This window comes from Stenella coeruleoalba (assembly GCF_951394435.1).
Source record: "Stenella coeruleoalba genome assembly, chromosome: 14".
Classification (NCBI taxonomy): Eukaryota; Metazoa; Chordata; class Mammalia; order Artiodactyla; family Delphinidae; genus Stenella; species Stenella coeruleoalba.
The window spans coordinates 56635767-56779945 of NC_137160.1; the positions used below are offsets into that span (position 1 = coordinate 56635767).

At 41.5% G+C, this 144179-nt stretch overlaps 2 protein-coding genes and 1 long non-coding RNA gene across 3 annotated transcripts in view; 1 reads left to right on the forward strand and 2 right to left on the reverse strand.

Moving 5' to 3' along the window:
• Positions 1-35723: 35723 nt before the first annotated feature.
• On the reverse strand, positions 35724-113264 carry LOC307197338. The gene is made up of 3 exons (XR_013831387.1): positions 112988-113264; positions 109187-109258; positions 35724-35859 (listed from the first exon to the last, which is right to left on the reverse strand). It is a non-coding gene; the product is annotated as an uncharacterized lncRNA (long non-coding RNA).
• Positions 113265-113302: 38 nt separating this feature from the next.
• On the forward strand, positions 113303-115369 carry LOC307197337 (protein LDOC1-like). The gene has a single exon (XM_079943115.1). It carries the CDS (start codon positions 113638-113640, stop codon positions 114034-114036), a length of 399 nt encoding a protein of 132 aa, XP_079799241.1. The 5' UTR covers positions 113303-113637; the 3' UTR covers positions 114037-115369.
• A 25030-nt stretch (positions 115370-140399) lies between these two features.
• The window catches only part of ZBTB14 (zinc finger and BTB domain containing 14), a 7398-nt gene continuing 3618 nt past the window's right edge, over positions 140400-144179 (reverse strand). The window contains exon 3 of the mRNA XM_079943114.1: positions 140400-143874. Within this exon, the coding sequence (XP_079799240.1) occupies positions 142528-143874 (1347 nt within the window). The 3' untranslated portion in view covers positions 140400-142527. The remainder of the gene's footprint in view (positions 143875-144179) is intronic.

The window sequence follows — 144179 nt, forward strand, 5'->3', positions numbered from 1 at the left end:
ATAAACGTGGTTTTCCATCTTTTTTTGATATTCATAAATGGTCCTTTTCAGAAACATAACACTTTTCCAGGAAAAACGGTTGGCTCATTATTTCGAATTGGAGAGTTTTCTCAGCCTTATGCAGACAAAGCTGTGAAAACACTTTTCACTCGACCTAGATTCTCAAACCTCTCAAAAAAATCCAAGACTTGGACTTCCCTGGTGGCGCAGTGGTTAAGAATCTGCCTGCCAATGCAGGGAACACGGGTTTGATCCCTGGTCCGGGAAGATCCTACATGCTGCGGAGCAACTAAGCTGGTGAGCCACAACTACTGAGCCTGTGCTAGAGCCCGTGTGCCACAACTACTGAAGCCCGCACGCCTAGAGCCCGTGCTCCGCAACAAGAGAAGCCACCGCAATGAGAAGCCCACGCACCGCAAGGAAGACCCAACACAGCCAAAAATAAATAAAATTTTTAAAAAGAAATGGACTAAAATTATAATTTTTTAAAAATCCAAGACTTTCTACCCACTGTGAAACTTTTCTGCACACTGAGAAGAGATCACTTCTCTTACTCAAATACCAGATTTTTTCTTTCTCTGCTTTCAACTAATTCTAGACCCTAAAACCTCCAGGTCTGGGCACTTTCTGCAACAGAAATAAGCATTTCAGACACCCTCTCCCTTGCATTTCAGCCTGGAGCCCTGGGCAGGAAGATGGCTGTGACCCCTGCAGTGCCCACCCACCTTGTTCTCGTTAAGGTTACCAGGCACTGCCCATGCACAGTGACCCAGGAGAAACTGGACCCAAGATTAATGCTGCCTAAAAATTCCCAGTACGAATGTCAACTCTGAGCTGCAGGATTCTTGTCATTAGAAAGGAAATAAAAGCTCACAGGCATTTTCTCTCACTTCAAGATGTTAAGTGACCATCCACTAAAGGTAAGGAACACGCATGTAAGGACACAAGGAGTATCATTAAACAGGGAGAGAAAATTGTACCTATGAAGAGCCACGAGAGCACGATCTCAAATTTCATTTCAATGAAGGATCCCAGGGAAGAGAGAACAGAACACACGAAAAAATTGTATAAAATATATAGGGAAGATATTTAAAGAAGGAAGTCATTAAAAATGACAAGTCACAGTGGCACACTATTCTTAACATCTCTGGGGCTTTTCTCGGATCCCATATACGCACACTGCATTCTAGAAAAATCCATTTATTGGTCGCTAGGAGAGAAGGATGCTTGCCCTTTGCATTTCAAAAATCCTCTCCCAGCTACCCTCCAAAGCACAGAGAAAGAGGCAAATGAGAGCTCAAATTCCCACGACCTCCACCGGCCTCTTTGATGCTGTCTTTGGCTTGACCTGACCTCTGGGATATATTTTCACGACCTAGCACACCGCGTTTAATGTATTATTACCTCTTCTCCTGGATTCAAGATAACACAGCTGTCGTGCTATCGCCTCATTGTCTGGTTTCCAAAATAGACACCTATATTCACTCTCCTCTCCTTTTGGGAGAAAATATCCTCTGCCCATGACCTTGACGTAATCGTCATTTCAAGCCGAGACATTAACTGGTTTCAGAAGACACCAGCCCTGACAATCATAACCAAAGAACACACATAGAATTTATAAAGTAGGTCATTCAGGCCCATCAAACAATTCCTAGAGAACTGCTTTCCCCTGGACAGGCACTGCCTATTATGAACTGTTTGTAATGTTTAATTGAATGTCATAGGCTAGGATTGACTAATTTAGAATTCCTGATACTTCAAACTACATGGGGCTCTCGTTCATTCATTTATTCATCAAATTTTCATCGACATCTAGTACACGTCTGGCACCTGCTGGGGATGGGAACAACATCGTGATGTGGAGGTTAGAGGCTGCCATTGGTGACATGAAGGACATATCCAGGGTGCCGTGTGAGCCCACGTCCCCAGGAAGGATGGGAGACAGGAAGACGTGAGGGATATTTAGGAATCTGAATGGGCATAAAGCTGAGGAGAATGTGTCAAGAACAAGTCCTAAGTTCCTGGTTTAAGTTTACCTAATAAAAGTGATGGCATACACCACGGAGAACAGTACGGAGGTTTCTTTAAAAACTAGAAATAGAGTTACCATATGATCTAGGAATCCCACTCCTGGGCATATATCTGGAGAAAACTCTAACTCAAAAAGATACATGCACCCCAATGTTCACTGCAGCACTATTTACAAGAGCCAAGACATGGAAGCAACCTAAGTGTCTATTGACAGATGAAGGGATCAAGAAGATGTGGCACAGATATACAATGGAATACTACACAGCCATAAAAAGAATGAAATAACGCCATTTGTATGTAGCAACATGGATGGGACCACAGATAATCTCATTAAGTGAAGTAAGTCAGACAGAGAAAGACAAATATCACATGACATCACTTATATGTGGAATCTAAAAAGATGATACAAATGAACTCATTTACAAAATAGAAATCGACTCACAGATATAGAAAACAAACTTATGGTTACCAATGGGAAAAGGGGGATAAATTAGGACTTTGGGATTAGCAGATACAAATGACTATATATAAAACAGATAAACAACAAGGACCTACTGTATAGCACAGGGACCTCTACTCAGTACTCTGTAATGGCCTATATGGGAAAAGAATCTAAAACAGAGCAGATAGATGTATACGTGTAACTGATTCACTTGGCTGTACACCTGAAACTGACACAACATTGTAAATCAACTACACTGCAATAAAAGGTTTTTTTTAAATAAAATAAATATGATCCCTAGAGAGAATATCATCATTCAATTCAACATCACCCTTGATCCAGAGTTTTCTGAAACTTCATTAACCTCTTGGCTTGATGTATTGAGCCATACATTTCTCCTGTGTTCAGATTAGTGTGGATGGGTTTCTGTCATCTGATAACAAGATATGACTGACCGACACATCTTTTATGTACAGTTCCCAAATTTTTATTATGAATATATATTGTTTTAAGTAATCAGATATTATTGGCTATTTTTTTAAAGGTAATTACATAGGCAAGTCTAAAATTCTGGTTAGAGTTGTCATACTGACTAGTCTACTGCATCTTTTTCTTGTTTCTAGGATATAGTCTCCTGGTAGCCTCCTTTTATAAGCGGCTCAAAAGCATCAAAGGAACAAACCAGGTTTTTCCAAGCAGACAGGGGACAGTCACCTAACAGACTGCAAGTCACAGAGCCCCAGTATGTACTCACAGTATAAGGGGTTGTCTGACTTTACTGAGACCCACAGTTCTTTAAAGAGGTAGGACTTTTTTTCAGGTATCACAGATGTCAACCCCAGAATTTATCCAGAAAGTCAAGAATAATGTCTGAGTCTCAACTCTACAAATCAAATAAGGAAAGAAAACAGACTAAATTAACGTAAAGATTTGTCCTCTTGCTAATATTTCAAGTCTGCTTTTTAACTCATAGAAGATAAGGCTGGAAAAAAACTTGCAAAAAACAAAAAGTCTACAAGGATGTTTGGGAAATATGCTATAACCATAGAGTCAATGGGTCCAAATGGCACAAATCTCAAGATAACAAGGGAACTAGCAAGTGGGTCTACCAAAGCCTTATAATTTACTACGAACAATCACATTGAACGTAATGTGGTAAGTTGAAAAAAAAAAAAATGTCGTTTTCTCTGTAAGAAAGGAGATGATCCCTAAACCTGCACCGAAAGAGAGATACCTTCACACAACCCTAAAATGGTCATGTTGTGAGTAACTGAACCACAACTAAATTAAGAATCTATCATAAGAAAAGAAAACGAATTGATGGCCCCTCTACATTAAGAATCAGTTGATCTGTTTCCAAAACAATTGTGTAATAATGTAGTAAGATCTTTTAATATGTGCAAAATGCCTTTTGACCTGATAATGTCATTTATAGGGTTTAGTCCTTGAGAAATAGCTGAATTAGAAAAAAAATAAAACTTTAAGCACAAAGATACACAATGTGTACTGGATTGGAATTAATCTAGTTGTCCCAACAAGAAAGGTAAGAAGGCTGGTTGAGGAATTGGTATGTCCGTCAACGTCAAATTTAACCCAACTCATGCATAGTTCAACTGCCAGTGGTCTGTAAAGGAGATTCAAGGCCATCATTCTTATCATCCTATAACCCAAGAAATTAACCACTTATGGCAAGCAAAAGGAGTTTAATATACCATGTGGCTTTTTATTGCATCCCTGCAGCAAGCTTTCCTCTTCATACATACAGACATACACCCCAGGTGTGAAGTATTGATACTTAACAAGATGACAAAACCACAGAACTGGATTCAACCCTGCCCCACAAATCATCAACACACGGATAATTCCTAAGCATGGCTTTTGAAAGTTCATGTTCATTATTTCATAGAAAATGAAAAGAAAGTTGTATTCATTTATGCTGGATGTGAGAACTGAACTGAGACTCCTCAAATTTAAGATCCTAAAGCACTTTCAATCCAGGTTTGTTTTCTTTTGGTTGGTTGGTTTTTGTTTGTTTATTTTGGATTTTGCTTTTGCTTTTTAGTTCAGACTAACAAGGTAAGAGGGAAAGGAAAACTAAGTATTTCAGAGATTTTTTTTAAGACAAAATAAGGCAGAAATGTTCTTGTCTGATTAAGCCAGCCTAATCGTGCTGCTACAGTGTAGTCATGGAAGAGACAACTCAAAAAAGTAAAAAGAATATAAGTAATCATCACTGAAAATATTAGGCAGAAATTAAATCTCAAGGTCTACTGAAGAACTTGTTTCTAATGATAGCCCGATATTGCTTTTCAACATCTAGAGTGACACCTAGTGTCCAGCAAGGGAAGTGAAGCTGTTCTCAAGTTCAGAGTCGCCTGAAGCTTTCACTTGCTTCACATCCTCTGCGGAGGGTTAGTTAAAATGGACCCTCTTCGGCTCCTTTTGCCTCAGAAACATGGGCACAAGTTGTAGGCAGCTGTTCAAGTCACCAGCGCTGTCAACGTTAAGAGTCGTGGAGAAACTTGACTCTCAACGATCTGACGATGCACGTTGGATAACTATTTGCAAATTCAGGTTAAAAGTAGATTAAAAAATCATAGACACAAAAGTCAAGAAATATCCTCCAATAGAAGATGAATTACATAGATTATGACATAGCCTTTCAACAAAATTCTATGTAACTCAGAAGCTTAAATGTTTAATGACATGGGGAAAACATTTCTGATAGCCTGCTAAGTAGGAGAAGAGAGTTACAAACAACATACAGAGAATGTTCCAATTTTGTAAACAATTTTAAAATGTATATACCCGTACATAAAATCCCAGAAGTTACCGGGAATAGTGTTTGCCTTTGAGGAACAGGATTAAACGGGATTTTGTTTTTCTCTTTTTAAAAAATTTTTGCAACAAAAATACAATTAAAAAAAAAATTTTTTTTTTTTTTTACCAAAAACAAAAATCTAAATAAGAAGCAAACTGGGAGATACTAAAATGTCATAAATTAGATAAATAAAAGCATGACTTTGCTAAAATGAGGGGGGTGGAATCGTACATAAAATTGGGTAGGAAAAAATATTGATAAATATAAAATTTGCAAAATATGCTGCATTGTTTCCTGCTCATATATTCACCATCTTACTACAACTCGATCTTTTTCAAACACTATTCCTCCCTCTGTGCAGCAAATGCTGGGGCCTAGTTGCCAATTCAAATGTCTTAGGGGTTGGGAGCACGTTGAAATGGGTGAATCAAATCACTGCAGGAAGTGGTGAAGGCTGTGGTACCTGAGAAGGGCCCGCCTCATCAGAGGGCACACAGTATAAATGTTTTAACATCCTTTCTTCTGTGGTCCAAATGCATTGAAGGTATTTGGCACAAGAGTTAGACTGGGACCTCCATGTATCAAAGACTGTGTTTAATTCAATATGGCCCAGGTGGCCATATTCAGGATGGCCCAATTCAATATGGCCCATCATCACTCAGAGTTATGAACACGGTAGCTAAGTGAATGTTTTGTCAAATGTGCCTACTGCTGTAGTCGTTCTGTTCAGATATTCTGGGAAGTCAGGGCCAACTGCTTGTCTGGATACCTTTCAGTTGACAGTACAGCCGGGACCTGTCAGAGGCAACAGACTCAGATCTAGATTCCAGCCCTGCCACTTTGTAGGATCTTCAACAAATTCCTTAACCTCCTTAAGCCTTAGCTTTCAAATCTGCAGAGTGAGGATTATGACCATATTTAATGTGGCTGTGCTGAGAATTAAACGAAATTCGACTTTGAAAACACTTGAAATAGCAGAAGCTTAGGAAATACTACTTATTACTGTGTGACATTGCTACCTGGAAATTACCTTGCATCGCACCTTAAAGTAAGTCTCAAACAATCCCTGGTTGAAGCCTGGGTCTGCAACCTTCTCGCACTCTTCCATCAGCTTCTTTCTCAGATTTGCCAGGCTCCTTCCCTTCCATACTTCATCACTTCACATAGAATGGAGCCCTCTATGATATCAAGCTCTTAACTTTTCTGAAAGAAGAGTTCCCTTGATGGTTGACGGCTGACCATTGATCAAGAATTAGTACAGTGAAAGTCCCACTGCTCAGGGGGAATATTCTGGACCTGTTAGACCATGTTATAACTCCTCAAAGCTGCACAATTTTGAATCGTATTCATCTCTACGCTCCAGGCTTCATGGCTTCTCACTAGTACATGTCACTTGAGGCTGGACCCTCCAAATTCTCTTCCTTTATATTGCCAGCCTCTGTTAGCGCTTATGTCAGCCTTTACGGAAGATTTGCCTTAAGAACTTCACAAGTGGACTTCCCTGCTGGCGCAGTGGTTAAGAATCTGCCTGCCAATGCAGGGGAAACAGGTTCAATCCCTGGTCTGGGAAGATCCCACATGCCGTGGAGTAACTAAGCCCGTGCGCCACAACTACAGAGCCTGTGTGCCACAATTACTTAAGCCCACGCACCTAGAGCCTGTGCTTCACAACAAGAGAAGCCACCACATGAGAAGCCCATGCACCGCAACGAAGAGTAGCTCCCGCTCGCCACAACTAGAGAAAGCCCGTGTGCAGCAATGAAGACCCAACTCAGCCAAAAATAAATAAATTTAAAAAAAAGAAAAAGTACCTTCCTTTAAAAAAAAAAAAGAACTTCATAAGTATCCAGGTATGAACCTACGACTATTTATACAAGGGGTATTTTCTGGCTCTAACCCAAGTAATATTCAGCATTATATTAATTTCCCTTTTTGTTTTGGGGCAGGGACACTAATGTGTTAAACAAATCAGAAATTAATTCAAATGTATAAATGAATTTTACAGGGTACAGTCTAGAAATACTATAGGGTTAAATTCAAATTATGGGACTACTATAAGCAAAAACATTTAACTGTTTAATGGTTTTTATGTAAAGCTCCAAAAGACAATGTGCAAGTATTACCTGTTAAATTAAATCACACATCATTAACGTTGTCGTATACAACTGGTCATAAACAGATAAAGGAAAAAATGGATTATTAGTTTTAAGAAGAAAAATTGGAAAAGGCAAAAGAAAGAGTAAAGGGGAAAAGACACCAAGATATATAAGGTAATTGGATCAAAAATTGCTTCCAAAGATTTAAAATGTTCTAGCCAAAAGAATCACATCATGAGACTTGAATATATGTTTACAGAACCATTATTAATAATCTTTGGAAAACCAAAACAAAGGAAAAAATATCAAAGGATTAAAAATTGGCAAATGTTTCAAGTTTCAAAAAGCATTCATTATGGATTGATGAACTTGATATCAATAACCAGCAACATTTCAGGACAGGTTATTAAAGAGACGGTCTGTGAACATTAAAAAAAAAGGCAGTTCTATTTTTAGTTTTTTAAGGAAACTCCATACTGTTCTCCATAGTGGTTGTTATCGATTTACATTCCCACCAAGAGTGCAGGAGGGTAAGAAAAAAAAATGGTACTGATGAACCTAGTGGCAGGGCAGGAATAAAGACATAGACATAGAGAATGGACTTGAGGACACGTGGGGAGGGATGGGGGGGCAGAGCAAAGTGAAAGTAGCGACATATACACACTACTGAATGTAAAATAGCTAGTGGGAAGCAGCAGCATAGCACAGGGAGATCAGCTCGGTGCTTTGTGACCACCTAGAGGGGTGGGATAGGGAGGGTGGGAGGGAGACGCAAGAGGGAGGAGATATGGGGATATATGTATACGTATAGCTGATTCACTTTGTTATACAGCAGAAACTAACACAGTATTGTGAAGCAATTATACTCCAATAAAGATTAAACAAAAAAAAGGCAGTCACTAGTTTGCAATCATATGTTCTTTAAAAATAGGCCATAACAACCACATTTTGACATTGACTAGCTATAACAGATTGGGGGTTAAGATCCTTGAGTTTGTGTGGCTATGGGCAAGTCACTTGACTCTGGACTAAATACCCCAGTGTTTTCCCTACAAGTCACTAATGGCTGTTGGTCTAGAAGTTTCCATGGTGAAATATACTGCAGAAATAGTTGGTTAAACAAAGATCGATAGGTTTCATTGTTGCAGAACTTCTCAGAGTCTTTGATAAGTTCACGTGCATTGCCAGTTTCCAAGAGTGAGCTATGACATGCAGTGTCTTCCAAATTAATTGCATGGAGAACAATTTTTTTCCCCAGAGTATCTTACAGGACAAGGCTCCTATAGAACTCTGAGAAATGCTATGCTGAAAGTCCCTTCAGTTCTAACATTTTATGACCACATGTGGTTAGTTATAAACTATTAAAGTCAATAGTCACTATGGCTACAATTAAATACCACAGTTTAGAAACACTGTGTCAGATTTTCATACACATCACACAAAAGCAATTAAAGCCAAAATATATCATATGTTTGAACTCTGGAACTTACACATTAAGTGATTTAAAACTCAATTTCAAACTAAATTTTAAGGCAACTTTAGATGCTATTAAGCTTGTTTTTCTATTAGTTTTTGTCCCAGGAGCTATTAAAGTATCCATCCTGATGGGCTATCATTCATTCCATTTAAACTGCATGTTAATTCACTTATAAAAAGAAGCAGGAGGACAGGAGGTGGGGGATGGAGAGAGCGCAGCCCCTTTATAATCTGGTTAGGTAATTCTGCATCCTTAATTAGATGAGAAAAACCTTTCAACTTTATCTCCTATTTGACAGGAGCCCTGAGATATGTTCCAGATACAGCACCAAAAAAAAAAAAAAAAAAAAAAACCAGATGGTATCATTCTGTAACTAAAAACATTCTCTAATCACATTTAAGTTACTAATATGCACTTTAAGGCTTATTAACAAAATACTTCATAGTATTGATCAAGATCTTCCTTCTTAGGTCAGTTAACATCTATGATATATATATGTACAGATTTTGCAAGTACTCATCCCTCTACTTAAGAAGAAAAGGATTCCTCTTCTTCCCACATCCTACTCCCAGTGCCCTTGACTCTGATCAAGATTTCCAGGGAAATCTGAGGTTCCCCCAAGCCCTCAGTTTCCTCAGTTCAGCAAACTTGCAGAGAAGGTAACCTCCCCACTCTTCTCCTTACTAAACTCCCAACTCCCCTATTTACCTAGCATTTCAAAAATACATTGATTTCTCTGCCAGACATTTTATAGTCACCTTGATCTAAACCTAATCCTCACAATGATCTGGCAGAAAGACAGTGAGGAGGTTGTCACCCTGCAGTGAGGACGTGCAGGCTGGGAAAGCAGAGGGGAAAATTAGGACCCAGTCTCCCCGCTCCTCCCGCGGCGATTCCCACTCTGCCACCAGGGTTCACACTAGGCAGTGGTCATGAGTTGCAAACAGTAGGACGCTTTCCTTTAGATTCTGATCTCACCATTTATTAGACGATGGCTTTGGTTAACTTACTTAACTTCTCTACATCTCAATTTCCCAAACTGTAGAATGTACAGATTGTGGTACACACTTTATAGACAGATAAGGATTAAATCGGTTAGTATATGCAAGAAACCATGGATTTTAGAACATAATAAATGCTAATTAAAGTTTTTATTACTTAATTTCTTTATTCTTCCAAACCATGTATATTGAGCACCCACTCTATACAAGGCAAGGGAGTTGTGGTCATGGATTCTGTAGCTCATATATTATAATTACTGTAATTTACATGAGCTCTTAACAGACAAAAAGACCGGAAAGCTGAGGACCAAGGTATAGTAGTGCCCCATGAAGGATGAGTAGTACCCCATGGTAAGGGGATGGAATGAATCTAGGTAGACCCAAGTATTATTAAATAATAGTAATAAATCAGAAAAAAATTAAGCTTGTTAACACTTTGCTAACAGTATTCACACCTCTTCTTTCCAAAACTTCCACTCATCTCTTCAAACTGATTTCTTGGTAGCAGAATCCCTACCATGGCTTAGAAATAAGGTACACTTAGGTTTAAAGAATAAGGTACTTAAACCACTATCTTAAACTCTCAATTAGATAGAGAAAAATGTTCAAGGGACATCCAAAAGCTTGGGAAAATGTCCTGTGGAAATCGTCAGTAGTCTTCAGGTCCTGGGAGCGCAGATACAGTTTTTCTGAAGGATCCAACAAACTCATTCTGATTCATTGGTTGGCTTCTCTCTTGAGGGACCTTATTATAAATCACAGTCAAGACTCTCCCTCCTGAACGCTTTTCACCTTCTGCTCAGCAGTTGTGTTCTTTTCTTGGGTTTGGTGATGCTTTCGGTACCCTTGAGGGGGTGATTTCTAATGACAGCAGAAGAGTTAGTGACAGAAATGAGCACTGCCCAGCTGACATCACTGTACACAATACGAAGCGGCAGCATCCTCATGAGACCTCTCTAGGCAGCTGAAGGAGGAGAGCTCACTCTCAACTGTAATAATATGTGAAAGTGATTATTTTCTCTACAAGAGGCATATGGTATCTTTCCTAAGAGTTCTCCGATTCATGGGTTTAAGGTATGGGCTGTTATTGACATAATTCCTGCCACAAGATAAAGTCAATCTTAGTCCTGCTATGCCTCTTAGTAGCTGCCCAAAGCACGATAACTAGAGGTCATAAAATTCCTTCACCATTTCATCCCACTTGCAAAATAAAGAAAAGCCAGACTGAGCGGGATCTCCTTTCACCTGTACCCCATCCCTAAAATGCAGCACAGCTCAAAATATACACTGGGAAGTCTAAAAGTACAACTCAATTCCACATTGACTGAGTTCAAACCCTATTCAAAGCACTGCACACTATCGTGGGAGTGCAAGAATGGTTAAGATATGGCCCCTACCCCAGAAGGATTTACAATCTAGCAGGGGAGATGGACACTTCGTAGCGATTGTAAAGAGATGAGGCAGATCTTAAGATAGAGGCATCCCTGCGAGCTTTGGGGCACATGGAAGGCTGTGCTTAGACCAATCTCACTGGGGGAATGAATGAAAGTATAGAGCTGTGAGAAATACTTTTAGAAAGAGAAGATTCTTGAGCTGATTCTGGAAAGTGAGTAAGAGATTCCAAGATAAAAGATGTTGGGGAAAGTGTTCTGGGTTGAGGGGACTACGTGATCACAGACACAAAAGTGCAAAATTAAAGAGAAACTACAAGTATTTTAGGACGACGACGAGAGCATAAAGTGTGAGTTAGGAAGTGGCGCGAGATGAAGCTAAACAGATAGAGGAGGTGATCATTTACAAGGTATTTTTGATCCATGAAAAATGTATTCTTGAAATCCAAAATATTTTTAAAATAATAATTTTAAATTTTTATTTAGGGGCTGGGATAGGAAGCATTGGGAGTTTGGGATTAGCAAATGCAAACTAGTGTATATAGAATGGATAAACAACAAGGTCCTACTGTATATCCCAGGGAACTATATTCAATCTTGAGATAAACCATAATGGAAAAGAATGTATATATGTATAACTGAGTCACTTTGTTGTACAGCAGAAATTAACACGACATTGTAAATCAACTATACTTCAATAAAATACTTTAAAATAAATTTTTTTATTTAAAACAACGACTTTTCTTTCCTTTTCTTCCATTTCTCTAGTTCGAAAAGATTTCCATTGACATATCCGTTCCTCCAAGGGCCCGTTCCTGCTCTCCTTTGCCATTTTATATCTAAATAAACCTGTTAGTTTCTACTTTATATGATATGCATTTGAATAACGTCTTCCCTCCCTTTCCTTTCCTAGACCTTAAAACCATCTTGCAAAGTAGGATTTTCACAAGTACCCAACATCATAGCTTTTCAACAGCATCTGTGTGGCGCTTTGAACTTTTCTAAACATTAACATGATTTCTTAAACTAACCCTCTAAGGTAATGTAATAGCGTACTTTTCCCTCTAGAGGGAGTGCAAGGAACTTTCTTTCACTCCACCTCTAAAGAAGTGGTTTTTTGTGTGGGTCAAGGACAAAAGGGAATCCTCGTAGGTATATAACTAGATCATTAACCACAGAACATAACTCTTATAAGACTAAGTGTAGCCTTTATGGGTAGTATAAGTAGAACTGAACTGGATAAAAAAAAAGTATGTTTTCTTGGAACTTTTTTCTGCATGGGACCAATCTAATGGTTCTCATCCTGTCATGCATATGGTAGGAAAGACTTTGCCAAGGATTACCCCTATCTTTGGAAGCCCAGAAGGAATAAAGGTGGGTTTAAAACAAAAAAAGACTCAAAGCAGGTATACAGCCGGATACTTAGGCCTTCCACTAGTCCAGGTAAAAAGGTTTATCCTGCTTGTTTCACCAGGTTAAGAAACCATGTAGTGGTCTTAGCTCTGATGTCTTGCAAGGATTAAGGATGCATTTGCCTCAGGAGCTCTTCATTCATTTAGCTCTTGGGACCCTCACAGGACTGAATGTAATGACACCAGCATTTGGATACCATTCACCTACCAACTAACAGTAAAAAGTAGAACTGTGTAGACGTATAGAACAGACTTGTGGTTGCCAAGGGGGACAGGAATGGGGGAGGGAATAATTGGGAGTTTGGGATTAGCAGATGCAAACTATTATATAGGATGGATAAACAACAAGGTCCTACCGTATAGCACAAAGAACTATATACGATATCCCGTGATAAACCGTAATGGAAAAGAATATGAAAAAGAATATATATACATATAACTGAGTCACTTTGCTGTACAGCAGAAATTAACCCAACATTGTAAATCAACTATACTCAATTAAAAAAAAAAAAAGTAGAACCATGTAATGATCCTTTGTCTCTGAAATAATGGAAACAAGCACCAGAAAGATAAACTCATTTGCTTCAGGTCACAAATCTAATTAGTTTTGAAAAAATATCAGCATCAGAGTGGTTTGTAATAGTTTAATAGTTATATTATTTCAGCAGGAACTCCAATTTTCAATAAACTTTTAATGTAATAAAGTAAAAATAAGTTACTGGAGACAAATTAGGATATGAAGCTACTCCAAAAGGAAAATTATTTTAGTAAAGATGATGGAAGGTATTTCTGTTGTGTTGCCTTTGTTTTGTTTTTTCTAAGACAGTAGCAAGACTCTGAGTTCATAACTCACTTTGAACGAAAGAATTCTCTTTGGAAGCTTGGCTGCCAAGGTTTCCAAGAAATCGAGAGGTCATGTATCTGAAGAAGACTGCTTTTTTTTTTTTTTTTTAAAGGGATGACATTTATTCCTTTTCCAAATGTTGCAGTAAAACCAGGTGGAAGAGAATGGTTCTAGCAGTTAGAAAAAAAAAAATTACAAATCTGGGGTTTGGCCATTAAAAGTTATTTACAACAATGGGAGGGGGAAAAAAAAAAGACAACAAGAAGCTGTTTCACATTACATACCTCCCCCCCCCACCCCAAAGCTTAATACTTGCTTACCAAGTCAAAGAAGAGAAACAGTTGATACACAAGCTGGAGGTTTGCACTTGAGTAAGACATCTATAAAAACCTAGACAGGGGCAGTGTCCTCCCCAGCCCAGGTGCCACTAGGCACAGCACGAGAGACTACAAACTCAACAGGGGAAGGCTGGACACTCAGGGTTTGGGAGTGTAGGCACCTCCACATCTGGCTCAGGGATCTGGGGAGTAAACAAAACCTACCTGGAAAAGAACTGGGGAAGACAACCAGCAATTGACAAGAAGACTACTTCTAATTGTCCTAATGCCACAGAGCTCTAGTCTCTGGAAAAGAGTAAAAGTCTAACAAATGACTTTTAATGCAAGTTATTTGTTTACTACTTATATGACTTATTATAAAATAGGCCTACTTTTCATTTAGAACCAAGACCAAAAATATTTACTTAATTTTATCCTAAACGTGCATGTTCAGACTTAGGACATAAATACACCGTAATACAGACACACACATGCAATAGACACGTGTGTGTCCATGTGGATGTGCCCATGTGTGCACATTTCTACACAGAGCATAAATCTTCCTCCTTTCCTGATTCACTTTAACCTTCTTTTCCTCTTTTCCCTTCATTCACCTCTTCTTCTTTCAAAGTTGGATTCAGAATTGTCAAGGCACGGTAATGATGCAGAAGCTTGACGGTGGGAAAGATGATTGTGGAGGAATACAGAGGGGTTTGCAGAAAGTTGGTCAAAAAAGACAAGAGATGAAAAGCGTTGTTATCTAATAGCACTGGATTCCTTTATTACCCACCATGACATAATTTTAAGTGACCTTATCAAAATTTCCTCGCTACAAAACACTGTCTATCAAAAAGCACATCAGTAGAGTATGTAGTTACTCAAGGTTGACTCCAAGTTGCAATCCTAAAACAAATGAAAGTGAAAATCGGGGTTTTGTTCTTATATTTGATCCCATTATTAAAAATGTGATCTGTAACTGGTACGATATCACTGGTACCATGTCTAGATTAATAATTCACAGAATCAGAGGATTTCTGCTTTGGGGAAGGATAGCAACTAGAAAAAAGAGTGGATCAATTACCAAGAGCATACTTGAAATAAAGCAGAGTGGCGGGATGCAGTGGGACCTCGGTAAACTGGAGTTGCAAATCAGGGCAAGTCTTTCCAGGGTGAGATGTTTTCTTTAGAGGAGGAGGGGAGTGGGGTCTTGGCTGATTCTGGGGTGAAGACTGAAGAAAATGAAATCAGCAAGTATTCTGGCAGTCCAATGGACTGAATGGAAACATGAGACGTCCAAAATTAGGCCAGATCTCCCCCAAAGGACTCAGGCTGAATTCCGGCAGAACAGGCAGGAGGCTGGGGAACCAAGGGCTCTGAAAGGCAGAGTGAAATTCCCCATAATCTCATGATGCCTACGAAACAAAGTCCCTTTAGAAGGATGAGGTCTGCCTCAAACATATGAAGCAACTGGAACTCTCATATATTCCTAGGAGCAGGATAAATTAATGCTACCATGTTGGAAACCTCTTTGATGGAATCTAGTAAACACATATGTACTATGACCCAGCAATTCTACTCCTGGGTGTCTACCCAAAGGAGATGGCATATACCTACCCAAAGATATGTACAAGGGTATTTATAGAAGCTTTATTTGTAATAGCCAAAGTTGGAGGGAAACCCTAGTAGAGTTGATAAATAAGTAGTGGTATATTTATATAATAGAATACACAGCAAATTGAAAAAAAATTACTACTATTTGCACCAACATGAGTGAATCTCACAGACAAAAAGTTGAGGGAAAAAGGCCAAAAAAAAAGTTTATACTACATGATTCCATCTATATGAAGTTCAAAAATAAGCAAAACTAATTTTTAATTATATAGCTAAAATAGTGGTTAGCTTTGTGGAGGTATCAACCAGCCAAGGGCATAAGGAAATGTACTTATGTGCTGGAAACATTCTGTGTCAATCTGGTGGCACTTACTTGACCATATACACACATAAGAATTCATCAAGAGGGACTTCCCTGGTGGCGCAGTGGTTAAGAATCTGCCTGTCAATGCAGGGGACACGGGTTCGAGCCCTGGACTGGGAAGATCCCACATGCCGCAGAGCAACTAAGCCTGTGCGCCACAACTACTGAGCCTGTGCTCTAGAGCCCGCAAGCCACAACTACTGAAGCCTGTGCGCCAGGATGGAGCCTGTGCCTCACAACAAGAGAAGGCACTGCAATGAGAAGCCCGCGCACCACAAGGAAGAGTAGCCCCAACTGGCCCGAGGCAGGGAAACGCAATCAGACTCACAGGTTGCAGAAGACCGAAACTCTCACGACCACCCAGTTCCAGGAACTGACCTGGGGACTTTGAACCCGGCCCAGCCTTCCCGCCTTTCGAGGGGCGGAACTAACGGTTCCAAGACTGAGGCGACCGGCACCATTGCCAAGATACCCGAAAAGACCACCAAATAAGGAATACCCTGCGCCCTCCCGGATTCACTACACCCCTTTCGCTTCTTCCCCTATAAATTCTGCCCAAACCCTCGCCCGGGCGCGACTTCTCTGGCCCCTTTCTCTCGGACCAGTGAACCTCGCCTGGGAGCGCTCCCTAATAAAGCTCACTTGAAGCTTTCCTCTGTTTCGCGGTGCCGTTTGTTAAGATCCGACCTTACACCGCCCACGTGCAGCAACGAAGACCCAACGCGGCCAAAAATTAATTAATTCAAATTAAAAAAGAATTCATCGAGCCGTACACTTACATGAAACCTCAATAAAAACATACCAAGGGGCTTCCCTGGTGGCGCAGTGGTTGAGAGTCCGCCTGCCGATGCAGGGGACACGGGTTCGTACCCCGGTCCGGGAAGATCCCACATGCCGCGGAGCGGCTGTGCCCGTGAGCCATGGCCGCTGAGCCTGCGCGTCCGGAGCCTGCGCGTCCGGAGCCTGTGCTCCGTCCGCAACGGGAGAGGCCACGACAGTGAGAAGCCCGCGTACCGCAAAAAAAAAAAAAAAAAAAATCCTACATAGAATCATTTAATTTTAGAACTAGAAAGAAGCCTAGTGATCATCTTAGCCAACTTTTAGTTTACAGATAAGGAAGCCAAGTCTCAGAAAACTTAAGAAGCTTGTTAATATCATGCAGGTAATTTATTCATTTGTTCAACAAGTAATTACTGGAAGTTTATTCTTTGCCGACACTATATTAAGATACAGGTTATCAAGACGGACACATTACCTGCTTTCATGAAGCCTACAGTTTAGCTGTAGAAACAGAAATTAAACAACCTAAAAAATAAACACGTAATGACAGATTGTGATAAAAATTGTGAAGGACCAACACAGGGTGTTTTTAGTGATCGCACCTGGAGCACAAGCCCAGCTCACCTGACAGAACAGTGCTCTCTTGATTCCAAAAAACACTGCCTTTTCCCATAAACTTTGAACTTTTAAAACACTAGGAGCAAATTCTAAGTCTACATAAATTTATTTCTCCAGATTTCAGAGGGCAACCTTTAATTATGAAGCATGGGAAAAACAATAAATAAATGTAAAGGAGTGACTCTCTCAAGACTTGCCAAGAAAGACTCGATTCCAGCAGGAAGAGCACTGCTAAAATTATTGGACTTGAAATTTGCTTCCTGTTTGTTAAATCTCAGTACTTTAGATTCACGAGGCGAACGACCTGGCAATGGTCTCTCAACCACTTTCGCCTCCCGTGCCTGTTTGACATTTATGTGGATCCAACTGTTATAAATTAGCCAGAAATTTGGAGAACAGAACCGAGATAAATCAGTCTCAAGACACCCAAAATCTCTGTAATAAAATGAAAATACACAACACATCTGATTTCTTAACCAACTCACGGTCTGTCACTTTGGAGATTTGTTTCAAATGACGCCAGCTTCCGCTTGAGATCTATCTGGGGCAGATGATCTTCCCAGAAAGGCTGCCCTGATTTGCCTGCAACAAAACACAAGTCATTAGTAACCTCAATTTTCTTTAATAGGAAACACCCATAATACCAGTGTCTTGAGTTTGGGTCCCCCCACCTCGAGAAAAGTACACTCTGAGATGAAGATTTGAGTGAAAGTAGTTCATTTCGGAGCTCACCCTAGGAAGCATCCGTGGGGAGATGGTGGAGAGAGACAGGAGGGAAGGGCTGTTCACACCTGGGACATATCAGACTTGCAATGCTAGGAGGCTCGGGATTGGTCCGCCTAAGGGCGAGGAGGCTGGGGTACTTATGGACCATCCATCAGCATTTGAGGGCTGCACCTGGGGACTTAGCTCCCTGGTGCTTCAAGCTATCCCTTGTGTGAGCTGAGCACACAGGCAGAAAGTGACAGCTTTTGTACTGAGACACCATCTGTGCAGAGGAAAATGGCAAATACTGAGGGACTATAAAAGGCCACCAACGGTGTTGGCCACACATATTAGTGGAGTGTTGGTGCAAGCGCATGCCAAGGGGTCGATTCTTACACACAAATGTCAGGCATGTACAGAAAGCGCTGGTTTAACAGTTAAGTAGAAACCAGCTAAGAGAGGATCTAAGGCACAAGACCAACTTGCTTTAAAAACTGAAAAGCAGTATGTGCCAACGGGCACAGGAAAAGATGCTCAACATCACTAATCATTAGAGAAATGCAGATCCAAACTACAATGAGGTACCATCTCGCACCAGTCAGAATGGCCATCATCAAAAAGTCTACAAATTAATGCTGGAGAGGGTGTGGAGAAAAGGGAACCCTCCTACACTGTTGGTGGGAATGTAAATTGGTGCAGCCACTACAGAGAACAGTATGAAGGTTCCTTAAAAAACTACAAATTGAACTACACTATGACCCAGTAATCCCACTCCTGGGCATATATCTGGAGAAAACTATAATTTGAAAAGATACTTGCACCCCCATGTTCATCGCAGCACTGTTTACAATAGCCAAGACATGGAAGCAGCCTAAATGTCCATGGACAGTGGAATGGATAAAGAAGATTGGTATATTTATACAATGGAATATTAGCCATAATAAACAATGAAATGCCATTTGCAGCAACATGGATGAACCTAGAGCTTATCATACTAAGTGAAGCCAGCCGGACAGAAGAAGATATCATATGATATCACTTGTACGTGGAATGTAAAAAAAAAAAAAAGATACAAATGAACTTATTTACAAAACAGAAATAGACCCACGGACAGAACAGAAACTTATGGTTCCCAAAGGGGAAAGGGGTGGGGGGATAAATTAGAAGTTTGGGATTAACATCTACACACTACTACATATAAAATAGATAATCAACAAGGACCTCCTGTATAGCACAGGGAACTCAATATTTTGTAATAACCTATAAGGGGTAAGAATCTGAAAAATAATATATACATATATATGCATAAATGAATCACTGTGCTGTACACCTGAAACTAACACAACATTGTAAATCAACTATACTTCAATTAAAAAAAAAGAAAATTTAAAAAATAGAAAAGTAAAAAAAATAAAAGCAGTATGTAAATAAAGCTATTTTTTTCTTCTTTTATTACTTAGACCATGGACCATCTGTGGCCTAGGCATAATAATCAACAGAATTACTTTTCCCAAGGGAAGGTCAGCCTGGGTCTTCACAGATGCAAGTCTTGTGATCAGTTTCAACGGAAGAATGAGCCAATAGTTGTCACGTGTGGTACCAAGGGAATTTATATATATAACAATTCATTTTTAATGTAATGAAAGAAAAAGAAACTAAATGGAAACTAAAGGAATTCCTACACCTTAAATAAATCTTTATCATAAGATATTATTTTCTAATACATTCCTCAAGGGTTAAGGAGAGAAATTATGAAATCAATTAAGACATTGGAATCCTTGGGGTTTTTTAAACTAGATCATTCAACTTAAGATCAGATAAATTCTCTTCCTCTAACAGATGAAGTCATTAGCACGATATTTCCCTTGCCCCATCTCCTGATTTTTGTAAGTTACATTTCTATACTGTCAAGATAGAACAATACACTTTTCTTTAGCCCAATTTTTGCAGTTATATCAGGTTCACTTGATATTTAAGTGAAAGCACTGCTCCTTACCAGTCCTTCTACTGCAGCTTCCCTACGCCTAGATTCTTTTTTTTTTTTTTTTGCGTTAAGCGGGCCTCTCACTGTTGTGGCCTCTCCCGTTGCGGAGCACATGCTCCGGACGCACAGGCTCAGCGGCCATGGCTCATGGGCCTAGCTGCTCTGCGGCATGTGGGATCTTCCCGGACCGGGGCACGAACCCGCGTCCCCTGCATCGGCAGGCAGACTCTCAACCCCTGCGCCACCAGGAAAGCCCCTCACCTAGATTCTTTATTTCGATTTATCTTTTTAGTTGGCTGAAGTTCCCGGCCAAGCAGTTTTTCCAAGAAGGGCCCTTGAGTACGATTTTTTTTTTTTTTAATGCTTGCCTTTGTTCTTGAGTGACATCTTGGCTGGGAATAATACCCTTCCTTCACACTTTCCTTCCTTCAGAGCTACTCTGTAGCCTTTCTCCCTTATGTTAGGTTGTCACACGCTGCTATGAAGTAGTCTGATGCCAGCCTAAAGTTTTACCTTTGTAAAGGACTAGGTCTCAGCCCAGAATTTTCAAGAATTTTTCTTTTATTCTTGGAAATATTGCTGTTGCGCATTTGTATCCATTTTCCTAGAATATGAGGGGATTTCTTATTTTTTGTTTTTAAGTTAATTTTTATTGGAGTATAGTTGCTTTACAATATTGTGTTAATTTCTGCTGTACAACAAAGTGAATTCCCTCTTTTTTTGGATTTCCTTCCCATTTAGGTCACCACAGAGCACTGAGTTCCCTGAGCTATACAGTAGGTTCTCATTAGTTATCTATGTTACACATAGTATCAATAGTTTATATATGTCAATCCCAATCTCCCAATTCATTCCACCACCACCCCCAATGAGGGGATTTTTTAACATATATTTTCTTTCTTTTCTTTTCTGTCTTTTTTCATTTCTGTAAGACCAGGTCGTCACTTCTTTCTAAAAGGAGTCCTTTTTCCTGTTTCACCTATTTCTTCCCAATGGTCATTTCCCCTACACTGTAGCCAGAAGATAAAGAGTAATGTCACCTTCTCATTCACGTTTCTCCACATCTGGGTCAGGATTCTGCAGCTGCTGAGGCCTAAGGGGAAGAGAAGCAACTTCACATGCTCTGTTGTGATTTTCTATTTTGTTACTTCTGGAGTCTCCCGTTTCTTTTTTTTTTTATTTTTATTTTTTTTGCAATACACGGGCCTCTCACTGCTGTGGCCTCTCCCGTTGCGGAGCACAGGCTCCGGATGCGCAGGCTCAGCGGCCATGGCTCACGGGCCCAGCCGCTCCGCGGCATGTGGGATCTTCCCGGACCGGGGCACGAACCCGCGTCCCCTGCATCGGCAGGCAGACCCCCAACCACTGCACCACCAGGGAAGCCCCCGTTTCTTTCCTTTGCTGCCACTTTTCAATGGTGATGGCATTGAGCTTTTTCTCCTGATGATGATTTTTGCTGGCCCTTTACTATGTGTTACATTTCTGATTCTATAAGGCAGTCTGTCCCATCTTAACATAGATATCCCTAGAATTTATATTCTTAAGCTCCCTAGCTAATGCATATGCCCACAAAGATCAGTGATGCTGATGTGTGTATTCTTACACCCAATAGTACTCACTTTTCATACTTACCCTCTCTGAGATTCAGTGTGACTTTCTCTGCAAAAGGAGAATAAAATCTTCCCAGCTACACCTTAATTATGAAGTTGTGACAATGAGATATGTGAGTTAGTGTGTTGGGAGCCGTATAGGAAGTGCTTTTGAGTCTCAGCACGGACAAGACCTATAGTGCCAAGCAAAGCTGGTGCTGTCAGGTGTAAATATGGAAAAGCAAAGTTCTCGTTTGCAGGGCTTCCTGCCTCCTGGTGGCTGGTGCCGTGCAATTGGCCTCTCTTGCCCAGTGCTGTAAGCTGGGCCCTCTCTGGAGGAGAAACCTGGGTTCCCGAAGACATGTGATCAGAGCCGGGGCCCCGCCAGTTGGCGAGGGAATCCCAGGGCAGGTGCTGGGCGTGGAGGCCACGGGGGCATAGGCTACCAAGGTGACAGAAAACTGACCTTCTCTGGGGGCGCTGCACCTCGCTCACTCGCACACCTAACATCTCCCTGCTTGGCCCCGGAGGATGGCTGGTTAGCCAAAGACGGGTAAGATTCCTCAGGGAAGGAACAACCTAAGACAGGCACAGTCGCAGAGGGGCCATCAGGAGAGAACTTGGGGGCCAACAGAGGTGGGGCATAGACCCTCACCCCCCCAACTTTGCAGGAGCCTGAACCCTCACCCCTTTTGAGAGAGGTCTCTTGCCCCCATGGCTGCTTCGCTTCCCACGCCCAGCTCAGATGAGAACCCAGGTAGCAGACCAGAGACCTGGCCAATGGCAACTGCTCTTCCACCACAGCAGGGCTCTGTTTCCCATTTCCTCCGTGAACCATAGCTTTTCTCTGTGTTTTTCCCTGCCTTTGCCTAAGGTGATTTTTATAGGATTGCTATTGGTGTTGGGAAAAATGTATAGTTTTAATGCAGGGGTTTAGGAAAGACCCCAATTTAGGGTAAAAACCAAGAGGAGGATTATAGCTACTTTGGCTCCTTTAATGATTATATTTGTTGGGGAAATACAATGGTGGGAACATTTCTGCAGCAGCTTTGTACTTTAAAAGAAAAATTGCAAGAGTTATGGCCTCCCAGTGGAGTTATAAACATGCTGGGAAATACCTGGGTATGGTGACAAGGTTTTATGCAACAGTGGGTTTAATCAATGAGCTTACGGTACAATGTCCGCTCCCATGGTTTTTTAGAAGTATAAAAAATGATGTGTATTGTTTTGATTGTTTTGATTACTATTGTAGGTTAGGAAATTTTTGGCTATGGTGGTGGGAAGGTTTTATGCTACAGTGGGTACATAATAAATTAGAGTAGGCTACTTGGTAGCCTTTTATAAGTAAAATTGTTTTTTGTATAATTTAGTGCCTTGTTTTGATTATAAAGGTAGAAGAAAATAGTCTATAAATATTTACAATTGTTAAAAGAATAATGTGCTTGAGTTTGTGCTTTGAATAGTTGGCTGATTGAACAAGAACATATAGGTACAAGAACATCTAATTTTCTAAAGAAGACAATGAAACCACAGACTGTGTTCCTGACGTAGATGTGACCAACATGTGACTAACCACAGGAGAAGAAAGAAACTCTGGGCGATGGGAAAATTACCTAACCTGTTTTAATCAATCTGCTGATGTAAATTACCTTTGTTTTGTGGCCTATGTGGGGGAATTTTTGGCGTGGGAATGAGAATGTTAAATTTGAAAATGAGATCACTTTATAGTATAAAAGCTTTTGGAATCTTGAAAATAAATTTGTCAGATCCTTGCATCCTCTGAGGTGTATTGAGTTCTGTCCACGCCGACTCCGTCTTCTCCTTTGGGTGAATCCTGTTCAGCTGGGGCTGGTCCCCGGCAAGTGGCGCCCGAACAGGGACCTGAAGGGGTAAGTATTATTTCTTTTTCGGACGGATAGGAGTCTCACCGTAGGGTGCTGCAGACCCCCAGTTAAAGGAGAACTGGTTAGGAAGGTGAGTAAGGCGGTGTCAAGATGGGACACGCTGAGTCCAAAGAGAGGCTCTTATTTATTGATATAGTTAAACATATGATAAATGGAAGAGGAATTAAGGTAACTAATAAGCAATTAACTCAGTTTTTTCAGTTTGTACAGGAACAATGTCCTTGGTTTCCAGAAGAGGGAACAGTTAATATAGAAACCTGGCAAAAAGTGGGGCAAACTTTGCAAGTATATTACAGTCATTTTGGACCTGAGAAGGTTCCAGTAGATACTTTTACTTTATGGAACCTTATTAGAGAGAGCATTGCTCCCTTGCCTGAAGGTCAAAAGACCCCATATAAATATCCTGCAGAAGTAATAGATGAATGTACTCCGTTACTTTCTCCAAAAACATCAAAAGGAACTGAGGTCTTGGCTACAGCTTTAAAAGGTTGTAACCTTAACGATAATGATTCAGAGGAGGAAACTGAGTCACCTATTGATAATAAGTTTAATTTGTTAAAAAACCCTCCTTTTGATGATGAATTGCCTCCTGCAGATCAGGATGATTTAGATGCTGCTGCATATGATTATGAAAGAAGGAAGTATGAACCTCATGATGCTTTTTCAATACAAGAAACTAAGAAAAATAGGCCTAAATTACAGGATATGCGCCCTTTGGGTCGTTTACCGACCGCCCCACCAGCACCTTTAAGTTCTTCACTTCCCCCTTTAAAAGGGTCAGGGCATTCAATTTTAAATGTTGGGGGCCTACCGCCTCCACCACCTTTTAAGGCCAAGGGCCCACCACCTCCACCACCTTTTAATAATAATCAAGGCAAAAATAAAAAGCATAGGAGAATAAACGGTGAAGATGATGATTATGCTTTTGCAGCCTGTTTTCCAGTTATTTTTGATGATTTTGATGATGATGATGCGGTATATTGGGAACCCTTACCTTTAAAACTTTTAAAAGAGCTTAAAAAGGCCTGTATAGATTATGGACCGTTAGCGCCTTATACTATGACTCTTATAGATGCCTTAGCAAATAGATGGATGACTCCATATGACTGGATTCAGGTTACCAAGGCCTGTTTATCGGGAGGACAATATTTACTTTGGAAGGCAGAATATGAGGAACAGGTGGCTAAACAAAATGCTTTAAATAAGAAATGGGATAAATTTAATATTATTAAAGATATGTTATTAGGTCAAGGAGAATATGACTCAACCCAACAGCAGATGCATATGGGAAAGGAGGCCTTATGGCAGGTAACTACATGTGCAGTGAATGCCTGGAAGTCTTTGCCTTTGACTCCAGGAAAAGCCTCCATTTTAACAGATCTAAGACAAAAGCCTGAAGAACCATATGAAGATTTTGTTTCTCGCTTGTTAACAGAGATAAAACGAGTAATAACTGATGAGGATGCAGCTAGCATGTTAGCTAAACAATTAGCCTTTGAAAATGCCAATCCTGTTTGTCAGAATTTAATTCGACCAATTAGAAAAACTGGCAGCATTTTAGATTTTATTAAACAGTGTTCTGATGTGGGTCCCTCTTATATGCAAGGGATTGCTCTGGCAGCCGCTCTAAAAGGAGAAACACTTCCTCAATGTATGATGAATATGGTTCAAAAAACAAAAAACCCTAAGGGATTAAAAGGAAATAATTGTTTTGCTTGTGGAAGTGCAGGTCATTTTAGTAGGGAATGTCCCAATAAAAATATACCTCCAGCAGGCCCTGTTAGAATGATATCTCCTGGTAATGTTGGGGTCCCAAAGACTCCTTGCCAAAGATGTGGGAAAGGAAATCATTGGACTAAATTGTGTCGGAGTAAATATCATAAGGACGGACACATTCTTCCCCCTAGTGGGGTTTCTGCAGTGCCTCAGGCTGGAGCTCAGATGCCAATATTTCCTGCACCTGTTTTTCCAGGTACACCTGCTGAAACTAATTCGGGAAACTTACTTCGGGCCCAACCCCGGGCCCAACAAACAATAGGGGCCATTCACCAGACGCTCAATCCCTTTCTTCCCTCAGGGGAATCGATGAATTGTTTAGGGCCACCCCAGGCAGCGCAGGATTGGACCTCTGTGCCACCTCCGCAACAATATTAACTCCTGACTCTCCAGTTATAAAAATACCAACTGGGATTAAAGGTCCATTGCCCCCAGGAGTAATGGGTTTAATTATTGGTAGGAGTTCAACTTCCTTATCTGGCTTAACAGTTTTGCCTGGAGTAGTTGACTCTGATTATACAGGAGAAATTCAAATAATGGTGGCTCCCTCTAATAAGACGCAGCAAATTTATGTAGGACAAAGAATAGCACAATTGTTATTGCTACCATATTATAAGACAGGAAAGAATGTAATTCAAGAAACTAGGAATGAGAAAGGATTTGGCTCCAGTGATATGGCATTTTGGATTCAAGAGATTACCAGAAATAGACCCTTGAAAATTTTAAAAATTAATGGAAAAAATATTCAAGGTTTATTAGACACAGGTGCAGATGCTTCCTGCATAGCAGGAAAAGATTGGCCTAGCAGCTGGCCCACCAAACATGCTGACAATATGTTAGCAGGTCTGGGGACTGCTCCAACAGTAGCTAAGAGTGCCCAGATTTTAACTTGGGAGAATACTGCTAATAAACAAGCAGGCTCCTTTTGTCCTTATGTAATACCTGGCTTGCCAATTTCCATTTGGGGAAGAGACATACTTATGCAGATGGGGATGCTCTTGTATAGTCCAGATGATTGTGTCTCCTCACAGATGTTAAAAATGGGATATGACCCAGATAAAGGTTTAGGAAAAAATCAGGAGGGAAGATTATATCCTGTGGTTGCTGAGCCCAAAAATGATAAACATGGAGTGGGCTATCCAAATTTATAAAGGGGGCCATTGTTTTAAAAGCAGCTGACCCTATAGTGTGGCTGTCAGAGGAACCTATATGGGTAGAACAATGGCCCCTAACTTCTGAGAAATTAGCAGCTGCAGAAGAATTAGTGGAGCAGCAATTATTGGCAGGACATATTGAACCCTCTAATAGTCCTTGGAATACTCCTATATTTGTTATAAAGAAAAAATCAGGAAAATGGAGATTATTACAAGATCTTAGAGCAATAAATAAAACAATGGAAACAATGGGGGCTTTACAGCCTGGACTTCCCTCTCCAGTAGCCATTCCTAAAGATTATGCTATTATAGTCATAGACCTGCAAGATTGCTTTTTCACGATCCCCTTACATAAGGAGGACAGAAAGAGGTTTGCGTTTAGTGTGCCCTCTCCTAATTTTACCAGACCATATCAGCGGTATCAATGGAAAGTTTTACCGCAGGGCATGAAAAATAGCCCTACCTTATGTCAGAAATATGTAGACCAAGCCATATGTAATATAAGACAAAAATATAAAGAAATATATTTAATACATTATATGGATGATATATTATTGGCCCATAAAGATAAGGCTTACTTACATCAGGCATTGCAGGATATGATGGAAGCCTTACAGGAGTATGGATTAAAAGTCGCTCCAGAAAAAATTCAAACTGAGCCTCCTTATAATTATTTGGGCAGATTAATACAGGAATTTTCCATTCAACATATACCTTTTCAGCTAAGAACTGATCATTTGGTTACTTTAAATGATTTTCAAAAGTTTTTAGGAGATATAAATTGGATAAGGCCTTTATTAAAAATTACTACTGTGGAATTAAAACCTTTGTTTTTGATATTACAAGGAGATTCTAACCCCTTATCCCCTAGAGAGTTAACTGCAGAAGGAAAACAAGCCATAGAAAAAATAGAAAAAGCTTTAAAAAATGTTTTTATTAAAAGACTAGATTATACCAAACCTTGGGATTTAATTATTTTAAGGACTCCAGTTATTCCTACAGGATTATTATGGCAAGATGGACCATTAGAATGGATACATTTGGCTGCTAGTCCAAAAAAGATTGTTGCCTCATACCCTTTTATGGTTAGTTTGCTAATTATTAAAGGTAGAAAGAGAAGTAGAGAGTTATTTGGAAAAGATATGGATAACATAATTATACCTTATAATAAAGATCAATTAGAGGCCTTGCTGTTGTTAGAAGATTCATTAGGAATAGCCCTGACCTCATTTGGAGGTCAGATTTTATTTCATCTGCCTAAAAGTGTATTGTTACAGTTTTTTAAGGAACATATGGTGGTTTTTCCTACATATTATAAGATGAAACCTTTAGAAGAGGCCATATTAGTATTTACTGATGGATCCTCCTCAGGGAGGGCAGCCTATATTATTAATAATGAAAAGAAAGTATTAAATACAGAAAATTGCTCAGCACAGCAATCAGAAATTATGGCAGTTATAGAAGTGATAAAATTAACCAGGGATAAAAAGATTAATTTATATACTGATTCCTTATATATAGTTAAATTATTTCCAGCAATAGAAACAGCAGCCTTTCCTGAGAATAAGAGTACAATTATTAAGTTGCTTAAGAGACTACAAAAGAGTATATGGAAAAGAACACAACCTTATTATATAGGCCACATTAGAGCTCATTCTGGATTGCCAGGGCCTTTAGCAGAAGGCAATGCCTCTGCTGATGCCCTGACTAAAGTTTTTATAGTAGATGAGAATAAAGTACAAGAAGCAATAGAATCTCATCAGCTGCATCATCAAAATGCTAATGCCTTAAGATATCAGTTTAGCCTAACTAGAGAAGCAGCAAGGGAAATAGTAAAAAATTGCTCTGTGTGTCCTACACAAACTAATGTACCTCAACAAGGAGTAAATCCCCGAGGTTTGCGAGCTAATGATTTGTGGCAAATGGATGTGACTCATGTACCCAGTTTTGGAAAGCTGTCATATGTACATGTTTGTGTAGATACCTTTTCACATGTAATTGTAGCCTCAGCTAGGACCGGAGAGGCCTTTAAGGATGTGTGCCAGCACTTGATGTTTTGCTTTAGTTATTTGGGTATTCCCCGAAAGTTAAAAACTGATAATGGCCCTGCTTATGTTTCTAAATCTTTTCAGCGATTATGCCAGCAGTTTGGCATAGCCCATAGTACAGGGATTCCTTATAATCCACAAGGACAAGCTATAATTGAAAGAACTAACCAGATATTAAAAAATATGATTTATAAATTGCAAAATGGAGATTTAAAATATTTTTCTCCTCATCATTTACTTAACCATTCTATGTTTGTATTAAATTATTTAAATATGAATGATAAAGAGAAAACTCCTATGATGAGACATTGGGAGATAAATGAAGAAAGTATAAAACCAAAGGTATTATGGAAGGATGTTTTAACAGGAAAATGGAATGGACCAGATATATTACTAACTAGTGGTAGAGGATATGCTTGTATTTTTCCTCAGAATTTTGATTCACCAATTTGGATTCCTGATCGATTAATTAGACACCCTGAGGTGGGAAATTTATCGAAGCATTTTTCAGAAAAGAAATCGCACTGCTGAGATGGCGGAATTACATCCCCGGGAAGAAAAACCAATTAACCCTACGGCCTGCGATAAAGAGGTACAAACTTCTCCTGAATTATTGGAGAAAAAACCTACACTGCCTTCTCGTTCACGAAAAAGGAGGTATGCTGTTTCCACCACTGAAGTGGCTCCAATGACTTGGGGGGCAATTAAAAAACTTTGCCTGACTGCTAAAAATGCTGTAATTACACAAGAATTGCCGTTGACGACTCCTAATTTTTTTGTGGCTATGCTTACTTTGCTTTCAGTTCAGGTGAGCGCCAATGATACGTATTGGACTTTCTTTCCAGATCCTCCTATTTTACATACGTGTACTTGGACAGATTCCATTATTCCAGTGACTTCTTCATTCCCTGACTTGACCGATGGCATTCGAGGAATACAGGGCTATAAACAATTTGTTATTAATTTTAACTACTCATTTACAGGTCAGACTGACTTTCCTCCAATATGCTTTTTTCTTGGCTCAGGGTCAATAGAAAATAGTCGAACAAAAAATGGATGTTTGTCAGTAGTTGATGCAGGATTTTTGACAGATTCCCCTAAAAGGCCCCCTAAAGAGCCAGTAGGAAGAGATAAAACCACAAGATATTTATGGTCATTGTTAGGGAAAGTTGTAGGACAAAATCAAGTTTATGTTAATAAATATCCAGCTAAAGTTGTTCATCCTTCTAGATATGATGATTGTGATGAGGCTGCAGGGGAAGCTACAAATGAATGGATTCAAATAAATATTAAAACTGGATATCCTTTATGGATATATTGTATGTATAATAAAGAGAATAAAATAACCATTCCTGGAACTAGATATTATATTTCAGATTGGAGTACTAATTTTCCTGAGGGAGATTATAGAACATATTTAGAGAAAGGCATATTATATCCATGGAATAATTCCTATATTCCCCGTCCATTGAAGGTAAATAGATGGAATAGTCATGGATGGGTGGCTCCTATTTATACTTTTGTATATGAAAATAAAACCTATTATCAACCTCAGTTATGGAGATTACCCTTAACCACTCGTAAAATAACGTTAATTAGAGCTACTACCCATATGGAAGAATACCATGTTCAAACCTGTGTGTCATCTCCGTATTCCTTATTGCTTTCTAATGATAGTGAAAAGTTGCAGATTATGCAGTATAATATGAGATTTTATATTACCTGTCAGCAATGCATACTGACCACTTGTATTGTTCCTGAAATGAATGTGTCAACCATAATGGTGTTAAAAAGACCAGCTTATATTATGCTGCCAGTAGCGCTTAATGAATCTTGGTATACAGATATAGGGGCGGAAATTGTAAGACAGGTTGGAGAGCTCATACGGCCAAAAAGATTCGTGGCTACTTTGATTTTGGGAATTTCCGCTTTGATAGGAATACTGAGTTCTTTTACTGTTGCAACATATACTTTAGTAAAAGAAGTACAAACAGCTCAATATATTAATGATTTATCAAAAAATATATCCTTGGCTTTAGCGACTCAGGAAATAATAGATAGAAAGTTAGAAGCTAAAGTTGATGCCCTTGAAGAAGCAGTTTTACATATTGGTCAAGAACTTACTGCTTTAAAAGTTCGCCTATTTTTAACATGCCATAAAAAATATTCTTGGATATGTGTTACTCCCTTAAAAGTAAATTATTCTGAATATTCCTGGGAAAAAATTCAAATGCATATTTTAAATATATGGAATTCTAGTGATGTAGGAATTGATTTGGAACATTTACATAAACAAATTCATGATATTTCAGCCTCTCAATATGATATGAATCCCTCTAAGGTTGCTGCAGAATTTTTACAAAATTTACAAAGTTATTTTAAGGGTAATTCCTTTATGCATATTTTAATAAATTATGGGGCTGCCGGAGTGGTTATAATTTTGCTCCTTATTTCTTTTCCAGTCATTATCCGATTAATTCAAGTTGCCCTTCGGAGTGTATATAAAACCAAAGTGGAATTGCATACTGCCTTTTTAAAAAATAAAAAAGGGGGAGATGTTGGGAGCCGTATAGGAAGTGCTTTTGAGTCTCAGCACGGACAAGACCTATAGTGCCAAGCAAAGCTGGTGCTGTCAGGTGTAAATATGGAAAAGCAAAGTTCTCGTTTGCAGGGCTTCCTGCCTCCTGGTGGCTGGTGCCGTGCAATTGGCCTCTCTTGCCCAGTGCTGTAAGCTGGGCCCTCTCTGGAGGAGAAACCTGGGTTCCCGAAGACATGTGATCAGAGCCGGGGCCCCGCCAGTTGGCGAGGGAATCCCAGGGCAGGTGCTGGGCGTGGAGGCCACGGGGGCATAGGCTACCAAGGTGACAGAAAACTGACCTTCTCTGGGGGCGCTGCACCTCGCTCACTCGCACACCTAACATCTCCCTGCTTGGCCCCGGAGGATGGCTGGTTAGCCAAAGACGGGTAAGATTCCTCAGGGAAGGAACAACCTAAGACAGGCACAGTCGCAGAGGGGCCATCAGGAGAGAACTTGGGGGCCAACAGAGGTGGGGCATAGACCCTCACCCCCCCAACTTTGCAGGAGCCTGAACCCTCACCCCTTTTGAGAGAGGTCTCTTGCCCCCATGGCTGCTTCGCTTCCCACGCCCAGCTCAGATGAGAACCCAGGTAGCAGACCAGAGACCTGGCCAATGGCAACTGCTCTTCCACCACAGCAGGGCTCTGTTTCCCATTTCCTCCGTGAACCATAGCTTTTCTCTGTGTTTTTCCCTGCCTTTGCCTAAGGTGATTTTTATAGGATTGCTATTGGTGTTGGGAAAAATGTATAGTTTTAATGCAGGGGTTTAGGAAAGACCCCAATTTAGGGTAAAAACCAAGAGGAGGATTATAGCTACTTTGGCTCCTTTAATGATTATATTTGTTGGGGAAATACAATGGTGGGAACATTTCTGCAGCAGCTTTGTACTTTAAAAGAAAAATTGCAAGAGTTATGGCCTCCCAGTGGAGTTATAAACATGCTGGGAAATACCTGGGTATGGTGACAAGGTTTTATGCAACAGTGGGTTTAATCAATGAGCTTACGGTACAATGTCCGCTCCCATGGTTTTTTAGAAGTATAAAAAATGATGTGTATTGTTTTGATTGTTTTGATTACTATTGTAGGTTAGGAAATTTTTGGCTATGGTGGTGGGAAGGTTTTATGCTACAGTGGGTACATAATAAATTAGAGTAGGCTACTTGGTAGCCTTTTATAAGTAAAATTGTTTTTTGTATAATTTAGTGCCTTGTTTTGATTATAAAGGTAGAAGAAAATAGTCTATAAATATTTACAATTGTTAAAAGAATAATGTGCTTGAGTTTGTGCTTTGAATAGTTGGCTGATTGAACAAGAACATATAGGTACAAGAACATCTAATTTTCTAAAGAAGACAATGAAACCACAGACTGTGTTCCTGACGTAGATGTGACCAACATGTGACTAACCACAGGAGAAGAAAGAAACTCTGGGCGATGGGAAAATTACCTAACCTGTTTTAATCAATCTGCTGATGTAAATTACCTTTGTTTTGTGGCCTATGTGGGGGAATTTTTGGCGTGGGAATGAGAATGTTAAATTTGAAAATGAGATCACTTTATAGTATAAAAGCTTTTGGAATCTTGAAAATAAATTTGTCAGATCCTTGCATCCTCTGAGGTGTATTGAGTTCTGTCCACGCCGACTCCGTCTTCTCCTTTGGGTGAATCCTGTTCAGCTGGGGCTGGTCCCCGGCATTAGTGTGTAGTCATATATTTCAGAAAACTTTCTCACACTCAAGAGAGCTGATATTATTATTGTATTTTCTACTTTCTCTTTACATAAACTGACAAATTACTCAAACTGGATTATTTAGTTTCTTTACCAGTCTGGGTACTAGAGTTGCTGAACTAGTTACCAGATTTTTCAGAGATTTTATTCTCTACTGTATTTTACTTAGAAGAGTTGCTACTGTGGATAAATGTAAAATTCCCTCCTTTCTGTAGTTTTTTTATAGAGACCTTAAACCTTGAATATAGCCTGAATGGCATAAGTTCAGTGGTTATCTTTAAATGTTGATTCATTTATTTGTAACCTGAAACCAAAACATAAAGGAAGACTAAGCAGCTAAAAGAGAAACAAGGATGAAGCGTGAGTTCTTTTTACAACACTCTTCACGCTGGGTAGGTGACTACAGAAAAATAAAGCAGCAGAAAAGAATTTGTCTCCAGTTCCACCCCAGGGACAGGCAAAGCCCAAGACAAACAGCTGAACACGCAGAGCTGGGAAGTCCACGTGCATTTACTATCTATTAAGCCAGGAAGGTAAAGGGCATGAAATACATGTTCCCACTCATTCCTAAAACCAAAAGCTCTGTGCTGGTTCATGTAATAACCAAGGGGAAGCCCACCTTGATCCTACGCCGAATGAAGTTCTGTCGGCCCCTTCAAAACCCCATAACTTTATACCAAGACAGATACAAGGAGGAGCTTAACAGATGCATTTATTTTTATGGCTGAGTTTTCTTAGGAGTCTGCCGATGCGGCACCTACCTGTCGAGTGCAGGGATTGACTTTCTTTCCTCCTTCCAAGAACTTATCAATATCTGTTTCTTGCTGGAGACTTTCCATCTCACAAAGATCATGAAAGACACTCAGCTTTGCCCCATCTACTTACCTTTACTTCCTGAGATCAAAAGGCCACTTCTTAGCACGCACCCTTTTCTGCTCAAGCCTCAGGAACCCCCATCCCACAGCTGTCCTCAGACAGTGACAGTGAAGGCCTGTTAAGAAGTGCTTTCAGGGTCACGAGATCTAGAGGTTTGGAACAGCCTTGGGATGCCTCGTAGCCCCATGTGAAAGGACCAAAGAGTAGGGCGAAGAAAACTTGGCTATAAATGACAACATATTTCAAAGCTGGATATATTTTATTTATAAATAACATTTAGATACAGAGGTTAATCAGATATTCTCCAAGATCCCCAATGTACTAGCACAGACACACCAGAGAGGAAAGAGAACGTGTTTATGTGTTTCTGACATACGGCAGCAAAAGCCAAGGCTGGTTATATCCAGACATCTCAGTAAACAGAGTGCCAGATCACTTGCAAATTACAAGCATTGGGTTTATTTTGTTATTTGTGGGTACTCCTGAATAATTTCCCTTAATATCTTCATTCCTATTATCTAGGCTGTACAATTATATCACATCCATTATATGACTTCAGGTCAACTTAAACTCATTCTTCAATTGTCATGAGTACTACTTAAAGAAAATTATGAACAAACCATATTTAAATGTTAACCCCTCTGCTCCCTCCCACAGACATTCCCCCTGTGAATTTATTCCATCTGTACATGGTGTGAGACAGTCTAACAGAACTGATAAGAGATTGTTCTCATTTATTTCTCAATAGTATCCATTCTGGAAAGTGTAACATATTGGAATTCTAGAAGCATGTCTTAATATCAGTCACACTTCATATGTTGATACTTTGCTTTTTAAAAAACTATCAAACGTAAACATTGATACTCTGAAGCCCAAAAATTTCTAACAAAGATCAAATTCTTCATCTGTTCCCAGTAGCATCAACTCAGTAACTGTTGGGAAACCCAGGAAATGGGACTCTAAGGACACAGAAAGCTGTGCGGTACCCACATGAGAGTGGAGCGGAAGTCATTCTGTTGCAACAGAGATGGCTTTACTCATTCACACACATATGGTCCCATGACTGCTTTCACAGCATGGTCGCTTTGTTGATCCCACTGTATTTTCACGTTTCAGTTGAGGAAATGATTTTCCCATTTTATGTGTCATTCATTCCTGATATGTATGATTTTCATAATCTCAAAAAAAAAATCTAATTTGTGGATGGGAAAAGAAAAGTTCCTATTAGCAAGGTACTAGTGCAAGTGCATAGTCTGATGGCAACACAGCATTTATAAGTCCCCAGAGCTCCTTCCAAGGACCCTGCACCCCATAAGCTGACCCTAGGATATCTCCAAGATGGAATCTACAACTCCAGTTTCTCTTCAAGGGGCTGCCGACATCGGCGACTCATGCATTTAGATTCACCCATCTTATTTTCATCTTGAAATGGAAAAAGAAATCCATAATATTTCCCAAGGATTTCTGCACAGAGAGGAAACATTAACTATCAAACAACTGACAGAACTGAGACTGAGTTCTGGAAAAGCTGGGGTCCTCCTTTTTAAAAAAACAATATATATAAATACATGCTTTGGTAAGATCCTGAGGGACTTAGAATTTGCCTTTGCTTAATATGATCTTGGACCTGAACCCACTTTAGTAAAGCCTTCAATTCCATATCTGAGGACTGTAACACCATTCCTTTACCTTTCCAGCACATCTTGTTTAAATATTATAAAGATCACAGTACAGCTCTCGGTGTTTCAGCAGAAAGAACTGCTGGTTAAGGTCACAGACAGAATGCATACAAGGCCAAAGTAAATAAACATAGGGAATCATTTAAAAAAAAAAAAAAACAACTTTAGAAATGAATTGTGCTGCAAAACTACTTTTGCAATGACAGTGTCATGTTTGGCCCGACTACGTTTCAGAGGCACTGCGTTAATATAAACAGAAGCATCTAATGCACTTTTGCAGAACAGTGCTTCTCGGCCAAGGCCTAGTGTGAATTCATCCTACTGCTAGGTGTCGCTGACACTTCGGTCCGCTTTACTGGCAACATTTTTGGCAACGCATCCTATGCTAAAAAAAAGGCTGGAAACCAAGCGTGTGACAAGAGCCCCATCCACCGTGTTACTTCTTTTCATGCTTCTTGGTTAATTCCCCCGCGCCCGGCCGGAAGCTGCCCCGAGGGGTGTCGCCAGCCCCGGCTTCCCTCTGCCGACTCTCCCGGGAGACCTGCTGCACAGCCCGCAGGATGGCATTCTGCACGATCTGTTTGCTGGCGATCTGCAGCTTCGCCTCTTCAGGCTCACTTCCAGGTTTCTCACCTAGCCGAGAATACAAAGGGAGGTGAAAAGAACAAGATTAATTAATTAATCTTAATTAATTAATTAATTTTGGGAACTGTGACAGGCAAAGGCAGGTAGGAAAGGAGACTCTAACAAAGGTAATATCTCTAGAGGGACCCACATTAGTTGCGGGGGTGCCCTACACAGCACACATCACTCTTGTCTCCACGTCTCCCTTTCCAACACAACCTCCATGTGTCTGCCCCAGCGATGCACCCAATTTCTATTCTCATCATCCCAGCATCCTCTGCTGCTAGCGGTGGACATGAGACATAGTCCTGGCCAGTGAGGACCCTGGGAAAGTTTCTGGAAGGGGGACGGACTCATGCCCCCTTTGGCACCTTCCCTTTCTTCCTATGCAGGATGCAGACATTACACCTTTAGGTGCTGTAGCCGTCTTACAATAAGCATGAGAAGAAAGCCAACATTCTCGGCATGGTTGGGGAGAAAAAAAAAAGAACCCATTTGGAAAGCATCATTCAGCATCTGTACCAATCCAGTACTTCTGGACTTCTTTGTATCCAAGATAAATACACTTCTTTTTGTTTCATCTGCCATTAGTCAGGTTTTATGGTACTTGCAGGCAAACATATGCTTAATGGATACAACTTCACTTGGGGCTGGAGAAGAACAGATTATTATTGAATTCATATTAAGCTTCATGCTGCTCCTGGAATAGCACCCCAAGGAATGAAACCATTCATTCCTCAGAATCCATCCCCCATGATTTAGAAGAACAGGGGTTGGCATACTTTTTCTAATGAGGACCAGACAGGAAATATTTTAGATTTGTGGGCTCTACAATCTCTGTAACAAATACTCAGCTCTGCTGTGGTAACCTGAAATGAGCTATTAAAAATAAGAAATAAGAATAAATTTAAAAAGCAGGCTGCAGGCCAGATTTGGCCCATGGACCATAGTTCGCCACCCCGATCTAGAATGGTGGGAATTTTCTAATTAGAAGGCAGGCAGTCCACCTAACACTGACCCTTCTCCTTCTTCCTTAAAAACAAGACAAAACCCTGATTTTACTTGGGCAGCTCTGTAACTAGGTAGAGCTAGGTTCTGACCAGTGAGGTGGAGGTTCATTTAGTGAAAATTCTGGAAGAGGTCTTTAAGAGGGAAAAGGAAGGTAAAGGCCCTTTGCCCCCTCCCCATCCTACTGCCTGCAACTCTGAAACAATGGTTGTCTCTACCAGGGCTCTTGGTAACCAGGAGGGAACCTTCAGAATGGAAACCATTTTCAGGGATTTGGGAGGAAAAAGTTAGAAGGAGCTTGCATCCAGTGACCACGAAGCCACCATACCAGTCCTCAGCTGCCCACCTCCAGACCTTTCTCATGTTAGAAAAAAAAAAAATACATCTTATCTGAAGCACTATTATTCTGAACTTTCTTTAATCATGCAGCAAACTTCACACGAACTCATACGTGGCAGAATGATCATGAATCTAACGTTGGCTGAAGTGCCAGTATGAAGAGTTAAAATTCCACCTGCTTATATTTAGAACAATAAGTAGAATGGGCATCATTCCTTACTCAAAATCATCTCTTCCAATGTTACCTCTATTCAAATATTCTGCCATGAAAATGTATTTTAAATGGGGGCTGGCTTTCACCAGGACTGATGATTAACAACAGAATTTATACACCCGTGAGAAAAACATCACACAAGAGAACACTGCATCATTCTGGAAGACCAGACATATCTTTTCTCTTTAGACGTGTAACCGTCATTTACTCAGCATGTGTCACTAGCACTATCCCCTGAGGGATTTACAGTCTAATGAATGAGGCAAAATGAATGTATTCAAAACTAAAGGATGGTCGTCGCTCCCACCCCCACCTCCCAAAAACAGCAGAAGAAAGTGAGCAATCTACACCAAACCAAGCAGAGAAGCAGTAGAGCCCAGAGTCGCGATGTGTAACATACTGAAACTTTAAATTGGCAGAGAAGAATACTTCGAATATTCTCTTAGAAAAAGAGTGAACAGTAATATCAAGAGACGCGAGGGCACAGCAATTAAGGATACGTGTTTTGAAGCACTTCAGAGTCGGGTCCAAGTTCCTTCTACCACTTACAGCCGTGTGATCTTGGGCAAGTCACCTCGCCTTCCTAAGTCTGTTTGCACATCTGTAAAATGGGCAAGTAGTATCTATTTAGGGGTGGTTGCTAGAAGATCAAGTGACATAACACCTATTCATCACTCAGTGAGGTTCCTGAGCACTGAGTGTCCACCACTGTGTACTGGTTGGGGTACATACTGGGCAGTTGTAACGGAGAAACAAACATAGAAGAGCTGACACGGGAAGACGTGTTGCCTGCTCTCGCCTGTAACAGCCCAGAGGTTCTCCTGCGAGTAGGTGGTCCTGCTCCAACAGGTTCTCTCAAGAGCCCACTCCCTTCCCTCTCATTACTCTGCCCTCAACTGTAGGGGTGGAGCCTATTAACCAAGGTCCCATCTGGGGCTGGAAGGACGCCAAAGAGAAAAGGGAGGGCAGGTCAGTTCCTTTTGAGGAATTGCCACAGACCCTGTGAATATCACTCTGCTCACATTTTATGGCGGGAAACTGAATCATATGGGCACACCTACCACACAGGCGACTATGAAATACAGTCTTCAACCGGGTAGCCATATGTCCAGCTACAACTCAGGGAGGTTCTATCGCTAAAACAAAGAAGCAGTTACTTCCACACAAGGGCAAGGCTAAATTGAAAAGAGGGAGGGTATACACTTGCACTCCCTGATCCTCAGGGAGCTCTGGCTACGACCAACAAAGAGCATAAGTGTGTGGACAAACAAAAACAGTTCAAACGGTCCATGTTTGCTCCTGGAAAGAGTATCTTAGCCAAACCAGATCTGTGTTAACTCTAAAAAGTCCCTAGTGTGAAGCTACTTTTCAATCTTTGGATGGAGGAAGGAAGAATCTAAGGATAAGAGTAAGCTGATTTCTTAGAGAGAAAGAGAAAGAGAAGAAAATCTACTCTAAATTTAGCTGTGACTTAATATCTGAGCTAAATCGTCTTCCCCTCATCCATCCATTATGAAGATAGGGACTTCCCTGGCGGTCCAGTGGTTAGGACTTTGCCTCCCAGTGCAGGGAGTGCGGGTTCCATCCCTGGTCGGGGAGCTAGGATCCCACATGTCTCACGGCCAAAAAGCCAAAACATTAAAAAAAAGACAGAAGCAATATTGTAACAAAGTCAATAAAGACTTTAAAAATGGTCCACATCCATTATGAAGATAAACTGACTAAAAAGTCAAAGGCAGGGCTTCCCTGGTGGCGCAGTGGTTGAGAGTTCGCCTGCTGATGCAGGGGACGCGGGTTCGTGCCCCGGTCCGGGAAGATCCCACATGCCACGGAGCGGCTGGGCCCGTGAGCCATGGCCGCTGAGCCTGCGCGTCCGGAGCCTGTGCTCCGCAACGGAAGAGGCCACAACAGTGAGAGGCCCGTGTAGCGCAAAAAAAAAAAAAAAGTCAAAGGCAGTCTGCATGATGCTGTGTCTGGAGCATCCCTTTGGTGACTTGCAAGGCTGGTATAACCTTAACTGCCCTCATTACCACTTTGCTCTGGGTCGGGAATATCTATCTACAGTGAGGATGTGGGACAAAAAAGAGCTGCAACAAGCTGGAACAGAGAAAGACAAGGATGAAGAGGAGGGTAAAGCCACTCAGAGCATTTAGAGAATAAAAGCAAAACAAAAAGTTACACATGGCACCACAAAAGGCTCTTAGCAGCCAAAGCAGCCCTGCAAAAGGAGAATAAAGCGGGAGGCAACACACTTCTCAATTTCAAGCTACTTATAAACACTACACTAATCAGAACCATATGGTACTGGCATAAAAACAGACATATAGACCAATGGAACAGAACAGACGGCCCAGAAATAAACCCATGTATATACGGTCAACTAATATTTGACAAGGGAGCCAAGAATACCCAATGGAGAAGACAGTCTCTCCAATAAATGGTGCTGGAAAAATTGGACATTCACATATAAAAGAATGGAACTAGACCCCTATCTCACACCACTCAGAAAAACTAACTCAAAATGGATTAAAGACTTAGATGTAAGACCTGAAACCATATAATTCCTAAAAGGAAACATAGGGAAAAAAGTTCCCTGACAAGAGTCTTGGCAATGAGTTTTTGACTATGACACCTAAAGCACAAGCAACAAAATTAAAAATAAACAAGTGAGACCACATCAAACTAAAGAGCTTCTGCACAGCAAAAGGAATGAAAAATGAAAATTTCAAAAAGGAAAAGGAAACCTATAGAATGGGTGAAAACATTTGCAGATCATATATCTGAAAAGGGTTAATATCCAAAATATATAAAGAACTTATACAACTCAGTAACAGAAAAACAAGTAATCCAATTGAAATATGGGCAAAGGAGCTGAACAGACATTTTTTCCAAAGAAGATATTCAAGTGGTCAACAGCTACATGAAAAGATGCTCAACATCACTAGTCATTAGGGAAATGCAAATCAAAACCACAATGAGGTATCTCCTCAGGTCTGTGAGAATCCTATCATCAAAAAAACAAGAGATAGGGCTTCCCTGGTGGCACAGTGGTTGAGAGTCCGCCTGCCGATGCAGGGGACACGGGTTTGTGCCCCGGTCCGGGAAGATCCCACATGCCACGGAGCGGCTGGGCCCATGAGCCATGGCTGCTGAGCCTGCGCGTCCGGAGCTTGTGCTCCGCAACGGGAGAGGCCACAGCAGTGAGAGGCCCGCGTACCGAAAAAAAAAACAACAAAAAAACAAGAGATAAATGCTGGCGAGGATGTGGAGAAAAGGGGGCCCTGGTGCACTGTTGGTGGGATTATATATTAGTGCAGCCACTATGGAAAACAGTATGGAGGTTCCTCCAAAGATAAAAAATGGGACTACCATATGATCCAGCAATTCTGCTTCTGGGCACATATCCAAAGGAAATGAAATCAGTATCTTGAAGAGATGTCTGCACCCCCATGTTCATTGCAGCATCATTCATGACAGCCAAGACAGGGAAACAACCTAAGGGTGCATCAACAGATAATGGATAAAGAGGTTGCGAGATACACACACAAACACGCACACACACACACACACACACACACACACACACACACACACACACACACACAATGGAATACTATTCAGCCATTAAAAAGGAAGGAAATCCTGCCGTTGTGACAACATGGCTAGACCTTGAGGACATTATGCTAAGTGAGATAAGTCAGGCAGAGAAAGAAAAATACCATATGATCTCACTTATATGTGGACTCTAAAAGAAATCAAAAAACAAAAAACTCAAACTCATAGAAGAAGAGATCAGACTTGTGATTACCAGAGGTGGGAGATGGGGGGTGAAGGAATTGGATGAAGGTGGCCAAAAGGTACAAACTTCCAGTTATAAGATAAATGAGTACTGAGGATTTAATTTAATGTACAATGACTATAGTTGTCATTTGAAAGTTTCAAATATAAATTTGAAAGTTGCTAAGAGAATATATCATAAAATTCTCATCACAAGAAAAAAAATTTTTCTTTTTCTTTTTTTGTCGTTGTATCTATGCGAGATGATTGATGTTAACTAAACTTATTGTAGGAACCATTTCACAATATGCATAAGTCATTATGCTGTCCACCTTAAATTTTTATGATGATGTATGTCGAGTATATCTCAATAAAACTGAAAGAAAAAAGTTACATAAACCTCAGATACATGTTGTGTGTTAGATTCCTTGGCATGCAAGGAAAGATACTCTCTTCTGCTTCCTTAAGTTTTTTTGGGGGGTGGGGGTGGGGTAGGGGGTGTTACTGTGGGGATACACGTGTCACAGCCAGACGTCATGGAAATGGTCGGCTGAGTCTCACATTTCAGTTCAGAAATTGTAATAACCCAATATAGCTCCAGTGATTGGATTATCTAGATTATTCTCTGCTGTTAGAGTTTCAACTCTCCACCGGCTGCTTCCAACTAACAACTCTCCCTTTCTTCCAGCCTGACTCCCTGACTTCATGGCCTTTACTTATTCGTGACCTGTAGTGCTTCGTGATTTTGGACACTGCCTTCTCTCTGAGAACCTTTCAACTAAGATTCTACTTGCAACTGCCTGATTCTGGCCATTTCTTCAGTTGAAATTCCTGTGCAAGAACACGAACGACTCAACCACCGTCATCCCTGAGATACAGGACTTTCATGCCAGGCCATCGATTGAACGCCTGGGGCTCATTCTGACCCAATCAGGTTGGATCAAGAGGTGGAACACAGGAAGGAACCACCCAGGCCCCCTGGGGGGCAGAGCACGGGGTGCCGGTGAGGGTGGAGGAAGCAGGCACGCATCCAGTGTAACAACTCGCTGGTGCTCCTCTGGCATTCACATAGAAGGACAGGGTCTCTGAGAACACCCCCGTGGACACCCTGAATATAAGTAAGTGTGAAGAAGTGCATTACGCGGGGCGGAAGGCAGGGCCAGCCACAGAAACCCTCAGAGTCTTGCCATTTAATTACATGCATTAAATTTACTTGAAATTAATGAATCACCCACATGTCGTAGGTGGCCAATTGCCTAGTGTTAAATGATGTAAACGTCCTCTAGCCTAATTAGTGTTTACCAAATCCTTTTGGTATTTCACAAAAGATGATGCATCAATTTAATTAGCTTTAAACTCAAAATGCCCAATATAAATACGCTGAAATCAAGAACGTGATGTAACCTAATTCGTCTTCAGCGTCTTTCCACCCTGAATCATAACCCACTCCCCCACCACCACCCCCCACACACACACTCAGACATCCCTGTGGTCGTGCTTCCCTGAGCCCCCCCCCCCCCCCCGCTCACCCCGCCCTCAGATCCTGCTGTTCCACCTGCCCCAGCCCCGGAAGGCAACTGAGGACCTCCATTGCAATGTGGTTAATAACTGGTCTTAATTCCTTATTCATATCCATTAAAACCATGCCTCTAAGGACCATAGGAAGGTCCTCCTGATAAAAATATACACTGTTTGGGCTTCCCTGGTGGCACAGTGGTTGAGAGTCCGCCTGCCGATGCAGGGGACACGGGCTCGTGCCCCGGTCCGGGAAGATCCCACATGCCGCGGAGCGGCTGGTCCCGTGTGCCATGGCCGCTGAGCCTGCGCGTCCGGAGCCTGTGCTCCGCAACGGGAGAGGCCACAACAGTGAGAGGCCCGCATAACACACACACACACACACACACACACACACACACACACACACACACACACCCCAACACACACAATGTATTTATTTATATATACACACACACACACACACACACACACACATACACACACACACACAATGTATTTATTTATATATATATATATATACACACACACACACACACACACACATACACACACACACACACACACAGTTTTTTCCCCTAAGAACCTAAGTGTCATTTACCTCTATGACATTAACCCTATTATATTGCAGTTTGGTGGATTTGAGAAAAGGTCAGTGTTCCCATTTTTGAGGCAGAATCCAATTAGTGGTTCTCCCTTGGTCGTACAGAGGATGGGGGCAGAGGCTGTATCAGAAGCGGCATCTCTAGCTGTTGCCTCTCCCCATTAAATATGCAAGTTACAGACGTCCCTATCAGGACAGGATGGGGCTCGACCACCACAGCCTGCCCCCTCCCTCCAATGCAGTGCTGCTGATGGTGACCAGGGAGCATACTTTTTATCTTCCCCTCTGACTGCTTGAGACTATAAAGACAGGATTATCATTCATCAATGACTAGCACACGAAGCACAGAGAACAAGAACTAATTCCGGTCCCTTTATTAATGGAATGATAGTCTATTTTCCAGCTCTGTAACTACAGGAATTTTCCATGATGGACCAGATGTTAGCTCTCACTCATCTAGGCCAAATGCCAACGAAGCCCTCCTGGCTGCCCTGCTTTGCCACTGAGCGAGCAAGGTGAAGTGACATGAATTCCCAGGGTTTTCCAAAAGGCAGACTTGAGATATGGAAAGCAAGACAGGTATGGCAGGTGGGGGACACTTCTAAGTCATATTTGATTACCACTACCACCCCTATCAAACCAAGTACAGGGCCTGAAGAATCACACTGACTCTGCCTGCAATGGCCAGGCCTCTCAATTCAGAATGTGGCAAGCTACTCTTAGAAACTACACAGAATTCGTTATTAAAATGTCCTACAGAACAAGGTAAGATGAATCAGAAAGATATTTATAGAGCATCTGCATGCAGGGTGCTGTGAAGAGTAACACAGGCCACGAGGTCAAAGTGTTTCATTCACGCATGCATTCATTCATAGAAGAATTACCGAGCAGTTGCTATGTGACAAATACTAGGCTAGATATCAGAGATGAAAAAGGATGAGTCCTGGATCCCGCCTTATTGGAGTTTAGAATCTAGTGGAAGAGTCAGGCGTTGATCAAATCATCCATTAGGTTTATAATTTTGAGCTGCGATGCACGCCATGAAGGGGGAGCATATTACAAGGGGAGCTGATGTAGTCTGGGGGCCAGGGAAGGATGCCCAGATGGAGGACTTGAAGGGTTCACAAGGCATCAGCCCATACAAGGAAGGCTGTGGGAACAAGAAGCGAAGAACTACGCAGAGGCAGACAGATCAAACCCAAATGGAAAGTCCCTGGAGTGTGTGGGGCAGAGCCCTGTGGGGACCTGAAGGCTGGGTACCACGGGGGGAGGGGGAAACGGGAGATGCTGTGGAAAGTGGTCCAGCCCAGACGGTGGAGGTCCTGGGAGGCTGGGAGGTGGCGGGTCTTTTCCTGAGAGTAACACTGCATCATCACCAAATCTGTGCCATGCAGGGCGGCTGGGCAAGTGTGAGGGGAGTTACGTAATCCAGGTGGGAACGTGCGGCTTTGGAGCAGGCCTTGAAAGACAGTTGGAATTTGGAAACAGAAAAAAAGGGAACTTCTTTCCCTGACCCTGGCGGGCAGGACAGACGTGTGACTCACGGACTTACTGTGTCCTAGAAAGCTTTGCCCTTGTAGAGCTATCTCATTATTTTAGAACATAATTAAACTTATACTATATGACTGGCCTCCCATGTGTTATTTTTAGGAGAGCCATAAAGAATCATGCCCATAAAACTTGAAGAGGAAAAGACAGTTTTAATCTAGAAATCAAATTTGAGTATTTTGGCCAAAAAAGAGCAAAGGTAATTTTGAAAAAAGAATAACAAACAGGGAGGACCTGTTTCAACAGCTCTCAATACTAGTCATAAAGCTACAGTAATTAAGAAAGTGGGATATTGATATAGCAGTAGAAAAACTGACCAGTAGAATAGAATAAGGAGTCTAGAAACAGCCCTCCACATTTGGGGTCACCTGATTTACGAAAACACCAACACAGTAGTGGAGTAGGGAAAGCACGGCATTTTCAAGCAATGGGGTCGGGCCTAGTAGTTATTCATATGGAAAAATAAAGAATTTTGACTACCTCACATTATGAGGTAAAATCAGTTCCAGGTGGATTTCATATCTGTATTTGAAAAGCAAAACAAGCTGGAGCACAGAGGATTTTTAGGGCAGCGGAAATATTCTGTGTGACACTATAATGGTGGATACACGTCATCATACATTTGTCCAAACCCATGGAATGTATTAATATAAAACCAAGAGTGAAGCCTGATGTAAACTACAGACCCTGGGTGATGACGTGTCCACGTAGGGTCACTGACTGTAACAAATGCGCCATCCTGGTGGGGATGTTGATTAGGGGGGTGGCTGTGCATGTGTGGGGCAGGGCGTATTTGGGAAATCTCTCTACCTTCCCCTTAATTGTGCTCTGAACTTAAAACTGCTCTTCAGGAAAACAGTGTTTAAAAGACTATCAAGCTTTTAGAAGAAAATATAAAAGAATATTTTTATGACCTGGGAGTAGGCAAATATTTCTTAAACAGGACACAAAAAGTAACAACCATAAAGGAAAAAATTCATAAGTCAGGCTACCTTAAACTAAGCAGTTTTTGTCATGGAAACACACATGCACACACACACACAAGAGAAGAAAGCTTTTCACTTGAGGAAGCTGAGGCAGGAAAAATGTCTGTAAAAATGCCATCTTGGAAATGCTTTAGGTATTTAATTTTCTGAACACCTGGATAGCAAATAACTCCATCAAGACTAGGTTATGAGTTCCAAGAGACGCGAAAGGTGGTTTTGACCTCCAGATGCATTTCTGCAAAATTCAGCTTCAAGTTTCCCTCCTTTCGCCCCAAAGACGAAGGAACCCCAACTCCTCTGGTTCCTAGTTTTTTGTGGCCAGTAGCAGCTCTAGAATTTCTATGCAGGAGGGATTCGGGAATGGCAATGCAGAGGAAAGGGGAAACCAAGAATCTGTCCCCAAACTACGGGTGTGCATGACACTTTCCATAAGACTGAAAACAAGTCCATTATCCACATCAAACAACAGGGGGCGGGAGGGGGAGATGGGCCCCCGACCACCCTGTGACAGCCACTGCCTCTCTTCTCAGCTTTTCTAATCACCTCACTTCTCCCGGGTGGCCATGTCACCCACTGCCTGTCCTCCCCTCCCAGGGCCACCAAACAAACCCAGCTGGCCAAAACTGTGGGCTCCCGCAGTCCCCCGTGCCAGGGATGTGCCAGGAAGGGACAGCAGGTGGGGTCACAGCCCAGATGGCCACTCTGGAAATATGGGAGCCCGGTATTAAGGGGACAGAAAAGGTAAGCACCATGTGAGCGCATGTTAAAAAAGGCGACATACTGGACCCGAAGAGAAAGCAGAACCAACCTGGGGACGCTGGGGATCGCAGACGCCCCTCCCACCCTCGGAGCCAGGTCCCTGCCCCAGGCCTTCCCTCCACCCCCGAGGCTCGGCTCCCCCCACCGCCCGGTTCTGCAGCCTCTGCTTCCCCCTAGTGGCCACTTCTGGGGTTGCTGCAGACCCGGGATGGATGGATGGATGGATGGATGGATGGATGGATGGATGGATGGATGGATGGGGTGTGTGTGTGTGTGTGTGTGTGTGTGTGTGTGTGTGAATACTTTGAGTGTATGAGTGTGTGTGTAAATGTGTGTGTGAGACTGTCGGCAGGGGAAATCTTTGATTCATGAGACAAGGCTGTGGTTTTATTTAATCAAACACAGTAAGAATAACCAGCACATCCATTGTACTTTCTGACCACAGAAACTCTCACAAGGCCATTTAATTTGTCCTCCCAAGAGTTCTGGAGCAGCTGGAAATACAGTCCAGAGGTTCCCTGTCCTCATTCAGATGAAAATTACTTGACCGAATTACCAGATCTCTTAAATATTTAACAGAAGATTCTGAGTTCCTAGGCAAAACTAGCCACATGCTCTCCCTTCCTACTCAAAATGGAAAGGGAGGAAGGAGGAAGAGGAGGAGAAAGAGAGGGAGGAAGGAAGGAACTGATACCAGCTCTCTGAGTGCCTTCGGAGGAATCCTTAAAAAGCAAAAACAAGGGGCTTCCCTGGTGGCGCAGTGGTTGATAGTCCACCTGCCGATGCAGGGGACGCGGGTTCGTGCCCCGGTCCGGGAAGATCCCACATGCCGCGGAGCGGCTGGGCCCGTGAGCCGTGGCCGCTGAGCCTGCGTGTCCGGAGCCTGTGCTCCGCAACCGGAGAGGCCACAACAGTGAGAGGCCCGCGTACCGCAAAAAAAAAAAAAAAAAAAAAAAAAGCAAAAACAAGGACTTCCCTGGTGGGCCAGTGGTTACGCCTCCATGCTCCCAGTGCAGGCAGGCAGCGTAGGTTCGATCTCTGTCTGGTATCCTGCATGCCACATGGTGCGACCTTATAAAAAAAAAAAAAAGAAGAATCCCTCTTGTACTGTCCTCCCTAAAAATAAACAGCGTAATCCTCACAATCACTGTTTTTCTGCTAAAGAAGGAATCAAATTCCCAGCTGTGACAAGTCTTCAGTGCAAGATTACATTTTAATGTCTTGTCTGAAGACTCTCTCAATAGTCATTCTTCATCCCTGGAGGATGGGAGTATATTGCAGGACTCTCAGGAGGATAACCAGAGGAACACTATCCTCTGATGTAAAGTAAAAGCATTCCTACTCTCCTTGAAGGAGCAGCTCCCAACCTTTTGAAGATGATTCCTTTGTCACGTCAAAGTATTTCACAAAGCCCCTCATGACCCAATGACAGAAAGAGGCTATGAATTCAGAAATTCTTTTAGATGAATGAAAATGTTATTAATCTCCACAGCCTCCATATACGTTTGAAAACTTGCAGAAGTTCTGTGAGGCCGTGTCGTCCAGCCACAGGAAGTGTGTGCTGCAGGTGCAGCATCCCTGTCCCTTGAAACAGCTCATGGCCCCCAGGGTCCCTCTTGCTCCCACATCACCCTAGAGATGCTAGAAGCAGTGAGAGGCAGACAGATGCTATAAACGAATTCCTGATGGAGGGACGTGAGCAGAAGCCGGGGCGTGCTGTGGAACTAGCCTTCCAACAGCCATCCTCAAGTCTACCTGCTCCTCAATAGTCACTCACGAAACACTGATTACATGTCTAAATGTGCCAGGTTCGCACAAGACAGGCCAAGTTTTCACCTTCCGGAAGGATGTGATGTCTAAGCTTTCTCACAGTTTTTAAGGATCATAAAATATTTTAAGACTTAAAAAGATGAACAGGGATAAAGAATCAAGTCTCTCAGTTCTTTAAGCAGAGAAATGGAGACCCAGATACTGTGTGAAGCCACTCACTGGGGTCCCACTCTGTACGTCCCTGAGCTGGGATTAGAACTGCCTGCCAGGAGTCCTTTCCGTGACGCCTCCCTGCTGTCACCTGGTCTCCAGAAGGCAAGGAGTTGGCAGCTCGGAATGCAGCCCAAAGATGAACTCGTCCTCTGCACAGCATGGAAACCACATAAACACATGCCAGGGCTTGTTTCCTAATTTTTTTTTTTTCCCCACATCAAGCCATTGTCCTGTTATTACACCTTTTATTTATCCTTCCACTTGCTCCTCTGACAGAAGCCAGAGGAACCTTTTTAAATGGAAACCCAATATGTCACTCCACGGCTCAAAACCTCCCCTGGTCTCCCACTGCAGCTGGAGTGAAAGCTCACTTCTCACCGTGGCTTTCAGGGCCCTGCTGACCAGGCACCTGTCTCTCGTCTGACCCCAAGCCCTCCCTCCTTCTCTCACTTGGTTTTGTGTTCAGTTCATCACTAGAAGACCCAGTGTTGAATGCCCATTAGCACTCACTGTGTGTCTTAGTCTGTTCAGGCTACTATAACATAAATACCACAGATCAAGGGGCTTAAACATCAAACATTCATTTCTCACAGTTCTGGAGGGTGGAAGTCTAAGATCAAGGTGCCCACAGATTCGGTTTCTGGTGAGGGCCTGAGTCTTGGTTCACAGATGTCTTTTCACTGTGTCCTCACATGGTGGAGGGGTGGAGAGATCTCTCTGGGGCCTCTTTGATAAGGGCACTAATCATATTGATGAGGGTTCCACCCTCATGACCTAATCACCTCTCTAAATCCCCACCTCCTAATACTATCACATTGGGGGTTAAGATTTCAACATATGAATTTGGGGAAGGACCCAAACACTGAGCCCAGAGCACTGTGAGACCCTGAGCAAGCCAATTTCCTCCCCTATAAAGTGGGCACAATAATAGCACCTCCCTCATAAGACTGTTATGAAGATTAAATACGTGAATATTTGTGTGCTTAGAACGGTGACTTAAAGCAAGGAGTACCAAAGTCAGGGGTCCCCAACCCCTGGGCCACGGACCAGTACCGGTCAGCGGCCTGTTAGGAGCCAGGCCGCATGGCAGGAGGTGAGCAGCAGGTCCCCATCACTCCCCATCACTCGTATCACTGTCTGAACCATTCCCACCTCCTACCCCTATCCGAGGAAAAACTGTCTTCCATGAAACTGGTCCCTGGTGCCAAAAAGGTTGGGGACCCTGACCAAGGTGACTGTTAAATAAATTAAAATACAAAAGGCAAAAGAGTTTGGGTCTACATGGATTTCAAGCCGTCCACCTTTGTCTAAAATTCAAAACCTTTAACATGGGGCACTTGACCCTTGGTAGCAATGCCGCGTTCAGTTTTCTGAACTTAATCCTGAGAAGAAAAGTCTTTACTGCAGCTCTTTGAAAGTCTCTCATCAAGGGGGAATAAACAGCTGTCAGGAATGAACCTACCACCCATCTGCTTGCAGCAGCCTGGCCTGTGCTAATGGTCCGTCCTTCCTCACGAGACCATCAGCCCCCGAGAGCACAACCCCATCTGTCCTGCTCACCCCTCCGACCCCAGGGTCTAGCACAGCCCTGGTTCACAGCAGACACTCAGGATTTGCTGGGTGAAGGACTGCTGTACGGGGTGCTCAGTTTCTGTTCTCCAATCTGTTCTGTCTTCTCCTCTCTCTCTGCTCCCATTAATTCCCGGCTCTTGGCCGCCTTTGCTACGTTTTACTGCTTCACTGCAATGAGAGTCCAGCTCAGGAGGAAACAGCTGAGGAGACGTCCTTTTGGCACCAGCCCGGGCCTCCGTGCAGAAGGCACCCTGGCGTAAGAATATCAGAAAGGCTGCTCCAGTTTCTAGGCCACATCTAACCAGGCCAATGACGACCTTTGAAATTTTACAGCAAGTTCCTCTCTCTCGTTTCCTATCAGCCTGTTTTTCTCCCTTCTCTCCTCCTTTCTCATCCTTACAAGCCCGCTTCGTGTCAGTTCTCAGCACCCTCCATTTGGTTTCAAATACTTTTCAGAGCAAGGCGGTGTGAAAAGTCCCTTCAGAGGTTGAAGCGTGATTTTGTTCCTCCTGGTCAATCGTTTGCCATGAAGACTCTCCAGGCATTTATCAACTCCCTGAACCCTGCACACATCGGGCTCTAATGAATCAGGTCTCACAGCAGGTGCTCAGAGGCCGTCAGCCTGTGCGGAGGGGGCCCCTGTACTAGAGGTACTGGGTTCGAACCCCACCTCCAGACTTCTCTGAGCTCACAGGAAGCCTTGCCTTCCTCACACAATACAATACACGCAAAAACACCTGATTTGTTTTTGTAGCAGAGGAGTGAGAAGGCAAATCACCACTGCTTCCCATACAAATTGGACAAAGAGAGAACAGAACGCCTTCTTCAACCATGAAGCCGAGTTTCCCTTGGGCAAAATTCTAGTAGACGTGGCTTTCCTTTTATTATACCTTCTTATATAACCATGAGAATCTTGGCTCTTGTTGCTGTGTTGGGGTTAATTAGAAAATGAGAACAGGTGGCTGGAAATAGAAAAGGAAGTGAAGAACAAAATCAGATGCTTTATGTCTTTTTTTCTCTCCAGTGATATTTCAGAAGGAAGAAGAAGCTGAAGGAAAATAAACCCAGACGGTAGGAACCGTTGTTAGACCCACGTGACGGGGGCTCATTTCGCGTCTCGCCCTGGGTCGCAGGGAGCTTTGGCTGTCAGCCTCAAACCTCCAAGTCAGAGCACAGCAAATGCACTGAGCATCTGGTCTGAGAATCAGATTCGGAGAAAAGAAGGGAGGGAGGGAGGGATGAAGAAAGAGAGAAACAGTTTCTCTGAGGATGCAAATTAGCTACCCCAAAATAAAATTAAATCACATGCATCTGATTGAAACTGTAGATAGTAAAAAAAAAAGCTTCCAGCAAAGCAAACTATGGAAAATAGAAATTAACTACATAAGACACATTGTAACTAGTTTAAGACTCAAGACTTCACATTTACATATTATTTAAAGTGCTGCCATTTCTGTTTTAATGAGTGAAAATAACATATTTGCATAGGTTTGCACAGAGATCACAACAGAAATGCTTTCTGAGGTGTATTCCATAAATATGAGGATTGAAAGTGTTATAATAAATATTCCGATGCCATCAATAGTTGAATGTGATATGTGTTTGCATCGTGGTATATGGCAAATAAGGCTGAAGGGATTCTTTCAAATTCTGCCGTAAGTTCCAAATTCCCATTTTGTACAGATTTCTCTTTAAAGACCTAAAATCAGCACGACTAGGGGCATAAAGAGCAAAAGGGTCGCCCAGTCATGGCACAAGCAGCAGAAAACAGTGAACACACAGAAAAGTGATACAGAGGATGATCCTTCACTGAAAAGGTGAGATCGAAGTGACGGGCCCCAGGCAGGTCACTGACCCTCAGGTGGGCTGGTGGTTCCCGAAACCCGGCATCACCAGAGCCACATAGTTAGAGTCATGTCACAGGGAAGACGGTGGGGGACGGGCTCAGAAGTTTACGTATTTAGTCACCACGGCAGGTAATTTTGATGCAGTTTCAGGTGTTATTTAATGCTCATCTTCAGTCTATACTCATGGAGCATGAGGAAATTCAGTGGGCAAGTGAGCATTTCACTGTTTACTTAATTAATGGGGACAACCAAACCGATAATCAAAGCCCCCAAGTGCGAGGGGTGTCTTTTCCATTTAGTGAATTAGCTGAGTGCCAGATCCCACGGCACTCTGGGAAACACTAATCAGACATTCATCTTCGACAAGGTTTGACCCATTAATTTCAAAATTCTAACTGTTGCTACATCTATGCCCCTCTCTTGGTCTCCAACCAGGGTTATGGAGATTAGTATTACTTCCAGGGTTTTCCTCTTTAATTATAGTTAAATTTGTCAAAGCTCTCAGGTTCATGGACAATGTAAGAAAACAACTTTTTTTTGAGGGAAATGGAGCTGCTTCTTTAATCATTTTTGGATCATTGAGAGATGGAAATAAATCAAGGAGAAAACCCTCAACGCCTGCTTTGTTTCGAGGCCAAAGGCATTATTGACCAGAAACACTCTCAAGTTAGAAGCTCTTATCTATGGAAAAATTCCTTCTCATATACACGGTTTAAATGCTTTGTATGTTAAAGTCATGTTAAAGTCATGTCTTCTTGGCAGCCTTCAAGCTATTTATTTCAATACTTGATTGGAGTTAATAGATATGAATTAAAATGGATTCTAAGAAGTAATAAAATTAGAAGACATACTTCCAAATCTCTGAAGCTTTAACAGGTAGAATATTTGCAAATGATAAAAAAAATGCTGGCAGAAAATGTTATCAATATGTGTGTTCAGGCTGAACAACATGACTCGGTATCTTTTGGATCCATCTGGTATACTTAGTGAATCACATAATATACCAGGCAGTTTATTTTAAAATCTAATAGTACAACAATTAGGCCTTTTTAGAAAACTGTGAAAAGGGTGGAGGTTGTAATTCTATCAAATGAACAGAAAAGATGATACACATTTGAATATATATCATAGGCAGATATTACACCTGTATTTGGAATATATTCTCTGTGTGCAGAAAATCTAGAGCAAGATAAAAAAAAAGGATGGTTGAAAAAAAAACCCAACTCATATTTGAATTTAAAATGCACATGGAGGACTTCCCTGGTGGTGCAGTGGTTAAGAATCTGCCTGCCGATGCAGGGGACACGGGTTTGAGCCCTCATCCAGGAAGATCCCACATGCCGTGGGGCAACTAAGCCCGTGCGCCACAACTACTGAGGCTGCGCTCTAGAGCCCGCGAGCCACAACTACTGAAGCCTGCGCACCTAGAGCCCATGCTCCGCAATGAGAGAAGCCACCGCAAAGAGAAGCCCGCGCACCGCAGCGAAGAGTAGCCCCATTCGCTGCAACTAGAGAAAGCCCCGGCACAGCAACGAAGACCCAACGCAGCCAAAAATAAATAAATAAATAAATTTATTAATAAATAAATAAAATGCACATGGAAATGATGTTATGTAAAAAACCATGTTAACCCAGGGGGAGGGAAAAATTAATCCTAGCAAGATGACAAAAAGATAACAAATATACCCTATTAGTGCCTACTCTTATCACAAAGTTCATTTTCCTACACAGGCTAGAATTCTGTGAAGTTGAGGAGCAATCAGTTCACTGCTTGTGGCTTGAGGTAGGGTTAGCACAATTGAGAGGCACTGGTGGATTGCAGATATATGACAATTTTGTATTTATTTTACTAAATGAGTTCTTCATTCACTCAAAAGAAAATTAACTCTGGAAAAGCAAGTGAAAAATGTGTATCTAATTTCTACTTCATTATCTCTAATCCAGTGAACTCAACTGTTTTGCATAGAGCTAAAACGGTCAAGGTCATACAATCTGGGATGAGCCAGGCGGCTCCAGTCCTTTCCATAAATAGGGATTGGAGCTCTCAACATGTAAGCTTGCTTCAGTGTATCCTCAATGGTTACAGGGGAAAAAGGTGGTTGAAGGTGAGTAGCTTAACAAAAATTTTATCACAACATTTGAAAACAACTGTAGCACCTGCCTTACAAGTAATACATAGGACATTAGTGTCATCCTTTATACATAACATTTATATCATGTAACATAAAAATGAATTGGTGCAATAATGCATTCCCAGTGACAATGCATGAGGGAAATTACCATATCACTGGTCTTTATGAATGGATATTAAAATCGGGAGTAGAAACCATTACCTTTTATTCCATTATGTCTAAAAACAAAATGTATAAGTAACGTTGTCCTCAATGATTTGAATTAATTTCCACCTTTCCAGCCCATTAACTGAATACTTCTCAACTCATTATTTCAGTTCCTGCTGTAGACAGCTGGCGTCTCTCTTATGTGTACTCTAGTCTACCAGCCAGATAGGCTGCAGAGCATGAAAACTCACTGAGGAAATATGGATCAGTGCCAGTCCCCATGAAAAAGGAAAGATGAACCCAGCAAAACATTCTATTGAAATGTTTCAACGTCTGTCTGCTGCTTATCAAGGGGAGATGTCATCTACGACTTTAACTGGTGCCTAAGAAAAGCAAATAAAATGGTCCATCAGCTACTGGCTCCATCCCATGCTCACCTGGTAACTGGAGAGTGGCGAGGTCTGCAGGGCACATACCTGCCAACACCCCAAGGGTGGTATGAGTGAAGGGCAAGAAATAACAGCAGTAACGACAAAGCACTTCACTTCCTGTGCTCTGTCTGCTCTCTGTAATTACAGTATGACCTTTAACCCCTCAGAGCAGCAGGAACACAGGGACACTCTGGGGTCACGCCCAGTTTTCAAATAAAGTAGAGATGAGAGTTTTCCAAGATGGGATGCTAAGGGTTCTATCTGGGCACTTGTTCTGTCTTCAATCCCTGTCCTTAAATCAGGTACCAGGGAGCTTCACCCACACATCCAACATGGCCTAAGTGGAATCCTCAGCGGATAAGCTAAGAACATCTGTAAACTTATCTCTCGGAGTACAAGAAAAGTGCAATACGGTGTGAGCAGACATAGGCTGCATGTCTCACCTCACCTCTTTCTAAGGCTGGCACTGCTAACCCTCCTGTCACTTGTTAAAAGTGAGCTTGGCTACATCCCCAGTCTCCAACCAGTGCTCCAGACAGCCTTTGCCAGTTGATTCTCAGAGAAAGCAGTTTGCATTTCCTACATGGCAGAACCCACACTTTTTTTTTTTTTTTTTGGCCACGTTGGGTCTTCCTTGCTACGTGCAGGCTTTCTCTAGTTGCAGCGAGCAGGGGCTACTCTTCGTTGCAGTGCGTGGGGTTCTCATTGTGGTGGCTTCACTTGTTGGAGCACGGGCTCTAGGCGCCCGGGGTTCAGTAGTTGGCGGCACGTGAGCTCAGTAGTTGTGACTCGCAGGCTCAGTAGTTGTGGCTCACAGGCTTAGCTACTCTGCGGCATATGGGATCTTCCTGGACCAGGGATCGAACCCGTGTCCCCTGCATTGGCAGGTGGATTCTTAACCACTGCACCACCATGGAAGTTCCCACAGTGGGCTTTGATAAAGGTCTGATTTGCAGCCAGCTTCACCCCTAAGTTACTAAGCAACTTGACAATTCATTTGACCTGTCTGGGTTCAAGGTTCCTTTTCTAAAAATCCTCTGATATTCAGCGTTCTAAAATGTACTATGCAATTATTGTGATAAACTATTATTTTCATAGCTTTTAAGCTTGTGATTTTTGGCAAATCAACTAGAATGTACACAGTATACAGAAGGATTATAAGCATCTATTAGTGAGAAGGTTCCCTAAACTAAATAATTACCTAAATTACCTAAAGTGCCCTAACCCCTCCTCAAAACCAAGCCCCCCTCAATTATTATATTACTGATTATTGGTAGGAATTAAAATGTTCACATCTTATAGCAATGCATTTGGTTTTTTTGCCATTTTGCCCCAACAAAATGCTAGAGTTGTCATTTTTCTGAATTAACACATTTGGCTTTCAGGCACTAGTCAGTTGCCAATTTTTCCCTTTTTGTTTTGCTCTAGGGGGCACAAAAAAGTCTTTGCTGCGCTTTTTCTCCCTGTCTGTCCTCCCCCACAGCAGGCACAGAGGACCACCGTCCAGGGCTGCTTCAGGAAACAAGGCACCATTTTGTGTCCAAAAGCAGAAAATCTCATTCTCACCACAATATTTCCACATGCTCCATGTTATAAGAACCATATTCAAACCACATTCCCATGATAAACACACAGGAAAGACGAAAGCTGTTGATAAATACCAATTCCAGACAGAAAAGTCTGCTCAACACGGATAAAAGGAAGGTCAGAACCCGATTTCATTCTTGGATCCTTGCACAATCAACGCACAAAATGACATTTGAAATTGTTTTCTTAGAAGTTGACAGAGCATGATTTAAGGTTACAAGAATATTAATCACAGTAAACATCTTCAGTAACTCTAAACCAGAGTTCACTGAAACATGTGAGCATGTTTCCTTTTGAATCAGTCACAGGCACTACTTTTAAGTATGTTTCTGCTCCTAAAGTCACATCTACCATAATATTTTTCACCATCTGCAAAATGTAAGGCGTGACTGGCCTAGGTGACAGTGACTAGTAATTTGCTACACTAACATACATAGATGTGCTAGTTATTAGAGAATGGTCCCCTTGTCTATCATATTAAAAAAGAGAAAAGAATTAAATGACACAGGAAGAACATCACACATGATTTTCATTCCCGCATACTCAAATGTTTTTAAATTATATAATCATTAAGGTAGTGTGATCTTAGCACCAAAGCAGTCAGATGGATAAACGGAACAGGTTAGAAAGCCTGGTACCTGACATTTGGTAAAGAAGGCAATTTGAATGAACAGAGAAAGACAGTGAGAAAACTGGGTAAATTTTTTTTTTTAATTTTTAAATCTCTAACTCCAGATGGAGAAAAAATGGTGACTGTTTTTAAAATAAAGAACATACATTGGATGCATTAGAATAGATGTATGTGGTTGGAGAGAGAAATGGCACTGAGGATGGAGGATAAAAGGAAAAAAAGAAAATAAAAAAACAAGAGCTCTGCATGGACCAATGATGATGGTGTGCCGGAAGACAGAGAGGAAGGGAGAATCAAAAATGTAGAGCGAATATATATTGGATCTTGGGGAGAAAAAGTCCTTCTAAGAATAAAAACAAAGAAAGAAATCACAAAGAAGATTGATAAATCTTACTACGTGACAATATAATCTTCCATATGTCAAGAAAAACACAAACAATTTTCAAAAGCAATAAACTAGGAAAAATGTTGGTTATATATGTGAAAAGCGGTTGGTATCTTAATATGTAAATAGGTCTTGCAAATCGATGACAACCCCAATATAAAACAGAAGTTAATTATAATGAGCAATTTACAAAAGAAATAGTCATACTGATCCACTAAGCACAAGCATTAGCCTGTGTACTTTCCCATATATAAAAGTACAAAAAGGACTAACCCCACAAACACAGAAAGAAGAGAAAATGGAACAGAGGGCACCAATGAAGAGAGAGCTTTACAAATTTGTGGACAAAGAAAAGCATATAGGATTGAGTAGACATAGGAAATACTCAGAAAAAGCCACATCCTAGAATATACTAGAAGAGGACTGTCAAGAAGGTGGGACTCAGTCAGCCCAAGAGAGCAGAGAGACTGTGGGATCAGAATCCACAGTATTGTGGAGCAGAAGAAGTAGGGTTCAACAAATGCAGAATGTGCAAAAACAATAGCAATATGCATTCATCCTCCTTCTTCAGTCCTATCTTCATCCAGAACAAAAACATGATGGGTGTATCTCTCCCCAGGCAAAAATAAGCCAATAATAATAATAGTAAAATGATGGCTGGTTTCTACCTCATGTCCACAAGATGGCTGCAATAGATCCAGGCATCACAACCTCATAAAGCAACAGCCAGAGGTGGAAAGTGGACTCCTTCTTCCTTCTGACTATTTCTAAGAGCTAGGAACCTTTTACTAGATGCCTTCCTCCCTTACCACCCCCTCTACACATGTCTCAACCAGCAAGATTTCTTTCTTATCTATTTGGTTATATGGCCACCCTGAACCAATCACTGGCAACAGGAACGGAACCATCATTATAGCCTAGACTAATCAGTGTTTACCTGAACCACATGGGTGAAAGGTAGATACCAGGACAAAATCAGGGCTCACCCAGATGAAGGAGGAGTTGCTATTGTCTAGGCGAGCATCAGTGTCTGCCACAACCATGTTGTTAACTTTGCAGAAATAGCAGGCAACGCCATCCCATCAAGAGTTTATAACAACAGACTCTGCAACAGAAGTGATGTTTTACAGGGCAGATTCTCATAAACCATTGCCAAACAGCAGTAATAATAACCATACGACAGCGTTTTGAGTTTTATGACACTGCCCTGGCTCTACCTTAAATATTTTACTTTTCCCTAATCACCACTGAAAAGTTTTCCCTACAGTCTAGTTGGCATCAGAATACGCGTCACGTTTATTTTCCCACGTGGCCTTCTTTCATACTTTCCCCCACCTGAAGTGCTGGACGCCAATCTTTGTAGTAAATTACTGCTGCCACCGCTGCTGCTGTTTCTAGCTAATCTTCACTAAGCACTTGCTATGCTCCTGGCACAGTGAGCACATTTCATGAATTACCTCCTTTATTCCTCTAACCGCCTACAGGAAGTAGTGCTGTTTCTCCTACCTGCAGGCAGAAAGACAGGACCACATGCTCTGCTCACTGCAGAGGAGACCACCATTTCTGCCCCTGTCCCCCAACCCAATCTGAACATGATTGCCCCTGAATTATGGCTATTGCCAGAATTTCTGTCGCTTTTGCTTTTCCTTAAGCCCTATTATGGAAAAGGGTAACAACGGGTGCTCTTCTGTATCACTTATATCTTGAAATGAATGAACAGTCTGCAAGCACAGTTGGGTGAAGTAAAGGGAGGAGGCCGATCTGAAAACTGTTTATTCAGTGGAGCAGAAGGAAACAATAAAGAAATACGACCCGCCGCATCATTCTGCCATTGCCCTAATGCAGCCTTTCTTAATAACCAAAACGGCCAAAGTAGCCACCAATGATTGAGCACCTACATGATCTACTACCCACCAAAAAGTGGATGTCATTTGGCCTGTTTTACAGATGAGGAAAGCTGCAGCTCAGAAAGGTTAAGTACCTTTCTGAAGGTAACTCAGCCAGGAGGCTGCAGATCACAGTTCAGATCCAAGCTGCCCAGTTCCAAAATTCACGCCCATTCCTCCTCGGCACCACCCTGTCTCCATGTTTCTATATCTTATGTTGTTTAAAATGCTCCTTTATCCTGAAACCTACTACCAAGTTTTTGTATCTTTGTCTTGGTGTAAACATTTTCCTTATGGTTCCTGCCTCCAAAGCTAGCCTCGCTAAGAAATGTGCCCTTTGGATGACAAGGACCATAAACAGGTGCTCTTCTCTTCACAGGAAACAATTCTTTAAAAAACAAACAAACAAACAAAAAACAGTGTGGGGTAACTACATAAGGGATCTAAAGGAGATGTATCTCTCAGGGATCTTCAGAGAAACAGAACCAATGGGATAGAGACAGAGCTAGAGACAGAGATTTAAAGGAACTTGCTCACGTGATCGTGAGGGCTGGCAAGTCTCAAATCTTCAGGGCAGGCCAGCAGGGAAGGGTTGATGTTGCAGGCGAGTCTCTGGAGGAGGAATTTCTTCTGCCTCCGGGAGCCTCAGTCTTTTCTCTTAAGGCCTTCCAGGGATGGGATGAGGCCCATTCATGTTTGACAAAAATCTGAGGACCATCGCCTGGCCAAACTGACATGTAGAATTAACTGCGGTAGGAAGGCTGGGTGAAATTTACAGCGGGGACAGCAAACGCACAGCACGTCGGCACAGCCAGCGCCTCTGCCTGAGCCGCCACAGACACCCTCCGTCAGCCAAGGCCGTCCTCCCTGGCGAGGTCTGCACAGCTTAGCTCCCGGAAGCCAGGCTGAACTGGAAGACGAGATGAACCCACTGGCCTTCCCCACACCAGCACCATGACCATGGGTCACATTCCACACGCCCACCACCAACAAACTTGGCAGCTCCAGGCTCCTCTGAGGTCCCTAGAGGGTCTAACAGACAGATTTAGAAAATCCCGATAAACTAAAAGCAAGAAAACACTTTCTCTCAATTAACATATTTCTGAGCAAAAAGATACAACTTTATAATAAACGATACACATAATTTTCTAGGAAAGAAATGAGTCTTCATTAAAACATGTTTATATTAACTATCTACCATTACAGGCAATGCCCAGCCAGTATAGTTACTCTTCACCTGCAGCCCCTCAATCCCATACCGGCCTGAAGTTTTAATAACTGTAACCAATGAAATTTTACATTGGGAAAGTGTTATATCTGCCCTTGGGAGTCAGCAGACAGAGGCAGCTGAGAGTTCCTGTAGACCCTTTTTTGCCCAGGGTTCTAGAAGGACAACTCAATCAGCACGAGCTTGGCCAAGGCCAATGTAAATGTGCTTTTTCTAGGGAGAGCGCTGGTCAAGCTATGCCAACATGATGATGATCACAGAGGCGTCATTAAGAAGACAAAGTTTATCTGCAAAGAACTGGTCCAAGGTAGCAAGACTCCCATAGTCCCAAGTCAGCATCTCAGCCTATGGGAGTGGACTCGGGCTGGGGCTTGCTGGGCCCTGGGGTGGCAGGGGAAGGTTTCTGAAATGAACAAGGGCCAGGCAGAGGACAAAGGCCTGCCACACATCCCAGCCCCCTCCCGCCACCTGAAGTCCTGGACTGTGCCATGTGTACCTCCTGTCCGCCCACTTCATCAGGTACAATCTCCTCATGCAATTATATTTGTATATAAGACTGACACACCTTCACACATTTGGCACAGTCAAAAATACTCTGATTTTTAACAAAAATACTGCCTTGTATGCATTATGTGGCAAAATATGTGGTATTAGCAATTTTGGCAGAATTTCACCTGATCCTATCAACCACAAAATAAAGGCAAAAAAACCAACTTTGCAACTGAACACAAATACACTACAAGTTAGAGAAAAGGCCTATTCCTTTTATAATCAGGTCTATCTTTGATTCCAAGGATCTCTGGAGACAGTGTATTTATTACTTTAGTAATTATTTAGAGGTCTATTTCCATGACTGCCAGCTCTGTAAGTTTCCATTGTCTGACCTTAAACAATAAGCACTCACAACTTTGGGCTCATGACCACAGTTCTTTCACTGGATGGCTGAGCAAGTTAACCCCTGGCCTTCAATTTCCTTATGTTGAAATTAGGGGTTGGACTGGTAACTCCAGAGTTTTCTGTCTCTGCTAACCAAAGAATTTATACAGTCCCCTAATGCATTTTACATGCTCCGTAATAACAATAGCTCACGTATTTACTGCTCCATATTTGCTAAATATTTTATTTATGAACTGACTCACAAAAACTGTATCAAGTTAAGTCAAAGGTTGTGTTTTCCCAATAGGACCACAACAACATCTCTTGGTCCCCCACGTTCTTCAGAACCTTGCCATCCCTCATCAAGAGATGGAATCTATTTCGCTTCCCCTTGACCTTGTGTAAGCATTTGGGACTGCCTCAATTAACAGAATATGGTAGAAGGGATGGCTTGACTTCCAAGGATAGGCGATACCGTGTCCACCTGGCGTTTTCTCCCTTGGGGTGCACACTGTGGAACCCAGCCACCATGCTGTAAGGAGACCCAGGCCACGTGGGGAGGCCACGTAGAGGTGTTCCAACCAACAGAATCCAGCTAGGATCTCAGCTGACAGCCAGCATCAACCATCAGTCGTGGAAGAGAACATGGCCTCAGATATTCGTCATCCCAGCTGATGCCAATGGAGCAGAGACAAGCTATTTCTGCCTTCCCCAAAGTGAAGATTCATGACCCAAATGACTAGTGTCCTTTTGTTAAGCCACAGAGTTTTGTGGTGGTTTGTGATGCAGTTAATAGATAACTAGAATAAGCCTGGTAGTATTTTATCCTCATTTTACACATGAGGAAACAAGCAAAAAAAAGACTATGTAAGTTGCCCAATATCATACAGCTTGTAAGCAGAATTTGAACCCAGGCAGGTTGACTCCACAGACCGGGCTCCTAGTATGCTATATATCTGCTTAATAAGTAATTGGTGATAGATAGAATGATGAGTCCCTGATTCACAGCCCTACTTATTCCTTGTGATATTTCACTGACCAAATTATTTAATATATTTTACATAATTTTATACAATTATATGTATTTTCCCCCAAGAAATCATGTTACCAAAGGCTAAGACGATCCATAACAACATTTTAGGGAAGAAAAAAAAGAAAACAACACCCTATATCAGAAAGGGTTTTTCTTGGTCTCTTCTATTTGTACTTCCCAAGAATATAAGAAATAGAATTTTTACTGCCGGGAGAAGCAATTTCTCAAGTGCCTGACTCAATTCATTTATACCAAATCTATAGAACTCCCTCTTTCATATTAAGACTGTGAAGATCAGGTTCCTGCCAATGAAGAAAAGAGTTACAATGGAAGAAAACAGGGGTGAGATCTAGATAACACACTTTTTGTTTGAAAGTTTACAGCATAATCAGATATTTTGAAGAAGGACAAATGATTCGGTGAATAGTCTTATTTAAACATTGTCTGAGTTCTAATGCATGAGAAATGTTTCATTTCACAACTGGTTAAAAAGTATTTAATCATTCAAATCCTATAATTTGATATTGTAATATGCAAAATAAAGAGCCTAACAGAACCATCCTAATTACTACTAACCATGAAAATGCTCAGATCCTCTTCCAGGAGAGAACTTGCTTTGACTGACTATACGCTGCTGCATAATACATGTGAATTTCCCTGGGATTCACTGCATATAATTGCTGAAAGCCTTTTGTGAAATTACACACAAAAAAATTTTAAATATCACATCATGGGGCATAGTAGGTGTTTTTTGCTGTGTGTCGTATTTCATTGTGTAGCTTTCTCATCTTCTGTGTATTTTTTGTTTTCCAAATCATTGGTTCAAGAAACTGACATTTTCCCCACATCCAAAAAGAAGAACAGCCATCAGTGACATAAAAGCACATCTAAAAGCAGCTGGTGGGCTTCCCTGGTGGTGCAGTGGTTGAGAGTCCGCCTGCCGATGCAGGGGACACGGGTTCGTGCCCCGGTCCGGGAAGATCCCACATGCCGCGGAGCGGCTGGGCCCGTGAGCCATGGCCGCTGAGCCTGCGCTCCGCAACGGGAGAGGCCACAACAGTGAGAGGCCCGCATACCCCCCCAAAAAAAAAAAAAAAAAAGCAGCTCACAACTCGACTGTGAGCCAAAACAGAAATGAGGGGCTAACTTTGCTTATATTCTAACTGGAATAAAATCGTGTCCTTTCCTTTGACAGAGAAAACAGTCAAGACACCGAGCAGTTGTTTTTCTAGTCTCTGTGCCTAAGCATGATGACAAGCCCCCTGAGGGCAGGGGTCACGTCTGTTTCACTCGCGCCCAGGTCTGGCACAGAGTGTTTGCCTCATAAATTAATTAACATGAATCAAGCTCTGGGAATTCAGAGGGAAGCTTCAAAGAACCTTCCTGAACGCTGGGAGCACAGAGCCGTCGTTAGGCCCTGGACCACACCGACGGCGGTCAGCGGCAGCAGCAGCAAGTGCCGTGCGAGCACCTGTCCAGCCTGGCCCTTCTTTGCCCTCATCCCCGCCCCTGCCATCTGCTGTGCGTGATTACGGACCTAGAAATGGGATACCAGGCAGAAAAAGGGGGTGGGGGATTGATTCTGGGCTGTCTGGGATCTTCGCTCGCCCACCCCCAGCACACTTCCTGCCATGTGAAGACAACAGTCCGAGAAAGATGCTCTGAGCTCTCACCCTGCAGCTTCCCCCCCTGCCCCGGACCCCTCTCCCCTCCAGGGTTCGTTCTGCACCTGCTCTCTGCCCCCTGCCCTACGTTCTCTGGCTTTTCTCCCACGAACATTTTTTTTCAACTTTCAGACGTGCAGAGAAGTTGCAATAGTGCTGTGGACTCTGGTACTGGAGACAATCCAGCCTGGTTAGGAACAAGCCCGGGAACCATCGCACAAGAAGGGCCAAGCCTCTCAATGTCCTGCCCTGTGGGAGAGGCGGTGCCCAGGAGGGTTCCCTTTCAACGGGTCACTGCCTACAGGGACCCTGAGGGCCATGTACCACGTCCAGGCGTGGTCAAGGTCCACCTTGGAGAACCTGTCTCTCATCAGCAAATTGACAGCAAAGAGCAGTAAGCACAACTGCCCACTTAGACGAAGCACTGAGGGGCCCGACTACTGCAGCGTAAACAGTCCCTCCCCGCAAGGAGCAGAAGGCAGTGGTCTCTGGGGGAGTGACCGTGACGTGGAGGAACATGGAGCAGAGCCCACCAGGGGAACAATTCTACAAAGAGAGAACCGGCCCTGTATGCAGGCCTCTGATGCTCTTCAGAGACAGAATAGCAACCTTGGCAGCAGTGCCTATGTTGGGGAGGCAGGCATCAGGACCGTACGACGTTCAGCGGCATCCCTAGCCTCTGGACCAGATTCTAGTAGCCAGGGCCGGCTTCATGGGCATGGGACTGGTGCAGGCACATGAAGCCCCACATCTGGAAGCCTCCTGTGCTCGATTCAAGGCTCTGCTGTCACCACCTTGAAATTCTTAATGATCTTATCTTTGAACTTGAGTTTTGGGATGGTGGAACAGAGAGATATCCATGCAGTATGTCATTCCCTGCCACCCCATACGCATATAAATATAGCTTTAGTGATGCCCATGAGCACAGAATTCCAGTGGATCATGATGTGTGTGAGTCCAGTGAGGCTCAAAGCCTCCATGCGAGTATGAGGTAAGTGTGTTATGTCTACAACTGGGGGAGGGGTTGGGGGTGGCGACACTTGCTGTTAGAACCACAGCTTGCTTAGAACACGGGAAGAAGGCTATAGCAGTCTAGGAAACATGCACGACCAATGGACCCCATCATATTCTTTCTTGTTCTTACTGCTCCCCTGTATTAGCCAACAACCTAAGCTGAAAACAGTGACATAGAAGGAAAGGGAAAGATGGGGTGATCCTTAGTTCCTTTTTTTCAGTCCTTCCTGAGTCATCAGTGAGCCTAAGGTCACATGTTGGTAGAACATGTGCGTTCAGGAAGTGAAATAAAGACAGTTCAGTACGTTTTGTGCAGCGTTTCCACTGTTCTGGTCAGAAGTATATATGCATGTTCAAGCTACAAAATTCAAACTGTGTAATTTCTTTACAAATAATCATTTTGAACAATAAATATATATAATCACCTCTTGTAGTAGTATTACAAAAAAACTCAGGCAATTCAAGCCCAGGGTCACCAAAACCAAGTGGGACACTTAGCATATTAAATAGCATTAAATATTTATTTTCAGACTCATGCATTGTATGTAATACTCTATAAAAAATAAACATACTCTTCCTATTTTATGATATGTAAATTGTTTCTAAGTTAAATTACATAACAAAAATATGTCTTAAGCCTAAGGGAAAACTGATTTGACGATATACTTATCTTGATTCTTTTCTTCTGTGTTTGAAATCTGCAGTGTTATGCCCTTCTGAAATGTGGAACCAAGAAAACTGTCCCTATTTCTCCATTTGACCCAGACTATTGTAGGAACACCAAAAGCTACTTAGAACATCACTGTAGAGCATATAGAATTGACACTGCCGGGTGGAATTCCTGGTATATTCCAGGCGTTCTGCCTTATTCCTTCTTCCACTGTGACACCACACCCATCTAAGAGTCATACCTGCAGGCAAACCACCGGGCAAGAAGGTTATATCCCACGGTCTCAGTGCAAGTGCCTGGTTGAAATCCCTCTAGGACTGTATGCTCCTGCATTGGAGGACGGGGCTACCTTGGCTTTGACCCCTAGCCTTACCAAGGTGGCACTCATCTGCCTAGACCCTCCTGCTAATTGTCATGATAATCCTGCTTCTCTAGCTGCCATGGTCATTGAGTGACTGTCATCTCCTCACGAACAAGTGGGACAAGACCACTCCCAGTATCTAAAGAGTGACAATCCTACAGCCCTGCTAATAACCAGAAGAGGTATCTTCCTTCAACCAGAGCAGGGCCTGGCTGGAAAGACCCCATGTGGGCAGAAGAGTTAGAAACTTCTCTCGCTTTTTACTCTAATGGGATGACTATGAGGTGAAAAGAAAGATGACCATTGACTCATTCGTTCATGCATTTATCCGGCATGTACAAAGTGCTTGTACGTGCCCCGTTCTGAGAAGAGAAGACACAGGAGGGATAGGAGTGCAGAACCAGGCGAGCTGCCTGCCTGGTGCGCTTGCCCTTTGAAGTGAGATCAGTGGTTCTCAGCCCAAATGCAGTCAACCACCTGGACAGCCTTTAATGAGCACTTACACTTACGGCACACCACTAGAGATTTTTATTTTACCAGCCTGGGCTGGACCCAGAGCACTGACAGATTTTAAAAGCTTCCAGTGTGTAGCCAGCATTGAGAATCCCTGAGCTACAGCACAGATAGTTACAGGTGGGCTGGAACCCCACTGGGACCAAGAAGTAAAATACCTGTGATCACATCAAAATCCCAACCCTTTTAATGTACTGTATGCTGATTTCCTTTGGGGTTTCCCTTGATGTTTAATAAAAGTCCCCCTGGCTCTGCTTGGAGAAACAGAAAAAGACCCATCTACCCAGGCTGGAGGCAACTCTTCAAGGGGAACATAGCACATCTTAGTCCTGTCCTGGTGTTGGCAGTGGTTAAAGGGAGATGACCTCAAGCAGAGTCAGGCCCAGATCAAACACATCTGTTCGCCTTAGAGAGTTTCCTTTTAGATCTTTAATATATTTCTGCCTTGAGGACATCTTTACTGTCATTTAGAGGTTATAAAGACCATTTCTTTAAAAGGTACATTCATGTGCCTAAAAGCAAAGACAAAGGGGGCTCTGCTTCTCCCTTGGTGGTCCCTGTCTCCCCAGCCCACACTCCAGCACTCACACACGCAGGGTCCTCACGCACGGTGCAGTGGCACTAAGGGATGGTCGATAGAAGAGGGTTTCTCTGGAGTAAGGCTTTCCTATTCCCCAGGGCAAGCTTCCCAGGAGGAATCAGACCCAGGGAAAGACAGTCACTTCCTCCCCAGCAGAATCGACCCACCCCTCCTCTTCATGCCCCTTTACTCTCTGCCCTTCAATCACAGAATTCTAACCCTTTACTGTACTTCTGGATATCAAAGTCCCAGTGTCCACGCCCAGCAGAGTGTCTGGCTCAGAGAAGATAGGCAGTGAATGAATAAATAGATGAAATTATCTAAAGTGTGTGTCCCCCACCTCCACCCACCTATCCATGGCCTTCCCTGACATCCCCAGCTCCATCCTCACCAAGGACACTATTGCTCTTTCCCCAGGTCAGGTTGCAAGTGGCTCTAAGGGCTCTGCTCTGCTCCAAGGAATCGGAGGAGGAGTGATCATACCTACTCTTCTTCCTGAGTCCCATTCTGATGGCTAAGAGCTCCACCCTACTAGCAATGCCCCAAAGGCACAAGAAAGAATGGCAAGATAAGGGAAACTTTAAATGTTGTCCTTCTTGACCTAAGTTATTTTTAGAGCAAGACAACTATCATGTATGGATTTGTACAGCATGGCCTGATTGGTGGTGAAGTAATTTATTCTGAAGCATGAGTCAGACTGCAATTAAGGCTATAGGGAACTTCATTCCAAATTCCCTGGCTAGGGGTGATCAAAATCTCATCTACGGTACTGCAATAAAGATAGAATTTCACTTTTTATTCCTGCAAAAATGTAAAATTTAAATGGAAAGGCAAAAAAAAAAAAAAAAAACCAACACACACACACACACACACACACACACACACACACACACACAATGTTAGAAATAAATTCCATGGAAAAAAAAAATGAACAACTTCTGTCAGACAACACAGATGTGCATTCTATGGAGGCCTCCTGTCTAAATACCAAAAAGACCCATCATTATATGTGGTTTATGAGATGTGTTCAGAACAGAGACTTTACATTCGTAATCTGAAAATATTTCTTGAGTACCATAAGCTCTATTTCTCTCATTTGGAAAAAAAAACAAACAAAAAAACCCACGATATTTTAAAGGGAAAGGAGAAGGCATTTCATTTTTGTCTACTAATTTCAGCAAGTAGATCCTCTGTGACTATTTGGAACATGAAATAGCATTTTAGCCACAAATTAAAGAAAGGCAGTTCTAGGTTGGCATTTCTTTGTGCCTTGCTTTAAAAAATAATGCATGTGACACACCCAGCACATAGTAGGTCTTCTACAAATGTAGCTCCCTTGCCTCTTCTTGCATTCATCTTCTCTGCCCAATAAACATCTGTGCTGAGAACTAAGATGCTAAACCTCTAAGATGCTGAGGAGGACTATTTAGAAAATATTTTGGAAAGAGGGGCAGGAAGCACATCACTTACCCAAAGTCACACAGCAAGTCAGGGAAACTTTTGAAGAAAAATTCCAACCTCTCTGGTAATCTCTGGATCATGACTGTGAGGTTGTCTCAACAAAGTTAATGGCTTTCTTCCCAATGAGATTTATGTAGGACCAAAGATAATGTTCAGAGAATAATATCTAAGAGTGTGTGTGGCCATGACATATGATCACGAAATGGGAACTTAGGCTCCAAGGAAAAAAAAAAAAAAGGGATAGAGAATGTGAAACAATATCTCAAATCCCAAAATACTAATTTACCCTAACTACGTAGTTAAATATTAAAAATATACTGCATTATACCTTTACCAGAAAATCATCATTCAGCTTTTAAATTTAGAGAAGATCAGAATGATTCAGATCAGCAAGACCGCCATCTGCTTTCAAGCATGCAGCTGCAAGCCTTTAAACAGCAACTTTCCGTGATTCATAACTTATTCATCCCAGGATGCACTCCGACACCTGCTTTATCATCATTTCACCTTGTCAGAGCATTTTACTTTAAAGTTTTGTAACCTCTACCCAGGTGACACAGTGAACCAGTAAGCCAGTCTTCTTCTATGGAAAGAATCAACTGTATAGTTCCCTAAGACTGATGGTCCAATCTTGAAATCATATACATGCATATATATATATAATACACATTCTTAGTCATTGCCTTTTAAAACAGTAATGTCAGTAGTCGCTACCATTTAGCACCCCGTAGTCCAGGCACTTCATCTTTATCATCACCACCCTGGAAAACAGATATTCTGATCTTCATTTAACAAATGAGCAAATCAGCAAGATGGGATGACTTAGCCAATGCCACAGTGTGGACATGGCAGAGGTGAGCTATTTGCACCCAGGCCTATCTGTCCCCAAACCCAAGCTTCTGCAGCAACCAACTATGCCTCATATTTGAACTGCCGTCAAATAACTGAAATATTCTCATCAGTTGTATAGAGGAGGAGAGACTACACTTAACCCAATACCATTTATTCTCGACCCAAGAAATGTCTTGCATGTGGCACTTAGTTAATATAAATGCTTTAGAAATTATAAAGCACTGTGTAAATCTGTTAGAGCTTTTTATTTTCCCTTCTATTTTGGCAGTTCTGGCTGTCCACTGTTTCGCCCTCCATCACTGGCAGTGGCCAGGAGAAGATGAAGAATCCAGGAAGTGTGAAAGGACAGAGCCCATTTCAAGGTGGTTGAGAGAGTAACTCGTGTCCTCTAACTTGGAAGAAGAGATGCTCAATATACAGAGATTCTCCCCAAAGGAGACCAGTTTTACCTCTTTTTCTTTGTCTCTAATTCTAGCGTGCAAATTGTCTGCTGCTTGCTATGTATTTAAAACTACGTTGTGTATAGAAAATAAGTGCACCCAATGTCAAATCTTGGTTCTGAAACATTAAATTGATCAGGCATTCTGAACCTTTCTTTTATCATCTATAAAAATGGGGACAATGACAACTCTGCTCTATGTCTTTTTTTAAAATGATATGTAGAAGACAACTGAATGGCATGAAAAGATAATGGTACGTCCTGTAAACAATCATGTCCAAAAATAACAGCCATGTCAGAATTATCTTTTTGTTTAAGAAAGTGAAAGATGTAATTATAGAGACAAAGTCTGAGAAGTTGTATATAAAAAATTAACAGTTGTTGCTGCTGGATAATATTGTGATTTTTATTTTCTTCTTGATTATCTATGCTTATTAAAATTTCTAGAACTATAACAACAAAAATTTTCAAATGATGAAATATTGTTTAACTTTAAATGATAATGGGGAATTAGAAAATGCAGTAATGAGCTTCCCTGGTGGCGCAGTGGTTGAGAGTCCGCCTGCCGATGCAGGGGACGCGGGTTCGTGCCCCGGTCTGGGAAGATCCCACATGCCGCGGAGCAACTGGGCCCGTGAGCCATGGCCACTGAGCCTGCGCGTCTGGAGCCTGTGCTCCGCAACAAGAGAGGCCGCAACAGTGAGAGGCCCGCGCACCGCGATGAAGAGTGGCCCCCACTTGCCACAACTAGAGAAAGCCCTCGCACAGAAACGAAGACCCAACACAGCCATAAATAAATAAATAAATAATTTTTTTTAAAAAGAAAATGCAGTAATTATATAAGAAAAACATCTACGCAGTCAGTAGCTAACTTACCACCTTTAAAACTCTATGCATTTGATTAAAAAGAAGATCCAACAATATGCTATTACAAGAAACCTACACTGAATATAATGATAAAGATATTAAATGTAAAAGGATGGAAAACGATACACAGTCAATTCTCATTTAGAGTAGTTATATTATAAAGTCACTGGAAATAGTGAATTAGCAAATATGGAACCACTGCTCCCAAGGGAAATACAAGGGTTAGGTTCCTGCAAGCCTCTGGTCACAACATTTTTGCCAACCGATCAATACATAACTTTGTTGTATGTATGTTTCAGTTTAAAGACATTTATTTGTTTGTTCATTTGTTTGTTTTATTTTTTGGCCGCGCCATGCAGGGTGTGGGATCTTAGTTCCCCGATCAGGGATCAAACCCATGCCCCCTGCAGTGGAAGCGCAGAGTCTTAACCACTGGACTGCCAGGGAAGTCCTAAAGACACCTTATTTAATACATGATGCTGATTTCTTAACATCGACCTCACAGCCAACAGCACTATAACTGATGCCTGAATGGAGCTTATCTAATAATCTCCTCCTCCATATGGCACATCACAACTTTCCTGTACTTAGGACATTAGACGACACCTCAGCACCACACCGGAAGGCCACATTAAACAATGAAATCACCAAGAAAAACACAAATGTGTAAAAAACTAAATAGACCACAAAAAGCACATTTGTTTACAGTATGAGAGCTGAAAAAAAAAGGTAAAACATTGCCTTGTTCAACCTCAGCTGGGAACATGTATATCAAGCAACTCAAATTTTTTGCCATTCTATACATGTGCTTGAATGACAGAGAAAGCACTGCAAATATTGACTTCCATTGATCTATTTTACTAATAAATTTTAGTGAGTAGGAAAACTTACGAACATGGAATCCATGAATGATGAGAATCAACTGTACCGTGCAAACACTGCTCAAAGGAAAGGTGATATGACTAGGTTATTATCAGCCAAAATAGACTTCAGAGCAAGAAAAATTACCAGAGATAAAGATACAACAATCTTAAATGTATATGCACCTAATAAAAGAGCAGCAAAATCATGAAGAAAAGGTGATAAACCAAAGGGGAAACGAAAAAATCGAGTTTTTGCTAGAGGCTTCAGCACTCCTCTCCTAGTAATCAATAGACCAAGTAGACTGAATATCAGCTAGAATATAGAAGAATGAACAACATCATCAACCAACTGTAACAAAATGACATTTATAAAGCACTTCACCTGAAAAGAGCAGATACACATTCTTTTCAAGGGCACGTGAGCCATTCACCAAGATAGACCATACTCTGTCTCAAAAACAAACCTTACCTAATTTAAAACAACTGAAACCATAGAAAGCTTATTTTTCTGACCGTAATGAAATTAAACTGGAAATGAATAACAGAAAGATATGTAGGGAATCTTCAAATAATTGGAAACTAAACAACACACTTCTAAATAATTCATGGGACAAAGAGGAGGTATTGAGGAAAATTAGAAAATATTTTGAACTGAATGAAAATACAACATTAAAATTTATAAGATATTCTAAAGCAATGCTTAGATGGTAATCTATAGCATTAGATGCTTATATTAGAAAAAAAAAAGAAAGAAAGAAAAATCCCAAATAAACAATGTGTCATCTTAAATCTGGAAAAAGAGAGGCAAAGTTAAAGCAAGTAGAAAGAAAGGAATGATAAAGAGCAGAAACCAATGACATTGAAAATAGGAAAAACAATAAGGAAAATTCATGAAACAAAAAGATGTTTCTTTGAAAAGATTTTTAAAAATTAACAAACAAACCTGTAGCCAAAATGTCAAACAAAAATAAAAACATAAATTTCCAGTATCAGGAACAAAAGGGAGCGATCACTACAGACTCCACATAGATTAAGCAGATAATAAGAGAATATTACAAAGAAATTTATTCATATAAATTCAACAAATTAAATGAAATGGACTAATTCCTTTATTTTTTAATAGATCTTTATTGGAGTATATAATTGCTTCACAATACCATGTTAGTTTCTGTTGCACAAAGCGAATCAGCCATACGCATACACATGTCCCCATATCCCTTCCCTCTTGAGCCTCCCTGCCACCCTCCCTACCCCACCCCTCTAGGTCATGGCAAAGCACCGAGCCGATCTCCCTGTGCTATGCTGCTGCTTCCCAGCAGCCAACTATTTTACATTCAGTAGTGTACATATGTCGATGCTACTCTCACTTCACCCCAGCTTCGCCCTCCCACCGCATGTCATCAAGGCCATTCTCTATGTCTACCTCTTTATTCCTGCCCTGCAACTAGGTTCATCAGTACCTTTTTTTTTTTTTAGATTCCATATATATGCATTAGCATACGGTATTTGTTTTTCTCTTTCTGACTTACTTCACTCTGTATGACAGACTCTAGGTCCATCCACCTCACTACAAATAACTCAATTTTGTTCCTTTTTATGGCTGAGTAATATTCCATTTTATGTATGTTCCATATCTTCTTTAACCATTCACCTGTCGATGGACTTTTAGGTTGCTTCCATGTCCTGGCTATTGCAAACAGTGCTGCAATGAACACTGGTGCATGTCTCTTTTTGAATTATGGTTTTCTCAGGGTATATGCCCATCAGTGGGACTGTTGGGTCATATGGTAGTTCTACTTTTAGTTTTTTAAGGAACCTCCATACTGTTTTCCATAGTGGTTGTATCAATTTACATTCCCACCAACAGTGTAGGAGAGTTACCTATTCACCACACCCTTACCAGCAATTATTGTTTGTAGATTTTTTGATGATGGCCATTCTGACTGGTGTGAGGTGATACCTCATTGTAGTTTTGATTTGCATTTCTCTAATAATTAGTGATGTTGAGCATTGTTTCACATGCCTCTTGGCAATCTGTATGTCTTCCTTTGTGAAATGTCTATTTAGGTCTTCCTCCCATTTTTTAACTGGATTGTTTTTTTTGATATTGATCTGCATGAGCTGCTTGTATATTTTGGAGATTAATCCTTTGTCTGTTGTTTCATTTGCAAATATTTTCTCCCATTCTGAGGGTTGTCTTTTTGTCTTGTTCATGGTTTCCTTTGCTGTGCAAAAGCTTTTAAGTTTAATTAAGTCCCATTTGTTTATTTTTGTTTTTATGAAATGGACTAATTCTGTTAAAAACTACCAAAACTCAGCCAAGATAAACAGAATGGTCCTATATCTATTTAAGAAATTTAATTCATGGTTAAAGAGCTCCCTACAAAGAAAACTCTAGGCCCACATGGTTTCACTGATGAATTCTACCAAACATTTAAAGAAGAAATTATACTACACCATCTCTTCCAGAAAACTGCAGAGGACAGACCATTTCCCATATCATTTATGAGGAGAGCATTATACTGATACCAAAACCACACAAAAATAGTGCATGAAAAGCAAACTGTAAACCAATATTCCTCATGAACATTGACAAGAAGTCCTCAATAAAATATTAATGAACCGAATAAATATATCATGACCAAGTGAGTTTTATCTCAGGAATGTAAGGCTGGTTCACTATTTGAAAATCAATGTAATCCACCATATTAACAGTCTAAAAAAGAAAATCCACTTGGTCATATCATCACAAGCAGAAAAAAACACTTAACAACGTTCAACATCTATTGATGATAAAAACTTGCAGCAAACTAGGAATAGAAAGGAACTTCCTCAATCTAAAAGAGTAGCCACAGAAAATCCTACAGCTAACATCATACTTACTGGTAAAAGACTGCATGCTTTCCTCTAAGATTGTAAACAAGGCAAGAATGTCCACTCTCACTACTCCTATTTAACATTGTACTAGAAGCCCTTGCCAGTGCAAAAAGGCATAAAACTGGGAGGAAAAAAAAAGGAATAAAATGGCCTCTATTTACAGGCAACATGACTGCCCACATAAAAATTCCCCCAAAATTTGCAAAATAGCTCCTATACCTAATGAGAGAGGTAGGTAAAATCATAGGAAACAAAGTCAACATGCAAAAATCAATCATATGAATGTTTAGATACTGAATTTTTTTTAATGTCATTTAAATGCTCCTCCCCCAAAAGAAATACTTAGGTATAAGTCTATCAAAACATATGCAAGATCTGAAAACTACAAAATATTGATGAAAGAAATAAAAGACCTAAATAAATGAAGAGACATATCATGTTCATGGATTGGAGACTCAACATGCTTAGGATATTAATTCTCCACAAACTGATTTATAGATTTCACGAAATTCCAATCAAAATCCCAGCAGATTTTATGTAGATATAGGCAAGTTGATTCTAAAATTTATAGGGAAAAGCAAAAGAACTAACCAAAAAAATTTTGAAACAGAAGAACAAGGACTTCTCTTGTCCTTCCACAAGGACCTTCACTACTTGACTTTAAGACTTGCTGTAAAGCTATAGTAATCAATATGTGTTGTTAGTGGAAGGATAAGATGAATGAAACAGAACAAAGAGTCCAAAAATAGGCCCATATAAATATAGTCAAATAATTTTTTAACAAGTTACAAAGGCAATTCAACAGAGAACAGTGTCTTTCAAAAAAATGGTATTGGAACAATGGGACATTCATATGCAAAAAAAAAAATTTAAACTTGACCTGTAATTCACATCATATCCAAAAATCAACTTATTATGGACTGAATATTTGTTGTCCCTCCAAAATTATCATGTTGAAGCCCCAACCTCCCATGTGATGGTATTAGGAGGTGGGGCTGTTAGGAGACAATTAGGTTTAGATGAAGTGATAAGGGTGGGCATCAAATCCCATGATTCAAGCTAAATGGAAAATTATAAAACTTTTAGAAAATCTGCCTGACCTTGGGTTATGAAAAAGTTCTAAGACATCATCAAAAGTAAAATCAACAGAAGAAAAAAATCAATAAATTAGACTGCATCAAAATTTAAAACTTTTGCCCTTAAAAAAGGTAAAAGTGTTAAAAGAATGAAGTCAAGACACAAACTAGAAGGAAATATTTGTAAATCACATATTCAACAACAGATGTGTATCCAGAATATATAAAGAACTCTCAAAACTCAATTATAAGAACACAAACACCTCCCCGCAAAATGGGCAAAAGATTTGAACAGACACTTCACCGAAAGGAGATACACATTCAACAGGGACCTACTGGACTTCCCTGGTGGCGCAGTGGATAAGACTCTGCGCTCCCAATGCAGGGGGCCTGGGTTCAATCCCTGGTCAGGGAACTAGATCCCACATGCATGTCACAATTAAGAGTTCATATTCCACAACTAAGGACCCTGCCTGCCACAGCTAAGACCCCTGCTGCAACCAAATAAATAAATATTTTTTAAAAACCCAAGGGCCTACTGTATAGCATAGGGAACTCTACTCAGTATTCTGCAATAATCTATATGGAAAAAGAATCTGAAAAAGAATGGATATATATATATATGTATAACTGAATCACTTTGCTGTATACCTGAAACTAACACAACATTGTAAATCAACTATACCCCAATATAAAATAAAATTAAATTACAAGAAAAAGAAGACACACCTATGGCAAATATTGATAAAATCCTGAAAAAAATTACCAAAATCTTTAGCCATTAGGAAAATGCAAAATAAAATGACAATGAATACCATTATATGCCTGTTAGAAAGACAAGGATGCAGACCAACTGGAATTCGCAAACATTGCTGATGGTAACGCAAAATGGTACAACCCTTCTGAAGAACATATACTTACTATAAGATCCAGTAGTCCCAAGCCTAGGTATTTACCCTAGATAAACGAAAACCTATGTTCATACATAACATGTACAGGAATGTTTATCACTTTATTCATAATCACCAAAAACTGAAAATAACCTAAACTTTTGGGAAAAGGTATAAACACCTGTGAGTCCGTTCATACAATGGAATACTACTCAACAATTAAAAGGAATGAATTCTTGATATAGGCAACAATGTGGATGAATCTCACTGACATTATACTGAGTAAAAGAAGTCAGTCTCAAAAGGTTATATACTGTATGATCCCATTTATATGACATTCTGGAAAAAGCAAATCTGTAAGAGTAGAAAACAAATCAGTGGTCACCAGAGGTTAGGGGTAGGAGGAAAGGTTTGATTACAAAAGGGGTAGCAGGAGAAGATTTTTTGGTACAATGGAACTGTTCTGTGGTCATTATACAACTCTATGCATAAGTTATAACTCAGAGAACTGTACATCCAAAAAAGGTCAATTTAACTGTATATAAATTTTTTTAAATAAAAAATTAATTAAACATTTTAAAAAACCCTTTATGCCAACAGAAGAGAATTTAAGTTGGCAGACTGCAAACCTTACCGTTAAGACAGTCTGCTATATAATTTATTCATTCATGGATCTCTCAAGAATTGGTAAGAGATTTATATAAAGAAAAGCTATAACACCCTTGCAATAATTATTTTCTTAAATACTTTTGATAGCTCTCTCTAGAACTATTTTTGTTAAATGTTTTTCAAACTAATCTTAGAAGTCAAGGGACTGGCTAATGGCTTATAATTATACCATTTTTATTCCCCCCTGAAATCCTTATCAGACCTTGACTAATTCATGTGCAAGAGAAGAGAGATCGCTTTGCTGACAGAACCTCTTACTTGAAGGCAATCCAAACAAAGTCAAGTATACATTAGGTCCATCTACAGAGAGGTGCATTTTAACCCCTGAAGTATATACTAATCACTGGGGGAAAGGGAGGAATTGCCCAGGGATAAGGAAGCTTCTGTCCTCACTTTCCACCTCATACTCTATTCTTTAACAGCTCTTCCTTAAGGGAGGAGGGGTTGCTCATCTGATTGTTCATAGTCTTGAATTCTTTGGGTGAAACCATGGCATTGAAAAGACACTTGAATTTGTGAGCATCTTCTTTCTCATCCTGGAATAGGCCAGGAAATATCCCGACATTCTCCTGTGTGCTTTTTTTCACTTCCAACACCAATGTCCAGTGGTCTTTCTTCTTTCTTCTGCTTTGACTTTATCCACAAATTGGTAAGAATGCCTTGATATTCCCCACAAAACCAACAGTACCATATGGGAAGTCCAGACATTTTCTTCCAGAACCTTTTCCTTTTCTCCCAAGTGGGAGCTTTTGCTATAGTCACAGACTAAGTAACCTGGGTCAATTTAGTAGCATATGCACGGGAGCTAAAATATTTTGCCATGTTGTTTGTGTCACCCTCTTTCCTTTAGCACTGGTGGTATGCATCTAAATCTTCTCAAATTGCTCTATGAAGAAGGATTCTAACCACTGTTTGGGAGTAAGAAAGCAGGAGGAATAGATTAGATATTTAGGAAAAGCAAAGGGCCTGCCTTTGACCTTTTGCCTCAGCCATGGCCCCACCCCCACCCCAGCTTAGTTTAACCTATGTTTAGGGATATATGGTATTTACAGAGAAATTCTGTAATTTTTTATTTCTCATTTAACTGTTACTAATTTTGTGTAATTCCTTTAAAGGGAAGAAGCAATGAGTGATAGCAGCCTTCAGGTAACTGAATTCTCAAATAATTAGTAGCCTTGGCCCTTACCTTTAAGGGGTTTAACATTGGTATGCACAAAACTAAAACCCTCTTAAATTACAAAGCCTATTAATGGTACAAGAAGGGGGAAAAGTGTAGAATTGAATTGTCTACCCTATGTAAACTGAAAAACCACCCAAAGAACCTGCCCCACTTAAGCCCTGTTCCTTATAATCTGTAGATGAATTGAAACAAGAGAATGCAAGACTATTTTATACTATATGATGAGAGTGAATCGTAACTAGAGTTATATAAGGTTATTTCTCCTTCATTCCATTATACTTCTGGACTTAAATTTGCTTCATGAATCTCTGTCACTTTTCACCTTGCCTTTAAGGTAAGCAAAGAGGCAGCAGAACCATTCAAAGGCAGGACAGTCTATACAGGCAAGGCCGGAACTAGGACTCAGGCTTCTTGTCTCCCTTTGCTAAAATCCAGAAAAGCTACAATGGGTTTTGAAGGGCATAGTACCCACGGACCCAATTTTATGATCGGCTCACTGTTAATTTGTTATTATATTCATCTTGAATTTTCTAACACTTTTTATTAATTTTGGAATAACCATAGCACTTGCCTCTGTTCCCTCCCTTCCTGAGTGTCAGGTTGGCTTGGAGAAAGGGATGGGGGAGTATTTCCCCTCACTAGTACAAAACATCTGGATCCCCAGATTAAAGAGATTTAGAAGAGCAGGAGTCCTAGAAATGAGGTTGTAATGCTGAAAATCTGGCAGAATTAAAAAGCAATTCATTGTTCTGATCTTCTTTCAGAATAATATCACTACATGAGTTAGAAGACTTATGATCAGTAGATGAGAAGGTAATTGACATAATATTTTTAGCACCCTGTTCTTACTGCCCCAAAATGCTTATGACTTTTCAAGAGAAACTCAAAATTGAAGAAATGACCCAAAAAGTGTTTCCCTGTGAGTTTCTGTACATATCCTATTCAGGTCAATTTGTGCTATCTCTAACAGTTATGAAAAGATAGAACTAATACAAACTTGGGGAAAAATGGAAAAATAAAGCCCTACCCAAATGGTGGGCTCCAGAAATTCCCCACTGCTCGTTACACAATCTTCCACCTATTACTATGCTTTTAGAAAATGCCTAGTTAACATCGCCCAACAATCCTCACTGCACAACGCCAGCCCATCCCCCCCCCCCTCGGAAGTGTAAGAACACTTCCCTTTGGCTATGTCTGACCTTGGACCAAAAAGCAGCTATCCCTGAAACGAAGGTATTTTGTCTGAGGTATAAAAAAGAAAGAGAATCTGAAGTCAGAAAACTCCAGCTGAGGCTGGCAAGACAATCTGGAACCACCACCTCCCTGGGGGGTGGTAAACTAGAGATGATACTGCTTACCTCAGAGGGCAACCTGAAGATCGAATGAGATAACGACCTGAAAATGCTTTTACAAAGTGTTAAGTAGCTTATAAATGCAACAAGGAGCTGCTATTTCCCAACGTCACAGATTCTGGGTTGCTTGAGTGTCCTTCGCTGTACAGAACACCGTCTCCCCTTGAGTTATTTGGGGTGGGCAGAAGGGCTCCTGGGCTTTCCTCTAAGGCATTTCTCTGAGTCACTGCCTGTGGTGAGTGTCAGAATGACAGAAACTCATTCCTGCCTCCTCAGCTAGCCTGCTGATTTGGGGGTGGGGGGGCTTCCTTTTCTCCAGTTTTGCTATGTGAATTTTTTGAAGGCCAGGCTCAATTCTTACCTTTTAAAAATGCATTGTACCTCTCCTCCCTAGCCATCTGAGGTCAGTGGCCACAGCAAATGCAAATCAACCTTTTAAGTTAAAGAACCATAACAAAATTAAAGACTTCCAGGCCCCTCTACTCTTTTCCTTACTTTTTCTTTTTTCTTTTTTCCCCCACAACGGTCTTCAACGATAGCAGAGCCTGTCATTTAAGAGAGGGGGAAAAAAGACTGAAGCTCTTCCCTAGAGAGAGCTTTCTACGTTAATAATGACCACGCTTTCCCCGCCACTCCCTAACTCTCCTGACCTCACCCGAAACACACGCCCATGTCCTTGCTGGGGGGCTGGAGAGGCTCACTCAAATACACACACGCGTACGCCAGTCCGCCGGTCAACCGCAGGCAAATGACTCTTCGCCAACTTGTAGCCACAGAGAGCAGCAAAGGGACTGAGTCCTTCACCGCCAGCTCCAAAAAGACACTGCAACAGCCAGCGGCGCCGCAGGAGCAGCCTCTGTACTGCAGCCTCCGGCCGCTGGAGTTTCAGATCTAATTCCTTAAGGAGTACTGCTCTTCCGCCCTTCGTCCCACTCTCTGGGCTTCACACACGTCTCTCCCCAGGAGGTCGGGAGGAACGGGGTCACTCGATCACTTCTACGGAGGGGGAAGTGGCACTGAAGAAGGTTCCCACCGAAGTAGCCCGAAACCCACTACTCTTTGCCCCACCTCTCCACCCTCCCGCTCAAGTAGGCGCCTGTGCTGCTGTGAAGGTCCCAGTTCGCAAGGTGCCTGAGTCCGACGGGATACGGCGCAGCAGGCGGCATTAGCAGCGGCGGGGCAGGACGAAGGCTGAGCTTCTTACAGGACAGATGGGGCGGGACTGGGGAGAGGGGCATTCTCCCTCCCGTCCCCCGCTCACAGGCAGTAATAACTCCAAACGCACGGGTGGGCCGAAGAGAAAAGTCTTTTCTCTCTATCCTCTCCCGTCTCTTCCCTGCTCCCCTTCCGGACACCTGGTGAAAAAGCAAGGTGCTGGTGTACCTGGAGCGAACACCATGATTTCCTCCAGCCGCTGCGCCCCAAGGTAAGGAGAGACAGGCAGACGGACGGACAGACGGAGGGTGAGCGGCAGACCAGGTCTTGGGGTCCGGTGCAGGTGGGCGCGCGGGGCACGCGCCGGCCGCGGGTCGGGACAGTCAGCACGTCGGACAGCTCCACGGCGCGCGATCCCGGGGCCGCAGGTCCCGCCGCAGCGGCGCGCTCAGCCTCCACAATGCACTGCTCTGCCGGCGGCCACCGCGGCGGCGGGAGGAGCAGAGCTGATGCCTGCTCAGTCCGTTCCTCATTCCCGCGCCAGCTCAGCGTACACTGCTGCTTGGGGAGCAAAACCTTTCTACCGCTTCCACAGAGAAGGACAGACGGAAGAGGAAGAGAGAAAAGGTAATTGCCCGGCTTCCCGGCAGGGGGACAGCTAATTGCTTCTAATTACCTGCTGTCTCACGCCCCCGTGGATATCGGACTGACATTTAGGATGCGTTTGCCCTTTTTTTTTTTTTTTAACATATATTAACTCAAAGAGCTTTACTCTAGAGGCGGACTCTTGAGTTCTCCGAGTTGGGCTAGCTCTGAACCGAGGGGTGGGGCCTCCAAGTTCATCGGTCCTTGAAGTCCAGGGCCGCTCTCTCGCCCCAAGTCCCAACCTTCTACTAACGTCAGAAAGGAAGCTGGAGGGAAGGACAGGCTGACGATGGAGCGCGTGAGGAAGGCGCCGCTATCACGCCCCGCTCCCAGGCGACTCTGAAAGCTCCCAAGCTTGGAGGCCCCCAAGGTCATCACATTAGGGACAGCAGGGCTGGCCAGCGCAGAGGAAAGACCTTGGAGGGGCGGGTCTCCTCCACCAACAAACACATACCCTGTGAAAGGTAGGGCCAACAGAGTTCCCTTCAAGTGTGAGAACAGCCCTGAGACCCATCCAGAAATATCAATCCTTCCCCTGCCTTCACCCCACTGAAAACCATGCCCCGGTGTACACCCTGTTCTACTCTAAAGATGCTGGGACGTGCCCCCAGGCTCACTTCATGCTTCAAATACGCTGCTCATTTTAAAGCATTATCTCGTTCCCCCAAGAAATGCTCATGCAGTGTGGACAGCCCACACTAGATATTGCCCAGATAGAAACAAATCCATCAGGGTTACAACCCCTGAGCTAGGCTGACTTAAGAATACTCTAGCCTCAAATCAAATTGTCAGTGGCTTTGGGTTTTAGCCTCTATTTTTGCAGCTGAATGGAGTTTTCCAAGAACGAAGGGTGATCAGGGTCATCTCCAGTGTTTTACAGGGTTTCTTCACTTGCACCTCTCCCTGGAAAATGGAGCTTTTCTGAAAATGCAAGATTTCTTAATAATCTGGTTGGTGGCCACACGTTCTACACTCTTTTGGCAAATATTAAGCATTTTTCAAATAGCCTTATTGGCACTAGTTTTGTTCAAAGGCATCTGATAGACTGCAAATGCAAATCGTTCTACAGCTCTTGAACTACAGTTTGCATGGAGGCATATGGGCAGCCTAAGCATAAAACAATCAGTACTGCTCTTAGCACCTGGCTCAACATGGGCTTGAACAGATGGGGCCTACCTCAGCAGCAACAAGATACAAGTCAGCTGATGGGCAGGATGAAGTGTGTGCATGCCAGGATGCACTCTTCCCACTTCCCTAAGTTACTCCAAAAGCCAGGGACCAATGATGCTTCACTCTGTCTTCTTTGCTTTATCACCAACAGAGGTGCAATGCACTATTTGAAAAAATCTTTTCTTTTTTTCCCAAAAGATATAAATTTCCCAATTTATAAATAAGGCAATTGAGGCAGAGTGAATAGTATTTCGAGGTTTCATAAGTTTTCCCTGCAGAATCAGGAGTCAGAGGATATTCCTGGCCCCCTTACCTGTGACTTTATAGTTCCTCTTTTATTTATTTATTTACTATTTATTTATTTGAATTTTATTTTATTTATTTTTTATACACCAGGTTCTTATTAGTTATCTATTTTATACATGTTAGTGTATACATGTCAATCCCAATCTCCCAATTCATACCACCACCACCACCACCCCCACCACTTTCCCCCCTTGGTGTCCATACGTTTGTTCTCTCCATCTGTCTCTATTTCTGCCTTGCAATCCGGTTCATCTGTACCATTTTTCTAGATTCCACATATATGCGTTAATATATGATATTTGTTTTTCTCTTTCTGACTTACTTCACTCTGCATAACAGTCTCTAGGTCCATCCATGTCTCTACAAATGACCCAATTTCGTTCCTTTTTATGGCTGAGTAATATTCCATTGTATATATGTACCACATCTTTTTTTTTTTTTTGCGATATGCGGGCCTCTCACTGTTGTGGCCTCTCCCATTGCGGAGCACAGGCTCCAGACGCGCAGGCTCAGCGGCCATGGCTCACGGGCCCAGCCGCTCCGTGGCATGTGGGATCCTCCCGGACCGGGGCATGAACCCATGTCCCCTGCATCGGCAGGTGGACTCCCAACCACTGCGCCACCAGGGAAGCCCCTGTACCACATCTTCTTTATCCATTCATCTGTCGATGGGCATTCAGGTTGCTTCCATGACCTGGCTATTGTAAATAGTACTGCAACGAACACCGGGGTGCATGTGTCTTTTTGAATTATGGTTTTCTCTGGGTATATGCCCAGTAGTGGGATTGCTGGGTCGTATGGTAATTCTATTTTTACTTTTTTAAGGAACCTCCATACTGTTCTCCATAGTGGCTGTATCAATTTACATTCCCACCAACAGTGCAAGAGGGTCCCCTTTTCGCCACACCCTCTCCAGCATTTGTTGTTTGTAGATTTTCTGATGATGCCCATTCTAACTGGTGTGAGGTGAAACCTCATTGTAGTTTGCATTTCTACAAATCTACATTTGCATTTCTACTGTAGAAATGCAAATGTAGATTTGCATTTCTCTAATAATTAGTGATGTTGAGCAGCTTTTCATGTGCTTCTTGGTCTTCTTTGGAGAAATGTCTATTTAGGTCTGCTGCCCATTTTTTGACTGGGTTGTTTGTTTTTTTAATATTGAGCAGCAGAGCAGTTTATATATTTTGGAGATTAATCCTTTGTCCATTGATTCCTTTGCAAATATTTTCTCCCATTCCGAGGGTTGAAATAATCTTTAAATGACTGAAAGACCTCTTTCTCTAAATACGCTCAAAAGGGGGCTCTCTTTTACAACCTTAATTTTTTAATGAGTTTATTCTCCCAATGCATAAACAATTACTCATTATTAAGTTCAAGAAAAAGCAATATAGTGTAGGAAAAGAAAAAAAGGCTTGGGAATCAGTCAGATCCCAGTAGAACATTTCCAGTGTTTACCAGCTCTGTGACCTTAGGTAAGTTACTTAACTGCATTATCTGCAACAGAAGGATTAAGGTATCTTGAAGGTTTGTTGTGAGGATTAAATGTGATAATGGATTAATAGATTAATTAAGAGAGCACAGCCCCAATTAAACACATTCCAGGAAATTATTGACACCCTGGGAGTAGAGGACACCCTACAGGAATGCCAACTAAATATGTTAGATCAGTACTTCTCCAGCCTGACTGTGCACATGAATCCCCATGGAGATCTTGTTAAAATGCAGATCACGATTCAGCAGGTGGGGCTGGGGCCTGACATTCTGCATTTCTCACAAGCTCCCTTGTGATGTCCACACTGTAGGTGCTGCTGGTCCACAGACTATATTTTGAGTAGCAGGGTGTCGATGTGTCAGCATTTAAAAAGAAAGAAATTACTTCTATCTCCTCCAACGTCAGAGTTCATCTTTCCAAGTGTCATAAATTTATTTATTTATTTTTGGCTGCGTTGGGTCTTTGTTGCCGCATGCGGGCTTTTCTCTAGTTGTGGTGAGCGGGGGCTACTCTTCGTTGCGGTGCGCAGGCGTCTCATCGCAGCAGCCTCTCTTGTTGCGGAGCACAGGTTCTAGGTGCGCGGGCTTCAGTAGTTGTGGCACTCAGGCTCAGTAGTTGTGGCTCACGGGCTCTAGAGTGCAGGCTCAGTAGTTGTGGCACACAGGCTCTAGAGTGCAGGCTCAGTAGTTGTGGCACACGGGCTTAGCTACTCTGCGGTATGTGGAATCTTCCAGGACCAGGGCTCGAAACCGTGTCCCCTACATTGGCAGACGGATTCTCAACCACAGTGCCACCAGGGAAGCCCCCAAATGTTAAATATGGAAGGAACCCGGATGGATTCCCACTGATTTCCAAGCTACACAGAGGCCAAGATGGTAGTAGAAAGAAAGAATGCCTGAAGAAGGTCCCAGAGCTCGTTTGATTAGCCTGCTATGGCAACCGGAAATAACATGACCCAGTAAAAACCAATGCAACAGGTTAAGGACAGTTCTCAGCCCCATCCTCAGCTCTTCTCTGTCTTTCTTCCTTCCATCATCTCTTCATTTTCTCTACCCAACACAACACTGCTACCTAGCCAGAGGACAATATACTCCCATTCCGGTGTTTTGTTTTGTTTTTTCGGTCACATGGCTTGTAGGATCTTAGCTGCCTGACCAGGGATCGAACCCGGGCCCTCGGCAGTGAGAGTGTTGAGTCTTAACCACTGGACAGCCAGGGAATTCCCTCCCATTCTAGTTTTTGCTTGTTTATATTTTAGTAAGAACAATTAATTTTATTCCCAATAAAACCAAGGCACTTTAATAAATTTTTAATTTACAGTTACTTCATTAGTAAATTTTATATTCAACAATACTATCTCTAATTTCTACTACTTAGTGGAATTGTTTTGATGGTTTACTTTCAATACCCTAAAAACGATACTAGATTTTTTTTGTATCTTAATGTAAATGATCCATTTAATGATAGAATGCTTTCTAGAAAAATAAAAATTCCCTTCTATTCTACCACAACAGCCAGATTCTTTGATAGGTCATTTATCCAGTCTTAGCCCACAACCTCACTCTGGTTTTTTGTTGTTGCTGTATCAATTTACATTCCCACCATTTTGTTTTCGCTGTGCCACACAGCATGTGGGATCTTAGTTCCTGAACCAGGGACCAAACCCGTGCCCCTGGCAGTGGAAGCGTGGAGCCCTAACCACTGGACCGCCAGGGACGTCCCCTGTCTCTTTTTAAACACCTCCACTCAGGGTGAGTCACTCTCTACTCAAACAATCCATTGCATTTCGAGACAGTCATCTACCAGAGAGGCAGCCCCCAATCACCACCACCATCTATCTCCTCCAGCACCCTCATTCCCAGTTAATGATGGTAACGGTGACGGGAAGCAAGAGGGTAAACAAGTTGGACGAGATGCCCAACTTCCTTGCTCTGGTGCTGAGCCTGTCACACTGGGCACTCCTACCCCTACAGACACTTGAACAAGGTGCTGGATGGACTGAAAGGCACAGGAAAAAGAAAAAAGTCATCTAATAGAACTATTTTACTTGGAGACTTGGGAGACTATTTTATACAAAAATGAACATGGAGGGGCTTCTCTGGTGGCTCAGTGGTTAAGAATCCACCTACCAATGCAGGGGACACAGGTTCGAGCCCTGGTCCGGGAAGATCCCACATGCCGCAGAGCAACTTAGCCTGTGTACCACAACTACAGAGCCTGTGCTCTAGAGCCCGTGTGCCACAACTACTGAAGCCCGCGTGCCTAGAGCCCGTGCTCCGCAACAAGAGAAGCCACTGCAATGAGAAGCCTGCGCACTGCAACGAAGAGTAGCCCCCACTCGACACAACTAAAGAAAGCCCATGTGCAGCAATGAAGACCCAACGCAGCCAAAAATAAATAAATAAATTTATTTTTTTAAAAATGAACATGGATATACTATGAAGTAGTGATTCATGTGACGTACGAACATTAAATTGGAGATGCCAAAGAAATCACCATAGGCAGATTAGGGCGGTAACTCTCAGACTTCCCCAAGTCTCTATCCATCCCCTCTAACATTTATTTATTCCACTCTGTCTTTAGAGCTTTCACAGATATAAAACTTTGAAAACCCATTCTGAAATATGCCCACTGTTTCCATGATTTGCAGTTCACCTTGGCTCTAGCCATACCCTGATTCTTTCCATCTATATTCATTTTAAATGCATTACTCAATGAACTAAAATGTTAAATAAGTTTTAGCACCTCTGAGGACAGTTGAAATGGACTGAAAAGAAGCATTTTCATTATGAAGCATTAAACCATAATTGTTCCCGAATGTCTTAGTCTGTAGGTTTCAAATGATTACAGAAATGAAGTACTGGACAAGAACTCTTTTCTTCTCCTAAGAGCTGCCAGAAGTCGCTGAATTGGATCTAAGGAGAAGCATAGATGTGAATTAAGCAGAAATTTTTAAAGGAATAAGAGAATGTGGTATAGAGGGGTGGGAAAATAGAAAACCTGAAGGGGGAAGAAGACACTGAAAGAGCAATCATTGTGCTATCCAAACTGTAAAGCCTTAAAGAGAGTGCAGTAAAAATATACAGAGAGAGCAAATGACATAAATTGGGAAAAATGAAGATAGAATATGGAATAGAGAAAGGGAGAATAAAAATAATCACTGTACCACATTAAGAAAAGAAATGGGAAATGTTAAAGAATTTTGCAGGCTTAAAGAATACAGGACAGTGTCTCTGTAGGTTTGCATTTTATGAAGCAGTTTATAAGTCCTGTGAGATTCTTTAAAAGGGACTATGAAATAGCCGTATTTTCTGAAAGAAAACATCAGCAAAACCTCCCAAAGTACATTAGAACAGTTAAAATTTTGTACAATGTTTATGCAAAATAAATATTTTCCTGAAAAAACAATCTAACATTGAAGATTTTTTTTCTCTACCAAAGAGCTTTGTATCCGTGGTTCATCTCTGTGCAAAAAGTTCTCCCAAATTACCAAACAAAACTTGATTCTACCTGATGACAGGAGAGAGAATCAGTTGGGAACAATATTCAAATTAAAACCAACTTGGTCAGTTTTTAAAGAGAAGCATAAAGCATTCAACTCATCTTCAAAATTGTGAATAGACACTATAAAACTCTACTCAAATTCTGAATGCATAGTTCTGTCTATATATAGGTTCCACGCTAAGTCAATTTCAGAAGGGAATAATCAGTGAGAAAAAAAAACTAGAAATAGAAGAGGTGAAGAGAGAAGTAAAAAGAGATAAGAAGGGAATATGGGAAGGGAAAGAAAAGAGGCAAGAAATAAATGGAGCTTCTCTGGGAAGAGCAAATATAAAGGGAAAAAGATACAAAAGACAGAAAAAGTGGCATATTCAGAGACTCAAAACAGATTTTTTTTTAAACAAAAGGAGAAAGAAAAAGGGAATGACAAGTTTGGGGGGTGTGTGTGTGTGTGTGTGTGTGTGTGTGTGTGTGTGTGTGTGTGTGTGTGTGTGTGTGTGTGTGAAGAGAGCCTCAACTGGGTGCTCTTCTCATATCCTGCTCACTTGGTCTCTATGTTTGGGAATAAATGTAATCATTACCTTTGGAAATACTTATTAATTTTTTAAACAACTGTTCAAAGCTCTTCATCTCTATTCAAAGGCTTAATTCAGAATTAGGAGAGTCACAGTATACTACACAGGGATTTTGGTATCAGAGAAGAATTATTCTTTAGACCACAGTAGCTAAGATCATAACAATGCTGACTCACTGGTTAGTTTTTAACCTGTTTTAAAAATCAGCTTGTAACATAAGAGAGATTCTTTGCAACCACGGAGTAGGCAAAGATTTCTTAGATGAAACACAGAAAGCATGAATCATAAAACAAAATAATTGATAAATGGGACTTCACTGAAATTAAAATTTTCTGCTATCTGAAAAACACTGCTAGGGAAATAAAAATGCAAAGTACAGACTAGGAGAAAATATTCACAATATATATATCTGACATATATATCGATAACTCTTGCAACTCAATAAGACAACCACCCAGATAAAACTTGCCAAAATGTTTAAGCTAACACTTCACCAGAAGAATATATTACTAATTGCCTATAAGCACATGAAGACTTGTCAGCATCATTAGTTATCAGAGAAATGTACATTTAAACCACAGTGAGACATCATTACATACCCAGTAGAATGGGGAAAAGTAAAAGGACTGACAATGCCAAGTGTTGATGAGATATAGTGTGATAATATAGGGAGCAACCAGAACTCTGGTGGGAATGTAAAATGTCAACAACCACCCTGGAGAACAGCTTGACAGTTTCTTGTAACATTAACTTCATACTTAGCCTAAGACCCATGCATTCTACTCCTAGGTGGTTACCCAAGAGAAATGAAAACTGTATCCATACACAGACTTATGCAGAACATTGACAACAGCTTTATGCATTACAGCCAGAAACTAAAACAACCTCAAAGTTGATCACCATTGTATGGCTACACAAATTGTGGCAGAGGCCACAACACGGATAAATTTCAACAATGTACGGAGCAAAAGAAACCAGATGCAACAGAGTACATACTGTGCGATTCCATTTACATGAAATTCCAGAAAAAGCAGAAGCTATGGTGACAGAAAGCAGATCAGTGATTGTCTGGGGCTTGGGGACACAGGGAGGTGGATCCGGACTGACTGAAAAGGGACACAAAGGAACTTTTGGGGATGATGGAAATGTTCTATATCTTTACTGCTCGTGGTGGTTACGTGGGTATCTACATGTGTCAAAACTCATTGAACTATATATACTTATAATGGGTGCATTTTACTTCACGTAAATTGCACTACTGTAAGTTGATCTAAAAGTGAGTTTGTAATAATTTAATGTTTCTAGTAAATAGAAATATAGGTGAGAATATCCTAAAAATGGAATATTTCAAGAGCCAGATTTAACTATAAAGTACTTTAACTCAATTTTTCCTCATTCTTTAATGCTTTAAATCTAAAATAATTTCACGTTTTCTATTCAACACTTTTGAATCATTGTATTTAGCCACTATGAATGACTGAAGAATGAATAAGTAGATATAAAATGTTAGAATTTATTTGAAGAATAAGCATTACTCTTTTCTTCATTCATTCACCAAGTATTTATTGATCAGTACTAAGAAGAGTATTAGACACTAAAGATTCAGAGGCATAAGACCCAGTAGCTTTGAGTCCAGTAGAAAAAAAGAGATAAGAAAAAGAAGCAGGGGAGAGGAAGAGGGAGAGAATAACACTAAGACCCAGCTGAGGTCTGCAAACACTTATCTAGAGACGTGTCAGGTGCTATGGTCACATGAAGTCAGGTACAGGTATGTTAAAATATCTAAAGTAGGCCCAAGAAGGGGTCACTCATGCTAAGCCCCAGTCAACAAACCAAAACTTAGCTAGTTTCTAAGCTGGGATCTCCCATAAAAGGAAGGCCTAGGTCCACCAATCAGCACTTCCCTGCTCAACACGAGTATCCAGACCAGCTCCAAGACATCCCTTTGCTCCATGAAGGGGGTAACCCTGCGTTGATCAATCAGCAAATGCCCAGTATAACTTCCTTGCCCCTGATCGCTTTGGTCTATAAAAATCTCTCACCTAGAGCAGCTCTTCAGAGCTCCTTTCTCTTAGCACTTCTGAACCTGGATGCTGCCCAACTCATGATCTTTTCAAAATATATGATTGTTGGATTTTTCCTTTAACAGCTGAGAATGCACGTAACCAATGGGATCCAAGTGGTAAAGAAATCAAGGGAAAGAAATTAAGTAAGCCACAGGGAACTCTGTAAGGAGGAGGAAAATAAGAGGTGGCTCTGGATTAGAAGTTGTGAGGTTGAAATGCTAGCTCCACAAGAGCAAAGTAAGAAAGCTGCCAGGACTGAACGCAGGATTTCTGGGTTTAAGGTGGAGTCCTGGAGGACAGCAAGGTCTTGAGAGCACCCGTCAGTGACTGCAGAACAATCCCGGGGAGGGAGTGAAAGAACCCTGAGACTGAAGTGAGGGGCTGTGGAGGTCATCCTGGAAGGTGGGGGGGCAAGGAGGAGAGGATAATGAACCACACAGCTTGGCTCCTGTCAGTGGCAGTGGGCAGGGGAGTGGATGCTTAGTACTGAGAAGCTGCCAGATAAATCTAAGGAAAAAGTAGTTAAAAGGTCCTTGAATAAGCTAATAATGCTTAAGTAGCATGATAACATTTGGAAATTGACATTGATAATTTTCACAGTAATTGATTTTTACACCGCTTTACATAACAACAGTAGACATTAGGCTGGATCTTACAGCTTTAGAGAGAGACGGACCTGAGTTCAGAAAATAAGCAATCAAATTCCTGGCATTTGAATTTTAAAATAAGTGCTTGAAATGCAAAGCAGAGGCTAAAGTCTTGAAAGGCTAAAGGCTTTCAATCAATTGGCAGAGCAGAGCGGAAAGCTCTTCTGAGCACCAGCCTCAAGGTTAAATTTGTAACATAAAAGAGCTGGCGCGAAAAGGGGGAAAAGCATAGCCAGTTCTACATTTGTTTTATTCTGTTTGAAAACTCATTCAAACCCCAAAGGAAATATCTTGCATTTGTTTTATTTTGCTTGAAAACTCCTTTTGGGCTTGGAGGCAAGTGTTTTTTTTTGTTTTTTTTGGTTTTTTTCACAAGGACAGATAAGAAACTAGATTTAGCAGGGCCTCCAAAAAAGGGACTGTGTCTCAGGCTGCCTCCCAAGCCTGGTCAGTCCATGGAGAGGTGGGGCCTCAGAGGGGAAATGACTGAGAGCCCAGATGAATTTGGAGAAATCCCAAGACCTTCATCTGACTTCTATGGGTATGTAGCTCAGAAAGACCTCTAGCTTCTTGAAAATTTCCAGGCTGAGGCTAGAGGGATAAAATACCAACAGCGAAGCGAGCTGTCTGGGCAGATGAGCTGGAGGGCCATCTCCTATGCCCTTCCCAGCGCTAGAGAACGCTCACATATGTAGAAGGGCTTAGACATATAGGGACAGGCCTCAGAACCCACCTCAGGATGGGTCTGGAGGTCAGAATAAGGAAGGCTCCAGAGGGACCAGAGGCCACGGAGACACGTGGGCACCTACGATGATGGATCAGGGATCAAGTCCCACAAGCAGAGGACTGACGAGGCTGCGTCTCAGCAACTGCCAAGGCACGGCTGGTGCCTGCAAACTGGATACCCCACGCCCGGCCCTTGAGTCTAGACACAGCCTCGGGAAAGGTCCAAAGGAGAAATCCTATATTAGCTATTTAAAAGCCAGAACCTTACTCAGAGGTTTCTGAAATGACTGAGTAATCAATCATTTTGACCGAGTCTGCCTAGAAGTAACTGGATTAAGTTTTCTGCCATCAGACAAAGTGATAAAAAGACTGGCTCTTAGTTAGAAAAAATCTTTTGTCCCCACCTGAGAGTGTGGGCTGTGACTCTCTACCAGCCTCACTAAATGCTTCTTTGAGCGCTTGTTTAGGACACTCACACAGCGGTTCTGGCTGCCTGAGATGCTCTTCCTTTCATCCCACACAGCTGTCTCTTTCTCATCCAAGTCTGAGTTTAAATATTACTCAGAGAGATTTTTCCTGTCTAATCTTAGCATGTCTAACCGCCAACTACTACACACACACGCACACGCACAAATGTACACACATTTGTTCTATATCAGGATCCTAGATTCATTTCCCTTATCTCCCTTTCCTCAATTTAGTATTTCATAGTTATTTTATTACCTGGTTAGTGCTACACTGGTATCACCATAAGGGCAGAGCCTGTGCCTGTTTAATTGTCACAATGGTCACAGTGCCTAGCATGGTTTTAGCTCTACAGCAGCCATTTGAGAAACACATGTCGAATGACTATACCAACCTCTCTGCTAAATTCTTTGCCTGAATTTGTCTCATTTAATCCTGAGATAGATGCCGTTATTGCTCTCGTTCTAAAGGCGCAGCAAATGAGGCACAGAGAGGTTAAGTGGTTTTGCAAAGGTCACACAGCCAGTAAATGGTAGAGCTAGAATTTAAACTCAAGTAAGAAGGATAAAAAAAACTAAGTGTGACTGACTGCACAGCATAGCATTTTCTCTTTTCACAAACACAGAAGGTAATGGCCTGGGCCTCGCCGTCCCTGTGGCACTAGGAGGACAATGACCAGTGGACCCTCCCAAAGGCCAGTACACTGGAATGTGGGCCAAAATCAGTTTCTACTTCTTGGATGGGGGGATTTTTCAGTCCAAGGATGTAGTTTGTTGATGACAGTGTAGAGGTTCCCGATGGCACCTGGGGTCTACGTGGGGACAGACTACACAGATGAGGATGAGACAGAGCTCCATAGGATTCAGGGATATTTGGGTACAGCTTAAAAAACAAACCATTGGATACTTTTTTTTGTTTTTAATTGCCGAACTGCAGCAGCCCTCCATACCCCAATCCCAAAGCTCAGACCTTTCTTGAATGAGGTGGCAGGTGGGCTGAGGTCTTAGACTCACAGTCCATTCAGAACTTTAGGCATCCCCTCCCTCCCATACGAGTACTCTCCTGTGCTCTCACTCTCTCAACCGGAGGCAGCATCTTCCATCTACTCTAGAAGTCGGTGAGTGATTCTTAACTTGCCTGACTTTACTTTCTAAATATTTCTTAGATTTACCAGGTACCTTCCATTCCTATCACCCCTGCCCTAATCAAACCCTCCTTCTCTCTCACGTGGACTACTGCCGTAGCATCGTAACTGGTCTCCTGTTTTCACATCCATCTGCTTATTTACATTCACCGGCTTTCTAGGCTTCTCTTTCACAACCACTCACCTCCATTTTCACAATAGGAAAGCAGTCAGTGTGTCCATAAATGGGTGTGGCTGTGTCAGTAAAACTTTATAAAAACAGGTAGTAGGACAGATTAACCCGATTTACCACACACTTACCAGAATTATCTATAGAGAATGCAACACCAACCACATACTATGTCACTCCTCTCCAAAGGGAAAAATAAAACTTTAGATAACGCACGCTGTCTGTAAAAGATCCATGCTTCTGAAGGTGGCCTGCAGGTGGCATCTGGCCTCGGCCTGCTGTCTGCCTTTTTATCTCACTACTCCCTGCCGTGCCGTCCCACTCCTGCGACACAGAACTGTGTCTGGTTCCCCGCACACAGCTCTTGTTCCCTGACGTTCCTAGTCTGACATCTTTATCCATGTGCTTCCTCCTGCCCAGAATGACCTACTCACCTTTCCTCTTCACTTGGCTAATTCCTACTTATTCCTACAGAGAAGACGCAGGCCTCCTTCTGGAAGCATTCCGCTGTCCACAAAGGATTTGCTGCCGTCCCCTGCTTCCCAAGAATCCCTGTTCATCTCTATCATTGTTAGTACAGCCCTGGGTTATCATTATCTGCCTGTCTCCCCCATGAACTATGAGTTCCTCAACAGAAGTTTTCCTGTGTCTTATCCGCCTTTCAATCCAATGCCCAGCGTTTTCTTAGCACATAGTAGAGACCATACACACTTTAAGATATTTATTAAATGCATGCATGTTTGAATGAATGCAATGAACTAGTCTGATTTTAAAAAGAGACTGTATAAATGAACACTATCATTGTGCCACACACATCTTTTGTTTTATATATACATGTACACACACACATATATATAATACCTCGGGTCTGAATCCCATCTCCATGACAAGATTATCAGTTCCAGAAAGTCTGTATGGGCTTCTTTCATGCCCCTCAGAGGCTGTGGTTCTGGGCCCACTCTGGGCATCATGGAAACACTTTTTCACTTTTAAATTAATATAATTTATTCCAAAGATCAGGTTTTAATATGAGCATTTACATGCCAAGCCAAACAGGAAATTACTGTTACTTTCTAAAATACTTTTTCGAAATAAATTTATATCTCATCCACTTTCTGTGTGAGATTTTGTGCTTAAGAAAAGCAACATCTTTTGTTTATCCTGTCTTTAGGATTAACATCCTTATTTCTATTTTTGGATGAACATTTGTTGATCATTTTATCATATGACAAGAATATATATTGAAAATACAATTTGAGATCTTATGACGAACTAGAAAAAAGCCATGTAGAATAGAAGAAAGGAAAGTTAGGAGTCAGACAGATGTGCTTTTGCAAATCTAGTCATGAGAATCTAAGCATATTTTCTAAATGCTAAAACAGAAAAATTAATAGACAGCACATTGGGTTTGGAAGGAAGCTGAGTGATGTAACAAATGACAAAATACAATCTTGCCCAATGAACAGCAACTAGAGGCGGCAACTAGAGAAGCAGCAGGAGCCGTAACAGAGGTAGCAGTTTTTGTTATTAAATATCAACTTTTATGACCTGGCTTAAGTCCAAAAATCTACGTAGTATTTTCCTCTGCACAAAGCTACTTCTTAGAGAAATGAGTTGAAAATAAATGAGTGTGAAATCCCTTTAAAATGGTATGGGAAAATAATGTTTAAGATTATTCATTAAGCTGTACACCTGAAACACTGTAAATCAACTATACGTCAATTTAGAAATTTTTTAAAAGATTATTCGCTAAATATTCATCTGATACGTCTTTGCTTAACACGTATGAAATGCAAAGCAGAAGGTTAATCACTGTGGAAGGTATAAAAATAACATAGGATCCCTGCCCTCAAGAAGCTTCTGTTCCTAGGGACATCCCTGGTGGTCCAGTGGTTAACACTTCGTGCTTCAGATGCAGGGGGCACAGGTTCAAACCCTGGTCGGGCACTAAGATCTCACATGCCACTCGGCGCAGCCAAAAAAGAAAATAAAAGAATAGGAAGTTTCCGTTCTAATAAAGGAAAGACACACATATAAACCATGATATTGCAAGCCAGAATAGGATAAAATGCCAAGTAACAGTGTAAAGAAAGACCAAAGAATTCAAACGATGGACAGATTACTTCCAACTTTACAGAAATGAGTTTTATTTTTTTTCTTGAAATGAGTTTTATGTAAGTTAAAATTAGAGAATCACAGGCAAAAAAAATGTGTAAAGGTAAACCTTAATGGACAAATACCCAGACATATGAGCCTCTGTCCATGGAAAAGCACTCATTTCACGCTGGTCCTGAGATTTGAGATTTTAAATGAACGGCCACTCCAACACTTAGGGAAAATCGACACACTGCCAATAATTTCACATACATGTACTTTTGAACAACGTAACGTTATTACCCACCTAATCTGTATGTTCCCTGCACACATGCATATACATACAATGTGTGTATTATATTATGAAAACTACCCTGGGACTTGCCTGGTGGTGCAGTGGTTAAGAATCCGCCTGCCAATGCAGGAGACACGGGTTCAAATCCTGGTCCGGGAAGATCCCACATGCCGCGGAGCAACTAAGCCTGCACTCCACAACTACTGAGCCTGCGCTCTAGAGCCCGTAAGCTACAACTGCTGAGCCCACGAGCACAACTACTGAAGCCCGCGTGCCTAGAGCCCATGCTCCGCAACAAGAGGAGCCACCCCAATGAGAAGCCGCGCACAACAAAGAGTAGCCCCCACTTGCCACAACTAGAGAAAGCCCGTGCACAGCAATGAAGACACAATGCAGAGAGATTGGTTCAAGATGGTGGAGTAGAAGGACGTGCTCTCTCTCCCTCTTGCAACAACACCAGAATCACAACTGCTGAACAATCATCGAGAGGAAGACACTGGAACTCACCAAAAGAGATACCCCACATCCAAAGACAAAGGAGAAGCCACAATGAGACGGTAGGAGGGGCACAGTCAAAATAAAATCAAATCCCAAACTGCTGGGTGGGTGACTCACAAACTGAAGAACACTTATACCACAGAAGTCCACCCACTGGAGTGAAGGTTTTGAGCCCCACGTCAGGCTTCCCAAGCTGGGGGTCCAGCAACGGGAGGAGGAATTCCTAGAGAATCAGACTTTGAAGGCTAGCGGGATTTGATTGCAGGACTTCGACAGGAGTGGGGGAAACAGAGACTCCACTCTTGGAGGGCACACACAAAGTAGTGTGTGCATCGGGACCCAGGGGAAGGAGCAGTGACCCCCACAGGAGACTGAACCAGACCTACCTGCTAGCATTGGAGGGTCTCCTGCAGAGGCAGGGGGTGGCTGTGTCTCACTGTGAGGACAAGGACACTGGCAGCAGAAGTTCTGGGATGTACTCCTTGGCGTGAGCCCTCCCAGAGTCTGCCATTAGCCCCACCAAAGAGCCCAGGTAGGATCCAGTGTTGGGTTGCCTCAGGCCAACCAACCAACAGGGAGGGAACCCAGCCCCACCCATCAGCAGACAAGTGGATTAAAGTTTTACTGAGCTCTGCCCATCAGAGCAACAGCGAGCTCTACCCACCACCAGTCCCCGCCATCAGGAAACTTCCACAAGCCTCTTAGATAGCCTCATCCAGAGGGCAGACAGCAGAAGCAAGAACTACAGTCCTGTAGCCTGTGGAACAAAAAACACATTCACAGAAAGATAGACAAGATGAAAAGGCAGAGGGCTATGTACCAGATGAAGGAACAAGATAAAACCCCAGAAAAACAACTAAATGAAGTGGAGACAGGCAACCTTCCAGAAAAAGAATTCGGAATAATGATAGTGAAGATGATCCAGGACTTCGGAAAAAGAATGGAGGCAAAGATCGGGAAGATGCAAGAAATGTTTAACAAAGATCCAGAAGAATTAAAGAACAAACAAACAGATAAACAACACAATAACTGAAATGAAAACTACACTAGAAGGAATCAATAGCAGAATAACTGAGGCAGAAGAACAGATAAGTGACCTGGAAGACACAATGGTGGAATTCACTGCTGCGGAACAGAACAAAGAAAAAAGAATGAAAAGAAATTAAGACAGCCTAAGAGACCTCTGGGACAACATTAAACACAACAACATTCGCATTATAGGGGTCCCAGAAGGACAAGAGAGAAAGGACCCAAGAAAATATTTGAAGAGATTATAGTCGAAAACTTCCCTAACATGGGAAAGGAAATAGCCACCCAAGTCCAGAAAGTGCATAGAGCCCCATACAGGATAAACCCAAGGAGAAACATGCCGAGACACATAGTAATCAAATTGGCAAAAAATGAAGACAAAGAAAAATTATTGAAAACAGCAAGGGAAAAACGACAAATAACATACAAGGGAACTCCCATAAGGTTAACAACTGATTTCTCAGCAGAAACTCTACAAGCCAGAAGGGAGTGGCATGATATACTTAAAGTGATGAAAGGGAAGAAACTACAACCAAGATTACTCTACCTGGCAAGGATCTCATTCAGATTCAATGCAGAAATCAAAAGCTTTCAGACAAGCAAAAGCTAAGAGAATTCAGCATCACCAAACCACCTCTACAACAAACGCTAAAGGAACTTCTCTAAGTGGGAAACACAAGAGAAGAAAAGGACCTACAAAAACAAAAACAAAACAATTAAGAAAATGGTAACAGAAACATACATATCGGTAATTACCTTAAACGTGAATTGATTAAATGCTCCAACCAAAAGACACAGGCTTGCTGAATGGATACAAAAACAAGACCCATATATATGCTGTCTGCAAGAGACCCACTTCAGACCTAGGGACACATTCAGACTGAAAGTGAGGGGATGGAAAAAGATATTCCATGCAAATGGAAATCAAACGAAAGCTGGAGTGGCAATACTCATATCAGACAAAATAGACTTTAAAATAAAGAATGTTACAAAAGACAAGGAAGGACGCTACATAATGATCAAGGGATCAATCCAAGAAGAAGATATAACAATTATAAATATATATGCACCCAACATAGGAGCACCGCAATACATAAAGCAACTGCTAACAGGTATAAAAGAGGAAATCAACAGTAACACAATAATAGGGGGGAACTTTAACACCTCACTTACACCAATGGACAGATCATCCAAACAGAAAATTAACAAGCAACCACAAGCTTTAAATGACACAACAGACCAGATACATTTAATTGATATTTATAGGACATTCCATCCAAAAACATCAGATTACACTTTCTTCTCAAGTGCGCATGGAACATTCTCCAGGATAGATCACATCTTGGGTCACAAATCAAGCCTCAGTAAATTTAAGAAAATTGAAATCACATCAAGCATCTTTTCTGACCATAATGCTATGAGATCAGAAATCAATTACAGGGGAAAAAAATGTAAAAAACACAAACCCATGGAGGCTAAACAATACATTACTAAATAACCAAGAGATCACTGAAGAAATCAAAGAGGAAATCAAAAAATACCTAGAGACAAATGACAATGACAACACGACAATCCAAAACCTATGGGATGCAGCAAAAGCAGTTCTAAGAGGGAAGTTTATAGCTATACAAGCCTACCTCAAGAAACAAGAAAAATCTCAAATAAACAATCTAACCTTAACCTGAAGGAACTAGAGAAAGAAGAACAAACAAAACCCAAAGTTAGCAAAAGGAAAGAAATCATAAAGATCAGAGCAGAAATAAATGAAACAGAAACGAAGAAGACAATAGCAAAGATCAATAAAACTAAAAGCTGGTTCTTTGAGAAGATAAAATTGATAAACCATTAGCCAGACTCAACAAGAAAAAGAGGGAGAGGACTCAAATCAACAAAATTAGAAATGAGAAAGGAGAAGTTACAACAGACACCGCAGAAATACAAAGCATCCTAAGAGACTACTACAAGCAACGCTATGCCAATAAAATGGACAACCTGAAAGAAGTGGACAAATTCTTAGAAAGGTATAACCTTCCAAGACTGAACCAGGAAAAAATAGAAAATGTTAACAGACCAATCACAAGTAATGAAATTGAAACTGTGATTAAAAATCTTCCAACAGGGCTTCCCTGGTGTCGCAGTGGTTGAGAGTCCACCTGCCGATGCAGGGGACGTGGGTTCGTGCCCCGGTCCGGGAAGATCCCACATGCCGCGGAGCGGCCGGGCCCGTGAGCCATGGCCGCTGAGCCTGCACGTCTGGAGCCTGTGCTCCGCAACCGGAGAGGCCACAACAGTGAGAGGCCCGCGTACAGCAAAAAAAAAAAAAAAAAAAAAAATCTTCCAACAAACAGAAGTCCAGGACAAAATGGTTTCACAGGTGAATTCTATCAAACGTTTAGAGAAGAGCTAACGCCCATCCTTCTCAAACTCTTCCAAAAAATTGCAGAGGAAGGAACACTCCCAAACTCATTCTATGAGGCTACCATCACCCTGATACCAAAACCAGACAAAGATACTACAAAAAAAGAAAATTACAGACCAATATTACTGATGAATATAGATGCAAAAATCCTCAACAAAATACTAGGAAACAGAATCCAACAACACATTAAAGGGATAATACACCATGATCAAGTGGGATTTATCCCAGGGATGCAAGGATTCTTCAGTATACGCAAATCATTCAATGTGATACACCATATTAACAAATTGAAGAAGAAAAACCATATGATCATCTCAATAAATGTAGAAAAAGCTTGTGTCAAAATTCAACACCCATTTATGATAAAAACACTCCAGAAAGTGGGCATACAGGGAGCCTACCTCAACATAATAAAGGCCATATACGACAAACCCACAGCAAACATCATTCTCAATGGTGAAAAACTGAAAGTATTTCCTCTAAGATCAGGAACAAGACAAGGATGTCCACTCTCGCCACTATTATTCAACATAGTTTTGGAAGTCGTAGCCACGGCAGTCAGAGAAGAAAAAGAAATATAAATTGGAAAAGAAGAAGGAAAACTGTCACTGTTTGCAGATGATATGATACTATACATAGAGAATCATAAAGATGCCACCAGAAAACTACTAGAGCTAATCAATGAATTTGGTAAAGTTGAAGCATACAAAATTAATGCATGGAAACCTCTTGCATTCCTATACACTAATGATGAAAAATCTGAAAGAGAAGTTAAGGAAACACTCCCATTTACCATTGCAACAAAAAGAATACAATACCTAGAAATAAACCTACCTAGGGAGACAAAAGACCTGTATGCAGAAAACTATAAGACACTGTTGAAAGCAATTAAAGGTGATACCAACAGATGGAGAGATATACCATGTTCTTGGATTGGAGGAATCAATTTTGTGAAAATGACTATACTACCCAAAGCAATCTACAGATTCAATGCAATCCCTCTCAAATTACCAACAGCATTTTTCACAGAACTAGAACAAGAAATCTTAAAATTTGTATGGAGACACAAAAGACTCCGAATAGCCAATGCAATCTTGAGGGAAAAAAATGGAGCTGGAGGAATCAGACTCCCTGACTTCAGACTACACTACAAAGCTACAGTAATCAAAACAATATGGTACTGGCACTAAAACAGAAATATAGATCAATAGAACAGGATAGAAAGCCCAGAGATAAACCCACGCACCTATGGTCAACTAATCTATGACAAAGGAGGCAAGGATATTCAATGGAGAAAAGACAGTCTCTTCAATAAGTGGTGCTGGGAAAACTGGACAGCTACATGTAAAAGAATGAAATTAGGGGCTTTCCTGGTGGCACAGTGGTTGAGAGTCCACCTGCCAATGCAGGGGACACGGGTTCGTGTCCCAGTCTGGGAAGATCCCACATGCCACGGAGCGGCTGGGCCCGTGAGCCATGGCCGCTGAGCCTGCGCGTCTGGAGCCTGTGCTCCGCAATGGGAGAGGCCACAGCAGTGAGAGGCCCGCGTACCGCAAAAAAATAAAAATAAAAATAATGAAATTAGAACACTACCTAACACCATACACAAAAATAAACTCAAAATGGATTAGACATGTGAGACCGGACACTATAAAACTCTTAGAGGAAAACATAGGAAGAACACTCTTTGACATAAATCACAGCAAGATCTTTTTTGATCCACCTCCTAGAGTAATGGAAATAAAAACAAAAATAGAGAAATGGGACCTAATGAAACTTCAAAGCTTTTGCAAAGCTACAGACAAGACGAAATGACAACCCTCAAAATGGGAAAATATATTTGCAAACAAATCAACGGACAAAGGATTAATCTCCAAAATATATAAACAGCTCACGCAGCTCAATATTAAGAAAACAAACAACCCAATCTAAAAATGGGCAGAAGACCTAAATAGACATTTCTCCAAAGAGGACATACAGGTGGCCAAGAAGCACATGAAAAGATGCTTAACATCACTAATTATTAGAGAAATGCAAATCAAAACTACAATGAGATATCATCTCACACCAGTTAGAATGGACATCATCAGAAAATCTACAAAGAACAAACGCTGGAGAGGGTGTGGAGAAAAGGGAACCCTCTTGCACTGTTGGTGGGAATGTAAACTGATACAGCCACTATGGAGAACAGTATGGAGGTTCCTTAAAAAAGTAAAAATAGAATTACCATACGGCCCAGCAATCTCACTACTGGGCATATACCCAGAGAAAACCATAATTCAAAAAGACACATGCACCCCAGTGTTCATTGCAGCACTATTTACAAAAGCCAGGTCATGGAAGCAACCTAAATGCCCACCAACAGACAAATGCATAAAGAAGACGTGGTACATATATACAATGGAATATTACTCAGCCATAAAAAGGAATGAAATTGGGTCATTTGTAGAGACGTGGATGAATCTAGAGACTGTCATACGGAGTGAAGTAAGTCAGAAAGAGAAAAACAAATATCGTTTATTAACGCATATATGTGGAACCTAGAAAAATGGTACAGAGGAACCAGTTTGCAGGGCAGAAATAGAGACACAGAGACAAACGTATGGACACCAAGGGGGGAAAGCGGGGGGTGAGGGTCATGGTGTGCTGAATCGGGCGATTGGGATTGACATGTGTACACTGATGTGTATAAAATTGATGACTAATAAGAACCTACTGTATAAAAAAATAAAATAAAATTCAAAAAAAGAAAAAAAGGACTTAGGATATGTAACATCCAAATACAATGCAGAGTCCTTTACTGGATCCTGGGACAACTGAGGAAATGTGAATATGATCTGGATATTAGATAATATAAGGTATTGTTGTCAATTTTGTTAAGTGTGATAAAGTTATTGTGGTTATACAAACAGAAAAAGACATTTTTAAGAGATGCACACTAAAATATTTAGGGGAGAAATGTCTGCAATTAAAATATTCTTATAAAAAAACAGATGAAGCAATTAGAGTCGAATGTTAATAAATGTTAACTATTAATCCAAAAAGTATAAAAAACAAAAAAAAAAAAACCAATGCAGCCAAAAATAAATAAATTTATTAGAAAAAAGAAACAAAAAACTTCCCTGCCATGCAATTGCTTGTGCTTACATTTACATTTCCACCTTCATAAACCCTGGAAAGGATACTGTCCATTCCCATAAATCCTGCTCTTTCGCTCCCTCTCTCCCTCATCCTTACTTCTCCCCTGACAAGGAGCAACTTACTTGAGTGGTAAGTGGAGGAGAGAACCTGATACTTGATGACTCCACTCCTTCCTCTCTCTGCCTTTATTTAGGGAGCTGGCTGCCCACACAAAGCCTGTGTCCTCCTCTGTTCCCTGTGCGATCACATCCTCAAGGACGATGTGGCCAAGTCTGCAATTTCTGTGCTCCTGTGACTCTGGTGGGTGCGTGAACCTCATTTTGGAATTCAGTATCACAAAGCCCATTTGTCTAAGCTACTCTAAGCCACATTCTCCAGTATCAGATGGTAAAGCTGATTTATTACTGGTAAAGTAATAAAAACTGTGTGTTAATCTACACCTGCCTGACTCCTTTGCCTCATCTGCTAAAAATGGGTTCACAGCTCCACCCGGCAAGAAGGGTCAAGTTCATCAGGCCCCCTCGAAAGCCAGTATCTTGGAGCACAAATTCAGGCTCAGATATTCTGTAAGAACTCTTCCAATTCCAAAACGAAGTCCAGGACTTACACTCCTGCCTGTCTGCTGGAGGCAGACAATATGGAGACAGAACATCATAGACTCACAGATTCTAGAAGTGGAAGGAAAATAAGACTGTTGACAGCTTTTCCGTGAGCAACCTGAAACCCAGAGAAGGAAGCTAACATGGTTCTGGCAGGACCAGGGCTCAGGCGTCCTGACTCCCACCCAGTCTGGTGAGAACTTTATCTGAGGAATACCTCAGTTTTACTCAGCCTCACTCATTCCTGAAGGAGAAACAGAACAGACTGTCTCCAGAGCATGTTTCTCCAAATGATCCCTACCTTTTCCCACGCATATATGCTGACTCATGACATCACAGAAAAAGAACTGGGTATTTGGCCGTTGAAGGCAACATCACTCTTAAATACTTTTCTCTTGGTGACCTTTGCTCCATCAGAGAAAAAGCCTATTATTTCCTGTAATCACCTAGGTAACTGAAGACATGTCGGCCGATGATTCATGATCACCAACCTCAAAAGAGCCCTTAACATTGTTTCCTCTGTCGGTGACTCTGTCACTCTTGTAACTGCTCTAAGCCCCAGACAGGCATCTCCCGCACTCACAGGTGGTACCTCCTCTTTCTCGGGCACGTTGAAGACCCCAGACAGCAATGCCCTCTCCTCCCACATCCATCTGGCCAAACCCAGCTGTATGTGTGCCCAGCCCCTCCTTCTTCCCTCCAGTTACAGCAGACATGTACCCCTCAACCCACCTCCGGCCACTCTTCCCATCATGCTCAGATCCCACGCCCCTCCCACCTTCCCAGGTAAAATGCCACCATCAGTTCTCTCTCCCCTCTCCTGTTTGCTCTGCTGGTGCCTCTCATCTGGATCCTGCCCATCGACATTCCAGCTCGAACCTCTTCCAAACAGAAAGAGAAAACACGCTCTCTCAGTGGCACACCCACTTCCACTGTGACCACATTCAGGGCCAGGTCAGATCACTCAGAGGACTAAGTACTGAGGTACTCTTTCCCACATGTAAAGCAAACAGTAAAACAACGCCCAGAAAGCCCGATAGAACTGTGAGTTTTTGGTAACGACTCCTTTAGTTCATTGTTTCCAATTGTCAAGTACTAAATTCTTTCCACATTTGCTGTTTTGCTGCTCCTACTCTGCTACGAGCTTTGTCTTAAGCACATACTCAGTCTGCTCAATGGGTAATCCAGAATGTGCCTGTTCTCTCTTATATTCACAACCAAAGGAACGGGATTTTCTATAACTTGCCGTCTTCCTCATTTCTCCTCCCACCATTGCATGTCTGGTTTCTGCCCTAATCACTCCACCAAAAGGCCTATTACTGAGCATCTAAGGCCTATCACTGACTTCTAAGCATCTAATGGGTATCTCTCAGTCCTCATCTTATTCCACCTCTCAGGAGACTTTGACCCTATTGACCTCTCGCTTTCCTTTTCGAACTACTCTCTTTTCTTAGCTTTGTGCGTCTGGTTTTTCTCCTCCTTGTCTGACTGCTCCCTCTCAGTCTCCTCGTCAGATTCCTCCCTCCTCTATGAGCCTTTAAAAGTTAGAGAACCTAAGGGCTCTTTCTAGATCCTCTTCTCGTTTTACTTTATAGGCTTTCTCCAGGCAATGCCATCCAGTCCTACGGTTTCAGCTACCATGAATTTTTAGGAGAACTCTACAATTTATCATTCAAACCAGAGCATTTTTTCAGAGTAAAGGAGGGGTACTATTAGCAATTATGCCCAGACTGTTCAGGGCCAACTTGAATACATGGTCACCCTATATCTCTATGCCAATGAGCCCCAAACGTGCTTCCCCAGTGAAAACCTCTCCTCTGAGCTCCAGACTCAAAGACCGAGTTGCCCACTCACTATATGCACTTGGATTCATTAATCCACGCTTTTAACAAATACTGAGAATCTACTATAGGTCGAGCACTGTTCCAGGAACTGATGATACAACAGTGAACAAAGCAGACAGAGCTCCTGTCCTCATCACACTTCAATTCTCTTTGGGGAGAGAGGAACAAAAGTACAAACATATAAAAGCAGATATTTTTCACCATGATGAATGCTGTGGAGAAAAATCAAGTGGGAGAAGGGGACAGGGAGTGTTGGGAAGAAGACGGAACACACGCTATTTAGTGTGATCAGATAAGGCCTCGCTGAGAAGGTGATGTTTGAGAAAAAGCCTGAAAAGGGTAAAGAAGCAATGAAAGTGGACATCTGAGCAGAGGGAACAAAAGGTGCAAAATCCTGTAACTGGCAATGTGCACGGCACCCTCGAGAAACAGTGATGATACCACGTGGGTCAGGCTGAGAGAACAAGGGGAAAAGCAGGGAGATAGATCAGAATGTTAACAGGAAGCCTACACTGCATAGGGCCTGGGAGGCGACTGTAAGGATTCTGGCTCTTACTCTGAAGAAATGCGAAGCCACTGGAGGGTTCTGAGCAGAGGAATGCCACGATCTGACTTGTGTTTTTAAAATGCTGCTCTGGGCGTGGGGCTGGGAGTAGAAGTAGGGGGCCCAGTTAGAGGCCGGCACGGTAATCCAACGGGACAGTTTTGGCGGCTCTGACCAAGTATTAGCTGTGAAACTGGTAAAAGGTGATCAGATTCCATACACATTTTGAAGATGGAGCCAAGAGAATCTGCTGATGGTTGGATATCATGTTTGAGAAGAAAAACGGAAGTCAAGGATAACCCCTGGGGTTTGGGCCAGGGTGACTAGAAAGATGACGTTTCCGTTTTCTCAGATGGAGAAAACTTCAGAAGGAGCAGGTCCAGAAACGAGGAGCAGAGACTCCCTTGGGAACATGTTAAATCTGAGATGTGCATTAGACATCCAAGAGGAGCTCTTAAGTAACCAGCTGGATATACAAGTCTAGAGCTCAGGGAGAGGTCTAGGCTGGAGATAAAAACTAGGGAGTTTTCAGATCTATACATGGTACTTAAGTCCACACACCTGGACAAGATCATTAAAGAAGTGGAGGTAGAGGAGAGGTCCAAGAAATGAGATCCAGGCACACAGGGAGCTGAGGAAGAACACGGAAAGAAGACGGGGAGGGGCATCCGGGGGGCGGGAGTAAAACCAAGAGAATGTGACACTTGAAAACCAAGAGAAGACAGTCTCAAGGCGGAAAGAGTGATTTGCTATCAAATTGATCTCTGGCATTGATATTAAATGCTACCAATGGGTCCAATAAAATAAGGGTTGAAATTGACATGGAGGTCACAGTGACCTTGATACATTCAGGATGAGTAAAGTACCAAGTATGAAAGTCTGATTAAAGTGGATGGAGAATTAGAGGAGATAATACAGAGACAGTGAATACAAACAACTCATTTGCGGAGTTTCCCTGTTAAGAGGAGGAAAGAAAATGGACATTAGCCAGAGAGAAAAGTGAGGTCAAGAGAAGATTTTGGTGGAAGAGAAGAGTGACGATGCAGGGGAGAGAGGAGAGAATTTCTGAGTGTTGCCCTTGCCCTTGGGTGGTCCCATCCTAGGAGGAAATGGGATCACAAGTGAAGAGGTTAGCCTTTGCTAGGGTAAGCTTAGTTCCTCCGTAATAAGAGAAGAAAAGGCACAAGAAATGATTACAGACACCTACAGGTGGGTAGATGTGATGGCGAGAGTTCATGGACATTCTCTTCTGATCACTTCTGCTTCTCAGTGCGGCGGGATGCAAGCCCATCCTCTTAGAGTGAGAACTGGAGAAGAAAGATTTGAGGTGTGGTGGGTATGAAACAATCACCAAGGAGAGTTGAAGAGTGCGTACTAGTGAAAGCCAGTATGATTTTCAGGCAGCATTATGGGTATGTTTGATATTAATGCTCATATAAATTGAGCCCATTCAGCATGGCTTTGTGTTTTTCTCCAGAATGAGGGCAGGTAAGGAGCAAGTAGAGAACTGAATTTAAGTAGGATTGTGTTTTCTCCAAGAAGAGAGAATGAAGCAAGAGAAGGTCAAGGGAGTCGAGCACATATGCAAAGAGGTGATGATAACGATACTACAGAAGGAACAGAAATTAAATAAAGCGGTCAATGAGATGAGAAAAGAGTGAGAACCCATGAAACTATGAGAGATCAATAGATTATAGGTACTGGTGGGAAAAGCAACATTGGAGTAGGGGTACTAAAGAGAGTGAGATGGAAACATAAGAACTGGTGGTAATAGGGTGGTTGGAATTGACATTAAGGAAGGTTACAGTTATTAGTAATGGCAGGCTCAACATGTCCAAGATAAACCTATGATCCTCTTCCAGCATTTCCTATCTTAGTAAATGAAGTCACCAAGCTTTTCCTTTGCTGCATGCAATGCATCACTACATCTTGTCCATGTGACCCCTTATAGAATTCCCAAAGCTGTCTGCTTCTCTCTTTTCACCTGCTACTCTGCAAATCCAAGCTACCATCATCCCTTGCTTGGACAACTGTAACAGCCTTTTGGTTGGTCTCCTCACATCTGCTCTGACCCCAACTATAGCCAGAGTAATCTCTTCAAAACAAATAATCATGTGCCCTATTAATTAAAACTTCAATGGCTTTCTATTGTTCTTAGGGTGAAGACCAAGATTTGTAATGTAGCCCACTGGGCACCTGCACTGTCTAGTCACCGCCTCCTTCTCCAGCCCTATCTTGTACTGTTTTCCCTTTCACTCTGTGCTCTAGATATGCCGGGATTTTTGTCTTCAAATATCCCATACTTCCTCTGACACCAGAGACTTTGCCGATTGCCTTTGTGAAAATCCCCATCTCCTCCCTAGTTAATGCCTTCATGTCCTTCAGATTTCAACTTATGTGCCCTTTCTTCAAGGCCCACTTCTCTGACTACACAGTATCAACTGGGGTGCCCTGTCATAATTTTTCTTTTACTATGCTGCCCCAGTTTTCTTTAATCAAGGATCACGAGCTCCAGAATAGCAGCAACTGTATCTGTTTTTATTCACTGTTGTGTCCTAGTACCTAGGACAATCTGACACATAATTCTGTCCTTTAAAGGACCACTTAACCTTGTTAAACTGATAGTCATATAAGCCATATTATTGCCTCTGCTATTAATATCTTGAATTCAGTGAATTCCTTAATGCTTTGCTTCCCACACGGAAAGGTCTGAAAATTCAATAAAACCACCCTCCCACCAAAAATGCCAAAGTTCATTTAAATATTGTATAAAGCTTTGAAACCAACAAATGGTCTCTGATAAATACTCTGACATTTATAATCGCTTTGGTAAAGACATTGTCTTACTTGTATCATCAACTTTCTAATTTTTGATCGCTTCCAAAATGCTTTCACATGCATTACTCAATTGATTCCCCTAACAAATCTATAAAGGTTGGTGAATATAGCTGGGGTTCCAGACACGCTGACAAATGACCAAAAGAGACTGTTACCTTAGTATGAGGCCCACGTCAAAACAAAGCCCATTCATTCCAGGAGGCAGTAGGACTATCTCCTAAGGATACCTGCAAGAAAATTATACCCATGCTATTATACCCATAGCTATAAAATGCTATTTCAGTTCCACAGGTTATCCATTCATCAAGCCCCTGTAGTATGTGTCTCACAAGTCTTTTTAGTGTGACATCAGGGGACATCTCACTTCCTGACTCACAGTTTGAGTCACTGTAAATGATTCCCCCAAAGAGAGCAAACAAGTGACAAAGATACATGCTGGACAACAAAAACAACCATTTATTAAACAGTCACACTGTCCTTTGTCATAATTGCTTTCAGCAGTTTGAAATATATTCTGATTAACCCCACACAGATAGGGACATGGTTCTGCATTTACTTGCCTAAAGGAAGTAACTATTTTGAAATATTCCTGATTTAACTTCTTTTTTACAAGAATTGTGAGTCAAATAAAAAACAATGTTCAGATGAGTTCTCTCACACTCACTCACTTTTGTTTAGGCCATTTCTTCAAATGTCTTCAAGTTTTATTCTAAAATAATCAAATTTCTACATAGCTGATTTTATGTGTCAACCTGGCAAGATTATGGTGACTAACTGTTTGGTCAAACATCTGTTTTTCAAGTTGCTGTGAAGGTATTTTTTGGATGTGATTGACATTTAGAATCATTGACTTTACAGTGAGCAGAGGGCTTCCCTGGTGGCACACTGGTGGTGCCTGCCAGTGCACGGGACACGGGCTCAAGCCCTGGTCCAGGAAGATCCCACATGCCGCGGAGCAACTAAGCCCGTGCGCCACAACTACTGAGCCTGTGCTCTAGAGCCTGCAAGCCACAACTACTGTGCCACAGCTACTGAAACCTGCATGCGTAGAGCCCGTGCTCTGCAACAAGAGAAGCCACCACAATGAGAAAAACGCACACCAAAACGAAGAGTAGCCCCTGCTCGCCACAACTAGAGAAAGCCCGCACACAGCAACGAAGACCCAACATGGCCAAAAATAAATAAATAATTTTTTAAAAATATTCTTAAAAAAAAGTAAAATAAAGTGAGCAGATTACCCTCCATGACACAGGTGGGCCTCATTCAATCAGTTGAAGGTCTTATGAGCAAACGCTGAAGTTTCCCAAAGAAAGAGTTCTGTCTCCAGACGACAACACAGAAATTCTGACTGCACTTTTATCTCAGACTCAGAACTGCAACATCAACTCTTCCCTGAATCTCCAGCCTGCCAGGTTGCCCTACAGGTTTTGGACTTGCAAGTCCCACAGTGGCAAAACTCACCCCCCACCCCAAATTTAATAAATTTAATAAATTTAACATCCTCCACTACAACTCTGTCCAAAGCAGGTGTGTACCATCATTCAATGTATTTTCTCTTAAGCCTTTTAAAACATCTTGAGAATGCACAGAACCACGGACATACAAAAAATTCATGGTCCTGGTTCTTATTTGTCATAGGATTTTTTTTTTTTGGTAGTATACACTTGAAAGATAGTTTTCTATAGACTATATCTATGAATATACCCTTGATTAAAGAAGAATTAGAAATGACTAAAAGAAGAATGTATTAGTCAGGGTTCTTCAGAGAAACAGAACCACCCTTATGACCTCATTTAACCTTAATTGCCTCCCTGAAATGCCTTATTTTCAAATACAGTCACATTGAAGATCAGGGCTTCAACATATGAATTTCGAGGGGACCCAGTTTGGTCCATATACACTTTAGGGAACTAGAAAAAGAAGAGCAAATTAAACCCAAAGCTAGCAGAAGGAAGGAAATAATAAGGATTAGAACAGAGATAAGTGAAATAGAGAATCAATGAAACCAAATGTCTGTTCTTAGGAAAAAATCAACAAAATTGACAGACAAACTTTAACTAGACTGAGAAAGAAAAAAGAAGATGCAAATAACTAAAATCAGAAATGAAAATGGGGACATTACAACCAACTTTACACAAATAAAAGAATGCTATGAATAACTGTTCACCAGTAAATTAAATGAAATTGAAAAATGTCCTAGAAACACACAAATTACCAAAACTGACTCAAGAAGGAATAGAAAAACTGCACAGACCTATAACAAGTAAAGAGATTAAACCAGTGATTAAAAAACAACAACAAAAAACTAGAACTCCCAGCACAGAAAAGCTCTGGACTAGATGACCTATCATATATCTGGCAACATGTTTTTTTAAAAAAATGTATACTGTAACATATGATATGTGCATAAGAATGTATGCGGTATTACTAGTTAGTGGAAAGCACATCCTCAGTGTTTTGAGCTGACTGCCCAGTCTTGTATTTGCGTTCATAAATTTTGTATTTCTTATACTGAGGACAAACTAAGAGTTCATTTTGGCTCTGAAACCTTAAACGACATTTTGATACTCTCTGTAGCTCCAGAGAAATTCCATAAGTTATAGCGACTCAGTAAATGGCTTTCCTTTCTTTAGATGAACTGAATATGATGACATGTTATCTTTTTCCTTGGCAAAATAATAATAATAATTTCTAGCTAAAAAGGAACTGAAGAATACTACGTGTTTTCAGATTAAGCCTGAGATCTGAAATGCACTCTCAGTTAAGCTAGGCATTCATCCTCTGTGCTTTCCAAAATTCCCTTTAGATAACTAATGTGTTAAAAATAGAAAGCATTTCTTTTATATTTCCTGTTTTCTTTCATTTTTAATAAATTTTGTTGTTTTTATTGTAAAATCAAGTCACTTCAAAAATGCAGACATATAAAATAAAAATTTTACCACCCAAAGATAACCACTTTTTTGTTATTTGACTTTCTTCTTTCTTGAGGTACATACATTTTAATTAACTGATCTCAAGTACTTTTGTACTTTGTTTTTGAAAGTGTTTTAGCACAATTTATGACCTGCAGCTTTATTAGGAAACATTGTTTTATTAATACAAACTAGTCTCCAACAGTAAAATACCAAATAAAAGTACATCGATCAAAAGCCAGAATCAAAACCTACCATCTCCATGTAAATGACAAACGGAGGATTCTGGCAAAAAGTTATCACTTCTCATTTCTAAAAAGTCAAAAATTATATTCTTAAACGTAAATGTAACTACTCATCATGATATGCTATTTGGGTTTCTTAGTCACTGAACCACACAGCAATACCTCCTCCTGAAATTTCCTCCCCACAGTTTCACCTCGGGTGGTTCTGGCATGGGAGGATCCTCAGGGTCAATCTTTAAGCGCCTCAAATATGTTAACAGTGGGACATAGCTGAAGTCCCAGAGCCTGAGAGTAGTTGGTAGACAACGTGCTTAACGACTCGCTGGTTGCAGACACACACACACAGACACACACACACACAAAGGCTGAAGTTTTCTTTACCTAGCACGTCACATTGATGGAAAAAATAGGAGACTGGTTAGATAGGAAGGAGGTCAGAGCACAGCCTAATTACAGTAGAGAAGCAGAGCTCACAGCCAGCGCCAGTAAACGGTGGCTGAATTGGACCAGATGGAATCTGTTCCTCTCATTCTTGTAAATACAGATGGCGTTCATCTCAACAGGGCCCCTTCCAATCTACAGACCCTGCCGCCACCTTAAGTTTAAGTTCATCCTCAATCACCTGGCACTCAGGAAGCCTTCACCAACGTACCACCGACTCTGTAGCCAGAATAAATTTATATACTCTCTGAGCTGCTTGTGTCCTCAGGAAAACAAAAACAAACAAACAAACGAGAAACCCAGCATGGGCTTCACAGAGTCGGGACGCTTAGATGAGATAGGATAAGGCGTCTGGCACCTGGGAGGCACTCCGGATAGGAGAGATGCTCCTTGTTCCGTCAAGTTGGAAGCCCCAAGGGATGGTCTACTCTGCAGGCACAGAGGGCTTCATTAGAACTGCCTCCTCGTGGCTGTGAAGCCTTGAGCGTAACACGCGAACATCCAGGAATATGGAACTTCAAAAAACTCTACGACTGCTTCGCAGCTCGGGAGGACCGGGCGAAGCCGCAGCTGCCCAGTGACGCGCGATCCCTGAGCAGACAGCTTCCGCTTTAAGCACCTGCTCGCCGGCCGCGAACAGAACCTACCGGAAGTCGCAGACGGAGCCTACCGGAAGTCCCGGACGGAGCCCACCGGAAGTTGCGGACGGGGCCCACCGGAAGGGCCGATGCGCAGCCACGGCGTCAGGTTCCTCCGCCGAGCGCGGCGCTACGTTCCTCGGCTCGGTCCCCAGTGTACTCCACATTTCCTCTCTGGCTGCTGCCCGTCTGCTTCAGGCCTCCCGGATGCTGGTTTTCCGGCCAGTAGTCCCGGCGACGCTGCCTGCCGGCGCTCAGGCATAAGCCCGGCCTGGACCACGGAGGCCGGACGCGCCACCGCCGGGACCCGCCCCCGAGCGACACGCACTTCCGGCGGCGCGGCGGCAGGGACGGAGCCCGGCGGGCGGTGATGGACGCGCTGGCGGTCATGATGCAGGACCTGCTGACCCAGAACCGTGCGCTGCGCAGGGAAAACAAAGAGCTCATGGACCAGGTGCGGCGGCTCCTGTGCGAAAAAGCCAACCTGCTGGCCCAGGTGCGCCCGCCCGCCTGCCCGGTGGCTTTTCCCGAGACGTTCAAAGGCGACTCCGCCCGGCTTCCCGAGTTTTTGATCCAAGCGGTTTCTTACATGAGGTTCTTTGAGGCCAGGTTCTCAAACGACACCCTCAAGGTGGCGTTTTTAATCAGCCGCCTCAGTGGGCCGGCCGAGGAGTGGGTTGTCCCCTACATCGAGAGGGAGAGCCCCATCCTGGCGCATTACGAGGGCTTCGTGGACGCGCTGAAGCGGGCCTTTGGCAGGAACGGGTAGGAAACGGCAGTGCTGCGAGCCCCACGGACCGGGTCGTGCTTGGCCGTGACTCACAAAGAGTTCTCCAGTCCCCACCTGCTGGGCCCGACCCTTGCGAGGAAGCCCGGCTGCCTTTGCACTCGGCCCAGCAACGCGGCCATTGGCGGGGGGCCTGTTAGCAATTGAACGGACCACCCCGAATCGCGCCCCTGCCGTCTCTGAAAACTGCTGCTGCCCGCCTTGGACGATCTGTGCCAGCCTGGGAAGTGCCTGAGCTTGTCACACGCCCGGGGACACCGATTTGGAGACCTCAGGTCCGGAGACAGCTGCCAGGGTTCGCGTGGCTGGCAGACAAATATTCACACTCCTGCCCCAGGAACCTGTTTTTCACATACTTCGTTTCTGTTCTGAAACCACAACAGGCTCAGAGACTGTGCCTTTTATCAGAAAAGTCTAGGCAATGAACAGTATATGGAAAACGTATTCACTTTTAAAATGTAAATACGTATCTTACAGCACCATGTGTTGGGGACTGTACTTGGGGTTACAGGAGAAACAGATGAATAAGACCAAGTGTATATCTCCACAGGAACACAACTGTGAGAAAAAATTCTAAGTGCATATTCTGATGTCTGGTAAAATAATGCTTTCATGTGCAGAGAATGGCATATTTGCTTCTTGTTTTATGGCCTTTTCACATCACAGTTTTAAAATACATGTTAAAAACGTGCAGCTTACAAAGGAGGCAGAAAACCCAACTTGAGCAATTTCTTTGCTCCTGAATCTGGCAAAGCTGGTGTTTTTAAAGATGGGTGGAACTTGTAGCAAAAAGAAGGGGTGGCAGGGAATGGTGCATTCTTTGAGCTGTATCCACTCACCTTTATTCCCCTGTATTAAATGACTTGGCTGCTTCCTTTTTTGTGAATTACAGTTTTGGCCTCAGTTTTTCTTTTGTAATTAAAGGCATTACTTGATCATTAAAATTTGGTTCAGAATTCTGTGATTCTCTTAGGGCCAAAAAAGGGGAAGAAAAAGGAAGGTCTGAGCCTTCATGTCAAACAAAGTAGTTCTTAAAATCCTCTCAGGACCAAAATCTATAGCTGCCTTTCCTTACCTGTCCATAGGTTTTGTCATTCTGGTGGTCAATATAGTCTCACTGAAATAGCTTGAATTCTAGTCACATCTTCATACTAAGAAAAACTCATCACTGCCCCTTTGATGGACAGTTCACATACCTAAGGACTGAACTGAAAACCTCTAATTATATTTTTGCACGATTTGATTAAAAGACAGGTTATAGCAATCTAAAATATGACACAAATGAACATATCTATGAAATAGACTCAGACATAAAGAACAGACTTGTGGTTGCAAAGGGGGAGGGGGGTCGGGGAGGAAAGGATTGGGAGTTTGGGATTAGATGCAAACTAGTATATATAGGATGGATAAACAACAAGGTCCTACTGTATAGCACAGGGAACTAAATATCCTGTGATACACCATAATGGAAAATAGTATGAAAAAGTAGTATATCTGAGTCACTTTGCTGTACAGCAGAAATTGACAACATTGTAAATCAACTATACTTCAATAAAATGAATTTTTAAAAAAATTATTTTCTTGCCATAAAAACTCAGACACAAAGGTCCTTCATATACCTATTTCGCCATGTGGGGATAAGCCAAAATACTATTTGACCACTAACAACACCCCACAACCTTCTGCTCTTCACCCAATTAATGCTCATTTTGTGCACATGTCAATACACTGTTTAATTCTGCAACTATAAATAACTAAATGAACTACAATAAAGTTTTTTTAAAAGGTTATAGCAATTATTTTATCATTGCCAGTTAGTACTGTAAGAGTTTATGAGACTGGGACCCCCAACACGACTTCTTATAAACCATACTTTTGTGGTACATATGTACTAACAAAATTAATTGATTCTTGGTCCTATTGGCTGTCAATTTCAGAGCAGTGTTTTTCCCACAGTAAAAAAAAAACCTGCAGGGTATAGCACCGCCCAAAATTTCAGTAAACCTCACAAGAGCACATATTTGATAGGGTACAAAAACTTGCTAATGAAAGATCAACATTGAAGAAGTCAAATAGAGCATAACTCAGAAGTCAAGATATCTCATACTTAATTTTCTATAACTTTTTTTTTTTTTTTTTTTGCGGATCTTCCCGCACTGGGGCACGAACCTGTGTCCCCTGCATCGGCAGGTGGACTCTCAACCACTGTGCCACCAGGGAAGCCCTAACTTTTTTTTTTTAAGGGTATCTTAGATCTCCACCAAAAGGAAAAAACGAGAAAAAAAAAGTATACAAGTCTTGCTTACAGTTACACAGAGAGACGGGAGGAGGGAGAGAAGGTCACTTACTGGTCAGTGACCTCCATCCACATCATTCCAGCTCTGAAATAAGGTCATAACAGATGATGAGTCGTTCATTGTTTTCTTTAGTCTTCTGCTGAATGGTCGCTGAGGGATGTTCCTCATCTGGCCCTTTATCAGGCTTACCTAGAAGGCCAACAGCCCGCTGGGGCCTTTCCTCTGGACCCAAGCAATTTCCTTCTCTGACAGATTGAGAACCTCTTCTGTGTGGGCCTTTAATGTTTGGTATCTTTGGCCTTCCATTTCACTTCTTAATTTGTAATCCTCAGCACACTTCTTCAGCCATTCTTCATTCATGAGATAGCCTTCCGTCACCTCCTTCAGTCACCTCTCAAATTCCTTAAAAGTTCAGAGCAATACGTTTCGTGGAATTTGTCTGTAGTAAGTTGACCTTTTACTTCTGACTTTCTAGATTTCAGCTTTGGCAAGCTTCTTCTGTTTCTGTACCTTCTCCATCACCTGGGTACATCCCTAAAAATCCTATCGTAATTTTCCCCATCTCCGAGCATTTCGTATGGAGCTCCTCATACTTGCTTTTCAATTTCAGGTTCTCCATCTGCATGGCTTTAACTGCAACCTCCAGGTCCTTCTGGGTAAACTGCAGTACATCCATGAATGGGACCAGTGGGCAGGAAAAGTCCGTAGCCTGAGGACACAACGGGGAGAGTCCATCACAGGGATACCCGGAGCTCCTAAGACAGCAAATGCCACCAGCCTCACTTTAGGTGGTCTTCCTCAGGAAGGCTTGGCATCATGAATGTTGTCTATTTCAGTGGCCACAGAAACCAGTTTATTAGGGCTGTCTTTCAGAAGTGGGTCAAAGGAGGTATAAAGGACTTTTCTCAAAGCAAACTCTTTAGATGAGGACGTTCCAAACTACTCCAAATTCTCCACATCAGCCCCCATGCCTAGAACTATAGCTGGGGCTCTGGAGTGCTCTTCTTGGAGGTCCATCGCAGGCTCTGGCCCGTGCTGAGAAAGGAGAGCAGGGCTTACTGTCCAGACTGCTTATGTGAACCCATGCCCCCAAAGAATCCACTACCTGCTGCTCTGAATCTCCTCTGAGTGTGTGTTTCTTATCCTCAAGTGATTCCAATTTGCATCCCAAATTGAGAAGCACTGAGAAAGGACAGATTTTGTCCCCCAGCAGAAAGCCAGGTGAACTTAAGAAGGGGTTCATGCAAAAAAAATTGCACAATTGTCTAGTTTCTCTTGAGTTTGGCTTGTATGGCCTTACCTGATTTGGGCATTCTGTGATTTTCCAGAAAATCAGGCAACTCTCATATATTCAATTAAGGAATGCACTTGAGAGGCAGATGAGCATAATTTTTCGTAATGCTTTTGCTTTTATTTCTGTTATGCAAGTTGTTACGATTTGACTGTCTACCCTAAACCAAGGTTCATCTAATATCTTTATTTCAGACATCTTAATTTCTTGCTAACTAATTGAAGGTAATGTATTAGCAGAGCAGTGACTACCTCTGTAATTCAAACTGCAGATAACTATTAATTCAAATTCAACGAAATCCTTCATCTTCCCTAAATCTTTTTCAAGTGGCCTGCTGTCAACAGTTCTCTGCAGTGATTCTCAAGCTTCAGGGAGCATGAGCGTTGCCTGAGAGATTTGTTAAAAAACCCATTGCCCGGCCCTAACTCCAGAGTTTCAGATTGAGTGGGTCTGGGTTGGGACCTGAGAATTTGCATTTCTAACTAAAGTTCCTAGGTGATCCTGATGCTGTTGGTGTAAGGGTAAAATAAATTAGAAATGAGAAAAATATTTCTTTCTCCCTGGTGCAAAGAAAAAGAGAGCATTTACTTCAGAAAACTTGCCCTTGTGGCCTCTTTCTCTGCCTTTTGAAATGTATGGAGATCTTTTTAAGGGCTAAATAAGCCTCTTTCCCATTTTACAATCCAGGAATTTCTCTTTGAAAGGGGACCTGGAGCCATCGTACAGAACTGGAACCGTCAAGAAGATAGCACCCCTTCCTCCCAGTTTCCTGGGAGTATAGGAGCCTAACTTCAGCAGGTACCTGTCTCCAAAAACAAACCTACCTTCTGTCATAAAGATATGAGAAATTTATTTTTCCGTTATTCGAAGGCAGTTAATCCTCTTATTTGAGAATCAGTTACCCTTTATCTTGAAAAACGTAGAGGTAATTGGTTTCATCTGCCTGGTTATGTAAATGGGTACCATTTCTTTTTGTTTTTGCTATCTATCCCCTTAGTGGCTGTTCTGTGATTCGCATTATGTTCTGGTTTAATGCTTATTCAAAATAAAACCCTTTTATTTCTCTTCTATCTTTGTGAAGAGGTTTTCTAGGTTGACCAGACATTTTGTTTTTAATTACATTTTCCCGACATTGGTCAGGGCTACACTTTGAGAACCACTGCACAGCATGAACCTACCTGTAGAATTTTACATTTCTCTCTAGAACTTTACCTTATTGGTTTCAGCCTGTGGCATTTTAGATCTTTGACTTTTTCAGTTTTGATTCTGTCATCCTCCTTACTTGATATCATCTACAAAACTGAGAAATTTATGTTTTCCAAACCATTAATCAGTTCAGAAAAGAGGCAGCAAGGGTCCCTGTAACATGCAGTGCTTACATTATTAATCACCAGACAACTCTCTATCATGTTATGTGCTGGTACTGCGGACACAGCTATGAACAAGACAGTCCTGATTTTCCAGGAGCTTACAACTGGGAAGATAAAGAAACAGGCCATTATAATGCAGGACTGCAGCAAGGAGGGGACAAGAAGAGCGCGCCTGTGGTAGCACGAAGTGGCGCCCCTAAGCCAGCCTTGGGGGGTGTTAATGACTGAATGTTTGTGTTCCTCCAAAATGCATATGTTAAATCCTAACCCCCAATGTGCTGGTATTGGGAGCTGGAGCTTGCCGGCAGGTAACGAGATCCTGAGGGTGGGGCCTGCATAACCGGCATTAGAGCCCTAACAAGAAAAGTTGGGAGAACTTCCTTCCTCTCTCTGCTCTCTGCCATGTGAAGATACAGCAAGATGGCCATCTGTAAACCAGGATGCAGGCCCTCACCAGGTCCGGGACCTGCCAGCACCTTGATCTTGAACTTCTAATAGACTTGGAGACCACGTCGGCCTGCATACATCTCCTCTGGATTTTAGACAGCTGGGGCCTGAATTGCATTAATCTAATGAGAAAGGAAAGGGTTTTGGTTTAAGGTGGAGGCAACGGAAGTGGAGAGAGGAGGACAGATTTGAGGTATGTTTTGGAGACAGAAAAGGCAGGCCCTACAGATAAATGGATGTGAGAAGTGTTTCTTCCTCTCTCCCCAGTCAGGAATATTGCAGATTCCATTTCCATTTTTCTACATCCCCTGTTTTGTTCCTCTCCAAGAGAGAAGGAGGGAGTAAAGTGATTGGTCAGAGCTCACTAGTCTTTGGACATCCTTTTCCTTGTGGATGGATCTGGAGACATACCCCCTGTGCACAGGCAGAGCTGGTCCTCTGGTTCCTATTGTCGCTCTGCAGTTTGGCACTATGACAACAGACTCCTGACTACATCCCTTCTTACTCCCTTCCAACCCATTGTCCACACGGGTCATGGTTACTTTTTTTAATTTCCCCAAGTAGTTCATCTGATTTACCTGAAGAGACTTGGAAGACTATTTTCAGCCTGCAACAACATGGATGTTAGTAAGACGCATTTCCAGTCAACTTTCTTCTTCACCTTGATGCAGAAATTTTGCCATTTTTATGACATGATATTATCCACACTTCACGTTTTCCTCTGTTTTTTTTGTTGTTGTTGTTGTTTTGTTTGTTTGCTTTTTGCGGTACACGGGACTCTCACTGTTGTGGCCTCTTCCGTTGCGGAGCACAGGCTCCGGACGCGCAGGCTTAGCGGCCATGGCTCACGGGCCCAGCCGCTCCGCGGCATGCTGGATCTTCCCAGACCAGGGCACGAACCCGTGTCCCCTGCACCGGCAGGCGGACTCTCAACCACCGCGCCACCAGGGAAGCCCTGGCCTCTGTTTTTGACATTACCCCTTTGTCAAGTGACTGTAAATATCTGCATCAAAAAATAAAGCCACACAGAATCTCTCATTGAAAAATGAGAAAATAGGTTGATAGAGATATTTTCCATTTCTGAAAGGCTTATTAAAAATAAAACCCCCCAAATCCATTACAAGTTATGAAAAATGCATTGACTGACCTTTGAAGTTCAAGCCAGCTCTTAAAGAGCAGGATAATTAAAGAAGACAAGCAAAACGTCCAAGAAAATATATGAAGCTTGAATAATCAGCATGTTTAAAATAAATAATTTATCTTTATGAGTTATCGATGATCTAATAATTCATGAATGCTAAGAAAACCATAACAAGGAGTGATTTGTAAAAGGTCATCAAAACCAAGTAAGAACACAACCAGCTCATTGCTTATCTTGCAACTGATTAAAGTTCTAAAAGGGAAGGAAGAAAAGCAAAACAGGGGGGGTGGGATGGGTAACAGAAAGGGGTCTGTACTTGGTTGCATAATGTCTCCCCCAAATTTTTGTCCGCCCAAGAAATCAGGATGTGACCTTATACAGAAATAGGATCTTTGCAGATTTAATTAGTTAAGTTAAATTGAGGTCATGTTGGATTAGGATAGGTCCTAAATACAGTAAGACTGGTGTCCTTATAAGGGCAGAGGATGCAGAGAGAGCCATAGACACACGCAGGGAAGAAAGGCATGTGACAACAGAGGCAGAGGTTGAGCAATGCAGGGGCAGGTCAAGGATACCAAGGATTGCCGGCCACCACCAGAAGCTGGGAGAGACACATGGGAACCTCAGAGGGAGCATGGCCCTACTGAAACCTTGACTGAGGCCCCCAGAACTTCAGGAGAATAGATTTCTGTTCTTTTAAGCCACCCAGTTTGTGGTGTTTTGTTATGGCAGCCCTAGTACACTAATACAGAAAAAAAGAAAGGAAGGGAGGGAGGGAGAGAGAAAGAGACAAGAAGGAGGGAGGGGGAGGGAGGAGTGGAGGGAAGAGGGGAGGGGAGGCGGAAGGAATGAAGGAAGGAAGGAGGGAAAACATTAGTATGGATTTCAGAAAGTAAATAATGCCTTAAAGAAAAGAACATGGAGGGACTTCCCTGGTGGTCCAGCGCTTAGGACTCCGTGTTTCCCTGGTCGAGGAACTAAGATCCCACAAGCCACATGGTACAGCCAAAAAAAAACAAAACAAACAAACAAAAAACATGGAAAGATCATAATTTGTGGGTCTCTCCCCTCCCCTTGCAAAGTCATTAAACTAATCTGACCATCGTGAAGGACTAATGGTCAGATTCTGACGGATTTTCTACTTCTACAGAGGCCTCAACAGACAGAACTCGGTCTCAGCTTCTATCTCCCCAAACTCCCCAAATCTCCTGCAGGGCTCCTCCTAGAACCTGGTCGGCCTGGCCCTGACCCACTCGAGACTGAAGGAGATCTTACATCAAGAGCCCCCGAACAGCCCGGGCACCAGGCCTCTGACTGCCCATCTCTGTGAATTGATCCCCAAGACCAGACCCTATTGTTCAGTTTATCTGACTACCCAGCCCAGTTCCCAAATCTCTCTCTCAGCCTAGGTCCTGTCCTGCTGTGAAACGACCAGGTTTGGGTAGATACATGGGTACTTGCCAGGTTCCTCCCTGGGAGGGGTTAATATTGTAGACTTGGTCAGAACTTCATTTATATGCATAATTTCCTTGAATAGAACAAATATATGGTAGCGTAGAAAACCTATGACATGAACGTCTGGACATGTAAAAATCTATGAGAGCCATAATCTTCATTTTTAATAAACTACCAATGCCATTTCGAAATTGTGAATTAGCTTTGGGTTCTCAGATGTATAGCTTTCATACTTAAAGGGATTAAACACAGACACACACACACACACACACACACACTTCCTTTTAACAAACTTACACAGACCTAGAAGAGAGAGTGTAATTGCAAACAGTATGGTTTGTTTATGTGATAATAACAAATCTTAACTGAGAACTGAACAGCTGTCACCATTATAATGGCCTTAGCCCATAGAGAGGCAAGTTCAGAATGAAGTATTCTTGAAGGTACAAATCAGTTTTGAATGCTGAAACTCACTGTGCAAAAACGAAGCGGCAGCAGCGCCAGCCCAGGCTCTGGATGTCCCCAAGTCGCCACCTCTACTTTTTTGCATGACACTTAACTTCTTGCCTGTTAAATAGTGGCCGCATGAGTGAGTGCATTACATCTCTTTCCTCCCACTCCAGACTTACTTCTTGAGACCAGGGGACCAAGTTTTATTCAACTTTGTATCCACTTTCCCACCAACATTCAGAGCTTGAACTTCCCGTGTGTGTTTAATGACTGACTGACAGTTCATCTGAGAAAGAGAGTAGGGGGGTGGAGGGTTAGAGTGGATCAGTAAATATAAGTGTATGTGTGTATCTCTTTCTATCAGTTCTTGCTAATTCCTTCCTGGCCAATATGGTAGTGATTCTCATATTCAAGTATTATACATGTACCTTTTTAAAATTAAAAAGGAAAAAAGATGCTCACCTATCCCTGAGGCTGGCTTCAATGATTAGAATGTCACGTTAACATATACAAATTAAACCAACTATAAATCTTTATATGAGTTAAATCTCTGTAGCTTTTACACACTATTAAAATGACAAATTAAATACAAACCAAATTTCAAAACCAATAAAATTCAAATGAATGAGTTAAAACTAAATTATGGATGTGCCTTGCTGAAAATAAATGACTCCTTCACAATCTGAATATGGTACTAATGATAATGGCACTCTATATGCCCTGTAGACTCATGGCCAGTGGGCTACTTTCTAGAACATTTACATATTTCTGCCTCTATCGGTTGAACTGTATGCCTGCTGGGAGTTGTATTCCTCTATCCCCAGACATATTTATGCCAGTCGTACTGTTTAATCTAAATATGTAATTCAGTTAACTATTTCACAAACTGATAAATCATTGTGAGAAGAGGTTTGCTTCTATAAAAAGAAATCTGTTAGATGCCTTCGAAAAATGGAATAGCTAAATTATGTTATGTATAGGTGAGACAAATACAAAATATTGGCTAAAAAAATTCCAAAAATGTAAGCAATAATCATAGTTTCAGAGTGGGTTTAAGTTCTCTCTCTATTTTAAAGAAACAGTATTACAGTTATGAATTATTTACGATATGTCAATCTAATCACTGAACCTCTTGACCCGGTATCAAATGCAGGTTAAAAAATGTACATTTAAGTGGTTTACATATAAATCTTTAAGGTACATGTTACTTTACCAATGTTTTTGATTAAGTGACCAGTCTTTTATTTGCTCAGTGCCATTTGCAAGAATGCAACTCTTACACACTAAATCGACCTTCATCCTTTTCTTATTATTCCATTCATTGTAGTAGCAGAATTTTCTGGTGTCTGTGCAATCCTAAACACAAATAAAAAATGTGGAACCTGCAAGAGACTGGCCAGTTACTTCTTATTTATCAGGGCACCTCCCCAAAAATATTGGGCATTACTTTTTTATTATTATAAAAATAAAGCCAATATTTAAAATTTCTTGTAGAAAATATGCAGTAGTATTATGTATATGAATTACTATGGGTAAAATGTTAATGACATTTTTCATTCCCAAGTAAAAATATTTTTAGTAGGATCCTTCTAAACAAGAAAGTCTCTTAGAAGATAAAAGTTGTCTCCAGGAAACCACTGAAAAGTTTATCCCACCACGTTTAAGTGACTTTCACAAAATTTTAGAGTGAGTCTGATACCATACAGATAAGGCAAGCAATAGACTGAAAAGAGAAGATTTTTATCTTCAAATAAAGGATCAAATTCTTACTTGTTTCTTCAGTTTTATCTTGAAAAACTGAAATTATTTCTATACTTCCTATACCTGCTAGTGTAAGTGTTAAAAGAAATTGTATGAAACTGGTAGAAGTATAAATAATATCACCCTTCCGAGATGCAACTGGTAACAAAGTTTATAATTTTCTATGTATCTTGAGCCAACAAGACTACCTCTTAAGACCCATCTGAGGGACATATCCTGTGCTCAGAGATGTGAACAAATATTTGGTCAGAATGGTGTGCTTTAGGCACACAAAAAAGTTAAACATAGTGTAAAAAAAAAGTGTAAAAATAAAAGCTTGAATAAATAAACTATGGTAACATCCAAATACTGGAATGCTACACAAAAATAAAAATTATACTGTGCAAGAATAGTATTGTTACTGAAAAATGTTTTTATATGCTGCTTAATGAAAGAAGCATGGTTAAAAACAGGATGTATAACACGATTCTATGTTTATTTAAATATGTTTATAAATATAGAAAAATGTCTGGAAGGGCATACACAAAAATGTCAAGAGAAATTTACACAGTTCTAGGATTATCTAGGGAATATACTGTAATGGACAAAACAGACCAAATTCTGATTATAATGGAGTTTGTATTCCAGTGGGGGAAAGACAGAAAATAAACAAAATAGTAAATTTACAATAGTAAGATATAGCATGTCATAAGATAAGGAGTACAATGGATAGTGAATGCCTAGGTGGAGGTAGGGGGGTTGCTATCTGTATAAAGTGGTTAAGACTTCACTGATAAGGTACCATTTGAGTAGTGACCTAAAGGACCTCAGGAACGTGATGGAAGGGACATTAGAGTTTCTATTTTAAAAGATCCTTCTGGGGACTTCCCTGATGGTGCAGTGGTTAAGATTCCACCTGCCAGTGCAGGGGACATGGGTTCGATTCCTGGTCCGGGAAGATCCCACATGCCGCAGGGCAGCTAAGCCTGTGCGCCACAACTACTGAGTCTGCACCCTAGACCCTGCGAGCCAAAACTACTCAGCCTACGAGCCACAACTACTGAGCCCACGTGCCACAACCACTGAAGCCCGCGCGCCTAGAGCCGGTGCTCCACAACAAGAGAAGCCACCGCCCTGAGAAGCCTGTGCACTGAGGAGTAGTCCCCACTCGCCACAACTAGAGGAAGCCCCTGTGCAGCAATGAAGACCCAACAAGGTGGAAAAAAATAAATAAATAAATTTAAAAAATATATAAAAGATCCTTCTGGCTGTTAAGTTTAGCCTGGACTGTAGTGGGATGGGGCAAGGGCAGAAACAGGAGGGCTGTGCAATATTTTGACAAGAGATAACGGTAGCTTAGAACTAGGGCAGTCAGATGCTGGCTCCATTTTGAAGGCTGGACCAGTAGGAGATGCTGGTGGCTAGCACGTGGAATGGCTGTGGGATGCAAAAGAAAAGGTTTTATAGCCTCGACAGCTGCGAGGATGGGGTTCCCATTTAGTGGGACAGGAAAGAACGTGTGGGGAGCAGATCTGAGGGTCAAGTCAGGAGTCTGGTTTTGGATTTGTTATGTCCGAGATGCCTACCAGAAATCAATATGGGGACTACATATGATGAAGTGAGTATGTGGAAAGGCTTCTCTCCAAGAGCCTTCCCTCACCCCAAGTTTGAATTAAGTGCTCCTTCCCTGCGGGGCACCACCCACCCCCACCCCACTCCCACACTCCCCTTGCATGAGACTGTAATTGTTATGGATCTCTCTCCACCCACTAGACTGTGAGGACCCTCACTGCATCCCTGGCACCTCCTACAAGACCTGGCTTGTAGTAAAGCACAATAAATATCAAATGGGGGTTTAAACCCCCAGAGAGAACCGAAGCCTGTGAACATCATCATGGGTCAGTTTTACCAATAGGATCAGTATCTTCTATATTTCATTTAGAAATATCCTACTAAAATATTTTTACTTGGGAATGAAAAATGTCATTAACATTTTAATAGCTTATTGGAGTCTCATAGTTATGTGCTGATTTCTCCCCAAACTTCACAAACTAAAGATCTATAACCAAAGTACATAATCTGACCGTCCTCATGCTACCCTGGTTTAAAGGAAAGACATTAGAACTTCCGATTTGCTGACCGACTCCACAGGCTGCCACCGACAGACAGGCCTCGGCACATTTCTGCCAAATCCTATTTAAGATCTACTTATAACCCCCTTAAGAAGTTTCATATTAAAATAGTTATTGAGACTTCTGGCTGTACATGACAGATGAACAAATGTATTTTCTTAATTTACCGTTCCAAAATGCTACTAAGTGACAATAAAGAGATTTTTTAAAAAATATGCTCCTGAGGGGGTAGAATAAGAAGCCTCTGGATTTGGGGACACCAGCTGAAGGTGGGGATTCAGAGAACAAGGAGACTAAAGGTAGTTCACACATACTGATATTCTTCAGCCTTCTACTCCTTCAGATTCCCAGAATTTCCTCCCAAACAGGAGATTTGAAAATATTCTTTGTCTGTCTGACCATCTCAAATGGAAGGATCTGAAGATGCTGACATCAGGTGATAATTAACAAGCATCCCAGTCAGGTCACCACACAGTGAAGCCTCTCCCATGGGCTCAGGGATTCCCATCAGCTTTTGTAACATACTTTTAGAAATGAGATGACCAAGAAGTATCACCAGTCCTCTGAGGAATGTCTCTAACATAAAGAGAGAAACCAAGGCAAGCAAACAAATAGAGAAAAGCAACCTGAAGGAAACAGATGATTGATGCAGGGAGAACATTAAAAAACAAATTACCGTTAGTATCTTCAGAAACGTTAAGATTTTGCAAGCATAAAACAAGAGCAGAATGTTATGAAAAGAGAGCCGGTGGGAGGCAAGTGAAAAATAAAACAAAGCTTATGGAAATTAAAATTGTGGTAGACAATGGCCAAAGCTGAAACAATTTGAGTAACAAAATAATGAGAGCATTGGCTTATATCTCATAGAATAAAATAAATATTCATGAGTTGTGATAACCATTTAGCTATAGCTTTACTCAGCATGACTATAGATAAGAATACCAGCAAACAATCATTGGAGCTTAATGAACATTTTTAAAATTAAGTACCAAGGCCTCCCCTCTACTTGTGAGTTTTGAAATCGTTTTGTTTATTTTCAGGGATACTGTTTAATTTAATTGTATGATTTGTCTGCACTCAGTTTATTTCCCCTTCTCAAATCTCAGCCTCATGTTGTTCTTTGTTACTGTCAGAGCCTGGTGAGTTGTTTTGAACAGAACTGGTTTTTTTTCCTCCCTCCTGTAAGATGATGTTACTGCACAAGAGCACTGCAGTGTTTTTCATAATAAACTTGTGAACTAAGAACTGAAAAAAAAAAGGGGAGGCAAAATAGTAACTTTATAGTTGAGAAACCTCGCAAAGACTAGATTACTCAAGTAAGGTGAACACCAGCAGAAATAAGACACAGCAACAACAGGAACCCCCTGATATGAGTCACAGAAAAAGACATATCACTTCTGTGGTATTCTTGCCAAAAATGCACAACCTCAATGTAATCATAAGAAAGTATCAGACAGACTCAAACTGAGACACATTCTACAAAAATAACACAGTAGTACTATCCAAAAGTATCAAGGTCATGAAAGACAAGGAAAGAATGAGAAACCATCACAGATTGGAGAAAATTAAGGAGATATAACAAATAATTGCAATGTGATATCCTGGACTGGATCCATTAAAAGAAATAGGACATTAATTAGTGAGAAGAAAAAAACCCCAAACTGGTGAAGTCCAAACTTAAGTTTGTAATTAATGGAATTGTTCCAATGTTAATTTCTTAGTTTTGATTATTACATTATGGTCGAGGAAGATACTTACATTAGGGGAAGTTTGCTGGGGTATATGGAGACACTCTGTACTCATTTGGCAACATTTCCGTAAATCTAAAACTATTTCAAACAAAAAGCTTTCTTTTAAACTTAGTATAAATGTTGGAAATATAACGTTAAAGAAATCGCTCAGAAATCAGATGAAGAGGACAAAGAGATGGAAAATAAGAAATAAACAAGAAATTTAGAGTCTTGTCTAGGAAAACTGAACAAAGAGAAAAAACAAAGATAAGGAATCATACATGAAATAAGAAAACTTTCCAGGCCTGAAAGACATAGTTCCCAGATTGAAAGGACCCACCAGTTTGCAGTACAAAGACCCACACCCACACATCATCCGATTTCATTCAGAACATGGGGCTGAAGAGAAGATTCTTCAAGCTTTAAAGAGAGAAAAATATATGGGCCCCACATAAAGGATCAGAAATCAGAACCGCTTTAGACTTCTCCAGATACTTCAAAATTGTGAGATAGATTATACGTTTTTTACCATCTACTTATTCATATTTTTACCCTGAAAGCAGATGTGAGGTTTCTAGAGGAGAAATCAAAGTTGTTATTACTTAGCACCAGTTCCCTATACCTAGTACCCTACAGGTGACATGATGGGAGCCAGGTGTCACTCTGCACACAGGTCTGCCTGAAATGACGAATCTGGGAGTTTATATAGACCCCCAAACTGCCCCTTCCCTCCTGAGAGAAATTTTGCTCCCTAGTTATTAACAATCTTTCGGAATGTAAATGACTGGCTCCGGGATCTGTGGTTCAACACCTTTGAAATATAAACACATTGGGAGATTAGAATCCCAGGAGGTCTCTGGCTATTCAATTACCCTTCAGCTTCCCAGGCTAGTTTTTCAAGCCAGGTGTCATAAAAAGCTTGCTCAGAAAACTCTGTGCAAAAATATGAATTTTTCACTTCCTGGCAGATTGTTTTCCAACCTACAATTCAATCCCCAGCCCAACCATCAATACGCGTGAAGGTAAAACGGATCTCAACAAAGTTCACTCCTATTCTCTCCTCAGACTGAGCACGTGCTCCTCCACCAAAGCAAGAGAATAAATCAAAAGACAACACGGGGGCTTCCCTGGTGGCGCAGTGGTTGAGAGTCCGCCTGCCGATGCAGGGGACACGGGTTCGTGCCCCGGTCCGGGAAGATCCCACATGCTGCGGAGCGGCTAGGCCCGTGAGCCATGACCGCTGAGCCTGCGCGTCCGGAGCCTGTGCTCCGCAACGGGAGAGGCCACAACAGTGAGAGGCCCACGTACCGCAAAAAAAAAAAAAAAAAAAAAAACAGACAGCATGGGATCCCAGAATACTTTTTAGAGTAAGATTTATGTTTCTTTTAGATGCATCTCCAAAGGCTGAGAATGTCCTTAAAATAAGAGAAGGAAAGCCCAGGTTTAGTGGCATTACATCAAGTGTGATTTGAATGATTCTACTAGGAGTTGTGACAGGGTGGGTGGAATCATCCATATCCCCTTTATTTTGAAGTGGCACAAACTTAAGTGATGTTCACCAGCTTCCCGACACCCCTCTCCTACTACCTCTCATAGGTATTGAGGAACTTGGACCTTGGGATCACCTTTGGTGCCCATTCGGAGTTAGAAGGCAGGCAATTCAAGTAATTACCTTAAAAATGCCTAAAGGATCATCAAAAGGAATACAAACAACAAATGTTGGTGAGGATGCGGAGAAAAGGGAACCCCTGTGCACTGTTGATGGGAATGTAAATCGGTGCAGATACTGTGGAAAACAGTGTAGGGGGTCCCTCAAAAAACTAAAAATAGAACTACCATATGACCCAGCATTTCCACTCCTAGTTATATATCCAAAAAAAACCCAAAACACTAATTTGAAGAGACTCATGCATCCCAGTGTTCATAGCAGCGTTACTTACAATTGGCAAGATATGGAAGCAAACTAAATGTCCAACAACAGATGACTGGATAGAGAAGAATATATATATATATATATATATATATATATATATATATATATATATATATAAAATGGAATACTACTCAGCCACAAAAAAAAGGAAATTTTGCCATTTGCAACAAACATGGATGGACCTAGAGGGTATTATGCTAGGTGAAATGTCAGAAAGAGACTAACAAATACTGTATGATATCACTTATATGTAAAATCTAAAAAATACAACAAACTAGTGAATACAACAAAAAAGAAACAGATTCACAGATATAGAGAAAAAATTAGTGGTTACCAGTGGGGAGAGGGAAAGGGGTAGGGGCAACATAGGTGCAGGGAATTAAGATATACAAACTATTAGGTATAAAATAAGCTACAGTGATATATTATACAATACAGGGAATACAGTCAATATTTTGTAATAACTATACATGGAGCATAACCTTTAAAAAATTGTGAATCACTATATTGTACACCTGTAACATATAATACTGTACATCAACTATACTTCAATAAAACAAACAAAAAATGCCTAAAGGGTATTATCCCAACTAATTAAATAATTACAGAACAATAGACTTGAAACCTGAAATAAACTTAAAGATCATCTAATGCAACCCCTCCTTTAAATCAAGGACTCAGGAGGATAAAATCAGTTACTCAAAGTTCTCATAGCAAATTTAAGGCAGAGAGGAGACTGAAAGCCAGGAGTCCCATCTTTTCATTGATAGATAGGAAAATAACAATAAAATACAGCGTTCATCATGAGTAGAAACCTTCCATAGATTATTTCACTTAATTCTCATATTATTAGTGTCCCCTTTTATAGGTAAGAAAACATAGAACTAGAAAGGTTCAAGTATTTGTCCAAGGCCACTGAGTGGTGGAACCAAAACTCACACGCAGCTCGTCTAAATACAGGGCCCACACTCCAAATTACAGTACTGGATGGTGTCACTCACAGAAATATTTTCAAAGTTTTTCAGTTGCAAAAAAACCCCCACAAAACTAATTTTAGAGATTTTACGGTCATAAGTGCAGTGCACAGCTAAAAATTCAGTTACTATAGAACAAGAGTAGAATGGATACTGGAAGATAACTAGTAGACAGCCATACACAATAAAAACAAAAAACAACAAATTTAGGAACTTGGGAGTCTGAAATCAAATCTTAGTCTTTTATATTAGGAAGTTTTAAGAAGAGCCAAAAGTTTTATATAAAGTAAACAGACCGTGTACATACTTAGTATTCTACTTCAGGCTGCTTATAATTCAGATATTAATGTATCTTAACTTACCAGAATCAAAGAACCTAGGTTTGAGCCCATTTAAAAAATTTTTGTCTGTAAAATGACAATAATATCTATCTCAAAATACTGTGAACTAATTTAAAAAATGTAAACTGTAGCGCCTTCTGTAGATGTCAGATATTAATTAGCATACGTCGAGTTCCACTCTATCTCCAAAGTTAAATTGTTTTCGGTGCATTATTAACATATCGCTTAAAAAATGAAAGCAATACAATAAGAGTTGGGAACTTTAACACCCCACTCTCAACCATGGATAGATTATACAGATAGAGAATCAATAAGGATACAACGGATGTGAACAACACTAGAGACCAAATGAACCTAACAGTCATATATAGAACATTTTAATATAAAACAACAACAGCAAAATACAGATTCTTCTCAAGTGCCCATAGAACATTTTCTAGGGTAGATCATATGTTAATCTACAAAACAAGTCTTAGAAAGTTCAAAAAGATGGAAATCATAACAAGTACCTTCTCTGACCAAAGTGGCATCAATAGGAATCAATAACAAGAGGAAAACTAGAAAATTCAGAAACGCAATGGAACGTGAAACCAGAACTTACGGGATGCAGTAGAAACAGGTCTAAGAGGGAAGTTCATAGCAATAAACACCTACATTAAGAAGCAAGAAAGATCCCAAATAAACAACTTAACTCTACACTTTAAGGAACTACAAGAAGAAGAACAAACTGAGCTCAAAGTTAGCCGAATGAAGGAAATAATAGAGATTAGAGCAGAAATAAATAGAGAACAGAAAAACAATAGAAAAGATTAACCAAACTAAGAGTTGGTCCTTTGAAAAGATAAACAAAATTGACAAACACTTAGCTAGACTAACTACGGGAAAAAGAGAGAGGACTGAAATCAACAAAATTATAATTGAAAAAAAAGGTAACATTACAACTGATACCACAGAAATACAAAGGATCATAAGAAGCTACTACAAACAACTATCTGCCAACAAGCTGAACAACCCAGAAGAAATGTAAAGATGGAAACATTCTTAGAAACATAAATTACCAAGGCTGAATCGGGAAGAAACAGAAAATCTGAATAGATCAATTACTAGTAGGGAGAAATTTAAAAACGGAAAAATCTCAGAAACAAACAAAATACCAAGGCTTAATCAGGAAGAAATAGAAAATCTGAATAAATCGATTACTAGTTGGGAGACTGAATCACTAATCAAAAATCTCCCAGTGAAGAGAAGATCCCAGGATCAGATGGTTTCACTGGTGAATTCTACCAAAATTTAGAAAGAATTAACACCACCTTTCTCAAATTCTTCCAAAAATATCAAAGAGGATGGAATACTCCCAAACTCATTTTATGAGGCCAGCATCATCCTGTTACCCAAGCCAGATAAGGACACTACTATCCCTGACAAATATAGATGCAAAAATCCTCAACAAAATAAATGATAGCAAACTGAATTCAGCAGCACATAAAATGGTTCACCATGATCAAGTGAGATTTATCCCTGGGATGCAAGAATGGTTCCTCATATACAAATCAATCAATGTGACACATCACATTAATAGAATGAAAGAAACGAATCAGACGATCATCTCAATAGACACAGAAAAAGCATTTGACAAAATTCAACATCTGTTCATGATAAAAACAGTTAAAGGTAGGCATAGAAGGAACATATCTCAACATAATAAAGGCCATATATGACAAGCCCACAGCTAACATCATACTCAATCATTAAAATTTGAAAGCTTTTCCTCTAAGATCAGGAACAAGACGAGGGTGCCCACTCTCACCACTCCTATTCAACATAGTGCTGGAAATCCTAGCTAGAGTAATTAGGCAAGAAAAAGAAATAAAAGGCATCAAAATTTGAAAGGAAGAAGTAAAACTGTCTCTATTTACAGATGACATGATCTTATGTACAGAAAACTCTAAAGATTCCACCAAAACACTGTTAGATCTAATCAATAAATTCAATAAAGTTGCAGGATAAAAAATTAACATGCAAAAATAAGTAGTGTTTCTATACACTAACAATGAAGTATCTGAAATGAAAAATATTTAAAAATTGACCCCATTTACAATAGCATCAAAAACAATAAAATGCCTAGGGATAAATTTAACCAAAGAGGTGAAAGATCTCTACCCTGAAAACTATAAGACATTGATGAAAGAAATCAAAGAAGACACAAGTAAATGGAAAGCTATCCCATGTTCACGGATTGGAAGAATTAATATTGTTAAAATGTCAATACTAGCTAAAGCCATCTATAGATTCAATGCAATACCTATTAAGATTCCAATGGCAGTTTTTTTTTACAGAAATAGAAAAAAATACTCCTAAAATTTATATGGAACCACAAAAGACCCAAATAGCCCAAGAAATCCTGAGAAAGAACAAAGCAGGAGGCCTCACACTTCCTGATTTCAAGCTATACTATACTATACTATAAACCTATAGTAATCAAAACAACATGGTGTTGGCATAAAAACAAACAGACCAATGGAATAGAATCAAGAGCCCAGAAATAAACCCAAGCATGTACACTTAACTAATATTTGACAAGGAAGTCAAAAATACTCAATGGAGGAAAGACAGTGCCTTCAGTATATGGGCTGGGAAAACTGGATATTCACATGTAGAAGAATGAAACTGGACCCTTATCTGACACCACCCACAAAAATTTACCCAAAATGGATTAAAGACTTGAATGTAAGACTTGAAACTGTGAAACTCGCAGAAGAAAACATAGGAAAAAAGCTCCTTAACATGGGTCTTGGTAATGATTTTTTGGAAACCACACCTAAAGCACAAGCAACAAAATTAAAATAAACAAGTGGGACTATATCAAACTAAAAAGCTTCTGCACAGCAATAGAAACCATCAACAAAGGGAAAATACCCTACAGAATGGGAGAAAATAGTTGCAAGCCATATATATGATAGGGGGTTAATATCCAAAATATATAAAGAATTCATACAATCAAAAAACCCCAAATAGACTTTGGGATTAGCAGATGTAAACTATTATACACAGGATGGATAAACAACAAGGCCCTACTATATAGCACAGAGAACTATATTCAGTATCCTGTGATAAACCATAATGGAAAAGAATATTTTAAAAAAGAATGTCTATATGTATATAACTGAGTCACTTTGCTATACAGCAGAGATGGGCACAGCATTGTAAATCAACTATACTTCAATTAAAAAAAAATAAAATTAGAAACCTAAAGAAAAAACACCCCAAATAATCCAATTAAAAAATGGTCAAAGGACCAGAATAGGCATTCTTCCAAAGATATATAAATGGCCAACAGGCACATGAAAAGGTGCTCAATTCACTACTTCTTAGGGAAATGCAAATTAAAACCACAATGAGATATCACCTCATGGCTGTTAAAATGCCTGACTTCACTTATATGTGGAATCTAAAAGATAAGTGAACAAACACGGCAAAACAGAGATGGAGTCATAGATACAGAGAACAAACAGGTGGTTGCCAAGGGGGAAGAGAGAAATAGTTGAGGGAAATTAAGAGGTACAAACTTCCAGTTACAAAATAAATGAGTCACAGGTATGAAATGCACAGGGTGGGGAGTACCGTCGATGATTATTTAATATCTTTGCATGGTGACAGATGGTAACTAGACGTATCATGATGATCGTTTTGAAATGTATAGAAATACCACATCACTATGTTGTGCACCAGGAGCTAACACAGTGTTGTATGTCAGTTATACTTCAGAAACAAACTCATAGAAAAAGAGATTAGATTTGTGGTTATCAGAGGTACAGGGTGGGGGAGGGGAACTGGATGAAGGTGATCGAAATGTACAAACTTCCAGTTATAAGTATTAGGGATGTGATGTACAACATGACAAATATAATGAACACCACAGCACGTTATATATGAAAGTTCTTAGGAGAGTAAATCGTGAGAATTCTCATCACAAGGAAAAAAAATTTTTTTCTCTACATCTTTAATTTCGCATCTATCTGAGATGGATGTTCACTAAACTTATATGGAAAAAAAGCTGGAAAATTCTTATGATCTCATAATTCACAGAAGTGAGTTTGGGAAAATAATGATTAATTATATAGCACCTAAATTTAATTCATTGCTACCATTTTTCAGTCCTCATTTCTCAATGTCACATTTTGTTATAGACTATTAAATATAAACTTTTTGGTTTAAATTAAGTAGGTCACCATTTTTTTTTCTTTTTTAATATTTATTTATTTATTTAGGCTGCACCGGGTCTTAGTTGTGGCATGCATGCAGGATCTATTTCCCTGACCAGGGATCGAACCCGGGCCCCCTGCATTGGGAGCACGGACTCCTACCCACTGGACCACCAGGGAAGTCCCTATTAAATATAATCTTGTCTACACTTATCAGATCAACTGATCCCATAGCCTTCCAATCTGGTTAATACTTTCTGTTTCATACTGGCTGAAAGCTTGTTGGAAGATTGCAGAAGAGTAGCTAAAATATTCCAAGAATTAGAAAAACCGGTACTAATACACACAAACTTCACTCAATTAAATGTAAACAGCATAAGAATGAAGTGCAGTTAAGTTCCCTTTTACCCTTCTAACCTTCTCTATCGGTCATCCTGAGGTCGGTAACTTTTTAAATCAATTATATCTGATCTTAAAAAAAACATTTTAAAGCTAAATTTCCTACCTGTTACTTATGCAAAACAAAGAATTTATCTTTTGAAATAGTAAGTAAGAGTGGGGTAAACTGGGCAGGCAATCACTGTTTGCATTTTGGCTGAAGGAATTCAAGAGATTATATAACCAGCCCAAGGTGGTGACAGCTTGAAAGCAGTAGAGGTAGAACCTGAATTCAAGTTTTCTAGCACTTTTCAGAGAGAAGGGGGTGGGTGGGAGAACTCCTGACATAGATAACCATTTTTATAAACACAATGAGTTAATTCTGGCACCAAAGTAGATGGCCTCTGGTCTGGTGGGACTTCCCTGGCTCACTGCATGACGGAACGTGTAAAGAAAGCAGACGCGTAGCTTTGTTATTTTGCAATCATCCATGACATTCTATTTGCAGTTTTCCACATTATTTGGGGGCAGCCTCTAGACCGGAAGAGAGGCAAAACAATGTTGGTTAGTAATTCGGGCCCTCGGATGGGAAATATCTTACAGAAATTAAAATATTGGGACCAATTTATTATACAAACTCAGGGGCAGCTATTTGTGTAAATGCCCCCTCTGTCCTCCAGCTGCTCTCCCTAACAGTGGACTGAAGGTGGTAAGAACATGTGCATGGCCAGAGCTGCTCCTTTCCTGGTTTGAGGGCATATGAAACGGTGACTAAGCGCACAGGCCCTGGGGGCGGGCTCGTTCTTGTGTCCTGGCTCTGATAACAACTTGATATTGGAGGCATTTTTAACTTCTTTGAATCTTGGTGTCTTCATCCCTAATAATGTGTAACCTGAGAGTTGTCACAAAGCATACAAAGAGACTGTATACATAGTGCCTGATACGTGGTAAACATTCAATATATGCTCGTTTTCATTATTAAATTCCTGACCCTCTTGACTATCGAGTGACCGAAGTTCAACCCAAGTGAAAGCAAATAAAAAGAGACAGCCATGATCTACAAGAATCACTTATAGAATTATCTAGAAGGCTTCTGCCCTCCGATTGAAAACAAAAGATAACCACATTCCAAATAAGTTTACTAGCACAGGATGCTTTCCACAGAACTCCCCCGAAATGACAGTCCGCCTTATGGTGATCTAAAGCTAAGAGACGAAATTTTTTTTCAGGTTTCCCTTAGCTTACTTGCTACCCTACCCTGATCCATGGGCTCTAAACGAGTACCTGCTGAATCTCAGTTGGATACCTTGAATTGCTCATGGAGGTCCCTCTTTCTGAGGTACTAATATCCTTGTTCAAAGCTGCAGGAAGCCAAGGTTACCACGCTTTTACTCTTCTAATTTTCATCAGTACCCTTTCCTGATGACAGGATCCATTATTTTTTTTTAATAAATAAATAAATAAATTTGGCTGCGTTGGGTCTTCGTTGCTGCACGCGGGCTTTCTCTAGTTGCGGTGAGCGGGGGCTACTCTTCGTTGCAGTGCACAGGCTTCTCATTGTGATGGCTTCCCTTGTGGCAGAGCGTGGGCTCTAGGTGCGCGGGCTTCAGTAGCTGTGGCTTGCAGGCTCTCTAGAGCGCAGGCTCAGTAGTTATTGCCCACGGGCTTAGTTGCTCTGCGGCATGTGTGATCTTCCTGGACCAGGGCTCGAACCCGTGTCTCCTGCATTGGCAGGCGGATTCTTAACCACTGCACCACTGGGGAAGTCCAGAATCCATTATTTTTGAGAAATAAACCACAGTCTCATTTTACACTCCTGTTTCCAAAGTCCAGTATCAATGAGAGAAGTTCAGAACCATTGAAAATGGTAATATTGTAATACATTTTCTCAGTACACATTCAAAAAGTCATCTGAGAATGTTTCTTTTGGTATGACTAAATTTCATGACTATGTACTAAAAATGCTTATTTACCTTCTAAAGTATATTCCATGAACTGCATTGAAATACATGTCACAGCAGAGCTTTTAAAGCATTTTTCATATTTATGATCTTTTGTTAAATCTTTGTAAAATTTTGTAAGGCTTGGAAAAGTCATCGTTTAACTGCATTCTGGACCGTAAGCTCCATGAGGTTGAGAATGGTGTCAATCGCATTCACTGTCGCATCTCCAGCCATCCAGTCCAATGCCTGGCACACACAAGACATGCAGTAAGCATTTGTTGACTGATATACTTTAATCTTACGCCATAGAAAGTACTTTCATGTAAGATGGATGGAAATATCCTCCAAAAGAGAGCAAAGTGATTCAGTAAACTGGTATTCTGGAACTAAAGGAAGATCAGAATTCTTGTGCAGTAGATCCAGCCCCTTTGGGGAGAAGACAACAGATCATCTTGGAATTCATACAAACCAGAAAGGGAAAGGTCAGGTGTAGACTCAAATACACTCAATTTCTGAAAAGCAAATGTAAACATATCTCCCCAAATGCACGATTTCAGAGATGAAACTCAAAAGCCAGCTCTCAAAATTGCAATTCTGACTCTGCCATCACACATATTCCCAAAAGAACAGCAGGGAGCCACCCAGAACCCGGCGTTTACACTTGACTACACTCCCACGACCTACTTAAAGGATGGGGGATTACAGAACCAAAGACAACTCTAAGAGGAATACAGGAGTTTGTGAGGACAAAGCTGTGAACTGGTTGAAGATTACAGAAATGCTAAGATAAACACAGCTTCTGTAGATATCACAGAATGAGGTCTAGGTCTACAGCTTGGAGCCAAAGATGGACAGATGTCAACGTCAAGAGAAATTCAATCTTGCTTCTGCTTCTGTATTGAGAATGCCCTTTAAGAAGCAGGGAACGTTTACAGTGCACCTCAAGAGTAGTAGGTGTGTACTGGTTACCACGCATCTTCACAGCAGGCCATGAAGTAGACATCCCCCTCACTATTTTAGAAATAATGAAATGAAGGGTCGGGGCAGCTAAGAATTTGCCTAAATTTATACGTTAATTGGAAAGCAGAACCAGGATCCAATTCAAGTTTGACTTCAAAATTCTTTCCACTAATCCACCCTCTCTCCTTGCTATCTTGAAAAGATTTATGTGAAGAAGGGTAATTGGGAGCATCTCTGGAAGATATCATGGAATCACACAACTGCTGAAATCTGTCGCAATCCAGAGAAATCACATCCAGGGCCCTTGAGAGACGATCAGTATGGCGACCTTTAAGGAATCAGGAGCAAACGCCACCTTCAGCCCAGGGCCTCACACACAACGCTTGAGACATACTGAATTAAGGACACACTGTCTTCACGTATCTGAAGCTTTGTCAAGCAGGACTAAACATATTTTGAACAGTTCCAAGGGGGAGAAAGTTCCCAGTTACAAGGGGGTAGGCAAAAAACAGAGACAGAATGCAAGGCACAAGGAGCAGTTAGACGTTTCAGGATGGCAGTGGGCGTTCATTACATAGGCAGGGAATCCCCATCCCTCACGTGCTTACAGCTTTCAGAGAAGTATTAGAAGGAAGCAGGATACATTTACGCCCTGGTCTCTCACTGTGATGATTTTCAACGGTTACCTTGCCTCCAGCTGGACGTCTTATTAGTCTCCCATACATTTGGTAGGGGTGGTGTGCTGGGTAAAGGAGAAAGGCAGGCAGATGTTCAAGGTAAAGGGAAGACAGGAATGTGAGAGTTGTTCCCTCCCTTTCTCTTTAACTCCTAACTCGGAACTCCAGACTAGAACCCTCATCAGACTAGTTCAATTCCACTTACACAAAGGGCTTTCACATCTGCCCTGGAACTAATCACCACTAACAGCATTACTCCGGAAAATGAATTCCAGGCTCCCAATGACTCAAGTTACAGATAACCTTACAGGACACAATCCATTCAATTGGAAATTGCATCAACTTGCCTCACTCTCTCATCACAATTTTTTTCCCCAACACAATAGGAGGAATTTGTTAGTATCAGTCTCACTTGATGGTGACCTCTGTAATGTCTAAAAATTCTGTATTTGTGATCAAGTTAATTAGCAGGCAGATAACCTACATTTTAGACTTCCTAAAATTCCCATCCTCAATCACTGCCAATGCTGTGCTAGTTGGCATAAAAAGCTAAATCAAGTTTGTAGACATTCTCTTTGGACAAATAGAAAAAAGGTAGGTGGTTTTTGTATAATGAAAAAGTGGTGACGTCGACATTGGAATTTCCTTCCCTCTCACAAGGCAGATTCAGTGTAAGCATGTTTCAGAATTACCTCGCTGTGATGGGAGGTACCCTTGAACTGCTGGACATGAGGGCTTCATCATCCAGGGGACACGAAAGCCAGCTGGGTGGGGAGAGGCAGGCTTAATGACCAGGAGACAGGACAGCTGCCACGTCATGACTTTGCTGCTGCCCAGAACACAAGGAACACATGCACAGATGAACCCAGCACCGGTGCCAGAAATTAAAACACAAATATATTTCTCATGCAAAATAGGACAAATGACACATATTTACATGATGCAAATAAAGTGCTGAATATTAAGCTTTCTTTTTGGGGTACCACCATGCTTAGGTGGTTTCAATGAGGGTTAATGCCACATGGTGAACTTACAATTCTATAAAACCAGGACGAAGACAGTATAGAAAATGCACTTTAGTAGAAACCTGGGTATGTGACAGGTTGCTAAGAAAAAATGAAAACAGGAATGACAGAAGTATATTTTCTTTTATATACAAAAACGAAGGCCCCAAAAATGATTTGCTGAAGTAGGTATCCACAAGATGTTAAATTATTTTTCCTTTGCTTTGGTTAAAACAGTCTAGGAACAGCAATTGGTTCCCTTTCTACTAATAGTATATAAACACAGTGACAGGACCACTTTTAGGAGAAAATAATCAACTTTTAAGAAAAACAATTAAATTAGTTTTAAACTAAATTAAACATTTACCAATAAATAAGTTTCTTAAAAAGGTAGCATCTTCATCCTACAATCTTGGGCATAACATATACACCAATTTAAAAAATAAAATTTATCTCACAATTATAATTACAGGTGTTAATGCAAGCTAGGAAATGAAATTACTTTAATATATCTTTAAAAAAAAACCCTAGCAACCAAAAATAAATTTTAAAAATTGATATTTTTCGAAAATGGTACATTCTAAAATAATTAATACTTTATTACAGAACATAATTCAAACTATTGATGGTATTTCAATATATTCCTAAAGAATGTTTAAAAAGAAGTTTCATACACCAGAATTGGAACAGCACTTATAATTCCATTTACAGCTATGAAAAGGCAGTCAACTTCCACTTAAAAGTGTAACCAGTGATGAAATATACTTCAAAAACAAAAACATTTGGTCTGACAATCTTTAATACTGGTTAAAAACAGACAGATGTTTGTTGCTGATGGAAGTAACTTTAATCCAATGTGCAAAAAAAGTGCAGCTGTCTACTTGTACTTGAGATACATAAGACCAACGCTTCTGTACTATTTACACACTTAAAAAATTTTAAACGTATTGATTTAAGGAAAGATACTGCATCTCCTTAATGGATAAATCACGTGCTACGGAGAGCCCAAAAGCTTGATGACACTCTTTTAAGTTACACGAATGTATCCGAAGAGGCATACCTGTTCTTGTCTTAATTTTGATCCTAAACAAAAATCCAATTTCAAAATCAATTAGGAATTTCTTTGATCTAGAAAAACTTGGAATTGTTGCAAATGTGCAAGTCTTGTCTCTGAGAGCCAGATTCCTATATTCCTTTTTCTAACCCTCTCATCACTGGTCCATCCCACAAACCCCGTCGGCTGCAGAGTGGCAATGCCCGAAGTAAGAGGAATGAAAAAACTCAGCCCTCAGACCACCAACATGCCTTCGGGACGTGTGATGAAACCTTTGCGGGGCAGGTATGGGCAGTCAAAAGGGATGAAGAAACACTTCAGCAAAGCAACCATTATTTGTCCACAAAAATCATGAAAAACAGTGATAGAAAATTAACAAACCAAGTATATAAATCTGAGACCATTTTGCATTCCCAGAACTTGTTTTCACATCTGCGCACGCAGGGTTCTTGGTCAACCACCCATCCGTATTTTCTACGTCGACACAAGGTACTTTTACCAAAGTTCTTAAAAATGCTGTTGTAACCCTAAGTCACACAGAACGGTGATGATCAGGAAATCGATTCACTCATTTATCACTCTGTGCAGTGCACTCCCCGGTGCAGCAAGCAGAGAGAGGAATTTAAAAAAGGGACAGAAGTCTCTCACTTCTGAACTGGACACAAGAGTTCTCAAAATTAAAATCAGAAATCATAAAAAAGTGGGGCGGGGGGTGCGGGTGCTTACTGGCAACATTAATACTAGACACCAGACGGGACAGTGAAACTGTTTGGTCAGAACCAAGGAACAGTATTTCCTTGAAAAGTTTTCAAAACACCCAACCAAGCACTGCCTTAAGTCCAGCGCGTACAATGCTCCGTAAGTTTCCACCGAAATGCAGCGGCTGGCGTTCATGGGTCAGGATGCAGGATGCTGGCGGAGCATCCCTGCCCCGAGCATCCTGGTCCCCCTCCTCTAGCTGCAGGCGATGGTCTCCAGCTGCTGCTCGGCCTCCGCGGCCATGGCCGCCGCCTGCAGCTGCTCCGTCTCGCTCTGCATGGCGCTGGGCGTGACCTGCTTCCGCTCGCTGTGCATATTGTTCTCGTGCCGTTTCAGATCCGACGCCTTGGCGAAGGCCTTGGTGCAGGAGCCGCACACGAAGGGCTTCTCGCCCCGATGCCTGCGCTCGTGGTCCTTGAGGTGGGACTTGTGTTTGAAGGCCTTGTCGCACATGTGGCAGGCGAAGGGCCGCTCGTTGCTGTGGACCCGCTCGTGCTTCTTCAAGTCCGGGGCGCGGATGAACGACTTGCCGCACACCTCGCAGCTGTAGGGCTTGTAGCCCGTGTGGATCTTCAGGTGCTCCTTCAGGTGGGCCTGGGTGGTGAAGCCCTTGGTGCACATCTCGCAGACGAAGGGCCGGTCGGCCGTGTGCAGCTTCTCGTGCTTTCTCAGCCTGCCCTCGTCCGAAAACGTCTTCCCGCAGGCCTGGCAGGCGATCTGCTCCCGGTGGTGGCCGTACAGCAGGTACTCAAACTTCATGTCGCTGGCAGCTGTGGTCCAGCCTGGCGTCTGTTCGTCCTTCACTTCACTCATCCCATCGTTAAATGTTAAGGCTTGAGGGGTCTGGGATCCCAGATCCTTGGACTCGGGGGTCTCCATGGATTCGACTTCCTGGCCATAGCAATTGACCTTCCGCACCTCCTCACTCCCCAGCTCTTTCAGGATCGCTTCCTGGACCCTGAGCGTCGTCGTGGGCGACTTGCCGTCCTCCTGACTTGGGGGGGTGCCTTCTACCGTGTCATCCGAGGGACTGTCATCTTGGTCTCCGATTTCCTCCACGTCATCATCCTGAGTGTCAGCAGCATCTCCAATGGGGCGATTGATCTTGAGGCAGTACTTACTTTTGGACTGGCCGTTATTTTCGTCGGGACTGGACACGTCCCGCTTCTGAGAACAGAGTTTATCCAAAAATCGGATACCGAGAATCTGACCCGATGACATCATTAAGTTAACATCTTCTTTTTTCACAGAAATCTTTGCCGTGTACATGTAATTCAGGACCTCTTCAAATATATCAGAACGGAGAAAATCTATTTCTATTACTGAAGAGCTATCGACCTCAAGCTTCTTGAAAAGCTTTTTAAAGTAGGTGCTGCAGGCGGCAAGGACACACCTGTGCGCCCTGAACTTGACATCCTCCACCACAATCGCGATATCGCAAAATTCTCCTTCCAGGCGCTGCTCGTTTAGGGTTTTCAGAAACAGAGTTTTATGATCATCGTCATTGTATTTAATGGTTTCAGACATACTGATGAAAAACTCCTATAAAAAATGTTTAAAGAAATACTTTGGTAATTATGCACAATACTTTTCCATACAGAAAATACAGGGAGATTCTCATTTTCTGATCAATTTCCGGTCCCTAACAATTTCAGAAAGTCAATGCCAGGAGTGGTTCAAGAATATGAGGAGAAAAGACGGATCCCAACTTAGGGATTTCCATACTGTTCCTTCTACTTATCTTCACTGTACTCCGCATTGGCCTACTCATAATAACAGCAACTTCTACCGAGCACGTAATACCTGCCTGGCATTGCGCTACGTGCTTTTCTTTCCACGTCTTCACA

Coding starts and splice junctions, on each gene's coding strand:
- LOC307197337 (XM_079943115.1), top strand. CDS start 113,638: ATGGACGCGCTGGCGGTCATGATGCAGGACCTGCTGACCCAGAACCGT.